We start from the raw sequence: 139,788 nt of genomic DNA, 5'->3' as shown, positions 1-139,788 counted from the left end.
ATAACATACCAAGGAAATGACTATGATAAAAACAAGTCATTCCAAGTTAACCCAAACAGCTTTTGTAGCCTAAAAAAGCTTACAAAAACAGCATAACGCTTTTCTGCAGGGCACCTTTTAATTTGCATTGCAATAACTCCAAAGAATTATATGACCGCATAAAAAGGATTTTGTCAGCATTGGGCAACACTATTGTGTGCATAAATATTGCCAAAGCAAAATATGCCTAAGTCCCTAAGGAACACAATGGGCCACGCTGTTAAAAGTATTGGGCTGAGGTACTGTTCAGGCCTAGGCCCACTTGCACCTCCGATACCCTTAACAAAAAATCCGAGATCCAAGCGACGCTTCGTCTTCCCCGCCGGAACGCTCGCCATTTTCCCCACTCCTTGCTACAGTAAATAGCTGCGCCGGCGAACTAGGGTTCATCAATCCGTCCAAATCCACCTTCGAAAAGTGATTAAAAATCCTTCCCGTGATCCACCGCCTCAATTCCTCACCTCTCCCAAGCCATCCATCAAATCAAATCAGCGCATTCGGGTAAAATCGATGGCGGAGGAGAAAGAAAGCTTTGAAGGCCAATGGGCGCCATCCGACGTAACGGAAGAGAACTTGAAGGAGATGGTGGCGCACGGCGTTCTCCCAGCCAAGGAGATCATCGGGTGGCGGCCAGCGTGCGGTGAGGCTTTTCCGACCCCTGATACACATGAGATCGTAGTCTTCTCGCATTTCTTCTATGGCGGCTTCGCTCTTCCGACCTCGAAATTTTTCCGCGGGATCTTGAACTTCTATGGAATCAGCTTGCATCACCTAAACCCAAATTCCATAGTGCATATCGCCAATTTCGTCCATGTTTGTGAAGCCTTTTTGGGAATCAAGCCTCACTTTGCCCTGTTTCGCCGGATCTTCTTCCTCAAACCCCAACCGAACAAGAGCAAACCGTGCGTAGTCGGGGGGGCAGGATTCCAGCTAAGGGGAACTCTGAGCCAAAAATATTTCTCTATGCCCTTCAAGACTTCAAACAAAGGGTGGCATGCAAACTGGTTCTACGTTCAGAATCCTGAGCCTGCTCTTCCCGGGTACTCTTGTCTTCCTCCGGTGTACCAAGATACCTGGAACTCCCTTCCAATCGGAGATGAAGCAGTCCAAGCCTTGGAGTTGATGGACCGCATGTTAAAACTCAAAGAACAAGGTTTGCAAGGAGAGCAGATTACTCGGCATTTCATCAAATGCCGACTGGCGCCAATTAAAGAAAGATCCCGTACAGCTTTTGAGTTCGACGGCAAGCATGATCCTAACCGTGAAGAACCTGACTCTCTGGATTTCAAAATCATGAAGGAGAGAATGTATAAAATCTTCTCAAATGCCATTGTCGTTAGCTACTCACACCAGCTGCCAGTTGTGCCATATAATGCATTCAATCCGCCTCCGCAGGTATGTATCTGAAATCTTCAACTTATGACCAAAATAGTATCTTGTCTTCATGTTGAATTAACTAACCATGGAGGCATCTTATTCAGGAATATGTATTGATGAAATCCGATCCCCCAATTGCTCAGCGACGATCTCCTCGCCAGCACACCATTCAGGGAAGTGGAGGGCCGACAATCAGGTCAGACCCACAACCTCAAACCTCCAAACCGGCTGGGCAGACAGGTCCTCGCAAGAGAAAGCTGGTGCTTGATGACGACGAGGGCGACGACAGCAACAAATCTGGGGACAAGGGCACGCCCAACAAACTCCCGAAGCATACCATGCCCAGGAAAAAACTGGCTGGCCGTCAAACGCCAAAGATTAGAACGTCGTCCAGGTATAAACCTCTCGGCACCAACTCCCTTTGATATGCTTCTCTCATAGAAATTACGCTGAATATCGAAAGGATACTTCGCAGGAAACCGTCCGACATAGATCCAACTGGAAAAGATCCTGATCCGGCAGTGACAGAACCAAATTTATCCAAAGACGCTGAGCCGACTGCTGAAAGCCAGCCGACTGCCGAAAGCCAGCCGACTGGCGCCCATGCTTCGGATGACAAGGCCAATCCGAGTGACCAGCCGTCGACTGGAAACCAGTCGGCAACAACTGAAACTGCAACAACCCGAGAGCCCCCAACTGGAAACCAGTCGGATGTAGGTCCTGATCAAGAAATCCCTGAAGTTGAAGCGCAAGCGACATCTTCTCAAGGACCAAAGGCTGGAAATGACTCGGTGGTTGGCTCTCCAGATAAAGAACAAGGATCATCTCGCGCTCAGCCAGGCACATCCTCAGGTAACTCATCTTCTCAAGTGATATCGTTCTGAATAACTCCAGCTTACTCGTCTAATGTCTTGGAAATACATCAGGAACACTAGGCGATGACGAAGAAACAATTCCTCGCATAAAGGCGGCTGATGACTCCCGTCCCCCTATCTTACTCAAATGGTGGGACGAGAACTCTCAAGTTTCCGGCATTGTTATAAATCGCCAAAAAGAAGATGAGGAAGTGTGCCAGCTGAAGAAAGCACTTGGAGAAGCCACTCGCATTGTGAATGTAAATCTTCCGGGTGACTGCCTTTAATAACTTTGTTTTCTTGTTAGCAAAACTAATCCATGAACCACCGTGCAGAGAATCCATCTTCGTAATGAGGCCAAGACTGCAACCTTAGAAAAGCTGGTTCCACATTTGGGAACTCTTGAAGCCGTTAGGGAACAGCTACACGAGGCCAAGGAGTATGCCAAGAAAACGGAGAAGGAATTAAGGGAACGAATTGCACAGCTCCAGGACTCCAACTTCGAGCTGAGTGGTTCATCAAAAGGTAATCTCTAGATCTGTCCCATTTATACTGTCATAGCTGGATCCTCAAACATTTGGATTTCAAACAGCGCAAGCCACCAGAATGGCCCAGATGGAGAAACAGATTGAAGCCTTGAAAAGAGACAAGGTAGAACTGGCTGCGGAAAGGGACTCAGCCTTGAAGGAGGTTGAAGGTACTGCCAACTGACAATTTGAACTGTCCTCTCTTTAATGCAGCAGATTCTTATTATAAATGTATTTTGTAGACCGTAAAATCAAATCGCAAGCTCAGTTTGATGTCCTGGTTGGTAAGATCAAGAAGCTTGAAGGAGCAAGAGACGAAGTCGCCAATGTCGCTACACCACTCGTCCAAGCTATGTTCCTTAATAACAGTGGTCCGAGTGCACTTGACGCAACCGAAATCTTTGACAAGTTAAGAGTTGCACCGGATGTATACTTCAAGAACATCAAGAAAGCTGGAAGCATGGGAGCTAGCATGGCATTAGCGATGACCAAATCCTTGTACCCAAGAATTGAAATCGACACCATTGATGGATTTGCAGATGGGACAAGCGAAGAAGCTGCTCTTGATCTTATCAACAATGCTCAAAATGCGGCTGACAAGATTGCAAGCGATGTGGTAGATCAATTCCGCAACAATGACCTTCAGCCGAGTAACAATAACTCTGATGATGAAAGGACTGATTCTGACTGAGCATGATTGTAACAAATGGAGGCATAATTTGTACTATACTGGTGTATTTATGCTGTGCTTGATAGTTCTAGCCAAGTCTTTGATTTCTTAAAAGCTTTTATCAAGCTTTGTTGAGCCTAAAACCCAAAGAAGCTATTAAAAACTTTCAGTCCTCGCAGACTAAGTAGAAAAAATCAAACAAGGCAATGATAGACCAAGTAAGCAAATTAAATTGATAAAAAATCACACTCCATTATTATGATAATAGCCCCCGACTGACAACGGCAAGAAGAAAACTTGATGTTGACAGTCAAGATAGGGAAGTACAATGATAAACTTAAGCGTAGAAACGCCGAAGATGTTCAATGTTCCAAGAGTTGTCGACAAGAGTACCGTCTTCGCGCTTGAGTCGATAAGAACCTGGCCGGGTGACTTCAGAGATAATAAATGGCCCTTCCCATAGAGGAGATAACTTGTGCCGATCTCGTGTAGTTTGAATTTTCCTCAAAACCAGGTCACCGACTAAAAAGGCACGAGATCGAACGTTGCGATTATGATAGCGCCGCAACCCTTGTAAATATCGAGCCGACTGAATCAAAGCTGCTTCGCGGGCTTCTTCTAATCGGTGCAAGTCATCCACCCGGTCCTCTTCGTAGCGTTCTTCACGGAAATTTCGAAAGCGCAAAGACTCGAATTCAACTTCACTCGGCAACATTGCTTCTGCCCCATAGACAAGGAAAAAAGGTGACTGGCCTGTGGCCCGACTGGGTGTAGTTCGCAAAGACCAAAGTACTGATGGCAGCTGTTGCACCCATTTGCCGGCATAGGGTTTTAGCCGGTCAAAAACACGCGCTTTAATCCCTTGAAGTATCATGCCATTGGCTCGCTCCACCTGTCCATTGCTCATGGGGTGTGCCACTGAAGCGTAGCAAATCTTAATTCCAAAGTCTTCACAAAAGTCTTTAAAAACTCCGCCAGTGAATTGTGTGCCATTATCGGTGATGATCCGATTGGGCACTCCAAATCTATGCACAATGCTGATGAAGAAGTCTCGAGCATTGTCCGCTGTGATTGTGACAACCGGTTTAGCTTCGATCCACTTGGAGAATTTATCAATGGCCACAAAGAGATGCGTGTAACCGCCGACTGCCTTTTTAAACGGGCCAACCATGTCGAGCCCCCAAACCGCAAACGGCCAAGACAGCGGGATTGTTTGCAACTCTTGAGCTGGTAGATGAATTTGTCTGGCGAAAAATTGGCAACCTTCGCACGTGCGCACAATTTTGTCGGCGTCGGACACTGCAGTAGGCCAGAAAAAACCCTGCCGGTAAGCTTTGCCGACAATGGTGCGTGCAGCAGCATGGTTTCCGCATATCCCAGAATGTATGTCTTTTAGCAATTGTCTCCCTTCCTCTAAAGATACGCAGCGTTGCAGAATTCCTGAAGGGCTTTTCTTGTATAACTCGGCTTCATGCAAAACATAAAGTTTGCTCCGCCTTGAAATCCGCTCGGCTTCATCTTTGTCTTGGGGGAGTTCTTGAGAAGTTAAAAATCGTATGAGGGGCTCTCGCCAGTCGGCTTCAACCATAGCTACGTCATGAGTGTCCGCATCTTGAGTAGTATCTTTATGAGGTACGGTCGGTGTATAAAGGTGTTCGACGAAAACATCTGAGGGCGCCGCCTCACGCTTGGATCCAAAATTGGCAAGTCTGTCGGCGGCTTCATTGTTGTGTCGAAGAACGTGACTGAGCTCGAGTCCATCAAATTTGTCTTCCAATTTGCGTACCTCTTGTCGATATGCCATCATGTTGTCGTCAAGGCAAGACCACTCTTTCATAACTTGGTTAACAACCAGCTGTGAATCGCCTCGAACTATTAAACGCTTTATCCCTAGGGAAATTGCAATCCGTAGCCCATGAAGGAGGGCTTCATACTCGGCGACGTTGTGGGACGCCGAAAAATGTATCCAAAGCACATAGCTCAATCTTTCTCCAGTTGGGGAAATCAAAACCACTCCGGCTCCAGTGCCCGAAAGTCGTTTGGATCCGTCAAAATGCATGGTCCAGTGCTCCATGTTCTCCGCGGGGGTATCCTCCTGGCACTCGGTCCATTCGGCGACAAAATCAGCTAACGCTTGGGACTTGATTGAAATTCGGGGCTTGAATGATATGTCCAAAGACATCAACTCCAAAGCCCACTTAGCAATACGTCCGTTTGCTTTGCGGTTGTGCAGTATATCACCGAGTGGAAATGATGTAACCACCGTTACCGAGTGACCTTGAAAGTAGTGAGATAGCTTCCTGGTAGTAATTAGAATACCATATAACAGCTTCTGAACCTGAGGGTACCTCGTTTTGGAGTCGGCTAGGACCTCGCTGACAAAATAAATCGGTCGCTGGACTTTCTGGACATGGCCTTCTTCCTCGCGCTCAACGACCAAGACAGTGCTCACAACCTGGGAGGTGGCTGATACATACAGCAACAACGGCTCCTGCGGGTGTGGTGAGGCTAAGACTGGTGGCTCGGTGAGGAGTTTTTTGAAATCTTCGAAGGCCTTCTGTGCTTCGGGTCCCCACTGGAAGTCGTCTGTTTTCTTTAGTAGCTTAAAGAAGGGCATCCCCCGCTCGCCAAGTCTTGAAACAAATCGGCTGAGCGCCGCCATGCATCCAGTCAGCTTCTGAACATCTTTCTGGGTACTTGGCGGTTTCATGTTGAGGATAGCAGTAACTTTCTCCGGGTTGGCTTGGATGCCCCTATGAGACACCATAAAGCCAAGCAGCTTCCCTGACGGTACTCCGAAGGTGCACTTTTCAGGGTTCAATTTCATCCTGAAAGCACGGATGCTCGCAAAGGTTTCTTCTAGATCCGAGATCAAATCATCCTTTTGCTTGGTCTTGACGACTACATCATCCACATAGGCTTCAACGTTGCGACCGATCTGCGTTGAGAAGCATCTCTGGATCATGCGTTGATAAGTTGCTCCTGCGTTTTTTAATCCGAACGGCATGGTGACGTAGCAGTATGCCCCAAAGGGCGTGATGAATGAAGTCTTCAAGCAGTCGGATTCCTTCAGTCGGATCTGATGATACCCCGAGTAGCAATCCAAAAAACTGAGAAGCTCACAGCCGGCGGTCGAGTCGACTACCTGGTCAATGCGAGGCAACCCAAAGGGATCTTTGGGACAAGACTTGTTGAGGTCGGTATAATCGACACACATGCGCCATTGCCCTGTTTTCTTCCGAACTAGAACCGGGTTTGCCAGCCAGTCGGGATGAAGGACTTCTTTGATGAAGCCTGCTGCTAACAGCTTGGTTAATTCCTCCTTGATCGCGTCCTTCCTGTCTTGTGCGAATCGGCGGAGTCGTTGTTTGATAGGCTTGGCATCTTCTTTGACATGTAAGGAGTGCTCAATCACCTCTCTAGGGATACCGGGCACATCCGAAGGTTTCCACGCAAAGATATCTTTATTATTCTGAAGAAAGGTGATGAGCGCGCTTTCCTATTTACAATCTAACTCGGCGCCTATTACAGCGGTTTTAGTAGGATCAGAGGGATCTAGGGGAATCTTTTTAGTCTTGGCTTCGCTTTCTCCACTTTTTGAAGTCTTGGTGGCAGGTATTTCTCCTTCGCTCGCCGTGGCTGCAGCCAGTCGGATATCCTCTCGGGCAGACGCCATCTCGCGAGTTTGGGCCATGTCGCAACTCTCCTTGTCGCATGTGACGGCTTGCTTGATGTCGCTCCGTAGGGATAGGACTCCACGGGGACCAGACATCTTCATCATCATGTAAGTGTAGTGCGGGACGGCCATGAACTTGGCTAACGCCGGGCGTCCGAGTATGGCATGGTATGCTGTCTCGAAATTGGCGACTTCAAAGCTGATGTTCTCTGTGCGGAAATTTTCCCGAGTGCCAAAAGTGACTGGGAGGGTGATCTGGCCGAGTGGAGTTGCGGATAATCCTGGAATTACTCCGTGAAAAGGCGCATTGCTTGGTTTTAGCTCGGAGCGAGGAATCTGCATATCATCCAAGGTCTTGGCGAAGAGGATATTGAGTGCACTGCCACCATCAATGAGGGTTCTGCGAAGCTTGACATTACGGACCACTGGGTCTAGTACCAGGGGGTACCGCCCCGGGTGGACCACTCGGTCAGGATGATCCGAGCGGTCAAACTTGATTGCAATCTCTGACCATCGAAGATACTGGGGCGTGTCGGGCTGAACAGCATTGATCTCCCGTTCAGTCAACTTCTGCTTCCGTTTAGACTCATAAGCCAGGGGGCCGCCAAAGATATGGTTGAGCTCCTTGCGGTGATCTTGAAAACCTGCCGGGGTGTCACCGTCGTCCTTCTTCCTTGACGTGCTTTGTTCTTCGTCAGAATTCTTCCGTGCAGTCTTGGTGTATTGATCCGCGAATTGCTTGTAGATGAAACAATCTTTGGCCACGTGGTTGGAGTTAGGATGGTGCGGGCATTGGGAGTTCATGATCTTGTCGAACGTGTTGACGCGCGAACGCTGTCGAGAAGAGTGACTGGCGGTTGCAACAAGTTCCGCAGGCTTACGCTTGCGGTCCTTATGATTGTTACTTCCACCTCCTCCCGTAGCCGGCGTACCCTTGTTTTGCTTCCAACTCGGACCCGACTGCTTTGATGCGGTGACAGCGTCTTCAGCTTTGGCGTACTCGTTGGCTTTTTCAAACATGAGCTTGACTGTCCTGGGAGGCTTGCGCCCGAACTTGCCGACCAATTCTTCGTGGCGAATCCCTTTGGTGAATGCGGCGATGATGACGTCGTCGGTGATGTCGGAGATCTTGTTACGTTGTTCAGAAAATCGCCGGATGTAATCTCGAAGGGATTCTCCGGACTTCTGAATGACGTTGTAAAGATCATATTGTGTGCCGGGACGCTCGAAGGTGCCTTGGAAGTTGGCGATGAAGTGGTCGCGTAGTTCGGCCCAAGATCCAATTGTACCACGGGGCAATCCATGGAGCCAAGATCGGGCGGAATCCGCTAAAGCCACTGGTAAATAGTTCGCCATGGCCTTGTTGTCTCCTCCTGCTGCGCGGATTGCGAGACCGTAGACGGTAAGCCACGATTCGGGGTTAGTGGTGCCGTCATACTTCTCTATTCCAGTCGGTTTGAAGCCGGCTGGCCAATCCACTCGACGCAGGTCGTCGGTGAAGGCTGCAACTCCGTCAAGGTCGTCATCGCGGCGATCCGGCGAGTGATGGTAGCCTCGAGCTGCTCGGCGCTGTATGATTGTGTCGCGAAGATCGATGGGGCGGCGACGAGGTGGTGAGCGAGGCCGTTCCACTCGGCGCTCCCTATGAAGGTCGGGAGGTGAGTGAACAGACCGCTCGTCGTGACCCCTGCTCCTGCGGTTGGATCCCGCGCCGGTGATGCTGAGGCTTGGATGACGGTAGTCGTGAGATCGGAAGTGGGGAACTCGGCTGCCAGTCGGCGTGTGGACGCTTTCGGAGTTAACTGGGACCGAGGCCGCAATCATGGTCTTCGTCTGGTTCAAGATGTTGACGACGTGGTCGGATCGATTGAGCTCGTTTTGGTTGAGTAGGGTGTCGAGAAGGGTGATCGCGGCGACCGCATTCTGTTGAGGGGTGCGGAAAACCGGTGTCCCTTCGACATCTTGTTGGCCGATGAGATCACGCGCTCGGCGCCCTGCTTCCAAAGCTCGCTGACGTCGATCCTCAGCCTCCTTCGCGGTCCGCTCACGGTCCTGCTGCTCACGCCGTAGCCGTTCTTGTTCTTGTGCCTGATGCTCCTCCTCCAGTCGGCGACGTTCTTCGGTCTCCCGGGCTTGGCGTTGCTCCTCCGTCTCATTATTGGCCATGAAAACGCCAAAGTAGAGAGGGGTATAGTTGTCATCTAGGCTTCCGTCGAAGTCGTCGAAGTCGTTGAAGTCGTTGTAGCGAGAACTAAATTCGTCGTACTCCACGATGTCAGTAGGACGTGAGTCGACGGTGGGAGAGCTGTTGTAGTCATCTAGCTGATCCGTCGAAACCGTGCCGAGTGGTTGGAGGATGACGCCGACTTCCCTGAAGCTAGGCGAAATCGGTGTTAAGGCCGACTTCCGCCTAGGCCTACGGGATGAAGACGCTGTCGTGGTGGAGACGGCCGCTAAATCGTCGGGGAGCTTCATCAGGACTGGTGGGTAAGCCCCATCATCTTGATCTGGTGTCGTTGGAGAAGATGCGATCTCGGCCGAGTGGTTTGAAGCCGACTCGGTTGAGATGGTCTTGAAGTAGCTTTCAGCCGCGTTCGGGAATTCGAACGGGACCGAAATCCGGTTCTCTCCCGACTGGTTTGACTCCGAGTCTAGGAGAGAGATCTTGCCGAAGTTGTTGGTGATGAAGTCGAGGCTGCCGAACCGAAACGTCTGCCCGGGTGGGAAGACGAGGTCGTCGATGCCGGAGACGGAACCCATTGCACTGATCGGCGAAAAGCTTGACGCTACCCCTACCTGGCGCGCCAACTGTCGAAACTAGATTTCGGCAATAATAAAAGGGGGTGGCTATCAAGCTGGAAAAGTGTATGGGTTTGGAGACAAAAGATTTATACAGGTTCAGGCCTTCTTATAAAAGAAGTAATACCCTACTCCTGTCCGGGGATGAATCCGCCGAGTGTATTATTGATTGTATGATTTAGAGAAAATCAACATCTGCCCCTAGAGGCGCCCGGACCCCCCTTATATATGGGAAGGAGTCCGGGTTACAAAAGATAATCAATATCCCTAACGGAATACACAGATATAGATTAAATATAGCCGTGACCGACTAAGTCTCAAGGTGTTTCCTTGTTGTACAAGTTAAGAAACAAACCCGAGATACAAATAAGATATTCTATACATATTCGGTATCCTATATCCAGCCCAAATAGTATCGCCATGTAGATATGGGATATCCATAATCTCCACAATATATCATGGGAGAGCTATGGCTACCAATATGTCTTTACAATCTAAACTAAATATTACTTTTCATTTGATACGATGATCGAATTTCAATATAGATTGTGTTTAGATTGATATAAAAAGCTGAATTATTTTAGAACAGTACAGGGTGAAGCACACATGATCTAGTGTAAAAACCCATGATTTTGCTAGCTAGGGCCTGCCGGCCTGTTCGTATGTGTTCCCGACATGAGGATTGCATACAATCATCGATCTGCGCTGCAAGGCATGTCGACCGGTCTTTGCACCTGTTTCTCTAATTACAGCAAATCAGAGATAGACACTTCCACTCAAGCTGCTGCTCCAGATCTGCTGACAAAATCTTTGGACCCTTCCGATCGATCGATGAGCATTGTATCTACATTGTAGAGATGCAAATTAAGTTGGTTAATGACAACAGTACAGTCTTAGGGTACCAGACATTGCATGATCATGTTGTACCGGGCTAGCTATATGTTGTCTCTACTTGCTTGCCTTTTTTCCTTTTTGGATACTCTTTTTAGCACCTACTCGAATGATTAGAATCCCTCTACCAACGTCTGTTGCGCCTGTGCGATGTACGAGGATGATTTACATATGACAGTCACGCTGCCACATGCCACCGACACAATATTGCTTCCTGCAGATAATTTACAGCTAGCTATAGAGATTAATGGGGAACGGACCATGAATTTTATTAAGGGACTGTCTGTCTAAGTTTTTCAGAGTCACCTCTTCTCCGTGCTCACGCATGTAGTCGATATGTTGCCGTCACCTCTGGTGTTCGCGAGTGGATGATGGGAACATAGTGCCTCCGCACGGAAAACGGAGCGATCTATTAGCACGTGATTAATTAAGTATTAGCTAATTTCTTTTTTCAAAAATGGATTAATTTGATTTTTTTAGCAACTTTCGTATAGAAACTTTTTGCAAAAAAACGTACCGTTTAGCAGTTTGAAAAACGTGGGCGCGAAAAACGAGAGATTTGGGTTGGGAACCTAGAGGTCCAAACACACCCAGGTGGTGATATCTCCGTATCCTCCTCTACCCTGGGCCCATTGCATAAGGCCATCCCTTTAAGCTTGAGGAAACCGGCTCAATTCCCTTGCCTCCGCTCCCATTTGGACTCTTACCATAAAACCTAATCTCAGATTTTTCTGCCGGAGTTTTGACGTTATTACCATCTTCGGAAAAGAGAACCTTCTTATTGCTAGCTATACTACCACTGCCAGGGAGCAGTGGCAGATTCAAAAAATCAATTTGTTGGTGTCATGACGTATCTATCGGTGTTATAACATATGGATAAACAGTTTTACTATAGGTTCTGCCGAAAGTTGTCGGTGTCGCCTGACACTGGCCATGGTACTATAGATCCGCCCCTGCCAGGGAGTCACCTTCCCAAATCTAAATGTCGTCGGAGTTTTGGCGTCATTACTATTAGTGGGGAGTTTCACCTCTCCTCCCTTCCCAATACCAATACTAGATTGAAGGTGACTGAAATTATCTTAAATTTAGCCATTCCCTTTTCATACACCGGAACAGAAATGCAAATTACATAATTCACACACGCTAGTAATATACGATATTTAGACGGCTATATCCGCCTTAAATTTCGGGGGAAAAAATTCAAGTTCCTGCACGTAATTAAGCTGGATTCAAACAAAACAGAGCACGACAATTCTCTAGTCAAACATGAGTGTGTTTAATTATTTGCAAGTCGGCGGGTTCCATCATACTTCCGTGCATGCATGCTCTCGCTCGATCATTAGCTAGTTTAGCCTGCAGGTTGGCCATGGCGATCACGAATTAACCCAAAAGTGCTGTGCATAGCACTAGCTTAGCTAACGAGTTGATCCATTGGAAGTTGTTAATTAAGGTCATGTTTGGCTCAGCTATATCCACACTGATTTTGAATTTTATATGTTAAATTATAGTGTTTTAAAATTTTATATTTTGTCTGAAATAATTTATCCAGACATTATCAACTTAATCACAAATTCAAATTCATGCACTATGTATCTCTATTTCATATTATAAATTGCTTTGACTTTTTCTTAAGTTTATTTTTTTCAAGTTTGATCAAATTTATAAAAAAAACATATTAATACTTTTGACATAAAACAAACATACCAAAATGTATTCAATATTAATTTCAATAAAACTAATTTGGTGTTATAAATATTGCTACATTTTTCAATGAAACTTATTTAGAAAAAGTGAAACCAAATTATACTATTTTATCCGTTTCACAATGTAAGACTTTCTAGCATTGCCCACATACATATAGATGTTAATGAATCTATATCTAAAAGAATGTGGGCAATGCTAGAAAGAATTACATTGTGAAACGAATGGAGTATAAAACAAAGAACGTATTTGAGTACACAAAATCTTGGATATAAAAATAAGTCAAACAGGACCCGCAACGATCGAGGAAGATTTCAATTGTTGGTGTTGGCAGCATATGCACACTACTCCAAGTGTCGGCCCACTCATTGCATGCAGGCCAAAAGGAGTACATTGAATTGTATCATAATCCAATGGGGTTGCAAATTAATCTTGTTTTGTTTGCTTCGTTGTTATTAACTTAAACCGTGCGCCGATTCATGATCACGCAGAGAGGAAGGGGACTGCATGTCTGCATAATATGCGCAGGTCATTTCTTAATATTATTGCGAGGTTCACTGTCAACTTCATTTTGTCGTCTTCGAGCATCACAATTTGATCCTATATATAAAGCTGCTTTATCAAGGATATAGGCACCGCACGGACCGGTCAACCTATGGATAATCCTTGACCGACTATACAAGTTTATCCAGTCTAACTAGGAAAGACATAAAAATTTAGTGTTTTTATTTTGTCGCTACTATATACGAGGACTAAAATTACTTAGGATCCCTTTAAATCATAGGAATGCAAAAAATACAGGAACATGAAAAACAAACGATTCTAATATAAATGTAAGTGTAAAATAGAGGATTGTAAAATATAGGAAAAACACGGAATAGCTTTGATTGGACCGCAGGAAAAATGCAGGAATCGGATAAGAGAGATAGACTCAGAGGAAAATTTCCAATAGGTTGGATTCCTTACTAAATTTCCTCCAAAATGTCTATAGGATTTTCCATTCCAAAGGAATTGCAAAAGATAACATAGAATTCAATACTTTGTTTCAAATGTCTTCATATAAAATAATAATAATAAGATAGACTAATGCGTGATATATCACTTTACAAAAATGCATATTAAAATTCAACTTATACATACAAACTGTAGCAAAAACAAGAAATTAAACCATAACTAGTTAATGTGTATGTATGTTCACAGCTAAATTTTTTAACTTGTATAAGTTGAATTTGATCTCATTCCCACTAGAGTTTTTCAATTGAAGGCAGTCCACCCCACCCCCGGGCATCGTGCATGCGCGGACAACACGGGGGGCGAAACCCTAGTTTCCCGACACCGCCGCCACCCTCCATCTTTCTCCCCCACCTCGCCGCTGCCTGAAACCGCGCGGCATGCCAGGATGGCGGCGGCGCGGCTCGAGATAGTGTCCCCGGCACCACCGCTGCCAGATCTGCCCCCCTTCCTCCCCCACCTCCACATCCACCCCCGCTCCCCCGCGCCTAGATCCGGCACAGCCGCTGCCGAATCTAGAGACCGGAGGAGACAGCGACAGAGGCCAGCGGCTTGCGACGGGCACGGGCGACGTAGGCCGACGGCTTGTGGCAGGCGTGGGTGACGGAGCGGCAAAGGCCGGCGGTCGGCGACGGTGATGGCCTGACAACTGTCCGGTGCAAAGAGTGGGAGGCCGCATGGAGGTTGGCCGGCGGGGGCCGGCGGTGCAACGGTGCCCACGCGCGACGGAGGATGGATGGTGGTTGTAGCAATGGAGCACAGCTTTCGATCGGCAGGTGGCGGGACGGCGGGTGTAAACCCAGCCCGGTCTTGGCTGGCGCTTCAGGCGCCATCTTACTTCTTCGGGGTGTTGTCGAGCCATCCCCTCTCCTCTTGTAGGGTTATCGAGTGAAAATCTTGTCTTAGTTCTCCTTAAGACCTCGACGGATGGTGGCGGCAGTGTCATTGTCGCTCCTGTCCCTGGAGACGTCATCTAGAAAGCCCCCTTGACAAATCTTATCATAGATAACTGGTGCAAGCTCACTTTAGATGTCTCATCCTCTTGTGGTGGCGCCCTAGTTTAAACAAATTGGCCACGTTAGAGGGCCTAGCGTAGAGAGCGGTTCAATTCTTCTCTCTCATCCTCTTCCCCTCAATTTTATAGATGTGGCTAGAGTTGTGTTTGATGCTCGGCTGTTATAGCTTGGACTTGGGCAATCTTAGCGGTCATTCCCATACCCTTGTTGGTTTAGCGGCAGTCGGTCACGCTTAGCGCCGACTGGTCCGGTGCTAAACCTTCTCCTTGGCTGTGTGTAGATGACGTCGGTGCGTGGTGGTGGATTTTTTTTCTTCTTTCCTAGCTATTGTCTTCTAGGTCTCTAATTAATCTTGTAATTTTTTCATATTCTATTCGATGAATAATCGTACTGTCTAGTAAAAGACATGAATATTAGAAAAAGACTAATATCAAATAATTAAAAGGGGCGAGGCTTTGAACCCAGATCATCTGGCCTACCACCTTGTAGAGCTAGCCAGATGACCCTTGGGTATTTCTCATAGTCGTGTTGTCTAGTGCTAATCGTTAAAAAGAAAAATCTCATTCGAAATCCCCACTGCCACCACTTCCACCATTAACGTTGTTCATTAATCACCAAGATCCTCCTCTCCCCTCCCCATAATGCTCACAATCATTACCATTGCCTCCCCCTCATCCTCATGCATGCGCGCATGCCGCCTCTCAACTCAACTCGATCGATCACCACCATCACCACTTACATTTCTTCTTCTTCTTCTTCCTCGGATCGATCGATCGTCATCAACCTCCCGCCACTTCTTGGCACCAGCTTGATCTGCATCGTCTATAAATTGAACCGCGTTGCTCCTCACGCTCTCGATCGATCACGAAGGCGCACCATCGTTATCAATGGCTTCTTGCGGGTTTGAGGGCTTCGAGAAGCGGCTGGAGCTGGTGTTCGAGCTCCCGGCGAGCGGCGGCGAGGTGGCGCGGCATGGGCTCCGGTTGCTGCCGGCGGAGGCGCTGCGGGAGGTGCTCGACGCGGCGCAGTGCGCCGTGGTGTCGGCAGCGGGGAACGCGGCGGCGGACGCGTACGTGCTGTCCGAGTCGAGCATGTTCGTGTACCCGGGGCGGGTGGTGCTCAAGACGTGCGGCACCACGCCGCTGCTCCGCGCCGTGCCCGTGCTGCTCCGCGCCGCCGCCGCGCTCCGGCTCCGGCTCCGGTCGTGCAGGTACTCCCGCGGCGAGTACCTGTTCCCGGAGGCGCAGCCGTTCCCGCACGCCCACTTTGCCGACGAGGTGGCGTACCTCGACGCCGCCCTCCCCCGTGAGCTCCTCCGCTTCCGCCGCTCCGCCGTGATGCCGTCGTCGTCGTCGTCGTCGCCCGGCGCCTCGCACAGGTGGCACGTCTACTCGGCGTCGTCGTCGGCGTCGTCATCCGACGCGGATGGCGCGGCGCGGCTCACGGCGGAGGTGTGCATGACGGAGCTGGACCGCGGCATGGCCGCGCGGTTCTACCAGCGCCCCGGCGACGGCCGGACCAGCCACGCCATCGGCGACGAGATGACGGCGGCGTCGGGGATCGGCGGCGTGGTGGACGAGAATGACCCGCGCTCCCTGGTGTGCGCCTACGCGTTCGCGCCGTGCGGCTACTCCATGAACGCGCTCGACGGCGCGCGCTACGCCACCGTGCACGTCACGCCGGAGGACGGCCACTGCTACGCCAGCTTCGAGTGCGCCACCGACGACGCCGCCGCCGCGCTCGCCGCCATCCGCCGCGCCGTCGCCGCGTTCCGCCCGGCCACCGTCTCGGTCTCCATCTCCCACACCTCCAGCGCCGCGTCGTCGCTCTGCACGCCGGTGGCCGAAGCCCTGGAGCCGCTTGGCCTGGCGTGCCATTGCCGCGCCGCCGAGGTCTTCCCCGGCGCCGGCACCGTGACCTACCAGACGTTCACGGCGCCGGCGACCAAGCATGAGCATGACAACTAGAGAGAGGGGATAAGGGGGGTTTTGTGCTATTGGAAGCAAGAATGCATTAATTAGGGTTTTCTGCAACTCACCGAAAGATTGGCACACCCCAATTACCGCATCACTTTATTTCTTTGAGTGATTTTACAATCCTTAAGGACGTACTGGAAGGTACTATATTTTCTAGCGTAAATTTTGATACCTTCGGTTTGCACTAAAAATTTTCATACCTCTCAAGACTGTAAAATTTATCTCTGTTTTTTTAATTGCTTTCGAGGATGGTGGCGCGCGTGATAAAATTAAGATAAAATTTGGAAATAATGCAGTGTTAAGGCGTGGTGGCAAGGGCACTATGGGCGATCGATCGAGTAGGAAGAATGCAAATGTGCAAAATGCATGGATTGGGGGTGAATTTGGGGAGTGGTGGAGTGTGCAGTGGAGGCGCGCGTGCTGTGGTAGCATCACTTGGGGTGCAGTGATCATGCATAAGGATTATGCCTTTAAGGAGAGGAGATTTGGTCTCTGCTAGAATGTCGACTACAGTTTCAGATATGAAAATGTCAGGTTTCTGTCGATCAAAGATCCATCACATGAGGCGTCTACTCCATCCGTCCAAAAAAAAAGATAACTTAAAATGGGATGTGACCCTTCCTAGTAGAACAAATGTAGACATTGTACTAGGAGGTTGTCTTTTTTTCAGATGGAGGGAGTAGATTGCTAGCTTTCTGTAGGTTCAATGCATCATATGCATGATCTTTTTCTCCTTTTTTTTTATACATGGCGGTGGCAGGGGTAGATTTGTTACGAACAAAGCATTGCACTTTTACACTTCTCTAAGGGTGTGTTTAGTTCACGCTAAAATTGGAAGTTTAGTTGAAATTGGAACGATGTAACGGAAAAGTTAGAAGTTTGTGTGTATAGAAAAGTTTTGATGTGATTAAAAAGTTGAAAGTTTGAAGAAAAAGATTGGAACTTGTGGAGATTATGGGTATCCCATATCTACACGGCGATGGTATTCGAACTGGGTACAGGATACCTAATGTAGATAGAATATCTTATCTGTATCTCGGGTTTTGTTTCTTAACTTGTGTATCAAGGAAACACCCTGAGACTTAGTCGGTTACGACTGTATTTTACCTCTATCTTCATATTCCGTTAGGAATATAGATTATCTTTTGTAATCCGGACTCCTTCCCATATATAAGGGGGGTCCGGGCGCCTCTAGGGGCATATGCTGATTTTTCCCGAATCATACAATCAATAATACACTCGGCGGATTCATCCCCGGACAGGAGTAGGGTATTACTTCTTTTATAAGAAGGCCTGAACCTGTATAAATCCTTTGTCTCCAAACCCATACACTTTTCTAGCTTGATAGCCACCCCCTTTTATTATTGCCGAAATCTAGTTTCGACAGTTGGCGCGCCAGGTAGGGGTAGCGTCAAGCTTTTCGCCGATCAGTGCGATGGGTTCCGTCACCGGCATCGACGACTTCGTCTTTCCACCCGGGCAGACGTTTCGGTTCGGCAGCCTCGACTTCGTCACCAACAACTTCGGCAAGATTTCTCTCCTTGACTCGGAATCAGACCAGTCGGGAGATAATCGACTTCCAGTCCCGTTTGGATTCCCAAACGCGGCAGAAAGTTACTTCAAGACCATCTCGATCGAGTCGGCTTCAAACCACTCGGCCGAGATCGCATCTACTCCAACAACGCCAGATCAAGATGATGAGCCTTACCCATCGATCTTGATGCAGCTCCCTGACGATTCGGCAGCCGTCTCCACCGCCACGCCGTCTCCATCCCGTAGGCCTGGGCGGAAGTCGGTCTTAACACCGATTTCGCCTAGCTTCAGGGAAGTCGGCGTCATCCTCCAACCACTCGGCACGGTTTCGACGGACCAACTGGATGGCTACTACAGCTCTCCCACCGTCGACTCACGTCCCACCGAAATCGTGGAATACGATGAGTTTGGTTCTCGCTACTACGACGACGCGGATCTTGACGACTTCGACGGAAGCCTAGAAGACAACTGCACTCCTCTTTTCTTCGGCGTCTTTATGGCCGACAATGAAACGGAGGAGCAGCGCCAAGCCCGGGAAGCCGAAACACGTTGCGAGATCGAGCGCCGCCGACTGGAGCAGGAGCGCCAAGCACAAGAGCAAGAGCGGCTACGGCGGGAGCAGCAGGTGCACGAGCGGAACGCGAAGGAGGCTGAAGACCGACGGCAGCGAACCTTGGAAGCTGGGCGCCGAGCGCGTGATCTCATCGGCCAGCAGGATGTTGAAGGGATACCGGTTTTCCGTACCCCTCAGCAGAATGCGGTTGCCGCGATCACCCTCCTCGACACCCTCCTCAAGGAAAACGAGCACAACCAATCTGATCATGTCATCAACATCTTGAACCAGACCAAGACCATGATTGCGGCCTCGGTTCCAGTTAACTCCGAAAGCGTCCACACGCCGACTGGTAGCCGAGTTCCACACTTCCGATCTCAGGACTACCGTCATCCAAGCCTCAGCATCACCGGCGCAGGATCCAATCGCAGGAGCAGGGGTCACGACGAGCGGTCCGTGCACTCGCCTCCCGACTACCGTGGGGAGCGCCGAGTAGAACGGCCACGTTCACCGCCTCGTCGCCGCCCCATCGATCTTCGCGACACGATCATGCAGCGCCGAGCAGCTCGAGGCCGTCACCACTCGCCAGACCGCTACGACGACGACCTTGATGGGGTAGCAGCCTTCACCGACGACCTGCGTCGAGTGGATTGGCCAGCCGGCTTCAAACCGACTGGAATAGAGAAGTACGACGGTACCACTAACCCAGAATCGTGGCTCACCGTCTACGGTCTCGCAATCCGCGCAGCAGGAGGAGACAATAAGGCCATGGCGAATTATTTACCAGTGGCTTTGGCAGATTCCGCCCGATCTTGGCTCCATGGACTGCCCCGTGGTACGATCGGATCTTGGGCCGAATTACGCGACCACTTCATCGCCAACTTCCAAGGCACCTTCGAGCGTCCTGGCACACAATATGATCTTTACAACGTTATCCAGAAATCCGGAGAATCCCTTCGAGAGTATATCCGACGATTTTCTGAACAACGCAACAAGATCTCCGACATCACCGACGACGTCATCATCGCCGCATTCACCAAAGGGATTCGCCACGAAGAATTGGTCGGCAAATTTGGGCGCAAACCTCCCAGAACAGTCAAGCTCATGTTTGAAAAAGCCAACGAGTACGCCAAAGCCGAAGACGCCGTCACCGCATCGAAGCAGTCGGGTCCCAGTTGGAAGCCGAAAAATACGCCGGCTACGGGAGGAGGTGGAAGTAACAATCATAAGGACCGCAAGCGTAAGCCTGAGGAACTTGTTGCAACCGCCGCTCACTCTTCTCGACAGCGTTCGCGCGTCAACACCTTCGACAAGATCATGAACTCCCAATGCCCGCATCATCCAAACTCCAACCACGTGGCCAAAGAATGCTTCATCTACAAGCAGTTCGCGGAGCAGTACACCAAGTCTACTCGGAAGAACTCCGACGAGAAACAAAGCACGTCAAGGAAGAAGGACGACGGCGACACCCCGGCTGGATTTCAAGACCACCGCAAGGAGCTCAACCACATTTTCGGCGGCCCCATGGCTTATGAGTCTAAAAGGAAGCAAAAGCTGACCGAACGGGAGATCAATGCTGTTCAGCCCGACACGCCCCAATATCTTCGATGGTCAGAGATCGCAATCAGGTTTGACCGCTCGGATCATCCTGACCGAGTGGTCCACCCGGGGCGGTACCCCCTGGTACTAGACCCAGTGGTCCGTAACGTCAAGCTTCGCAGAACCCTCATTGATGGCGGCAGTGCACTCAATATCCTCTTCGCCAAGACTTTGGATGATATGCAGATCCCTCGCTCCGAGTTAAAATCAAGCAATGCGCCTTTTCATGGAGTAATTCCAGGATTATCCGCAACTCCACTCGGCCAGATCACTCTTCCGGTCACTTTTGGCACTCGGGAAAACTTCCGCACAGAGAATATCAGCTTTGAAGTTGCCGATTTCGAGACAGCATACCATGCCATACTCGGACGCCCGGCGTTAGCCAAGTTCATGGCCGTCCCGCACTACACGTACATGATGATGAAGATGCCTGGTCCCCGAGGAGTCCTAACCCTACGGAGCGACATCAAGCAAGCTGTCACATGCGACAAGGAAAGTTGCGACATGGCCCAAACCCGCGAGATGGCGTCTGCCCGAGAGGAAATCCGACTGGCTGCAACCACGGTGAGCGAAGGAGAAGTGCCCGCTGCCAAGATTTCAAAAAGTGGGGAAACCGAAGCCGAAACTAAAAAGATTCCCTTAGATCCTTCTGATCCTACCAAAACTGCTGTAATAGGCGCCGAGTTAGATTGTAAATAGGAAAGCGCGCTCATCACCTTTCTTCAAAATAATAAAGATATCTTTGCGTGGAAACCTTCGGATATGCCCGGTATTCCCAGAGAGGTGATTGAGCACTCCTTACATGTCAAAGAAGACGCCAAACCTATTAAACAACGACTCCGCCGATTTGCACAAGACAGGAAGGACGCGATCAAGGAGGAATTGACCAAGCTGTTAGCAGCAGGCTTCATCAAAGAAGTCCTTCATCCCGACTGGCTGGCAAACCCGGTTCTAGTTCGGAAGAAAACAGGGCAATGGCGCATGTGTGTCGATTACACTGACCTTAACAAATCTTGCCCAAAAGATCCTTTCGGGTTGCCTCGCATTGACCAGGTAGTTGACTCAACCGCCGGCTGCGAGCTTCTCAGTTTTCTGGATTGCTACTCGGGGTATCATCAGATCCGACTGAAGGAATCCGACTGCTTGAAGACTTCATTCATCACGCCTTTTGGGGCATACTGCTACGTCACCATGCCGTTTGGATTAAAGAACGCGGGAGCAACCTATCAACGCATGATCCAGAGATGCTTTTCAACACAGATCGGCCGCAACGTTGAAGCCTATGTGGATGACGTAGTCGTCAAGACCAAGCAAAAGGATGATCTGATCTTGGATCTAGAAGAAACCTTCGCGAGCATCCGCGCCTTCAGGATGAAGTTAAATCCTGAAAAGTGCACCTTCGGAGTACCGTCAGGGAAGCTGCTTGGTTTTATGGTGTCTCATAGGGGCATCCAAGCCAACCCGGAGAAAGTTACTGCTATCCTCAACATGAAACCGCCAAGCACCCAGAAAGATGTTCAGAAGCTGACTGGATGCATGGCGGCGCTCAGCCGATTCGTTTCAAGACTTGGCGAGCGGGGGATGCCCTTCTTCAAGCTACTGAAGAAAACAGATAATTTCCAATGGGGACCCGAAGCACAGAAGGCCTTCGAAGATTTCAAACAACTCCTCACCAAGCCACCGGTCTTAGCTTCACCACACCCGCAGGAGCCGTTGTTGCTGTATGTATCAGCCACCTCCCAGGTCGTGAGCACAGTCTTGGTTGTCGAGCGTGAGGAAGAAGGCCATGTCCAGAAAGTTCAGCGACCAATCTACTTCGTCAGCGAGGTCCTGGCTGACTCCAAAACGAGGTACCCTCAGGTTCAGAAGCTGTTATATGGTATTCTAATTACTACCAGGAAGCTGTCTCATTACTTTCAAGGTCACTCGGTAACGGTGGTCACATCATTTCCACTCGGCGATGTACTGCACAACCGCGAAGCAAATGGGCGGATTGCTAAGTGGGCTTTGGAGTTGATGTCTTTGGACATATCATTCAAGCCCCGCACTTCAATCAAGTCTCAAGCGTTAGCTGATTTTGTCGCCGAGTGGACCGAGTGCCAAGAGGATACCCCCGTGGAGAAAATAGAGCACTGGACCATGCATTTTGACGGGTCAAAAAGACTTTCGGGCACTGGAGCTGGAGTGGTTTTAATTTCCCCGACCGGAGAAAGACTAAGTTATGTACTTTGGATACATTTTTCGGCGTCTCACAACGTCGCCGAGTATGAGGCGCTCCTTCATGGGCTACGGATTGCAATTTCCCTAGGGATAAAGCGTCTAATTGTTCGAGGTGATTCACAGCTGGTTGTCAACCAAGTTATGAAAGAGTGGTCCTGCATTGACGACAACATGATGGCATATCGACAAGAGGTACGCAAACTGGAGGATAAGTTCGATGGACTTGAGCTCAGCCATGTTCTTCGACACAACAATGAAGCTGCCGACAGACTTGCCAACTTTGGATCCAAGCGCGAGGCAGCGCCATCTGATGTTTTCGTCGAACACCTTTATTCGCCGACAGTACCTCACAAAGATGCTACTCAAGTTGCGGACACTCATGACATAGCTATGGTTGAAGCCGACTGGCGAGAGCCCCTCATACGATTTTTGACTTCTCAAGAACTCCCTCAATACAAAGATGAGGCCGAGCGGATTTCAAGGCGGAGCAAACTTTATGTTATGCATGAAGCCGAGTTATACAAGAAAAGCCCTTCAGGAATTCTGCAACGCTGCGTATCTTTAGAGGAAGGGAGACAATTGCTGAAGGACATACATTCTGGGATATGCGGAAACCATGCTGCAGCGCGCACCATTGTTGGCAAAGCTTACCGGCAGGGTTTTTTCTGGCCTACTGCAGTGTCCGACGCCGACAAAATTGTGCGCACATGTGAAGGTTGCCAATTTTTCGCCAGACAAATTCATCTACCAGCTCAAGAGTTGCAGACTATCCCGCTGTCTTGGCCGTTTGCGGTTTGGGGGCTTGACATGGTCGGCCCGTTTAAAAAGGCAGTTGGCGGTTACACGCATCTCTTTATGGCCATTGATAAATTCTCCAAGTGGATTGAAGCTAAACCGGTTGTCACAATCACAGCAGATAATGCTCGCGACTTCTTCATCAACATTGTGCATAGATTTGGAGTGCCCAATCGGATAATCACTGATAATGGCACACAATTCACTGGCGGAGTTTTTAAAGACTTTTGTGAGGACTTTGGAATTAAGATTTGCTACGCCTCAGTGGCACACCCCATGAGCAATGGACAGGTGGAGAGGGCCAACGGCATGATACTTCAAAGGATTAAAGCTCGAGTTTTTGACCGGCTTAAACCTTATGCCGGCAAATGGGTGTCACAGTTACCATCAGTACTTTGGTCTTTGCGTACTACGCCCAGTCGGGCCACAGGCCAGTCACCTTTTTTCCTTGTCTACGGGGCAGAAGCAATGTTGCCGAGTGAAGTCGAGTTCGAATCTTTGCGCTTCCGTAATTTCCGTGAAGAACGCTATGAAGAAGACCGAGTGGACGACTTGCACCGACTGGAAGAGGTCCGCGAAGCAGCTTTGATTCAGTCAGCTCGGTACTTACAAGGGTTGCGACGTTATCATAATCGCAATGTTCGATCTCGTGCCTTTCTAGTCGGCGACCTGGTTTTACGGAAAATTCAAACCACACGAGATCGGCACAAGTTATCTCCTCTATGGGAAGGGCCATTTATTATCTCTGAAGTTACCCGGCCAGGTTCATATCGACTCAAGCGCGAAGACGGCACTCTCGTCGACAACTCTTGGAACATTGAACATATTCGTCGTTTCTACGCTTAACTTTATCATTGTATTTCCCTATTTTGACTGTCAAACATCAAGTTTTCTCCTTGAAGTTGTCAGTCGGGGGCTATCATCATAATAATGGAGTGTGATTTTTTATCAATTCAGTTTGCTTACTTGGTTTATCATTGCCTTGTTTGGTTTTTCTACTTAGTTTGCGAGGACTGAAAGTTTTTAATAGCTTCTTTGGGTTTTAGGCTCAAGAAAGTTTAGCAAAAACTTTTAAGAAATCAAAAACTTCGCAAGAATCATCAAGCACAGCATAAATACACCAGTATTGTACAAATTGAGCCTCCATGTATTACACTCAAACTCAGTCAGAATCAGTCCTTTCATCATCAGAGTCTTCATTACTCGGCTGGAGGTCGTTGTTGCGAAATTGCTCTACAACATCACTCACAATTTTGTCAGCCGCATTTTGCGCACTGCTGATGAGATCAAGGGCAGCTTCTTCACTTGTCCCGTCTGCAAATCCATCAATGGTGTCGACTTCAATTCTCGGATACAAGGATTTTGTCATCGCCAAGGCCATGCCAGCTCCCATACTTCCAGCTTTCTTGATATTCTTGAAATATACTTCCGGAGCAACACTCAGCTTGTCAAATATTTCGGTTGCGTCGAGTGCACTCGGACCACCATTATTGAGGAACATGGCTTGGATAATTGGTGCAGCGGCATTGGCGACGTTATCCCTTGCTCCTTCAAGCCTCTTGATCTTACCAACCAGGACGTCGAACTGAGCTTGAGATTTGATCTTGCGATCTGCAAAACACATTTATGATGAGCATCTGTTGCATTATAAGGAGAGAAGCTCAGATTGTTAGCCGGCGTTACCTTCGACTTCCTTCAAGGCTGAGTCCCTTTGCGCAGCCAGTCCTGTCTTGTCTCTCTCCAGGGCTTCAATTTGCTTCGCCATCTGTTCCATCCTGGCGGCTTGCGCTGTTTGAAATCCAGATGGTTGAGGATGCAATTATGACAGCATAAATCAATGGAACAGATCTGGGTGATTACCTTTTGATGAACCACTTAGTTCGAAGTTTGCATCCTGGAGCTGGGCGATTCGGTCCCTTAACTCTTTCTCTGTCTTTTTGGCGCACTCCTTGGCCTCATGCAGCTGGTCCCTAACTGCTTCTAGAGTTCCCAAATGAGGAACCAGCTTTTCCAAAGTTGTAGTCTTGGCCTCATTGCGAAGATGGATTCTCTGCATGATGGATCATGGTTCAGTTCTGCTAAAAAGAAAACAAAGTTACCGAAGGCCGTCACTCGGAAGACTTACATTTACAATACGAGTGGCTTCTCCGAGCGCTTTCTTCAGCTGGCACACTTCTTCATCTTCTTTTTGACGGTTTATGACTATGCCGGCGGCTTGTGAGTTCTCGTCCCACCATTTGATCAAGATAGGAGGACGAGAGTCGTCGGTCGCCTTTATGCGAGGGATTTCTTCTCCGTCATCACCTGATGGTCCTGATGCGTTTCCAAGACATTAGACGGATATACTGAGGTTATTTAAATCGCCATTGTTTGAGAAGACAACTAACCTGAAGATGTACCTAGCTGAGCGTGAGGTGATCTTTGTTCTTTACCTGAAGACCCAGCTATCGAGTCGTTACCAGCCTCTGGTCCTTGCGAAGTCGTCGTCTGCGCTTCTACTTCGGGGATCTCTTGATCAGGGCCTGCGTCCGACTGGTTTCCAGTCGGGGGCTCTTGAGTTGTTGCCGTTTCAGTTGTTGCCGACTGGTTTCCAGTCGGCGGCAGGTCACTCGGATTGGCCCTATCGCCCGAAGCATGGGCGCCAGTCGGCTGGCTTTCAGCAGTCGGCTGGTTTTCAGCAGTCGGCTCGGGGTCCTTGGATATATTTTGCTCTGTCATGGCAGGATCGGGGTCTTTTCCAGATGGATCTATATCAGATGGTTTCCTGCAGAGTGTTCTTTCAGTATTTAGCATTATTTTCATCGGAAAACATGCCGAAGCGGAAATCATACCGAGAGATCTAATACCTGGAAGATGTTCTGATCTTTGGCATTGCACGGCCAGCTAGTTTTTTCCTGGGCATGGTACGTTTTGGGGGTTTATTAGGCGAGCCCTTATCCCCAGATTTATCATCGTCGCCTTCATCATCATCAAGTACTAGCTTTCTCTTGCGAGGACCTGTTTGACCAGTCAATTTGGAGGTCTGAGGTTGCGGATCTGGTCTGATCGTTGGCCCTCCACCTCCCTGAGCGGTGTGTTGGCGAGGAGACCGGTGCTGAGTGACTGGTAGATCTGACTTCATCAATGCATATTCCTGAACAAGATGCTTCCATAGTTAGTCAACTAAGCATGAAGATAAAATTATGTTCTGATCACGGTTTGAGGGTTTCCGATGCATACCTGTGGAGGCGGATTGAATGCATTATATGGCACAACTGGCAGTTGATGAGAGTAGCTGACTACAATTGCATTTGAGAAGATTTTATACATCCTCTCCTTCATGATTTTGAAATCCAGGGAATCTGGTTCTTCACGGTTGGGATCATGTTTGCCGTCGAACTCGAATGCTGTGCGGGATCTTTCCTTGATTGGCGCCAGTCGGCATTTGATGAAGTGCCGAGTGATCTGCTCTCCCTGTAAGCCTTGTTCTTTAAGATTTAACATACGATCCAACAACTCCAAGGCTTGTACTGCTTCATCTCCGATTGGAAGAGAGTTCCAAGTATCTTGGTACACTGGAGGAAGACAAGAGTACCCGGGAAGAGCAGGCTCGGGATTCTGAACATAGAACCAGTTTGCATGCCATCCTTTGTTCGAAGTCTTGAAGGGCATCGAGAAATATTTTTGGCTCAGAGTTCCCCTTAGTTGGAATCCTGCCCCCCCGACTACACACGGTTTGTTCTTGTTTGGTTGGGGCTTGAGGAAGAAGATCCGGCGGAATAGGGCAAAGTGAGGTTTGATCCCCAAAAAGGCTTCACAAGCATGGACGAAATTGGCGATATGCACTATGGAATTCGGGTTTAGGTGATGCAAGCTGATTCCATAGAAGTTCAAGATCCCGCGGAAAAATTTTGAGGTCGGAAGAGCAAAGCCGCCGTAGAAGAAATGCGAGAAGACCACAATCTCATGAGTATCCGGAGACGGGAAAGCCTCACCGTGCGCTGGTCGCCACCTGATGATCTCCTTGGCAGGGAGAACGCCGTGCGCCACCATCTCCTTAAGATTCTCCTCCGTTACGTCGGATGACGCCCATTGGCCTTCGAAGCTTTCTCTCTCTTCCGCCATCGGTTTCACTCAAATGTGCTGATTTGATTCGAGGGATGGCTTGGGAGAGGTGAGGGATTGAGGCGGTGGATCACGGGAAGGATTTTGATGCACTTTTCGGAGGTGGATTTGGCCGGAGTTGTGAACCCTAGTTCGTCGGCGCAGCTTTGCACTGTAGCAGGGAGTGGGGAAAATGGCGAGAGTTCCGGCGGGGAAGACGAAGCGTCGCTTGGATATCGGATTTTTCAGTTAAGGGTATCGGAGGTGCTAATGGGCCTAGGCCTGAACAGTACTTTAGCCCAATACTTTTAACAGCGTGGCCCATTGTGTTCCTTAGGGACTTAGGCATATTTTGCTTTGGCAATATTATGCGCACAACAGTGTTGCCCAATGCTGATGAAATCCTTTTTATGCGGTCATATAATTCTTTGGAATTATTGCAATGCAAATTAAAAAGGTGCCCGACAGAAAGGCGTTATGCTGTTTTTGCAAGCTTTTTTAGGCTACAAAAGCTGTTTGGGTTAACTAGGGATGACTTGTTTTTATTATAGTCATTTCCTTGGCGTGTTATATGCCTGTTTTCATGGTAAATAGTCATGGCCTAGGCTATTCGACTTATTTATTACCATAATCTTTATAATACTTGATGGGTAATCTTTAGAGTTTTTATATTCGGATGCCTGTCGAGTGTGTTCATTCGTGAACCTTTTAGAGTGTAAACCACTCGGATTTCTTTTATTGTGGCTAAAAAGCAGTCGGCTAGCATGCCTATTTAGGCGCCGCGTACGCTTTTGTCATATAATGCACAATTGTGTTATTATTTTGTCTTTCAACTATATGTTTAGTTTGTTAACTAATCACATAGTTGGGGGTTACACCTAATTAGGTGCATCTATTCGATGCACCATATTCTTTATCTTTTCGCCCTTTACAGTCCACTCGGCAGGTTTTGGCTTGAAGAGTTTGAAGTACTCGGATTATCATCTTTGAGAGGGCTACGATGGTCGACTGCAAAGGACTCGGGGGCTACTGTGGAGATTATGGGTATCCCATATCTACACGGCGATGGTATTCGAACTGGGTACAGGATACCTAATGTAGATAGAATATCTTATCTGTATCTCGGGTTTTGTTTCTTAACTTGTGTATCAAGGAAACACCCTGAGACTTAGTCGGTTACGACTGTATTTTACCTCTATCTTCATATTCCGTTAGGAATATAGATTATCTTTTGTAATCCGGACTCCTTCCCATATATAAGGGGGGTCCGGGCGCCTCTAGGGGCATATGCTGATTTTTCCCGAATCATACAATCAATAATACACTCGGCGGATTCATCCCCGGACAGGAGTAGGGTATTACTTCTTTTATAAGAAGGCCTGAACCTGTATAAATCCTTTGTCTCCAAACCCATACACTTTTCTAGCTTGATAGCCACCTCCTTTTATTATTGCCGAAATCTAGTTTCGACAGAACTAAACTCGGCCTAAATTATATTCAACTGTATGTGAAGGGACAAAAAAATATTATATTTTATTTACCCTAGAAAGTTGACCCGATCCCTAATTGACTCATTACATGAAAACAACGATTCACGTACACTTCTCCCGTCCCATAATATAAAGGATTTTGGGTGGATGTGACACATCCACATGAAGAGAGTATTTTACATGGGCAAATAAAAAATCATCCTTAAAGAAATTACAACCCCTATATCGAAATACTTAGGCCCCATTCCATAATGTAAAACACGTACACATTTTAAGGTTTAACTTTAAAAAAAGACTAATGATTAGTATATTATAAATTAAATTTTATTTGCTGAAAATAATAACATTAAATTGGTATTTCAATATATTTTCATATGGTTATAATTTTGTTGCTACAAACTTTATAGTATACGAGAAATTATAAGTCAAAGATTAGTTTTAGAGACCGTACTAAGTTTGACCATGCCTTACATTATGAAATACCTTCTACATTGCAAATAATTTTGTTGTTTTTGTTTTTTATGTATAGATCGAATTTAAACCTGTATGTTTGTATAGTATCTTATATTATCATAAAGTATCTTATCAATTTTATGAATTTTTATATAGCTATTTAAACTATATGCATATACCTAGTTGTCATAATATCTAGGTGTAGAAAATACTTTCCCGTGGAGAGAGTAGTAAATAGGATCAGAGTGAGTAGTAATCAAAATGGCACCCCTTTGACTTCAGAGAATTAGAAAAATGGGAAATAAAATACTGGAGGGAATATTAAACATCGGAGTGAATGAGTGATGAAGCATGTTCATGGCAGCTGAAAGGATCAAACATTAGCGAAATTAGATGCGCAATCTACACATGTCAGGACAAGTTGTTCTTATATTCCAATGTACAACATGTAGGTCACTGCCCTGTTGAATTGCCATCATGTAACAAAATATCACCAGCAAGTTTCATGCTTATTAATGAAATCCAAGCCCTGATGGGAATTGATCCATCTTTAGAAGAAAAAAAAAAGATGGTCAAGACTACACCTCACCCAGCATTTGGGGATCTCGCCCCAATTGCTCAAAAAATATTCAGACTGCTGATATGCTCATATGCAGTTCATGGGAACTTATACAAGGAGAAGAACATCTGAAGTTCATACTGCAGCACACTTTGCAGGACATGAAGGACCCATCAGTTGGACATGAGTTGATTACAAGTCAAAATGACTTATTAACGATTAAAAAATAACTTTTTTACGCGTAAACTTAGCTACTTAAAAACTAATGATGAAAATAAAACTACATTGGAAATATCTAAAATCAACTTTGATTCAAAGGAAATTCATAGGAATTTTGGAGGATTTCAATCCTATAGGAAAATTTCCTATAAAGCACTTTGAAACAAAGGATTGAATCCTATCCAATCCTTTCAAATTCCTATGGAATGGACAATCCTATAGAGATTTTGGAGGAAATTTAGCAAGAGCTTCAACCTCTTGGTAATTTTCCTTTGAGTCTATATTTCTCATCCAATTCCTACGTTTTTCCTGCGGTTCAATCAAACGGTCATTCCTGTGTTTTTCCTACGTTTTGCAATCCTCTGTTTTACACTTACATTCCTATCAAAATCCTATGTTTTTCCTAATCCTACGTTTTCTCAATCCTTCAATTCAAATGGGCCCTTAGCTGTAATCCATTGAGGGCCCCTTTGAATCGCAGGGTTGAAAAAATGGAGGAATAGGAAAAACACAGGATTATGATAGGAATTTAAGTGTAAAACAGAGGATTGCAAAACACAGGAATGGTCGTTTGATTGGAGCGCAGGAAAAACACAGGAATCGGATAAGAGAGATGAACTCAAAGGAAATTTTCCAAGAGGTTGAAGCTCTTGCTATATTTCCTCCAAAATCCACATGCAATGTGCCATTCCATAGGAATTTCATAGGATTTAAAAATCTTCAATCTTTTAAATCAAAGGGCCAAATAGGAAAATTTTCTATAGGATTTAAATCCTATAAAATTCCTACCTAAATCCTTTGATTCAAAGGGAGCTATTTTTTTTCTCCCTTCTTTTAGATGTGATAGGCTGATAGCCATTGATTAGAATAGGATCACATGGATCCTAGTACTCAGATTGTCAGATGGGCAAGTTTGCTGGACCAGCCAGGAAGGACAGTGCTCTGTTTGTGGTTCCACAATTCTAGTACTTCTGATTTTTTTAGAAAATAAAATAAAAGATAAAATAACAAGAAAAAGGGAGAAAAGAAGTACTCCTACTTGTAGTGCACTGCACGAAATTGCAACATCTAGATGTATAGTGTGTAGTCAAGGATGAACATGCCAACTAGTAGCAAGGAAGGAATCTTTGCATTTGCACCTGTTTCTGATGACATATGCATGTGAAAACTGGAGTGTGTGTCTAGCTATACATGAATAACAGATACTACCATTTTTCTCCCGTCACAAAAAGGAAGAATGCAACCACACGAAATGCTAAGTTCCCCCCCTTTTTTTGACAAAAATACATAACCTTGTAAAAACAAATTGTAAACCGAAGATGTAAAATATTACCTATCTTTATTAGCTAAACAAAGCACATTGTAATAGTAAAGAGGTTTCCTCCATCTTAATTACATTGGATGACCTCCTTCGGTCACCCCGACAAAAAATAGTAAAGAGGCCATGGCCATATCTAGGAGTAAAATAATCAGGGAAAACAAGAACCAAATTGAACGAAAGCATGGAGGCGTATCTGGCCTTCCCAGGTGATCTGCTAACAACATGCTGCATTTGCCCCAAAAGTAAAGTGTTTTTCACAGAGAAATCCATAATCTCATATATCACTGTCAACAAAAGCTCGAATTAATGTGACCTATCTATTATTAGTAGTTAAACAAAGTTAGGTGAAACAAAAGGGGCTGTGTTTAGTTACAGAAGAGAGGCAAAGATCCCCTTTAATGACAGTCAAGTAATAGGAATGAGATTCAGAACAAACCCTCGAGATTTATCCTATGTGTTTATCAGAATATAGGCAATGATTCCTTTTGATAGTCAAATCGTTTGCTTCATTTCCCCAAATCATATATAGTATTTATCAATGTAGTATCTAGCAACTATGTATGAACAGGCTACAGATCAAACAGAAAAGAATCAGCAAAGGGGAGTACATTGCATCGCCCCAATGGAGAAATACACTAGTAGTACCAATCGAATCAAATTCCAAAGAATTTTAAACGGAATTTCTAAAGAAAGAGCAAGTAGAGGCAAGCAGCAAGATTATTACTCGAGCAACTTGTTGGTCTTGCCATTTTCCTCCTTGCCATCGTCGTCGTCGTCATTGTCGTCTTCGTTCCAGTGGTCGAAGAAGGTGGCGAGGAAGGAGGAGCACTCGTCGGCCCAGCTGCGGCGGTTGGCGGAGGCGCGCCACTGCTGGTCGGCGATCATCTCCGGGGAGAGGCCCCAGCGCTGGAGCTCCTCCTTGGTGTGGTGGATGAGGAGGCTGTACTCGCCGGCGGGGCCGAGCTGCATGACCCTGAACTCGCAGTTGTCGAAGTTGTTGAGGCGCTCGAACTGGTCCACCGTCCACTTGAACCACTTCATGAGGAAGACCCGCGAGGTGAGGCCATGGGAGACGATCACCAGGTTGGTCTCGCAGCTCGCGTCCTGCTCCAGCCTCCCCATGTCTATGTCCCTCCACAGCGACTCCAAGAAACCTGAACAAGAATTGAATTGGATTGAATTTCATCAGAAATCGTTTTGAATTGCAAGAAGAATGGGAGAATGGAATTGAATTGAAATGAGATGGGGACATACTGGCGACGCGGTCGAAGACGTCGGCGGCGGACTCGCCCTCGGGGAAGCGGAAGAAGAAGCGGCCGAAGCGGTCGCGGGTCTCCTTGACGGCGCGCATGCGCTCCTCGACCTGGAAGTTGCCGAAGTCCTGCTCGCGGACGCGGCACTCCTCGCGGGCGCCGATGACGCGGTGGCGGGGGAAGGCGGCGCCGATCTCGCGGAGCGTGGCGCGGGTGCGCTCGTAGGGGGAGACGTAGAAGTAGACCTTCCAGTTGGCGGCGGAGGAGACGACGTCGAGGATGCCCTTCCCGGCGGCGCGGGCCTGGTCGACGCCGAGCGGGGTGAGCGGGATGCGGTAGTCGGGCGTGGTGGTGTAGGCGGACATGTCGAGGTTCCCCTGGCTCTCGCCGTGGCGCACCAGGATGATCCGCTTCGGGAGCCGCCGCGCGCATTGCGGGTGGTGCTGCCGCGTCATCTCGCAGAACACGCACTCCTTGGCGTTGGCGTTGGCGGCGGCGAGATCGTCGGCTGCTGCTCCGGTGGGGGTGGATGATGATGACATGGCTGGCGCCAGGGTGCGGTCGGGTTTATATAAACAAGGGAGGGGGAGGGGGGAGGTGGTTGGGTGGCAACCGGATCCTCTTCTTCTTTCTGTTATTAATTGATGGACACCGCGTCAGCTGGATTTGATTGGGGGCTCTTCTGCTCTCTCTCTCTGCTGTATTGGAAACAAGCGGCAGCCACCTCCTCCACCTGCTGGTTTCACTGCACATATACAAACGGATTGAAGATTCGTTATGCTACATTTCAGTAACCTCTTGTCTGGATGTTCTACAGAAATGAATTAGTAATGGATTTCTCAAAGGAACAAACAGTACAAATTTTAGCAGAAATAGGAAGAGCAAGTTTCTAAGTTTCTTATTAAGGCCCCGTTTGAGAAAATAGCATATAAAGATGGGGTGTGGACACGAAAAAAATATATTAGCATACAATTAATTATGTTTTAATTATTTTATACTTGAAATTTTGATTTAGTTGATATTTTAAAGTAACTTATATATAGAAAGTTTTTTACGAAATATACTGTCTAGCAGCTAGGAGTACTCGAATTAAAATTAAGATAAAAATATGTATCTTAATAAAAAAAAGGACCTAAGGGCCCATCAAATTAAAGCAAACACGGGGGGCACATGACATGATTTCTTTTAGTGTGGGGCCTCACAAAACGCGGTGCAAAGGTGCTTCGAACTTGCGATAGGATGCTTAGCGTATCGTACTTACATCACCGGCACCACCCATGCTGCTGCTTCTGCTTCTGCTTCTCCTCTCCGTGAAGCATTACTAGTCCACTAGTCGGCGCACGATTCCTAAATCCTAATGGAAAATCATCACTACTATCCTCCAACCGGAATCAGCCAAGCAACTCTCCTGTTCTTCTGCAAGAGTCGGTGCATTATCAGGGCGCACACACGCGCACACCCACACGGCAATCGATCGCCAACCACACGGCCTTGCTATGTGCTGCTGCTACGGTGCAACTAGTACTACACGTCTTGGGTTCATCCTATCATGGCATTGGTGGCACTCGGTACTCTGATGGTGATGCATTCCGGCTTCTTCCAGGAATTTATCCATGTGGCTGATGGTAGCACACCTCCTAACACACCCTTTGGACGTAAGAACCCTACTCGTCGATGGCATACCACCTACCTATACTGATACTGACCTGAATCTGATATGTAGCATCAATGGCCAACAGTGTCCAGATATCTAGCTAAGGGGGCACAGTGACAGTCAAAAGATGATGCAAAGTAAAAAAAAAAATGTATCTGCAACTTGACAGTGTAACTTGTGTTAACAAGTAGTAACAGGCACACAAAGGAAGCTTTGCTTTTCCAGAAAGATGGTGAGTAACAACCATGAAGTAAAGCAACGTGTACACTACTAGGAGTGCATAGGATGCAAACAAAACATTGTTTAAGGGGGAGCTATGAGTGATGATGATGTCCAGCTCAATTTGCTCAAAGCTACTAGCAATAAGGAATATAGATTGCTTTAAAGCTTTGCTTCTTTTTTTTTTTTGACAAAAATTTGGTATTCACACAGAAGCAACACGAAGCATGCCGGTGCAAGCATGTTTCTGGGACAGATGACAATAAGAAATCAAATATTGTATTTGTAGGCCATGGTTAAGCTGGGTGTTTAGAGGACATCCATCACATGCTCCCAAAAGGTTGACAAAGCTTTTCAGTCTTGAGGACACAGTCTTCTCCCCTAAGGAAGAAGAACATCTCATGTGGTGTTCCAAGCCCCCAATCCACGGTACCACTACCAAATAAGATAATGGATACAGCTCGGATTGCAGAGAAGTTTCAGCTCACTTTTTATCCCATGTTTTGGGCTACTTTACCTCCCTGAATATCTGTTTAAGTAAAGACTGGAATGTTATTGCATTTTTTAACACTTCAAAGAGCAAAGGATCATTTTTTTTGTTTCTGATGAAAGCGACCGAAACCAGCATCTGATGCAGTGATGTCTACATGGATTTTGGGGCAACTAACTAGCAATCTACAAGGAAGAAGATAAGCAGTGCAGAAGGAATGACAAAATGATTTATGGGCCTCGAACAGTGCTAAAATCAATTTAATCGGACAAGGCTGGTTTTCACGTGACTCTGGTGTGAATACTGATGCGATCTAACAATGGAAGTCTGCATGTTCGATGCATCTAGGCTTCTAGGTTTGGGGCCTCATGGTACGAAATGAACAGCCCATGTCTTCTCGAGAAGTAACATAGAATCAAAGGCCAGCAAAGCACTGAACAGTTCAACAAAAAAGTACGTTTAGCGTTTTGACACGCTAAACACACTTTAATGTTTATGAAACTCCGGTTGCTTTATTGTACTGGATCCTACTCAGCTAGCGCTTGGTAGGGTTTAGATCAATCCTGTCTTTTGGTGTGGTTATCACTCGGACTCTTCTGTTCATTTCTTGATGGACACGAAAAAAAAAAATCTGTGGATGGTCCATTATGATTTTAAGTTGTTGCATTCAACAGACCTTGAGCAAAATGAGCCATTGTGATGGGAGGCCAGAAAAAAGGGTGAGAATAGCATAAAGAGTTCCAATTGATCAGGGAGACCAATCTTCTCGAGGCATCAAGGGTATATTTGGTTTCAAAGCTAAAATTGCGCATGAAAGGCTGTCCTGATCTTGGTAGTTTGGAGTCAAAACTCAAGAGTGAACTAAACAGAGTAACCAAAACCATTTGTACGGAACCTTCCTGATATGTGGCATCAAAACAAAGACCAAATTTGGGCGGTGATAACAAAATTTCCCTTGGCAAACTTTGGCTTTCATGGCAGCAAACAAAGAGTACATAAGCCTAAAAAGGAACATTAGCTCTGTTTTTCTCTGTTGGTAGAGAGAGATGACACACATCAAGCACTATACTATAGCCTTCAATGCACCCAATGCAATTCATCATATCATTTATAATGACTTTTAATAGACAAAGTGAATGGCCAAGTGGGAGTCCATTGGCCCCTACACATGAATATAACCAGATTTTATGGATCATGCAAGCACTTAAGTCTGACTGGTAATGCACTCAAAAAGGGCATAATGATTGGGGAAAGGATCAGGAGTATGCAATATTTGTTTCTATTGGTGCTGACCACTGAGCAATATCAAGTCAAATATATCTCAACACCATCTTCGTGCTACTGGAGAAGTATGGCATAACACAACTCAAATAGCAGATTAAAGTTTTCATAAAGATGCAAGCTGTGATATCTGCTAGAAGGTCTTTTCTCATTGCTTATTTCTACGAGTCATATGTTGAATATTTTTCTGTCACCCTCACAAGATTTTAGTGTCAGCCACTCACATTCACGCACCTTCCTACCATAAAATGCATATCCATTGCAGACTAGCATATGCCAGTATTATGTGCACCAAAGAGTGATAGTATTCGATGATGGTGCAGCCAAACTATGTCCCTATCCAAAACCCCTCATTTACGCTCATGCCATTTTCTTCCCTTCTTCCTACCACACTTAACTCCCCTTTCTCATTCCTTGAGCTCCTCTTCCCACAGTTTTTCCTATGACACAACTCTCAACCAGAAATCCCCAAAGGTAAATCTGAACAGCCTAGTAACATCAATTTATGTAGTATATGTTCAAGTAGTTTAATTTGAGGAGTTCTGTAATGTAGTTGCACTATCAAATAGCAATTGGCTCCCTGCCTTCACCACTACATAGTTACATGGTTCTTCTCCAATAAAATAGTAGAACTGTATAAATAGATTGCATGTTAGGTATCCTCCTACATTAAGTATTAATTGTAGGGCTCATAAACCACGGGCTTGTTTGGTTTGGAATCAATTTTGCCCTATCAAAATCTTGGTAATGCCAAAACCTTGGCAAGTTTTGGCACTACCAAATTGGGTAGTATTGAATTTGAACTGATGCGGGTAAAATTTGGTAGCAAACCAAACATGCACTTGCTACTATTGAAGTTACCAAAATTTTGGTAGGGCAATAAGTTGGTATCAAACAAAACAAGCCCCACAATACCAAATTGTAGCTCAATAGAAAATTAGAACCAACCTAAAATCAGAACATTGTTTTTTATGGCAATTTAACTTAGTTTTTTAAAGCAGGATTATCTGGTTACAGTCTAGAACTGCACATACAAGTACTTTAGCGGCATATCATTGAAATGGTGCTCGAGAGTTATAATTCCACAATGCCAAACTATAAAACGTAAGGGACACTAGAACGCAAGCAACACAAATATGAGGGACTATGGAAGCCACTAAAACAGTCAAATGCACAAAATAACTGGAGAAACAAATGGTAATAATTAAACAAGAAAAGTGCAAAAGCAGGACATAATGCTTACCAATAAGTCACCTGTCTTTATTTCCAAGTTAATTACACTCTTGAGATTGAGTTGAAAGCAAAAGGCCACTGCAAAATGGAATGGAGTCTTGAGTCCAGATGATGCAAATATCTACACTGATAAAAAGAAAGAAAGAAATTCATATAATATTATCAACAAATGCTAATAGCAGTGTCAATACTCAATAATCTTCTTATTTTCAGAATGCTATGTTAACACTAAGAGGTAGTGCAACACGCTGCATTTTGCAAATCTATTTCCATCTTTGAGACTAAAATAATTGAATGTTCTAAATTTATCCACCTAATTTCCTATGAGGTATGTATGGCCATATCAGCGGACCACTAAGAAAACAAGGAATGTTTTCCGGATATATTGCACAGCTTGTTGTAATTCCTATGAATACAGCCTGCAGAATATGTAGATTTACCATATAGGTTTTTAAATTTGATATAATGATATGAATACATCCCTGAAGAAGTATAGAAATGATGGGGTCTTCCAGTTCCAATTAATGATCAGATCCTTCAGCGGTTAGTCCTTGCAACCAAGAAAAAGCCGAGCAGGATGTGATGGGAATGTTGATTGTGTTTTCTGCGCTCAACTGGATCAACAGGAGGCAACATGTCTACCAGGATATTGTTGCAGAGAGCATGGACTTCCAATGGGATTTAACAAACAAAACATTGCTTTACAGGGCAGCTATTATGTGCGTGGTTGACTTGGTGAGCATAAGTTTCAACAGTTATCACTTACGGTGATCTAAATGGAAGGATTTCAATGTGATTTGGATGCTTGGGGCTTCAGTGCTCCATGGCGGTAGATAGACAGCTGCGGAAGAAAAGGTAGAATCCTGGAAAAGCAGCATATGTGCAGGAGATTATGCTTACTGCAGGAGATATGCAAGATTGAAAAAGGAAGTGGTGAAATCAAGAGTATTTTTCTCCATTTTTTATTTCTTAAAAACATCATCCTCCCTCCCTAGAAGTTCACAGAATTAAACACTAAAATTTCAACACTAGAAAGGGCTTAGCAAGGAACTAGCACTGACTTATTGCTCACAAATAATTCAGTGGGATTTGAAGTCAACTGTAGAGCACCAGCACTGGATTAGGAAATTGGAATCTTCGTTCCATATTGAGAAAATTCTCAACATATATGGACTGCCAATTCTGAATATTCCAAAAATTAAAAACTACTTTATTGTTCTACTGGATTGATAAAGTATGGATTGCTTTTAACCTCCATCATATGAACATGATCTGAAACCAACATCAGAATGCTTCCTATGGAAGGTGCTTGCAGTCATTCAAAGGACCTTTTACATGACCATTGAAGCTTAAGATGAAACAGATGGTATGGTTCTATGAAGAAGGACGCTGAACATACTAACATGTCTAAGTTTTTACGATTTTCCCAGTAATCTTTCTTTTCACATAGACTCCTCAGTTTTTAGCTCCCAAAGGGGGATTCTGCTGATCTAAAGGTATCCTCCACCTATTTCCTCCAAAAACAAGGAAAAATAACCGAAACATGTCATTTTAAAATTTTGGCAATATATTGGAATAATCCCAGGTGCAATATGCCCGAAACACAACTAGTTTAACCTGAGTTTATGATTATTGCAGTACTGCAGACATATTATTCCTAGCCCTTCAGGTTCAGGAAGAATATCGCTGTCAGATTTCTAGATAGGAAATTTTGTTGGTGGTTGGCTTACTTGCCAGGCGCAAACTGATAATTTGTGATTTTCAGGTGGCTAACTATGCACAAGATGGGAACAACTATCCCGGTGATGCAAAACGACAAGGAAAAACTTAGGCAGCATGTCATGGAAAATGACACCAGGGGGGTATGTATGATACATTGTTTTGCTTCCTTCGCTACTGTGCATTTTATAAATTCAGCAATGCGGTGTTGTATGTAAAACCTATCAATCCAATTCCGTTCTCTCCCCAAACAACATATGACACATATGGCATCTTAAGCTGTGGCTCCCCGGCTCACTCAAATCATAAATGGAGATCAAACCTACGACCCGAGGGTGTTTTTAACACATGGCACCTAACATCTGAAAATGTATATCACATTATTCAATCTCACGACACATTCGCTTGCTTCCAACGCAATCAGATGAAGTCCAACTCTGCAAATCAATCCCAATGTAAACAAGCAACGCCCACACATGGAAAATCCAATTCCAATCAACAAGCATGCATAGCGATTTTCCCACCTCCCCATCCAATCAAAGCCCCCATCCAGTCCGCGCAAACGAATCGCCAAGCAATACTACCCTAAATTCGACCGCGACTCACGCAACCAAAACGATCGAGCACTCAACCCCCCGAACCCCCAACGAATCAATCGAGAGCAGAGAGGGACGCGAGCAAACCTGCCTGTGGAAATCGCCGCAAATCGGCGTCGAAATCAATCGATTCGGGGATTATCTCGAGATGGTAAGGGGGAAAGCGCGCGTACCTCGTGTGGCCGCGGAGGGAGGGAGGTCGCGGGTTGCTCGCGGCAAAGGGGATTCGTGAGGTCAAGAGAGAGAGAGATGGGAGGTGGTGAGGATTTGAACGCTTTTTGTTTTGGGAAAAATTGACCGGGTCCCTCGCCGTGCGTCCCCACCGCCGGCCGGTGCGGTGGCGGCGCCGCCGCCACGAGCTCCTCCCTCCTGCGTTACTGGAGAAGACGAACGGGCCCCTCCCACCCATTCGGGGCCTTTTTTCGTGTTAGAAAAATTAAGAAAAGGGAAATGTGGTATTGCATGTTTGTGGACCGGCTGGGCTGGTCCGGGCCGGGCTGATCTTCTTACTCAGGTTTTATTTTGAGTAAATTTCAAAAAATACAAATACTTTGTACCATATATCACAAAACTACAGATTTATAAACTTATTTCATAAAACTACAGGTACTTTACACAATATATCACAAAACTATAGATTTAAAACTTGTTTCACAAGACTACAAATTTAATTTCTTCATTTGTCACAGAACTATAGGTTCAGTGTCTTCGTTATCACAAAACTACAGGTTTTAATGCAAAAATTGTAGTTTTGTGATAACGAAGACACTAAATATGTACTCCCTCTATCTACTGTTGATAGTCATATTTCATCTTGACACACAGACAAGGATAAGTAATTCTACTTATCATCCATTTAAACATGCTACTAGTTATTCCTCGTAAACAAGAGATTTATTAATATTTACATTTCTCGATGCCCATGTAGCCAATCTTGTGTGGAATAATGGAGAGTCATGCATTAAATCCGAGAAAGTCATTAAGAGGATAGGTCGTTGGGTTGAAATATGCCTATCAAAAATAGATTTTTCAGATTTGGAAATATGACTATCAAAAGTAGATGGAGGGAGTAGTTTTGTAATAAATGAAGACACTAAATATGTAGCTTTGTAATAAATGAAGACACTAAATGTGTAGTTCTGTGATAAACGGATACACTAAATCTATAGTTTTGTGAAACAAGTTTTTAAATCTGTAGTTTTGTGATATATTGTACAGGTACCTATAGTTTTGTGATAAACGGAGACAATAAATCTGTAGTTTTGTGAAACAAACTCTTAAATATGTAGTTTTGTGATATATTGTACAAAGTACCTATAGTTTTGTGAAATTAACTCTTTTATTTTTGGGCTGTGTTTAGATGGTGGAAAAGTTGGGAAGTTGGGAGAAAGTTGGTAGTTTGGAGAAAAAGTTGATAGTTTATGTGCATAGAAAAGTTTTCGATGCGATGTGATGTGATGTGATGTGATGGAAAGTTGGGAATTTAGGGGAACTAAACACGGCCTTGGCTTGAATGGTAAGTTTCGGGTCTAAATATATTTTTTACTTGGGGCTACTAGATATCGTTCAAAATATTTTTTTCAATGTAAAAATCACACGAATATAATTACAGTTTAATTATATTATAATGGCATCGTACATCGGTTGTACTTCCTCTGTTTCACAATGTAAGTCATTTTAGTATTTCCCACATTCATATTAATGTTAATGAATCTAGATAAATATGAATATGAAAAATGCTAGAATGATTTACATTGTGAAACGGAGGGAGTATATTAAACACGATAGGATTGATAGCTTGCTCATCTGGTTACAACCGCGTGGCATCAACCAAGAGGTCGTGGGATTGATTTCCCACCTGTGATGGCTAAGAAAAAGGTCTTTTGATTGATCTCTAGCAAAATCGTTTTTACTTAAGATGATAATCGTATTATTATTCAAAACATGATTTGCACTTAGTTCGGCACTACTCTTTCCCAACTTCTACTATATCATTTTTCTATGCATACACTTTCTGAACTGCTAAACGGTATGCGTTTAAAAAAAAATTCTATATGAAAGTTGTTTTTAAAAATCATATTAATCCATTTTTCAAGTTCTTTTAGCTAGTACACTTAATTAACCATGTGTTAATGAGCTATCATGTTTTCGTGTGGTGATGAGAAGTTCCCAACTCCTCCTGAACACACCCTTTTAAGTTGCAAAGTCTTTTTCTTAGGTCTCATGTTGTGTAGAGATCAAGCATGGTCTTTTCAAGGGCATGCTTTTTCTAAGGCTTGCCTCACAAGCAGAATTTTCCTCGTTCATTTCAACGTTAGGTGAATAAACCAGATGGTAGAGATTTCAAAGAGGGAAAAAGATGTTAAATTGTACTCCAAATATGTGAAAAAATGGGTTGCATTAGTTGACATATGTATCTCTCCCAAGTAAGCATGGCCTCTCATTCTACTTATCAATTATGATACTGACGTATCTTGATGACGTGCTCTCTCTCGTGGCCTGATCTTCTGGTAGGGGATAACTCTCGCTTTTATCGAGTGTGACGTGTACGACATGGCTACCAATCAGAACAAGTCTAGATCGCCATGCAATCGCTACACCATAAACGATGTCGTATCAACCGTGGCACGTGGTTGAGGATCTCTGCAATGCAAACGAGAGAACATTGCAAGAACACGATAAGATGCAATCTAAATATTGTGAATAGGTGATTAAGCACAAAGAAATAGTTGCACGCGGTTGAGGATCCTTGCAATGCAAACGAGAGAACACTGCAAGAACAAGATAAGATGCAATCTAAATATTATGAATAGGTGATTAAGCACAAAGAAATAGTTGCGATTGAAGTGGTATATCTGATCGACCAGGTAAATCAACACACCAACTATTTAGGGGGGGTGCCAATCTATAGTCGTCGACTAAGAGCATCCCTAGCAGATCATCCAAATATCATCCTCTATATGCCCATATGGATGCCCATCCAAAAAAGATTCCTCGTTCATATCCCTTCCCACTCCAACAGATCATCTATATTACATCATCCATATCGCATCCTCCTATTTTTTATAACATCTTTCAACTAACCTTCTCTACTACTCTCTCTACTGCTATTCTTCTCGTGAGCGAGCTGGTGAGGGGCGGTGGTGGGGTCACATGCGCGGGCGGGCGAGGCGCGAGCGGCGGGGTCACGGCCGCGGGCGGTGGGGTTGCCGGGCGGATGAGCGACCGGGCGCAGGTGACCGTGTCGCAGGCGCGGGCGGAGGTGTCGCGGCGGCGGGCGGCGGTGGCGGCCGGGCCTCCGCATCTACTCCAATCCTCCACCGCTAAATCCAGCGGCGCCTGGGCGAGGGGCAACGGCGGCAGGCGGCAGCAGCGGGCAGGGCGATGGCGGTGGGCGCTGCCGGCGCTCTCCTCCCTGATCTGGTATGCTTATCCCCCTCCACCCTCACTCCACGGCTACACCCCTTTCTCTCCACCCTCCATTGCAAAAAAAAAAATCAAAAACGGGCATGGCGCACTCCCCTTCGCTGGCCGGCGATGACGACGATGGAGTGGAGGTTGCGGGGGAGGGGACGTCGTGGAATTCCGGATGGGGGCGGGAGCTCGATCGTTGTGATTTGGCGCGAGGAGAGAGACACGCTATTTTTGGGTTTTCTCTCTCCCTTTTTGGCGCATCCGCCACTTTTGCCGGATTGGATGGCGCATCTCCTGGAGACGGTTTTTGCACTCCTATACGCCAAATCGCGAACGGAGGATGTAGTAGCGTATCTCCTAGGGATGCTCTAATCGAGTAAGAACTAGAGACAAGGTGAATAGCACTTGGCATAATTCAACTAAATAAAACCCAATTGTTCTAGACGGTGTAAATAGACATTCATAGGGGAAACTAGAGCTAGGGTTAAGTACTAATTCGGGGAGGTGGAGGGAGACACTTCTGAGATGGCCCTAGTCTATTACAAGACCAAAGGCCCAAGTTCCGTTTCAGCAATAGCACTGTTTTGTTTTGATGATTCTCGTTGACTCGAGATGAATTTGGATATGAGACTGGATGCATTTGAAAGATGACGAGATAATATTTCCATTCCAAGATCACGCAAATCGTAGTTGGCATGAAGGCGATAGGTCCGTTTGAAGTCAGTGATGTCTCTGGAGGCCGAACTGGATTCTAAAACTCGTTGGACTTGAATATCCTGTACATCCTCCATTCATCCTCTTTGGCAATGCTTTATATTTCTCATGCTTGGTTGTATGCCTATACTTGATGGTCACATCATATCTAAATTTTTTTTACTGCTAGTATTAGCTAAGCCCGATCAATAAGAATGAACCAAATAGATGTAGGCACACATGAACATGGATTGATGCTTTGGTTAGGCATGTCAACCAAATAAAATCCCATTAGTATTGGGGTAAATGGACCAACCTTGTTGTATTTTCTTTTCTCTATCTTCCAAAACACGTACTCTCGAAAGTGTTAGACTTTGTTGTCCATTCCCTTATAAGTATCAAGATGAATGAGGCGAGCTTCGACCTTGCAATAATTGTTTTTAGCCCAAGCTCTTCTTACTTAATGGATGCAAAAGTGTGTATTACGGTATTACCTCGTCATCTTCAATAAAAATTTCCTTTTTTTAGATTTCTCATTGTACCTTTGAAGTTACCTTATTCGCGGTCACGGTGTGCATAAAAAGAATAGAATAATGTTCTTTTGATTAGGTATGCTAGATGTGGAATCATACAAACAAATGAACACATTTTCTTCCCTTTGTCCTTGCTCTAATTATGAGGTTTGATTGGGCTAATGTCAATTGATTTAAGACAATCATATGGGGTGTTTAGATCCAAGGGTTTAAAGTTTTAGCGTGTCACATCAGGTATTATATATGGTGTCGCATGGGTTTTCGGACACTAATAAAAAAAACTAATTACAGAATCCGTCAGTAAACCGCGGGACGAATTTATTAAGTCTAATTAATCCGTCATTAGCACATATTTACTGTAGCACCACATTGTCAAATCATGGAACAATTAGGCTTAAAAGATTCGTCTCGCAAATTAGTCACAATCTGTGCAATTAATTATTTTTTAGCCTATATTTAATACTTTATACATGTGTTCAAACATTCGATGTGACAGGGTATAAAATTTTGGGGTGGGATCTAAACACCCCATAGTTGTATTTCTTATTCTATCAAGTAAAACGGTAAACTTAAAGAAACGAGATAATCCCATTGAGAGCATTTGTTTGGCAACAAGTCATTACTTGCTTCATGAAAAAAAATAATACTAAATTCCTTCTAGAACTTGGATTAGTAACAGTTGTGAAGATATAAAACACTATTTTGCTATTCAGCTATTCATTAGTTGCTCTATCTAGTGACATAGTACTACTAAATAAGGAAGATATCAAATCACTTACTCATACCACAATTGCAATATATCTCATACCACAATTGCAATAGATAGCAAGATGTAGAGCTAATGTGGCTGTTCCGCCTGATGTGGTGATACTCCTAGTGATGAGGCTGTGTGTATTATCTATGTTGGATGATGATGTGTAAGCTAAGTTTAGTTGTTGTATGTTTCGATGGGAGCATATGACTTCAAAACTTTACCAGCGCAGAGTTTACTATATGGATTAATGGGGTAAAAGCAATGCTAGAGTGATGTGTAACTAATAGTAACAAAATGATATTTGAACATCACATATTACATATTGTTGAATAACAATTTGCATGGTTCTTCCCTGCAAAAAAAAAACATGGTTCTAGGATAAACCTTCACTTTCATTAAAGAGGTTGTCTATATATCTTGTGATAGAAAATCCCACCTCCTATCATTCGAATTTTGGACCACTGGATACGCTTAAAGATTCGTGCAGACCCCCCTAACCCTAACTCCTCTCCTCCCCGTTCAGAACGCCGCCACCACTCCCGTCCTCGCGCCGTTGCGCGATTCCACCGTCACCACCACCCCACCGCGCCGCTGCCTGCCTCGCCGGCTGGCCGGAAAGAGTCAACGGCGTCGGCGAGGCCCCCCCGGCGAGCCCCCTCACCCTTCCCTTTCCCCCTCCCCTTCCCCCCTCTCTTTCTCCTCATGGCGGCGACGGCGAGGTGCCCCCGCGCCGCCGTTTTCCCCCATCTCCGGTGGCTCCCCGCCGCCGGATCTGCAACCACTGCCCACCACCTCCTAACCTCACTCTTGCTTTGCCCCCGCCACCGACGCCGGCCCACCGCCCTCCTCCATCTCCGCGGCTCCGGCGGCGCCGCTGCTGCCTCGCCGCCCGCCGAAGTCCACCGCCCACTGCCGGTCCTCCGCCACCCACGGCTATCCCATATTTCAGTCGAATAATATATAGCAATCCCGTTCATTAGGAATTATGTAGGTAATTCAATTGTTCACAGAATTTGCCTCGTGCAATTCTATTTTCCCGCTATTTCATTCAATATTTACTCGATCGTCATCCATCTCTAAACACCATATCGAAGGGCAATTTCCATTTTTTAGCCAATTTACACCGTAATCACTGAATGCTAATCTATCACTAGTAAAACCCATGCTAAATAAAAACAACAATCCATTCACCAAACAAAGCAAAACCAACCTAACCATCTCCAAACATCTCGCATTCCATAACCAAGAACAACACATATCTCCCTTCCCTGGTTTATTCCACATCGACCGCCACCGGCCACGTCAGCCCTCACCCGAAGAACACGGTACACGTGGCACCTAACCATTGGTGGGGTCAGCACCCAGCAGAAAACGAGAGAAAAGAAATGGTAAAAAAAAAATTCAACCGTAACTGCTGTGCTGTGTGTGCTCTCTCTCTCTCCATCCATCAGGCCTAGAGAAGAGGAGAGACAAGCGCCTCCTTCTCCTCATCTCCTTCCTCCTCCTTCCCCCTTCTTCTTCTTCCTCCTCCTCCTCTCTCTCTCTAGCCATACTCTCTCTCTCTCTTCTCCACTCCTCTGATCGACTCCGCTTCGATCCCCGCCGACGACCCCCCCCCCCCCGGGTACGCGCCTCGATCCGCTGCCCCCGTCTCCCGGGTCGCACCTCCCCCCGCCCACACCCGATCGGATCAAGAACGAGCCCCTCCTCCCCCCATCTGATCCTGGGACTGGGCGGTGGGGGCGCGCCGGGGAGTTTCTCCTGGTTCTTGATTCGGTGGTGCTTCCCGATTGTTACTGTATCATTTTTCCCCTCTCTTTGTTTTTTCAGGGTTTATTTTTTTTTCTATCTCTCTCTCTTCCCTGATTCGGTGCACGCACGCGCAGGAAGGAACCAGAGGTGAGTCGCAAATTCTCCGTATCCGGGGAATTTTTTTGTTTGTTTTCTTGTGCTATATTGAGATTGCGCGGTGTGATTTCTCTGATGAATTTGTTGTTGGGTCGGGGGGATTTTTTTTTTTTTGCAGCAGCTATCTATCGTGATGTCCACTCTCGCGGCGCATCCACCGTTGGGGCCAGCGGCGGCGGCGCAGGAGAAGGCGGCGAGCCGGAACAAGCGCAAGTACCGCGCCGAGCCGCCGTCCGCCGAGCTGGGGTCATTCGGGCTGGAGTACCCACTGACGGCCGACTGCGTGGGCTTCGAGTTCATGTCGCCGGAGAAGGCAGCCATCGCGGCGGCGGCGGCCGCCGCCGCGGTGGCCGCCGAGGGCGTCAACCTGGACCTCATCCCGGGCTCGTGCGATTGCAAGGATATTCACCCCACGGCGGAGGAGCTACTGGAGTGCCAGAGATATGTGAATTGGAATGACCCCAACGAGGCGCTGCTCGAGGAGATCCTTCTCAAGGGCCTGGACGCGACGTTCGACAATGCCGTAGGTGTGATCATCGCGATGGGTTACTCCGAGCCCACCGCGCGTGCCGCCGTCCTGCGGGCTGCCACGCAGTACAATTGGAGGGAGAGCCTTGCTGGGTTCGGCGAGGCGGCGGTCGAGGTGCTCAAGACCGAGGGGGACATGTTGAGTGAGGGCGCCTCCGAGGAAGACATGAGGAAGATTGAGCAGGCAGTGCTCGGTGGCATGATTGCGTTGGTCAATCAGGCTCAGCCGTTCTACACTACAGGTGATGTGATGTTCTGCTTGCTTATGTCGGATATGAATGTGGCCAATGCCTGTGCCATGGACTACAATCCGGCTTCCCTCCCAGCAGTGGATACGCAAGTGATTGCCCAGCCAGTTGTTGGAAACTATGAACCTAATAATCCAAGTTCGGATTTATCAGTATCTATTACCAACCCACAGACTGGCGTCACTTTTCGTGGAAAACTTACCCCAGTGCCACCCAATTCTTACAATACTGCCAAGGCTGATTCATCCGCAACACCAGCAAACCTGAATGTACCGAGCAGTAAACCCTCTGTCTCAGGTAAGGCGCAGAGTGAAATCCCGAATCTTAAGCCAAAAGAAAACTCAAATCCTGTGCCTGATCATTCAGAGGAGCAACCATTCGTTGCTGCTGCGACACAACCTGTGAAAGATGATAAGCCAATCCCTAGTAAGAGGGGGAGTTCTAAGCGGGATTCCTTGCATCGGCAGAAGTTGATGAGTTTTGATAAGAGTTCCCGAGCACTGGGTTCTAAAGGATCTCTTAGGTCAAGCAAGCATAGCTCTTTGGGTAGCGCAGTGCTGGACAGGAAGTGCAGGTCGTTTTCAGATTCTACTACTAGCAGTTTGAAGGCCTCATCCAAAGTAGGCAAAGGGTTTTCTGCAAGCATGAAGGGACCGGAAGTACCACCTGACCTTTCTTTTACTGGTGCTGCCCTTCCCTCCAATCCATCATTTGATGCCAAGCTGAGTAGTAACTTGAACCCATTACCAGCTGCTAGCACAGATCTCTCATTGTCGTTGCCATTGCCGTCCTCAAATGACAGTCCTGCTCCATCTTCGAATCATGATGCCAATACAGAGGGTATGGACTCTAGCAGCAAAATCAATTTATCATATGATGAGGATCAGAAGGTTTGGATCCCACAAGATAAGAAGGATGAAATGGTCTTGATTCTTGTCCAGCGGCAGAAAGAGTTGCAAGCACATATGAGGGATTGGACAGACTGGGCTCAGCAGAAGGTGATGCAAGTCACTCGTCGACTTGCCAAGGAGAAGGAAGAGCTTCATTCACTTAGGAAAGAGAAGGAAGAAGCGGACCGCCTCCAAGAAGAGAGGCACAATCTGGAAGAGAGCACTCGGAAGAAGCTTTTAGAGATGGAATCTGCGATTTCTAGGGCGAACACCCAGCTGGAAAAGGCAGAATCTTCTGCTCGTAGACGTGAAGCCGAGAATGAACAGCTCAGGATACAGATGGAAGCTGCAAAGCGGCATGCACTAGTGTCTGCAACAAATATTTTGGAGCTTTCAAAGAAGGATGAGAACAGTCATAAAAGGTCTCAGCATTGGGAATCTGAAAGAGCCCTGTTGCAAGAGGATCTTGCTGCTCAAAGGAACAAGCTATCTCAGGTCCACCAGCAACTTCATCATGCTAAAGAGCAGAAGGATCAAATCCAGGTATTTATTGGTTTAGCCTTTATCTTTACCTCTTCATAATCTTTTGAAGGGAAGTTTATACAATTGAATCATATTAGTTATATATGATCAACCTTTAATTCATGTGGTTTCTGTAAAATTGAAATATCTGAACAATCTTGAGTTGTTAGAATTGCATTGCCACTTAGAATAGTTGACTTTAATTGTGTATAGATAAACAGTTGACCTAGTTCTTACTCTTTTGGGTGTAGTAGCTCTTTGAATAAATCTGATGTAAGGTGGCACTGAGAGAGTGAGAAGCTTGTAAAATATATGGATAACAGTATTTTTAACAGTGCTTAGAGCTTGTCAAAGAAGTTAATAGACGGTGATGTCTCCATTTATGCAGTATTTTCTTTAATATATGGTGATGTTTCTGGGCAATTAACAGATATGCACATGTCATGGTTTTATTGTTAGTTAAGCTTCATGTGACATTTTTTTTTAATTTACTTTCCTGAATCTCACTCCTAAGGGGTTGGGGATGCCCAAAAGGTAGAAATTTTGGTAGCTAAATTGGATGTCCTAATTAAGACAACTCTAGCATGCTTTGTATATCATGAATACGTTGCAATGTTTTACACAACTTTTTAAGGAAATACTAATTGTGAACTTTACATGGTATTGCATTTTATCCTTCCAGTCAAGTACTAGTTAGTGATTTGTCAAATGTTGACAATGTTAAATAAAGATTTCATGTGATGATATATCTTTATAAATGGTATTCAATAAGTTCCAAAGCTTGAATGTACAAAAACAATGCTATTTATTCACTGGCACATCTGCACTTTGCCAATCTTAAATTTGTCGAATATGCCATGCAATGATAACCTTCCTTATCTTCACTGTCTTTCAGACGCCAGGTACATATTTCTGCTTAAGGCGGAAATCATGAAAAATATTTTGTAAGTGAGTCGTGGCAATGATCAATGATAGGAATTGTTGCTTTGGATAGAGTAGACTGCTTTAAACTGTCTTGAGTGCACTATCATGGTTTTTGGACAAAATCTGTCATTTGGCTATGTTGTTAGTTTCTGCTAGAGGATTCATAAAAATGGAACTTATGCGCTTGCAGTCTACATTTCATTACTTTCATGAATTCATATTGAGTTGATTGCAAATACCATGTTTTTGCTGAAGTAGAAGCTCAGTGATGATTAATATTGTGGGTTAGGTAAGACTGTTCTGTAAATATTATAATTTTGCTTTTTTTAATGCGTCCCTCCTTCTTGTGCCGCGGCTCTCTACAACATCATTCATTCATTCATCCCTTTACATTGCTGTCTTCACTAAACTTGTATATCTTTGGTCTTTCTATGATCTTCAATACTTCCAGGCAAGGTGGAGGCAAGAAGAGGCTGGAAAGATTGAGGCAATTGCCCGTGTAAGCTTAGAGAAGAAAGAGAGGGATCAGATTGAGACATCACTGAGGTCGGAAGAGAACTTCCTGCATCTCAAAGCGGAGAACGATACGCAAAGATACAAGAGCCAGATACGTGCTCTCGAGCAGCAGATTTCGCAGCTGAAGGTATCCTTGGACTCGTTGAGGGTTGGTGCCCCTCCCAAGTGGGGAGCAGACAACAGAACCAACGCGTTGCGCCTTTCTGAAGGGAGAAAGAATGGCAGCGCTCAAATTTTGGCCAATATAGCAGCGGTACCCCAGGATTTCGATTTTGACGACATACAGCGTGACCGGGAGTGCGTCATGTGCCTGAGCGAGGAGATGTCGGTCGTCTTCCTCCCTTGCGCGCACCAGGTGGTCTGCGCGAAATGCAATGACCTCCATGACAAGCAAGGGATGAAGGAGTGCCCATCGTGCCGGACCCCCATCCAGCGCAGGGTGTGCGCCCGCCTCGCCGGTTGCTAGACTTCTTCATATACACCATTTTGTTTTCTCTTTTTATTTGTTTTTTTTGATTGATTTGCTGAGCTTGCCTTGGATGGATGGATGGAAGATTGGATGGAATAATGAGTGGTGGTGAGAGTGGTTAAACTTTGAGAATAATATACATGGTTGGTCGCACATCAATCAAAACCCCGCAGAGATAATGGATAATGGGATGGGTGTTGGTTATACATGATGTACAGAGCGTTGTCTTCTGAATGCTTTTCCTTTTGGTTTATCTTTTTTTCGCTGAGCATTGCAGGCAATCAGAACTAGTTCTTGTCAGGTAAGAGTATCAAAATGTGTTTGAATTTTGATGCTTCTGAGCTATTCCATTTATCCTGGAATCCTCACTGAACTGAGGTTTCGGTTCATGGATGATGTTAATAAGTCTGGTTGTACTATGTGGCTTTGTCTGATTCGCCATTGACCTCATTGTGTTCCAAGAGCTCTTCTCCCAATTTTGGTGGTAAATAAACAAACAGATTCCTATGAAATTTCTTATATGAAATACTGTGAAATTTCCTGCGTTGCAAATGAGAGTTTGCATCATAAACACTCAACGCAGCAGCATCAAGAGCTTCATTGTCTTCAATTTTCAGACGATCTCTGGCCTACGACGAAGGCACGGTGTCTTCCTTTCCATGGACCCTCCAGGTGAACCCCACATGTCAGTGGAATGGCTCACGCGTAGTATTTTCCCTAGTCCATTTCCACCCTTCTTCACATCACAGCGAGAAAAAAAGAGCGAATTAAAAGCAAAAAAAAAAGGAAAATAAAGGAGAAAAGAGTGGCGGCCATGGCGGCGGCGGCGGCGGCGGCGGTGGAGAGCGTGGTGGTGGTGCACAACGTGGCGAAGCGGCACAACGTGGGGACGCTGGCGCGGAGCGCGACGGCGTTCGGGGTGGCGGAGGTGGTGGTCGTCGGCCGCCGCGACGTCAGCGCCTTCGGCAGCCACGGCGCCACCTCCCACCTCCGCTTCCGCCACTTCGCCTCCCTCCCCCTCGCCCGCGCCTACCTCAAGGTCCACCAACCCCGATATCCGAGCTACCAACCCAGCCCTCCCTCTCTCTCTAAACCCTAAACCCTAAACCCTAATCCTCTCCCTTCCATTCCTGCTGCCTGACATACGCGCGTGTGTGTGCAGGACGAGAGGGGGTGTGACATTTGCGGCGTGGAGATCACCCACAACGCGCTGCCGGTGACGGCCCATCCGTTCCGCCGGAGCACCGCCTTCCTCTTCGGCAATGAGGTGGGTGGGTCGGATTTTCTCATGATTCCTCATTAATTTTGAGTACTTCTGCTTGTATGACACAAATTCAATTGACTCTGTGGAATTAGTACTAGTTTGCAGGCAGATATGTGTATCAGTTGCCAATTTACTTACACGTCCAAATTCTGTTGGAATTTTGACCCTTTTTTGTGATCCCTTGGAATCCTGAGTGGATGTTAGCTCCACTTGAGTTTTATGAGCGTCGTAATGTTTACTAAAACACAATAAAAACCGCTAGTGAAAAAGAGGAGAGAAGTATATTGGTGCCGTCACAATGACAAAATTATGGAAATACCATAACAAATGTGATTGACTACCTGATACCGCAGAAAATACCGTTGCTGTCACGGTTCCACCCTTTTCGGGGCATTTGGGTGAGGAAATTTCAATAATGTCAAATTGACGGCAGTGCCTTGAGCTATTCAGCTGTTGCTCAATGGATGTGGATTATTGTTCACCCCTGATGAGTAATGAATGCAGATCTAATGTCATCAATGTCTTCCATAATTTTTAGGCTTTTCTGTCTGTATGGGGGACTGTTCCAGTGTCCCCAATGTATTTTTTCTAAACATCAGTTTGTGATAGCTATTCTAGTTTTCTCAAAAGAAAAAAAAGGCCAGTGCCAGTACAGGAGGGGTGAGGAAAGATTGGCATGAGTTGCTAGCACTAGCATAATAGTGAAAGTGTGAGACCTTTTAGACTTGATACACGTGTGAACTGCAGGCTTTGTTTCAACTCAAGGTGACCATTACTTGCTAGGGCAATACTTCATTGTACTATATTTAAATATATGGTGTTATACTGTTAAATTCATTTTCTCCAGTTTGTAGATCATATTCAATGGATGACTAGGATAAAACTGAAGTGGGATGTAATTCCTTTGAATAAACAAGAGCAATTTGCATGCCCTTTATATTATAATTTCCTATTTTTTATTGCATCTAGTAGGGTACAGGACTCTCGCAGAAGGAGTGCGAGATCTGCGACTTTTTTGTCTACATCCCTCAGTATGGTGGTGGAACCGCATCATTGAATGTTACAGTTGCAGCGTCGATTGTTCTTCATCACTTTGGAGGTAAGGTGACATCCTTCAATTAATGCAACACAGGTCAAGTTAGTCAAACAAAATGTAAACAAATGTAAATAACAAATACTCACATTAAATTTCCTTTGTTGTCTTTTAACCTCACCTTTCTGTAGAATTGTAGAATATCAAGTTTCCATGTTCCTCGTCTAAATAATCTATTCTCTCTCTGCCAAACATGTTTTTCTGGAAATACTTGGGATATAGTAACAGAAAGGCATGCCATATGTCTAGTCCAAAATCTTCTTTTGGGGAATTTATTTGTTGCTCAAATCAAATTTGATATTCCCCTTTTATTCTATTTCCTAATGTACTAGAACTTCTCTGGAGTTTTGAGCTACTCCCTCCGTTTTATAATGTAAGACTTTCTAGCATTGCCCACATTCATATAGATGTTAATGAATCTAGATATATATGTGTGCCTAGATTCATTAACATTTATATGAATGTGGACAATGCTATAAAGTTTTACATTATGAAACTGAGGGAGTATTAATCTAAAAAATCATCCGATGTGTAGTTTGGCCTTTACTATTTATTATTATGTCGGAGTTCTTGGTTTGTAAATATATCTTCCTGACCTAGAAGCAACCTCAGTGCAATGAAGCTTTGATGCTCAATATTTGGAATAGTTTTGTAATTCCGGTACTTCAAAAGTTCAAAATACTATCTTCTTGTGCAATGATGCTTTTCTGGGTTTCTCTACTATTTGGCCTATCTTTCTTGCCAGTTGGGGCCATATCCTCAAAATTTTAAGCAAGCTGAGGCTTTGCATAGTCAGAATATTTTGAGACAACAGCTGAGTGAAATACTTTTGACTTTTATTGTTAGTTGAAAAGTTTACTGCTTTGAACTTCATTACGATTTTCTAGTCCATATTTTGTGCGTGTGGAGTGATTGTACCCAGTTTTTTGTATTTGTCAATTGCATCTCACTGTCATGGCTGATTCTTTATGATTTTCTGCAGTCTGGGCTGGCTTTCCAGAACGAGGGCGAGAAGGTAATAAATTCGTTGTAGCTGATAAACCAAAGGGCCAATCTAGGGGACTCTACTGTACAGACTCAATTGAAGAAGTGATTGAAGAACGGAAGATGCGAAGAGAAAATGCCTGTGACATATTTGAGGAAAATGGAAGTAGCGAGCATCAGGAATCAAATGTTTTAGGCACGATGCTGTCAGACTAGAGTATCCCATCTCTTCTTTGCTTACCAATCCAGTCTCTGCATTGGTTGAGGGATGAAACTAATTTGCAATACCACATACAGCACAATATCCAGCACTGGTTTCTCTTTTCCAGGGTGGCACAAATATATGTAGAGTAAATTTCAGAGAACTCCATTTTTATGGTCAAAGTTGCAGTTTCGCGACTCGGTAAGGAGCATAATAGCACCCTTTCAAACCAAATTCTTGTGGCAATGATTAAGAGAATACCTTCAAACCACGGGTAAAGCCAAAGTTCTGCGTTTTGCTCTGAAATTTATGTGTGGCCCCCGATATATGTTCCAATCAGGTTGTGTGACTATCACCTGAACTTTTTTGTTGTACTATTAGGAGTCCCCCTTTTTTTTTTTTGAAAACTTATTAGGAGTCTGACCTCTGTTAGCGTCAGGCTTCCTCACTGGATTGTACTGTAATGTTTTGTTTCTCCACCAACTCTGGATTAGTTTGTTTTCCACTACCTAACATGAAAATTGTTCATAGGAATTTTGGCATGAACTTTCCACTTTCCATCTCACCCTTAAAAGGCTTGCAATAGCATCCTTCTTATGCTGCGTTCTAAATAGATTATTCTCGGATGGAAGCTGATGAATTATCTACTTAACTGTATGGAAGAGGCAAATCATCCACGGCAATAATCCAGTGGATAACCAACCATAAAAGATAAGGGCTGAAAATGATTTACATCTAGCATCTCAAGCTTACATTGCCCCTCTGAAAGTTCACCTTGCAATGTTCAAATTTGGCCGTTTGAAGAGTACAATAATGCTACTGCTTTTCTAACAGATCGTGCAGTTTTCTTCTGGTCCTTGTCCGTCCTGTAGAAATGTGCCGTCCCCGGCTAAACTGACATTTCAAATGCAATACTTAATCAAAGCATCTCAATCCAACTATCCAATACAAGACCGGCATCTCAGTTTCCCCAAGATATTGGAGATAAGCATCTCTGACTCTAGTAATCTATCAAGATCACAAGAATAACGAAAACATGTACTCTTTATACCATTGCTGGGAGATTGAGGAGAAAACACTTCGTTTTCCGCGCGCATGCTTCCCAAACTACTAAATGATGTGTTTTCTATAGGAAAGTTATTTTAAAAAATCATATTAATCCATTTTTAAAATTAAAATAGTTAATACTTAACTAATTATACGCTAATGGCTCACCTCGTTTTATATATCTCTTCAATCTCAGCTGTTACAAGCTGTTTGGGTCCCGTGAGAAACAAAACCACATGGATTGCTCAAAACAAAGTGGTTGAATAAATATAGTAAATTTTTATGTATTGCTTTAGACATAGAGAAAAGATAAAACATACATCAGAACATCCAGAGGATTTAGATCACCTGTCAGAATTCTACCAAAATATAGAAAAAAAATTTCTCTACCATAAAATTTCACCATCTTACACTCGTAAAGCCTCGCGTAGTGATTTTTGTTTTTTGATAATGAATATGATTATGCCACTTTTCATAATAAACTTTCAAGAAGCCTTTTAACAAGTGTATATTTAGACAAACGATTCAATTAACTTGGGTGAAGGATACCAGGAGCTGATCTAAGCATCAAGCTAAAAAGATGGGTTGGGGGGGGGGGGATCTTCTTCTTTCCCCTTCATCCCCCCTACTCTTCTTTCTCCCCCCTCTTCTTCCACTTAGACAACTTCTCATCTCTCTTCTTCTCCATAGGGACCCCTCCAAAAGAACACACCTTAGCTCCCTCCGCACCCATGTTAGATCCACTCACGAAGTACACTACTTACTGGTTATTTCGAAATGTCAAAGCATACTTTGCCTTTTTTTAATGACCCTCGAATTGAGTATACCGATTGATGATCGATCTCGACACAGTTGATTTATTCGTTAGTTTCCTTCAATAATGACCACAAACTCATAACCATCCATAATCTAGAAAGAACATATCCTTATGCATATGAGGAAGAATATGGTGGTGAAATTACTACGCATAATAATTACGTGCATGAAGATGCGTTTTCCGTAGAAATTTTGTGTGTGCTGTGTGCAAGTGTGGTTTCGTAGGCGTACTATTTTACCCGATTTCAAGTTAAACGGTGTAAAATGTTTATAGAATTAGAGTTGATTTTTCAATATATTGATGTGCAAAGTTGGTGTATTCTATGCTCTGACTTGTAAGCCTTTTACAAGTTTGGCGAAAAGTTGATTTTTCATACTCCAATAATATAGGAGTATTTGAGAGTCAGAGAGTGGAAGGATAATAAAACTAACTTTCTCCTTATTCCAAAATTCAATACTCCCTCCATCCCTAAATATTAAACGCCGTTGACTTTTTTAAATATGTTTGGCCGTTCGTCTTATTAAAAAAATTTGTGAAATATGCAAAACTATATATATACATAAAAATATATTTAACAATGAATCAAATGATAGAAAAAAATTAATAATTACTTAATTTTTTTAAATAACACGAAAGGTCAAATATGTTTAAAAAAGTCAACGGCGTCAATTATTTAGAGACGGAGGGAGTATATTTGAGAGCCAGAACTTTGGAGCAAGTACTATCACTACTTGTTTGTAGCTAATTACCAATATTATTGCAAACGCTGGCCATGGCCATGGAGAAGCAGCAGCTTCGCTTCTCCGTGCGCCGGCGAGAGCCCGAGCTCGTCGGCCCCGCCGCGCCGACACCTCGCGAGACCAAGCGGCTGTCCGACCTCGACGACCACGAGACGCTGCGTGTCCAGGTCAAGTTCGCTTTCTTCTACCGCGCCGGCGGCGAGCACGACGCGGCGGGCGTCGTCCGGCGCGCGCTCGGCGAGGCGCTGGTGCCGTACTACCCACTCGCCGGGCGCGTCCGGGAGGTGGAGGAGCGGAAGCTTGTCGTCGACTGCACCGGCGAGGGCGTGCTGTTCGTCGAGGCCGACGCCGACGTGCGGCTGGAGGAGCTGGAGGAGGACGGTGACGGCGGCGGTGAGCTGAGGCCGCCGTTCCCGTCCATGGACCAGCTGCTGCTCGACGTCGAGGGCTCCGGCGGCGGCGTGCTCGGCTCGCCGTTGCTGCTCGTGCAGGTGACCCGGCTGCTCTGCGGCGGCTTCGTCCTCGCGGTCCGCGTCAACCACACCATGTGCGACGCCATCGGCGCCGCGCAGTTCCTGCTCGCCGTCGGCGAGCTCGCCCGCGGGCTCCCCGCCCCGACGGTGCGGCCTGCATGGTGCCGCGAGCTCCTCGACGCGCGTAGCCCACCGGCGCCGTCGTTTCCTCACCGCGAGTTCGACGTCGTGCCGCCGCCGCCGCCGCCCGGCGACCTCGTGACACGCACCTTCACCTTCACGGCCGCCGACGTCGCCGCGATCAGGGAAGGCCTCCCACCGCGCCTCCGCGGCACGGCGACGACGTTCGAGGCGCTCACGGCGTTCCTCTGGAGAGCCCGCACGGCGGCGCTGGAGCTCCCCGACGGCGAGGACGCGCGCCTGGTGGTGATCGCGAACCTCAGGGGCGTCGCCGAGCTGAACCTCCCCGGCGGCTACTACGGCAACGCGTGCGTCGCCCCGACGGCGATCACCACCGGCGAGGCGCTGCTGCGGCGCGGGTCGCTGGGCGACGCGGCGGAGATGGTGCGGGAGGCGAAGGCGGCGGTGACGGCGGAGTACGCGCGGTCCGCCGCCGACGTGCTCGTCCTGCGCGGGCGGCCGCTGCTGGCGCTGTCGAACGTGTTCGTCGTGTCGGACCACCGGCACGCCGGGTTCCACCGGCTGGACTTGGGGTGGGGCGAGCCGGCGTACGGAGGCGGCGCCGACGTGGTGTTCGGGCTGGCCTTCCTCGTCTCCGTCAAGAACGGCGGCGGCGGCGGGGAGAGCGCGGTGGGCGCGCTGGTGTCGCTGCCGCCGCCGGCAATGGAGCGGTTCGCGTCGGAGATGGAGAAGCTGTACACGCGGCCCAACTAATCCATCCTTAAGTGGGCCTGGCCCATTTAGGACCACAAGGAATTCGGATCGCCAATTGGCCCATAATAGTTCAGACATGGGTCCACGAAGCAAGAGAGTTTTGTACACCTTAAGTACCGACGAAGCACCTAGTATGTACGAGGTTCAAATAGTTGTATACAAATTCCACAAAATTTGAGAAGCTATATAGATTGTAATGATACAAGTCAATCCACAAACAAGCAAATATAAATTCATCGACACAATGGAGAAGCTGTACACTCGGCCCAACTAGGCCCATCTGGTTCTCGCGAAGAGGGCCTGGCACAGAAAGGTTGAGATTTGGACTTTCAACTAGGAGAAAGCTGTTCAACCTGCTGTTGCTCCTTGCAATATTTGAAGGTATTGTGTCTATGAATTACCTGTACCTAAAAGCATCCTTGTGCTTCATTTAGTTAAATCTGGGATCTGATCACTTAATACCTAGTAATTGAAGGTGAGGTGGTACACCTTTTTTTTTTCTTTTTTTTACTTTTGGGTATCAATGGTTCCTGCTTGTCATACCAATTCAGTCTTTTCCAGGAATAATGAGTTAACGACAATTAACAATGATTTATATCTCGTTTCCCATTATAACCTCGGTGTGAAGCATTGTTTACTGAGTCATCCTATGGAATTCGTCCTACAAGAATCCTTTGCTATGAATTATTCTGAAATGTTGCAGCAAGATCCTGAGATAAATTTGCTAATCAAGTGGTAAAGATGATAAAAGCAAATATGCGACTATAACAAGGATGATGCCTTTGAGGTTGATTTCAATAACTACTCCCTCTGTCCCTAAATATTTACGACGTTGACTATTTTAAACATGTTTGACTGTTCGTCTTATTCAAAAAATTTAAGTAATTATTAATTCTTTTCCTATCATTTGATTTATTGTTAAATATACTTTTATGTATACATATAGTTTTACATATTTCACAACATGTTTAAAAAAGTCAACGGCTTCAAATATTTAGGGACGAAGGGAGTACATCATAGAAGCATTTGTTTTTTAAAAAATGTATAATACAGTGATGAATATTGTTTTTGGAATGAACTTAAATACTGTAACATACATCAATACATTTTTTTCAATCACATAATTAAGTTTTTTTTGGGTATATATTCATGGTATTTCTTCTTTGACATAAGTTGCAGTTACTACTTCCTCATCGGAGCAGCTAACACAGGCATATGCACTTGAGCGGCTGTGCCAATCGAGGAAGAAGATCGGTGTCCGCCTATTGAATTTCACATCACTATTTCACAATACCTCTGCTGGATGTCTTTGGTTCTTAAAAGAGCCCACAGTCAGAAACATCCAGGGATCTTCCGGCTAGCTTTACAAGGTGGTAGGGTAGATGACCTGGGTACCCCTTCTAATTATTTGATACTAGTTTATTCCCTAATATTCGTGTTTTTTAAAAGAGCCCTACAATTTTGGAGATATCCGTGAGATTGACATTCACGATTTAGTTTTTTTTTTTCATAATTGAGTGCACTCTTGAAATCTAGTCTCATATTAGGGACTAGAATGCATTGCGCAATAGATCACCCACATAGGATTGACAGAACATGCAGGCCAGAAGATTTGGAGTTATCAGTAAGAAAAATCTGAACATGAGACTCTGGCATTATACTTCTGTATGATTACTGCTGATGCAGCCCAAAATAACCGAATTTTCTGTTCCTCCTACTTATTTGATCTTTGTATATTTTTTCTGTTACTACTATGGCAAGATTGTAATGTTGCAGGTAGACATTATCTTTTGCCATGTTGTGTATGATGCAATTGAGATAAATAGATATTCAAATTGCGTTAACAATTTTGTCTGCATAGGAATTTGCACGGTGCACGGTCCCAAAAGAACACAAAGGGTAGCATTTTTCTCAATTTCATAGAAATTTTAGGGGCAATTATTTTCTTCTCTTTAAAGCCAAAGGCAAAAATGTTCCCTTCTTCCGATGGTGAAACCGGGAATGCGTAATGTATTCTTTCCCTACTAATTATTACTAAAATTTTATCATTTTGTTTGAAATCTTTTTTTTACCTCTAAGTGAAGAAAAGTTTTTAGTTGGGCTTGTATCCTGATGATCTAATAACTGTTATTTTAGTTTTTCCGTTGTAACGCATGGGTATCCTCCTAGTAATTTCTAAAAATACTTGTCTTAGAAATATGGAGATCATATGTATAGGTTAGTATTAAGAAAAATGTTTGAGCGTACCAATCATATAGTAGAAAATAGTGGTTAAAGTTATTTTTTGAAGAGTGCATCTTTATCCAAAACAATAATTGTTATCAAACTGGAGGAGTATATGCCGTTATGGACATTTTGGTTCAGTCGACCTACGTACGGTTATGACCGAAACGACCGGCCAATTTTAGGAGATAAAAAGAATCACACAAATAATATTTGACTGGAATGGTTATTGTTGTTCGGTCGGATGGGGGCCTTGGTAAATCTGTCCATAACATTTTTTAAAGTTAAATAAAAATGTTGTTCGAGGCATCTGTATATAATTCACGGTGGAATAAGAAGCAAAGCATGCAAGGCTTATGGAGCCTTAAAGTTAGCAAACGCCTTTGGTTATTTCTTTTCTCGTTGAAGATTAGTTATTAATGAGGCTGGGTTGTGCTTTCTTAAAAGCAGGGCTCCAGGCCTTTTCTCTTAAAAAGGAAAAGAAAAAGATTGTCTCCTTAACGGCACCTTGCTTGCTTACAGTCCGAGGTACTATTCTAAATAGCTTGCGAGGAACAAAAGATCTACTGGGCATGCAGCTTGCCGGAAAAAAAATTAAGATAGAGATTAAAGATTTTCTCTTAGTCACTTCGGTGATCAAGTTTTAAATCGTTTAGATTTCCTTCCAAGCAACTCATTGGCCAAAGATATATAGTTTTTCGTACATTGATATCAATGCTCCAAAAATTTTATATCGTGGTACAAATTTTAAATACAAAAAATACAAAATACTATTATGCATGAGAATGACACGTGGAGCATAGCCGAGCCTCCATATCAATAACCGGTACTCCCTCCATCACATTTTAAATGCAATTGTGGGTTTCCGTGTCCGACGTTTAAAATAAGACGAAGGGAGTATAGCACATTCGATGGCTTTTTTTCTTCCGATGGTACGTACCAAAGAGATTGGCCCCTATATATATAGTAGTAGATTGCTATCAGCTGACACAGTCGTGTAGTGTGTAGCCTGCTAGGGTAATTGAAAGAAATTACACCATGGATGAATCAACATCTGCTTTGGATGGTGATGAGAAGAGGAGGTCGAGGAAGGAGAGCCCGCTGCCGGAAGAGAAGTTCAACATCTTCCTACTCTGCACTGCTTTCGTGTACAGGGTGATGAATGGCCTCGGCACACTGGCCACTATCTGGGCGACCGTCGTTCTGCTCGGTGGATTCTCCACCCTCGTCAAGAAGCAGGATTTCTGGTACGTCACCGTCATCGCCTTCGTCCAATCCATCGGGTATGTATATATATTTTTTCACTCTTCCTTCGATCGCTTCTAACTTGTCTGAATTAGACAAATTTTAAAGTACTGACCCTAAAGAGTACTTCTTCAGTCAAAAAAAAAAAAAAAGCTCAACCTACTTTAAAATTTGTACGAATCTAGGTTGAGTCTTTTTTAGGACGGAAGGAATACGTACTTTAAGATTGAAATAGCACATCAATTTTTTTTGGAGACATGCCTCCCTCCCCCTGTATTGCTTGAATCCATAATACGTGCTGTTTTGTATTTTTCATCCCATGCTCCATTTGTTTGGTTTTTGTGTTCTTTAGGCCTCTAGTGGTTGAAATCGTTCCCCCCACCCCCAATTTTCTTCAAACTGAGATAAAGAAATATTGTCTATAAACACCATCACAGTATCCAAACTTTATTCTATACAACATTAAGATGCAGTTAAGTTCAAAAGGTCCACCCAACGAAAATGCCAAGCAGTATGTTTCACATGTGAATTATAATTCATCAAAACTATCGAGTCCAACAGGAAAATATTATGCAGTACATTACCTGAATTGCATAGACCACACAGCATTGATCCAATAGAAAAGGCGGCCCAAGCCCATCATTTGACATTGCATGCGCCTAGTGGAAAAAAAATATCAGAAATTAGCAGGTGCGAAAAAAAAAGGCACTGGTCAATGAAATGTCACAAGAAACTACAAAGCAGTGAAAGCACAAGCCAGGCTAGCACCTGACAATAAATCTCGGCCCAGAATAGAAGCGAAATTGCGTATGTCCGTGAAGAATGTGAGCCCAGGCATATCTACAAGAACATTTTTGAAGTATTTGCGGCAGAACATTGCTCAAGATCATAACTTGAATGAATTCTAGCACCAATCAAATCATCAAATTAGCCGCAATTCAGAAACCTCTGGATGTAGTGGCAAGCTGATGTGTATGTGCCGTTGCATAGAAGAGTCTGCAATATGACGCTTGTTCATTTAAGGCCTAGAACCAAAACAAGGTGACTTCATTAGGACGCTGACCACCAAAATACAAAGCATAACTAAAAAAAGGTCGTTACACAGATAATCCAAACTGAATTAGCAGCTTGTACAGTGACAAAAAAAAAATGTCCAAACCAAAAGTACACAGCCACACTAGATTTCTGAACTAAAAAGAAACCTAGAGTTATATAAGCTCTGATGAATCTGTGCCATGCTGATTCAAGGAAATATTCAATTGTAGTAGTATGTCTGAACTTTTCTGCAAGTTCCATCAGTAAACAGGGCATACTAATGCTGTAACTAGAGAAACACATAGGACTAACATTACAAAAAATGTTAGCGATTAAATTCAGAGATTGTACTAGTTCACCACTCATACACTAAAAACATCTAGTCTTACAAAAGTTCTGGATGTTACAAAAGTTCTGACGAGATGCACCTAATAGTACAGTGGCAAAAGGTATGTGGTTTTCAACTCTAAGGTCCCGTGTTCAATCCCCATCACACATAATTTCTTCTTAAAAAAAGTTTGGAGGGACGTCTCTCCCTCCAAATCTCCTTTTCTTTTTTTTTTCCAAAATTCTGACTAAAAATCATGTGATTTGCTCCGGTGAGGTACTGGTATTTCACGATACCAAATCGTTTCCGTTCATTATCTCAAAAATCATTTCTAGGCTTACAAGCTTCTGTATGAAATGAAATATCTAACCAAAAAGAATGGAGCTTCAATGATTATGAAAAAAAAATCATTGATCATGCAACACGATGCATCGCACAATCTATGATGGGCTGATTTTAAGAGTAAATTACCCTGTCACCATCACTGATTTTAAGAGTAATTTACTCTTAAAATCAGCACATCATAGGAAACAAACTCTTGATTGCCATAGTTTTGATAGTTACCCTGTGATGGTGATAAAATCCATGAACACAGTGATCACAATGACATGCAGTGCTTTGCTGCTCAGTTTCACAATTAGTTTGCCAAATCACTCCTGTCAAGCATTGGAATGGAAACTTAGAATTCACAACTACGCACAAGACACAGAAACATAGCATAAAAGTAAAGGGTGATGGCATCCATAAAAAAACAACCCAGGATCGATGCCTTTCTTCGATGCGAATGGCAACTGCAGGTAGTCTAAGGCTTTCCAGACTCAGCACCACATTACCAATATTATTTCCTCCACAGAACATATACAACTAAAAAACTAAATCACCGTGTGAGAGACAACAAATAACCACAAAAAAAAAGTGCAAATGTGATCATCAACTCTAAGAAAATTAGCTAGTCATTAGTACAAACACAAATCATCATCATGTTCAGAGAAAATCTGAAAAGTTCTTTTGAAAAAAGAAGCTCTAGATACATAAACATGACAGCAAAAAAACAGCACATTCCAATCGACTTGTTAACTTGTAGAGGCCCCCATTCACTTGTAGGTATCGTTAGCTCAAAAGCTGAAAATATTACTCAGTAAATTCAAGTCTAGAAACAGAGAATGCCAGCTCCTTGAAACAAAATTTAGAAAATCTGAAATTTCTAAGCAAACAAATGGATATATAATGTGCCTATTCAGAGACTTGAACATCTAGGCATGGTACTGAATGCTTCGTAAAAGAGAACTTTTAAAATTTACATTGCTATTAGTAAATGGAGGTAAAATGAAATTGTTATCAGTGAAATTAACCTCAGAGAAGTCATCCGAACTAAGTACTATAATTGAACTTAAATAAAACACTGCAGTATTCACATATGTTACAAAAAGACCATGCTGTCAATCACACATGTATTCAGACAGAACAGAACTAGCAGAGTACACAAGTGCCAACTCTCAATTATATACCACTCACAACCTCACTGATAGCACAACTAAACACCACTAGACAAACATATATTGGAAAAAATGCATATCCGAGAAAAAAGTAAGCTTCATCTAAATAGGAAAATTGGATGTGTACATCCTTTTCACGGATGTTGAGGCCAGGTTTTTTAATCCATTATCTAAAAAAATATAAATAGGAACAAACTAAATACATAAATATGACATGAACAAAACCAAAAGATAACCACCTATATGCTTTATGGGTGAACTCCATTGGTCATTATGTCACATAGTAAAAACAAAATCAAAGATCAACAAACATAATGTTGATTATTTGATGAAACAATATGTCTTTTGGAGCACATTTGAATAAAAGGGCATACATGTCATAGAGTAGTACTGACTGAGTCAGATAGTTCAGTATGAAAAATGTAAATATGTACAGCCAATAACAAAGAAAGCCATGTTCACAGGACAAAGCAAATTAAGAGATGGATTTCTAGCCTTCTAGATTCTTACCAAATTCTAACAAAACCTCGGGAATTGCAAGTTCAGACCTACAAACAGATAATGCCGCCTTAAAAGTTCTGCATGCAGTGAAATATCAAACATAACAATATGGTAGGTTGAAACAACTAAATTAATGGAAACTACATACAAAATGGTAGGCGAAATTAATGAAACCATGCATACAAAACTAACAAATAATACTTATATGCTAATCTATATCCTCAAACCAAGAATTAGCTAACTATGAACTAGCATATAATACTTGTATGCTAATTTATACATAACTTAAAAAACTAGGTACTATCTGCTTTCTCTATCAAAAATCAACCCAGGGCTTTTACTTGCAGAAATTATCTAGATGATTGAAGTTTCCTAACAAAACTACTCATGTTCCATGTGAACAAAACAATTCTAATTTCCTAAACAAAACTGTCCATGTTCAATGTGAACAAAACATAGTATACATAGTTGCTTGTTTTGAAAAAAAATTAAGGACGAATGAGAAAGACTGTAACACCTTAAATGAGAGACATGGGGAGAGTGGAAAGGTGGTTTGGGGGCGGGGGTGGGGGGGGGGTAATAAAGTGAGAAATTTGAATGAGAGTTGATTGGTTGGACAACAAGTACTCTAGAATTCCTTACATTGTAGGACAAAATTCAAATGCTTGGATCCCTTATATTACGGGATGGAGGCAGTAGATATCGAGAATGCATATAATATTGCTTCTCATTTAAGGAAAGGATATTGCTCAAGTAAACTGACACAGGAGATTTCTCTGAACATTCTTAACTAATAAAAGATATGTTATCAAGTAAAATTGTCAATTGATACAAAACTAGAGCAAAATATATAGTTTCCCTAGACAAAAAGGAGACCAACATGATTTTGCTAAAAGGAGTTATGAGTAACTGGAGCAAAATGTCCTTGTACTATACAAAATATGAAACTAAAGTTAGACTAAACTTATCAAAATATGAAACTGAAACTTGTACTGTACAAACTAAATCATTTTTGTATCAAAATTTATGTAAATTTATCCGCTATGAATGATTTGTACAATTTAAAATATTGTTCATATAAAAAATGTATATAACTTTTTCCGCTGGAAATTATATAACTTTTATATCACTATCGGTTCTTGAGAAGAACCGGTAGGGATTTCAATGGTTCTCCTTATGATTAAAACCGGTAGTGATATTATGGGTTCTTCCTATGAACTGGTAGCTTAAGAAAGGTCGGGATGACTCTTTTCCTAACAGTGATAGTGATATGTGAAGCTCACAGAAGTATACATTGCAATGCATTGACAGGATTTTGGGTGGTTACGAGGATCCTGCACATCAAATTTTCTTGCACGCACCAGAAGCACTAATAAAGAACAGGGAGGCCGAAGCTTGGGAGCGACGAAAGAGTTGGTGGAGGCGCAGAGGAACACAGCAGCAGCAGCAACAACAACCCAGAGGAAGGCCCAGAAGAAGAAAACAAGAGGAGAAAGCACGGAAGTGGTGCGACGACATCTATGGGTTCCAAGCCTTCCTTGGGATTGCCATCTACGTCGCCATGTGGTTGGGCAAGGTCGCCGCTGTGGCCACCTGCATAGCTCTATCCTCGAAGCGTCTCGAGAAGCAAGACTATCTGGAATCCGGGGACAATGAGAAAGGTGACCACCAGAACATCAGGTGGTCCCTCAATATCTTCTACAGTCTGGTGCTTGCCCAGGGAATCATCTTCATCTGCATGCTACTGAACCCACTGACTGTTTATTTTGTGCTTAAGGTCCGAAGGAAGTACAAGCTATTTGAGCCCTCTGGTCTCAAGATAATCTACCGTTACAAGAAGTACAATTACCTGGGGTTCATTGCTGGCAATGTACGTGCCACCCTCAACATGCACCTGGTCACCTTTGCCAAGAATTTGGCAGTGTCCAACACGATCGATGACCAGTTAGCTGGTGTTCGGGCCATGGACCGCATCCTCATGTCAGTGGAGTTTAGAAGCCTGGCCCTTAGGAGGCTTCGAGCTTCCATGGAACCCGACGATTTGGGGAAGCTGATCGATATGCTAGGCTTCGTCAGTACCATGGAGGAGGAACAGAATATCATCAGAGGCCATGCTGCAAGAGTTGTGCTCAAATTCAGTCCTGACCTTATGCTTCAGAGTTATCCTCAAATCCTCTACCTCATTTCCTCTTCCCTGCTCAGCACATCCAACAAGAGGGTGTGCAAGTGCAACATGGACTCTGACTTAGTCTGGTTTGGCCTGCACATCCTGGACAAGCTCACGGACAACCCAGAAAATTGCAGGAAAGCCAAAGACGATGACAGTGATCTATTATTGCCCATGATTATAGACCTAGCCAACCTTTGTGGACATGGTCATGGCAACAGCGTAAGGAGTAACACTACCATTTCTGACTCTTGGATTGAACAAGAGATTATTCCTTTGCTTCAAAAAGAAGATGATATTCCTCTTCCTTTCATCAACAAGATTGACCAAGAAATTATTGTTGGCATGGCACTCAACATCTTGAGCAAGCTGATCGCTGTGCCGGGTGAGGCTGGGGAAAAACTAAGGAAAGAAACCTCAAAAGACTTGCACTTCCTGACAAACACTGGGATGATCATGGAGCATGTCGAAGCAACAAGAGTCATATCATGCTTAGCTGTGGATAAGGAAGCACGGCAAGACATTGGCAAGTTGCCTGAGATCATCAAGAAACTTAAGGATTGTCTACTTTCCAAGACACCATATGTAAATATGACGAAAGTAGCTGCCAAGTTGTTGCTTATGGAGTACACCAGTGAGGAATTATTAAACCGTGTTCTGCTTTTCATCGAGGAAAATCGTACTGTAGAAGATCAAAGCTTTTCACTACCAATTTCAGCCTTCATAGAAGAACTTTATCTTGATCAACTTCCCCAGAGCGTGGTACAGAGACTTGATCTGGAAGATGTACTTTCCTCGCCACGGGTGAATCACTCTGAAGCAGCTGCTAAAGCATTAATTCTGCTCACTACAGGATGTGAAAACAATGTTGAAGCTTTCCTAAAAGGGATCAATGAAAAGGAGTTGAACAAGATAGTGAATGTGCTCTCTTCAGAAGACAGAGATAAAGAAAAGAGAAGGGCGCTGGCACAATTTGAAGGACGACATCATCTGGACCCAGAAACATTGCGCATAGTCAAAAAAATAATCTTGGCTGAGGGTGAAGAACAGGAAACAAGTATGCATGCAAAACTCCTGCAGAATTTGCGTGCCTACTCAGGACCAAAAGAATTTGATGAGTACATGAAATTAATAGATGCAGCACTGCCAAAGGTAATTTTGTTTTAATTCTAGCCATCATCTTTGGATGTAATCTACTCAACATATATATTTTGTATGTATGCATCAGCTCAGAATAATGCCTCATCACCATTTTACTTTATCACGACAATATTCATTGACTAAGCAATATGGTGACAATGATCGATATATCTATCTGAAAATTTAATTATATAGGTGCTCAAAGCAGTCGTAGATGCAGTGGCGACTTTGGAGGATCCATCATCATCAGAAAATCTGAACCATGTAAGAAAATAGTAGCTGTTTTCCCTTACCTACTGACTACTTCATTTGCACCTAGTCTAACTTCCCAATTCACAAAAGAAACAATTTTCTTTGGATATATATGTAGGTAAAGGATGACCTGTGGATCAAACAAGGCAAAGTACTAGAGAGCTTTATAGGCCTCGCAGTGCAGATTTGTAGGTCCCCGAACGCAACGAGTGATTTCTCCACTGCACTAAAAGATGCCAATCTTACTGTGCACACATTCATCAAGAAGCTTAAGAAGATATTAGAAGTCTACAGGTCTCCAAGTACTGATTTTCCATGCATAAGGGTATCCACACTTGAGTTAATTACTTGGATGGTCGAAGAAAACAGCAGCTACAGGGAAATACTCCTAAAATGTGGAATATATGAGGAACTGAATGAAGTGGCAAGGACTGCTAGAAAACTTGAGAGCTTCAAGCTGTTTCACTGCGGTGTTGGGATTCCTACGGATGGTCCAATTGAATGCATCTCTTCCCGCGCAACTGAATTACAAGAAAAGCTTCAGCAAAGCCCCAATTTTGAGAAAAGGTACTGTTTATGCCCTTTTAGTTAAAACATCAGTTCAAACATACTTAGACTCCTCTTGGAGAATTCGTAAACCCAAACTTAAATGTTTGCCTTTAATCTGCCAATTGTCAAGGACTCTGCCATGTACTCCCTTCGTCACAAAATATAAGGTATTTTGACCGGATGGGGCATATCCTAGTACTACGAATCTAGATAGAGAGTCCGTTCCAGATTTTTAGTATTAGAATATGTCTCATTCGGTCAAAATACCTTATATTTTGGGATGGAGGGAGTAGTAAACAGTTCCCAAGTTGGCTGTGATTTCATCTAAAATGACTTCCTTACTTGTTCTTGCAGATACATCTGCTATGGAGAACATGCAAGCAGCATATCTGTTTTAATTGCTTAGAACAGTCATTTGCTTGGTTCTTTCTGACCACCAACACCATCATCATCCTTTTGTGTTTGTGCCAACCAAATTTCGTGTTTGAGTGCTTGTGTTTTCATTTGCTTGGTTATTTCTGACCACCAACATCATCACCATCCTTTTGTGTTTGTGCCAACCAAAATTCGTGTCTGAGTGCTTGTGTTTTCATTTGGATAGTGTGTCGGAATGGTTGTGTTTTTAAACCCAGTGTCAGAATTTTGTGAGACTATAATAATTTCCATGGATACCATCAAATCACCATGGCATGCTACAAGGTTGTGCAAGTTTCTTGTATGTTCGTATGATTTTTTTTTCTGCAAAATATCCATCACAAAACACCATATCAATAACCTCATATCATAGATGAACTCACCGACATTGTAACTAGTGTGTCTACCTTGTTTCATATCGACCATGTTCAACTGCGTGTGCCCTAAAGAATGAGGCGATCAAGCAAATTCGCAGTATAATATTCAAGCATGATCCAAACAGAGCCGTAAAGCTAATCCGCACCAGATATTCCCTAAACCATGATTAAGCCACCAAATAAACCAAGGAGACCATCAAAAAGTTGATTTACACGCATCGCATTCATAGCGCGCAGAAATCCTCAGATAGATTTTCCCCTCCTCCGCTATTTAGAATTTCATACATTAGGTTAGATTAACTAACTACAACCAGGCACAAACTTTCCAACCCAGCAGCATCCTCCAATCTAGCTTGGAACCAAATCGGTAACTCGCCCAAAAATAAAAAGGGGGCAAAAATGCAGCGAGGAGGAGAGGATGAGAGAGCGTACGAGCTAGTGCAGGCTCCATCCGCCCGGTCGCCACGCTCGTCGGCCGTCGGCCACCCCGCTTTCTCCGCCGTCGCCGTCGCCGTCGCCGTCGCGGCGCCTTCCCATGGCTTGGAGGAACTCGAGCCTGCTCCATTTGGATTCGCCGCAGTAGGGAGGGGATTTGGGAGGCCCATGGGCCGGTCTGGGTGTTAATTAGTAGCAGGTAAGGCCCACTTTGATTTAAAGGAAGGAATTAGTTCACTTTAGGTCCCTTACTTTGTCGCCGAGTCCAAAATTCGTCCCTGGACCGAACGCATCCCCCAACTTACTGAAAACCAATGCAAACGAGAGCTCTCTTAGTAGTATTGTCGCCAGTTTTGACTGACGTAGCTCATTTGACTAGGCCTTCGCCCTATGTAGTATTGACATGACGTTTACATGTTAATTCGATCCTGGAAAATAATAAAAATTGTTGGGCCACATGTTAGGGCCTGTTTGGCACAGCTCCAGCTCCAGCTCCACCCCTCCTGAAGCTGGAGCTCAGCCAAACAGTTTCAGCTCCACCAAAACTGGGAGTGGAGTTGGGTGGAGCTCTCTCACAAAATGTACTAGAGTTGTGGAGCTGAGTTTAGGCAGCTCCACAACTCCACTCCAGACTCAACTCCTGGAGTTATATTTAGGAGTTGGAGCTGTACCAAACAGGCCCTTAGTTACACACATAGAATAGTAAAAATGGCAGGGCCCATGTGTTAGATGTGCAACTATTTTTTTTTATATCCTACAATAAATACACGTTCTTGCGGTGTATATCTATCTCAAAATAAACCACTCTAGAATTGGATGGGACATTACCCCGTAAAATGAATCTGGATAAGAGCATGTCCAAATTCATTGTATGAGGTAACATCCCGTCTAATTTTAGATTGATTTATTTTACAATGGAGGAGTAAATAAAAGTCCGAGTTGTGAGCCGCTGAATGGAATAGTTCCATTTCTTAGATGACACCCTAATGATGTGCTCCTAACAGCTAATTCTCGCTGTTTGGTTGGATGGGGACCGTGGTAAATCTGTCCATATTTTCTTTATTTTTAAAAGAAAAGAAAAAAAAAAGGCGTGGAGGCACCTGCATATATCACGTCGGAATAAGAACTAAAGCATGCAAGGCTTATGGAAGGCTTAAAGTTACCAAACTCCTTTGGTTATTTCTTTAATTTTATCGTTGAAGATTTAATGTCTCTGTATGTGTGCTTTATTAAAAGCAGGGCTCTTCGGTCTTTTCTTAAAAGCAAAAAAAAATGTCTGTCTGTCTCCTTGACAACACCTTGCTTTCATATTGTTTTTGGTATATTTTTTTTACAATTACACGGTAAATTCACACACGCACACACCACTACACACGTAACACCATATTCACACATCCGTGACCGTGAATGGGGCTTCTAACACACGTTCAAAAAGAATAAAACCAACTATACATCCCTAACCTCACTAATTAAGTTTCCGCTGAAAACACATGTTTAAAGAGAATACACATCGATGATCTAATTAACGGTCCCATTGTTTCACTTATTCGTGAAATAAGCCAAACGATAGATTTGTAAGCGAAATGTAATCTGTGAATAAAATTTTTATATACGTGCTTTTAGCGATCTAAAAGAAAAGGCTGAAAAATAAACTTCAATAAAAAAAACTTTAAAATCAGCTTCAATTTTAAGGTTGAAAATTTAAATTTTGGCTGATAAGTATAAGCGAAAAGATGAGGTCTTTCACGACCATTGCATACGTTTACGAGCACTGGGAATAAATATCAGGATTTAAATTCAGACGGGTTAAATCATACACCCACAATTTCATGACCGTACCACTTGTGTTTCCTTGTTCCTAGGAACTACTCCCTCCATATTTTAATATATGACACCGTTGATTTTTCAAACAACGTTTGATCATTCGTCTTATTCAAATTTTTTTGCAAATATAAAAATATTTATGTTATACTTAAAGAATATTTGATGATAAATTAAGCCACAATAAAATAAATGATAATTACATTATTTTTTGAATAAGATGAATGGTCAAATGTTGATTAAAAAGTTAACGGCGTCATACATATTTTAATATGGAGGGAGTACTTATTATTCTAAATAGCTTGTAAGAAACAAAAGATCGCCTGGCCAAGCTTTCATTGCCTTAAAAAGGCTAGCGACACACAAAACTACTGGCCATTAGTGCAACACAAACACTGTGCCTAGTTTAGGGTAATAGCCATAGCCAACGTACGATCGACGACCAATATGGATTCATCTGCTGCGGATGGTGAGACGAAGGAGGAGTCGTCGAAAGTGAAGATGTTGCTGCCGGAAGATTTCCTCAACACCGTCCTCCTCTGCACTGCTTTCTTGTACAAGGCGATGAATACCATCGGCACGCTGGCCACCATCTGGGCGACCGTCGTCCTGCTCGGTGGATTCTCCACCCTCATCAAGAAGGAGGACTTTTGGTACGTCACCGTCATCGCCTTCGTCCAATCCATCGGGTAAGCACCCTAAGATCCTAAGTTAATAGGAGCGAATTTCAGATTGGGTTATTTAACGGCTAAGTCCCTAGTTGGATATAGAGGCCGGGTAAAAAAAACCCTTCTCTTAAAAAAAGTATAATTAATTAAGTACATCCTCCTCCGGAGTATTAGCTTGAATAAACCAACTTTAATTTCGGTTTAGAATACTGGTTAAGCAGTAATTACTCCTTCCGTTCTTTTTTTATTTGACACTGTTAATTAATATTCCCTCCATTTCAAAATGTTTGACACCGTTGACTTTTTAGCACATGTTTGATCATTCGTCTTATTCAAAATAATTTGTGAAATATGTAAAACTATATGTGTACATGAAAGTATATTTAACAATGAATCAAATGATATGAAAAGAATAAATAATTATTTTTTGAATAAAACGAATGGTCAAATACATACTGAAAAGTCAACGGTGTAAAATATTTTGAAACGAAGGGAGGGAGTATATAACTAGTGGGATGACTTTATCTCAATTTGACCAGTGGGAACTTTTAGTTATGATGTTTTGATGAACTTATTAGAGATAGTATAATATTATATCTAAGCATGTAAAGTATACTTTGATAATACATCTTTTTAAGTATATTTCTTAAAAAAGTAAGATGATCAATCAAAGTTTGTATATTATTAAACTAGCTTATAAAACTCTGTAACAAGGTAAAGGGCAAAGGAGCGACGCAACTACCAATAGGTGCCCGATTTTTAGAAAAAAAAATCTGACACTCCGCTCCTCTCCTACTAGCCTATGCGTCGTGACTGTACTATATCTACTGTTTCTACTCCAGTAAATTAGCACATGTAAGAAACCTATATGCTTGTGCACGCATGGCTGTATGGTTGTAGCCCTTATCTCAACCATACTTTTCATTTCTTTAAATATTTTTTCTTCTAAATTAATTATCCGATTTTCACCATTAAACTTGTTGCAGTTAAATCTTTATAACAAGATCTCATACGGTTGTATTTTGATATGGAAAATCAAGCGTTGTTTCACCACTTATAGAAAATTATTTTACCGTTTGCTAAATATTCCAACTCACTCTATAAAATGATTCAGAGAAATATAGCATTCAAAAAATACTAACTGCAATACGAACAACCATTATATAAAACATTGATTCTCGTGAGACATAAAAAATATATAAAAGATACAATATATTTGTAAATATGTACTATTATTAAAATATTTTTATAACATTGTATAAAACATTAAGTTGTTACTTTTGACACATTATAAAATACTAATTGGAACATTCAAATAACAACACGTGCAACATTTACAAATTAAATAGCGAAGCATAGTATAAATGCTAGTTGAAACATTTATATAAAACCATGTGTAACATTTAAAATAATAAAAAAAGCTAAAAAATCATTGGAATATAGCTACGTGTAATCTTGTTGTAAACATTTAATTGCAATAAATTTAATGGTATGACCAGATTGTAGATTGGAGAAGTAATTTAGGGAAAAAATCATTTAAATATATAGAGATGTATGCGTGCATGGTTAGATAAGAGCAAGGATAATAGTAGGCTATAAGTAAGCTATATGCTTATGTGGAAGAGAGAGATAAACAAAAGTGGGGAGTGTTGGCTCTCATGCAAGAGCTAACTGCACACAAACTCCAAGAAATATGCATTAAATTCATGGTGAGAGAAAGAGAGAGGATGAAGAAAATAAAGATAACCTTATAGCCAATCTACTATATATGTTAGCTTTAATATTGACTAATAGTAAATAGTGAGCTCTATTATTAAACTTGCTCTAAAGTGATATGCATGGAGGCAATAAAGTGGACATGATTATGCGCGTGATGATGAGAATCCGATATTTTGCTAGAGCGTCAGGCATCCGACGCAGAGCATTCTCGGAAAACAAGGGGTATATAACACACGAGAAACTTTTTCCGTTTCCATATCGAGGCCAATCCAGATGATGAGGCTTCTCTCACTAACCTCGTTCAGTTTACGGTTATATCATTAAATTAATACTATAGTTATGTCATTGACATGTGGGTCATAGTAAAATAAGACGTACCCACGTATCACTAACACACGGTTAGTGACTCCACTGCAATCTGCACAAAGTTACTAGATATTCACTTTCGACCAATCCATGTGACAGTAAAAGTCATAGAGAAAGTGGGATATTGGATCATGGTACATCCGTTCAGACGTCTCGTGTCAGTGACATGTGGGGTTTTCTTGGATCACATGTGGGTTAGGAGGGTAAGCCTGTGTTTAGTTCAGTTTAAGCTTCCAAAAATTCCGTAACATCAAATATTTAAACACATACATGAAGCATTAAATTTGGACGAAAAAAAACCAATTACAGTTTGCATGTAAATTACGAGACGAATATTTTGAGCCTAATTACGCCATGATTTGACAATATGATGCTACAGTAAACATTTGCTAATGACAGATTAATTAGACTTAATAGATTCGTCTCGCAGTTTATAGGCGAAATCTATAATTTATTTTGTTATTAGTCTACATTTAATACTTTAAATGTTGTCCGTATACTTCAAAATTTTTTCTGAAAAGTAACTAAACACGGCCTAAATCCTCAATTTCAATCCAATAAATAGAGGGTATATGATCAAATTTTGCTATAAAACCCAACGATGTACAATGTTTTTTTATGAGATCTCATAAACATTCGACGGGCAAAAGCGAAGTAGCACATATACCAATTGAGATTCTCATTGATGCAATGCAAGTATATTCCAAACAGCAAATTATAGTTTAAGCTCCTTCTCGACATTGAATTAGCTTTATGTTCCATCTCAACATCGAATTATCCAAACTCTGTATCTATATAAACTTGTCCTGCATTTTGATCACCATCTCCGCTGCTATCACCGTCGATCACTGTAATCGTTCTCACGGTTAGCTGCACGGGAGTTTGCAGTACTGACTCGTCATCTTCTGATCCTGACCATGCTGATCTCTTCTGTTCCATGGCAAACTGAGGATGTCCCTAGTCCCTACGTGCATAAAGAGAAAATAGATCAGCAAATTTACATGAAAGTTTCTGGAAATATAGGTTGGAGAGGCTAAACACAATGAAAGTAGAGGGCAAAAGCTAAATATAACAAGGAAAATGTACTGTTAGCTATGTTGGTAAAGAAAAAAAAATGTGTACAGGCTATGTAAAAATGAGCTATAAAAATGTTATAGCTAATTTTAACAGAACTCATGCATCTTATATAACGAGTTTGATCACAATTAGGCAATAATAGGCATCACATAATCTATGCTACTTAAAAAATGCTTGCGATGATTATGGATAATAATGGATAGATATATATTCTGTCAGGAGCAAGAAGATTCCCTAAATTTTTTCGCGAACGCTAGATTCCCTAAATTTAATTGATCCACCAATCTTTCTAATTCATTTGTGGGACTGGTCAAACAAAGGAAGCCACATTAGCTTCTGGATAAACGTTAAATTTGCTGACAGAAACTAATTCCAACTTCGAATAAAAAAGGATTAGAAAAATAATGGAAACTGGCAGCTGGCAAGTGTTGCAAGGATAATCCACCAATTAAATAAACTTGAAGTCAGTTCATGCCTGAACTGAGAAGCTAATTAGACCCTATTTATTCCTGCTTCTTTGCAAATTCAGAATATACAAAGATACCTGAACTGAGCAGCAGGTAGCCGCTCGCTCGGATAATGCCCGATCTCCATATATAGCTCTCCTCTCCCACTCCCCGTTGGGCAGCAGGGAGTTGCATGGCTGTAACATCACCTTACCTGTGTCCCTCGTGCACCATTGCCACTGCTTTCGGAGTCGGAGGCAAGGCACCCTGCAACACAACAGCAATTTTTTAGTCTTATATAAAGGTAGCTAGCTTATTGGAAACTGTGTGAGTAAAACAAACTCTCATCTATCCAGCCTAGCTGAATCCAGACAATTATTTCCGGCACATGAATTCATTGTCATGCCTTATTGTTCCTGTAATGGAATACTTCCTCCGTTTCACAATGTAAGTCATTCTAGCATTAACATCAATATGAATATGGGAAATGTTAGAATGACTTACATTGTGAAACGGAGGGAGTATATGGCATGAGTTTTAAAACTAATAATTTCAGTACTACTTGTAACAGAGCTAGAAAGAGCATATACAAAGCACGCAATGCAGTAGATCGATCCACATGTTCATGTGTTGATGCTACACAATTGCACAAGCAGCTATCTAAATTTTGGTAGAGTCATCTTCCGAAAGAAACAAAGAATCCTCTGAACCCCTAGATAATTAGTAATTTAAAAAGTGGAAAGCCCAAAAGGATGAAACAACATCGTCAAGCGAACTGCAGAAGACTTCGCAGCACATGGTGGGATGGCAGTTGACTGCATGGTGATGGACTTCGATCATGAGCGTTAGCACCCCCAAAGATTCCCTCTACAATATTATAAATCTAATCTTGCAACTCTAATCAGCCGCTGAAGCAATTAGGGAAATATAACTCATGTTGTGATGCCAAAACCACTGAAACAAAATTTCAAGTGTATTGCAATGCCATTGGTTGACGCTAGCACCATCAGACATCAACACACAAACTGTAAAAGATGTTGATAATTTCCATTTTCGAATAAATTGATCGTTTCCCCAAAATTTAATGCCGAGAAATGTGAATGTCCTGCATGCCTTGTGATTGCTTCTCCTGCATGTATAGATGGCCAAAAGGCCTGGGCCCGACGGCCCGGCCCACAGCACGGGTTTGGCCCGGCCCAGGCACGGCACGACCCGACTAGTGTAGAGCCCATGCCTAGGCCTCTGCCTCGGTACGGAAGGCCGGCCGGTGGGCTTTCGTGCCTTGGAGCCGGCCCAGCACGGCCTGAGTCTTATTAGGCCGTGCCTGGGCCATTGATGCAGCCCGTGGGCGGGCACGGTTCAGCCCGGCTGTAGGTCGGGTCGTGTCGGCCCGACTGATCTCGGGCCCAGGCCTGGTCGTGCTCGGGCCGAGCGGCCCATTTCACTCACTAATAGCTCTTTTCACTCACTAATCAGCAAACCTAAAAAATACATACTAGCACTAATGTACAGCATTCTCGAGATGTTCAACTTGTTAAAAAAAACTTAACCAAGTCTATCACTATGTCACGTGGCCAAAACCACCTATAAAAACACACTATGGGGTTATTTGAACATGTTTCTATATTTCAAGGGATAGAATACCCTGTTTCCTACTTTATGGGGTTAAGTAGACCAACATTAATACTTCAGGGGATAAAGTAGAACTTTTCCTAGATAGATTTATACAAATTAAAATATTGTTTATACAAAAGGTTTTTATTCACCGAAAAATTGTATCACTTTTATATCACTGTCACCAGGGTTCTTGAGAAAATAAAAGCAGTCAGTACGTATTTCAGTGGTTTTCCTATAAAACCCGGCAGATAGTGACATTGCGGGTTCTTTGTATGAATTGGTAGTTTAATATTAAGAAGGGCTAGGATGACTCTTTTTGTAGTAGTGTTATATGAAGCTCACCGCAGTACAATTCATTGACAGGTTTTTGGGTGGTTACGAGGATCCTGCACAGCAAATTTTCCTGCGCGCACCAGAAGCACTAATGAAGTACAAAAGGACCTCAACTTTGAAGGGATTAAGTTGGTGGAGGCGCAGAGGAACACAGCAGCAGCAGCAAGAACCCACAAGAAGGACCAGAGGAGGAAGAAGGCACAAAGAGGAGAAAATATGGTACCTGTGCAGCATCTATGGGTGCCAAGCCTTGCTCGGGATGACCATCCTTGCCGCCGTGTGGTTGGCCAGGGTGGCCGCTGTGGTCACTGTCTTAGCCCTATCCTGGAAGCGTCTCAAGAAGCAAGACTACTTGAATCCCGGGGACATCATGAATGACCAAAACCAGAACATCACGTGGTCCCTCAACATCTTCTACAGCTTGGTGTTTGCCCAGGGAATCATGTTCGTCACCATACTGCTCAACCCACTGAGCTATTATTTTCTGTTCAATGCCGGGATCAAGTACAAACTATTTGACCCCTCCGGTCTCAAGATAATTTTGAATTACAAGAGGTGCAATTACCTGGAATTCATTGCCGGGAATGTGAAAGCAACCTTGCAAATGCACCTGGTCACCTTCGCCAAGAAACTAGCGGTATCCAACATGGCCGATGACAAGTTACTTGGTGTCGGTGCCATGGACCGCATCCTCAGGTCGATGGAGTTCAGAAGCCTAGCTCTTAGGAAGCTTCGAGCTTTCATGGAACCCGACGAGCTGGGGAAGCTGGTTAACATGCTAGGTTACGACAAGAGCCACAAAAACAAGACCACGGAGGAGGAGGATATCAGAGGCCATACCGCAAGAGTGGTGCTGAAACTTAGTCCAGATCTTCTGGTTCAGAGTTATCCTCAGATCCTCTATGCCATATCTTCTTCCCTGCTCAGCACATCCAAGTCCAACAACAAGAGGGTGTGCAAGTGCAACATGGATTCTGACTTGGTCTGGTTTGGCCTGCGTATCCTAGACAAGCTCACGGACAACCCAGAAAACTGTAGGAAAGCCACCAACGACGAGAGCGGTGGTGATCTATTGTCCACCATCATAGACCTCACCATCCCATGTTGTCATGGTCATGGTCATGGCCGCAGCATGAGGAGTAACACTAGTACCATTTCTGATTCTTGGATTGAACAGGAGATTATCCCTTTGCTTCAAACAGAAAACGAGATTCCTCTTCCTTTCATCGACAAGCTTGACCAAGAAATTATTGTTGGCATGGCACTCAACATCTTGAGCAAGCTGGTCGCTGCACCGGATGAGGCTGGGGAGAAACTCAGAAAAGAAACATCAAAGCATGTGCATTTCCTGACCAACACTGGGATGATCTTGGACCATGTCCAGGCAACAAGAGTCATATCATGCTTAGCAGTGGATAAGGAAGGCCGAGAATATATCGGCAAGTTTCCTGAGATCATCAAGAAACTTAAGGATTGTCTACTTTCCAAGACACCATACGTAAATATAACTAAAGTAGCTGCCAAGCTGTTGGTTCTGGAGTGCACTGGTGATGAGCAATTGTTAAACCAAATCCAGCTTTTCATTGAGGAAAATCGTACCGTGGAAGATCAAAGCTTTTCACTACCAATTTCAGCCTTCATTGAAGAACTTGATTTTGATCAACTTCACCAGCCATGGATATGGAATTTTGTACAGAGCCTTGATGTGGAAGATGCACTTTTCGCGCCACGGGTGAATCACTCTGACGCAGCTGCTAAAGCATTAATTTTGCTCACCACAGAATGTGCGAGCAATGTTGAAGCTTTCCTACAAGGGATCAATAAAGAAGAGTTGAACAAGATAGTGAATGCACTCTCTTCTGAAGATGGAGACAAAGAGAAGAGAAGGGCGCTGGCACAATTTGAAGGACGACGTAATCTGGACCCAGAAACATTGCGCAGAGTCAAAAAAATAATATTGGCTGAGGGTGAAGAACAGGCAACAGGTATGCATGCAAAACTCCTGCAGAATTTGCGTGCCTATTCAGGACCAAAAGAATTTGATGAGTACATGAAATTGATAGATGCAGCACTGCCAAAGGTAATTTCGTTTTAGTTCTAGCCATTCTCTTTGGATGTAGTCTACTAAATATATATATTATGTATATATGCATAGGCTCAGAATTAACGCATCATCACCATTTTCCTTCACCGCAACTATATTCATTGACTAAAGCAATATGGTAACAACGACCAATATATCTCTCTGAAAATTGAATTATATAGGTGCTCAAAGCAGTCGTAGATGCAGTGGCAACTTTGGAGGATCCATCATCAGCAGAAAATCTGGACCATGTAAGAAAATAGTAGTTGTTTTCCCTTACCTCCTGACTACTTCATTTGCACCTAGTCTAACTTCCCAATTCACAAACAATTTTCTTTGGATATATATATGTAGGTGAAGGATGACATGTGGATCAAACAAGGCAAAGTACTAGAGAGCTTTATAGGCCTCGCAGTGCAGATTTGTAGGTCCCCGAACAAAAGAAGTGATTTCTCCACTGCACTGAAATATGCCAATCTTACTGCGGACACATTGATCAAGAAGCTTAAGAAGATATTAGAAGTGTACATGTCTCCAAGTACTGATTTTCCATGCATAAGGGTATCCACACTTGAGTTAATTACTTGGATGGTCGAAGAAAACAACAGCTACTGGGAAATACTCCTACAATGTGGAGTATATGAGGAACTGAATGAAGTGGCAAGGACTGCTAGAAAACTTGAGAGCTTCAAGCTGTTTCACTGCGGTATCGGGATTCCTACGGAAAGAACTATCGAATGCATCTCTTCCCTCGCAACTAAATTACAAGAAAAGCTTAAGAAAATCCCCGATTTCGAAAGAAGGTATTGTTTTTGCCCTTTTAGGCAAAATGTCAGTTCAAACATACTTAGACTCCTCAAGGAGAATTCGTAAATCCAAACTTAAATGTTTGTCTTTAATCTGCCAATTGTCAAGGGCTCTGCCATGTACTCCCTCCGTTTCACAATGTAAGTCATTCTAGCATTTCCCACATTCATATTGATGTTAATGAATCTAGACATATATATCTATCTAGATTCATTAACAACAATATGAATGTGGGAAATGTTAGAATGACTTACATTATGAAACGGAGGAAGTAGTAAACAGTAAAAGACTTAATATGATGTGTCAAATTTCCCAAGCTGGCTATGATTTCATCTAAAATGACTTTCTTACTTGTTCTTACAGATACCGCTATGGAGAACATGCAAGCCGCATATCTGTTTTAATTGCTTAAAACAGTCATCTGCTTGGTACTTTTTGACCACCAATATAGGCATCATCTTTTTGTGTTTGTCCCAACCAAAATTCATGTCTGAGTGCTTGAGTTTTCATTTGCTTGGTTCTTTCTAACCACCAACATTATCATCATCCTTTCGTGTTTGTGCCAACCAAAATCCATGTCTGAGTGCTTGTGTTTTCATTGGGATAATGTGTCAGAATGGTTGTGTTTTTAAACCCAGTGTAACAATTTTGTATGACTACAATAATTTCCCCACTAGCTGCGTCATTGCCCCAAGCGCAAAGATACCATCAGATCACCATGGGATGCTACAAGTGTTGTGCAAGGTAGTGCATGTATCATGTGTTTCTTGTATGCTCGTATGATTTGTCTGTTAAATATGCATCACATCACACTACTACAGAATGTCATGTCCATAACCTCATAACATAGACCATATCCATAACCTCGTAACATAGACCGACTCACCGCTATCTATAAAGATACCATAGACGGTTTCTCAAAGTGGCTTATGTTGGTACATGGTTCGTAACTAGTGGCTTTTAGGGATAAATTAAACACTAAAGGCAACATGGTAAATAAGAACTGGGACAACAACCCTCACTGTGACATCTGCTCTGCCCAGCAATAGAAACATAAGACCATATTATTCTATGATGCAAGGCTGCTACAGTCTTATGGGAGAAATTAGGACTTCTAGACCTAGCTAATTCGTCAGAGTCGGCCTCAATTTTCTTAGAAGCAGTTATTGACAGCCATCACAACATTCAGGGTATAGAACCCATTTGGTTTGCAGCTTGTGCACACACAATTTTGGAAAGCAAGAAACATTAGGAATTTTGAAGGGCAACAAGCCAGACTTTCAAACACAACTCAATAAATGGTTCATAAGTAGTGCGTCTACCTTATTTCATATCGACCATATTTAGCACTTATATGAACTATAGGATCATATGGATACTATAATTTTCAGGAACTCCAGACTACCATCCCAACTGCGTGTGCCCAAAAGAAGAAGGGTGATGGCATTCTTTTGCATAAAGGGAAAGAACCAAATGAAAAAATATAAATGGATAATCAGAAGAGTGACAAAAATGAGAAACTACTACTTAAATAAAACTGAATCTTTATAAAAGCACAGGACAGGAGCCTGTGGGTAATCAAATTAGCTTAGTTGCATGAAGCTCGTAGCTTTTTGAAAATTGTATGTATTCTTCTCTAAGAATCAGAAACCTTGGCCGCTGACTCATATCGACAATATTATTGGTTAATGAAAAAGGAACAAATCAATTGAGACACAACATGCATTACAAGCGAAGATGAAGCTTTTTGCTACTGTTGTGATAAAGATATTCGCTTGAATGGAATTTAATTGGTAAGGAAGAGCATACACAATCAGATTGAAATCACAATGGGATAAATCAGAACATATATAGGAGAGGCTTTGCTACCATGAAACAGGCTCTCTCTAGCTCAAGATCTAGATGGAAAAGATTTAGCGAGGGTTTAAAGGTAGGTCGTAATTTTGGTGTACCTCCTCCCAATATAGTATTCAACGCATTCTGTAAACAGATCTCTAAAGCAAATTCGCACCAGATACTCCCTAAACCAGCTACTAATCGACCTAATAAACCAACGAGACCATCCCAAAAGTTGATTTACACGTATCGCATTCGGATTCATAGCAGAAATCCTCAGATGGATTCCCACTCTCGCGCTATTTAGAATTCATACATTAGGTTAGATTAACTAACTCCAACCAGGCACACACACAAAATAATAAAAAAGAAAAAGGCAAAAATGCAGCGAGGAGGGGGAGAGGGATGGAGGATGAGAGAGCGTACGAAATCATCTGATTGAATCGGAGCGCCATGCGGGCTCCGGCTCGAGGCAGCGAGCTCCCTCCGCCCGCCACCCTCATCCGCCGTCGGCCACCCCGCTTTCTCGGCCGCCGCCGCCGCCACCGCGCTGTCTTGCGATGACTCGTCCTCCCTCCCATGGCGACCTCGAGTCTTCTCCATTTGGATTTTTGGATTCGCCGCCATGGCACCGCAATAGGGACGGTTTTTCTTTTCCTTTTTTTTTGATTTGGGGGCGACGGACTTGCTATGGTCCCGACGGATTTGGGGTTGGGCGAAGATTAAAATTTGTGTGCCATGTTTGTTACTCTGTCAAACGGTCTACTTCGTATGAATACTTTCTATACGACATATCGTCTTACGTAAAAAAGATTAATCTTGTCTTTATCTTCAGAAGAAAGAAACACCACCTATATTTGCTACTACAGTGCTATATTTCATTTCTTTTCTTTTGATGAGGATACGTGCTCAGTAGAGGAAAGAAGATTGCAGTTAAGATAAATTTTAAATGTTTGAAGTTATTGTATTTTGTGGATTTTTGATTATATGAGAATGTGGTTGTGCCATAGCCAATAAAAATAAGGCCTTATTCGGATCGGAGGGAAAAATGAAGGACATGTGATCATTCGTTTCATACTCCCTCCATCCAAAAAAAAAGCCAACTTAGATGGGGATGGGACACCATCTAGGACAATGAATCTGGACATGTCTAGATTCGTTGTCTCGTTGTTCTAGGTGGTGACCCATCCGCATCTAAGTTAGCTTTTTTTAAGGACAGGGGGAGTATGAAGTAGTCACATGAATGCCCAAGGAATTAGGAATTTTTCCCGTGCTACAGATTTTAAGTGAGAAACACATGAATTTTTCCATTCACTCTGAACTTATTTTTCTATTCATTTGCGTAGGATCCAGACAAACATGCAGCTAATCCAAACACCTTCATATGTTTTTCAATTATCTGTTTTGCATTTATATTCTTATCATATTTCTATGTTTTTTTATGTTTCTGTATTTTTTTTTTCAATGATGCGTTCCGAATAAGCCCTCTGCAAGCAGCAGGTAACAATGGGTTGCAACAGTCACTGTCATAGCTGAAGCCTCGGCGAGCGACATGTTCGGAACGGAGCAGAATGAATAGTGTGCTACCTAATGATTACATTATTCGAGTAGCACCTTAAGATCTTAAATTTAACCGATTTGGCTATATCTCACTCGAAAGATTTTTTTCTTATCTCACTCGATTTTCTCACTCAAATTTACAGGGTATTTTCTTGTAAATTACAGTGTAACTTATGAAACTTACATTGTAATTTTTGTAAGTTGCAGTGTAATTTTTTAATCTTTGCATGTAAGTTTTAAAATTTATATTGGATTTGGTCTTTTTCTTGAAGATATGGTAATTTATTGTCCATTATGGTGTTTCTTAGTTGCTTTTTATCTTTTACTGTGTCTATTGGATTTTAATCCAAAAATTAAAAATCTGTGTGATATGGTCATAAAAATCTTTTGAAAGATGCATAGGTACTCCCAATTTAATTCTTCATCCGAGCGAATTTTAAGGCTTAGTTAAAGAAAAAAAAACTTACTAATAAAGGCCCACCAATAAAACCACGCGCGATCGGAATAAGTTCACTTCGTCACCCTTAACTGTGATCGAAATCTAATCCATGACCCTAAACCACAAAACCAGATATATCGACCCCCAAACTTATGGGCGCCGGCAACTAGCAAGGAGAGGATGGCACGGAGGAAGGCCCGCCCGCCGCCGTCGTCGCCGCCTCCGCTCGGGCCTCCCTGGCGCCCATCGCTATCGCCTCTGCTCGATCCTCCTCTGGCACCACCGCCGCTCGAGTCGGGTGGCCGCCGCCGTTTGGGATGCCCCGTCGCCCGGCGTCGTCGCCTCTGCTCGAGCCGAGCGGCCTCCGCCCATGAGGCGCGCGGCGAGGCTAGGTGTGCGCGGCGTGTTGGCCTCGGAGGGTGGCGCGGACGGCCTGGGCCGCGCGAGAGCGCCAGAGGCCGGCTCGATCTGGACGCCGATCTGGATGTCGCCGCGGAGGAGGTTGGCGTCGAGGTCGAGGCTGTTGCGTGGCGCCTGGAGGCCTCCGTCGTTTGTGCCGCCCCGTCGCCCGACGCCGTCACCTCCGCTCGACCTGCCTCTAGCGCCGCCGCCGCTCTAGCCGGGTGGCCGCCGCCGTTTGGCCTCCCCGTTGCCCGGCGCCATCGCCCATCACCGCCTGTGGGAGACGTAGGGGAAGAAGGGGGGAGAGAGAGAAGGGAGAAAGGGAGGAGGAAGAAGGAAGGAGGATGACATGTGGGGTCCACATGTCAGTGGGACCCACAATTTTTTTTATGTGTGTGAATGACAAACGGGTCCCACAATTGTAATGCCATGTAAGTGCCACGTCAACGCCACGTGGATCGAAGACTCGGTCAATATTGCCACGTAGGCGCCACGTAAGCAAAACCGCCTCCCAAAACCGCGCAGGGAGTCAAATTGCACCGGTTTTAGAAGTTTGGGGGTCGAGATATCTGGTTTTGTGGTTTAGGGTCATGGATTAGATTTCGACCACAGTTGAGGGTCATGAAGTGAACTTATTCCCGCGCGATCAAACGTGTTAAGGATCCACGTTGCGGCCCATAAAGGCCCAGATGTCTCTACTATTTCTTCTTCTAGTGAGCTCCATCGAAGCTTTTAGGCGAGGCCTACCGCTGTGGCTAAGCGGCGGCGTGTGCCAGCCCAACCCCCGACGACGACGACGCGTGGCGACGGCCGCCGCGACACCCGCCGCCACGTCGCCCCGCCACGCGCCGCCCCCCGGCGAGCTCCTCCTCCTCTTTTATAATCCCAGCCTCGTCTCCCCCGCGATGACCACCCCCCTCGCCGCGCCACGTACGCCGCATCGCATGCGCGCGCTTTCCCTCGCCAGAGCAAGTAGCCCGCCGCCTCTTCTTCTTCACCTCCGACGAGCCCTTGCACCCGCGTCGTCGTCTTCTCCGGCGCCGGTGCTGTTGCTGCGTCCTGCGGTTTCTTGTTCTTCTTTGTTTGTTAGCGACAGGGCGGCGGCGGCTCGCCGGAGCAGCGGCAGCAGCAGGAGAAGCATGGCGTCGCAGCAGTTCCCGCCGCAGAATCAGGAGACGCAGCCGGGGAAGGAGCACGCCATGGATCCCCGCCCCGAGGCCATCATCCAGAGCTACAAGCCAGCCAACAAGCTGAAGGTCAGTTTACTACTTGATTTGCTGTTCTTCTCCGTTCATGTCACGTTCATGTCGTCGTTCGTCGGTGCAGGACAAGGTGGCGATCGTGACCGGCGGCGACTCCGGCATCGGGCGGGCGGTGTGCCTGTGCTTCGCGCTGGAGGGCGCGACGGTGGCGTTCACGTACGTGAAGGGGCAGGAGGAGAAGGACGCGGAGGAGACGCTCCGCGCGCTGCGCGACATCAGGGCGCGCACCGGCGCCAAGGACCCCATGGCGATCCCCGCCGACCTCGGGTACGACGACAACTGCCGCAAGGTGGTCGACGAGGTCGCCGGCGCGTACGGCGGCGCCATCGACATCCTCGTCAACAACGCCGCCGAGCAGTACGAGCGCCCCTCCATCACCGACATCACCGAGGACGACCTGGAACGCGTGTTCCGCACCAACATCTTCTCCTACTTCTTCATGTCGAAGCACGCCGTGAAGCGGATGCGCGATCGCCGCGGCGGCGCCGGCGCCGGCGGGTGCAGCATCATCAACACGTCGTCGATCAACGCGTACAAGGGGAACAAGACGCTGCTGGACTACACGGCGACCAAGGGCGCCATCGTGGCGTTCACGAGGGCGCTGGCGCTGCAGCTGGCGGAGGAGGGGATCCGGGTGAACGGCGTCGCGCCGGGGCCGATCTGGACGCCGCTGATCCCGGCGTCGTTCGCGGAGGAGAAGGTGAGGCAGTTCGGCTCCCAGGTGCCCATGGGCCGCGCCGGCCAGCCGTCGGAGGTGGCGCCCAGCTTCGTCTTCCTCGCCAGCGACGACGCCTCCTACATGTCCGGCCAGATGCTGCACGTCAACGGCGGCGTCATCGTCAACGGCTAGTTTTTCACTTGTCCCATCTCGCCGCCGGCGGGCGAGCTCGCCGTCGCCGGCCGCCGTGTCTGTCTTGGCTTTTGCTGTGGGCATGTGCCCACGTGTTTGCAGTGCGAGTCCACCACGTGTCAGTCAGTAGTAGCTTGTGATCCTGTGATACTGTGATGAGTAGAGTTGCAGTTGTTGTCTGTGTACTAAGCTTGCAACTCAATCTGCAAGGAAGAAGATGAATAAAAACGTCCCATCTCATCGCTACCTGTGATCTTGCATTTCCTTCCTATTTTACACAAACTTGATTTGTACTCTAAAAACCCTCACAAAAAAAGGTGATTAAATTTATCCTATTTAAGAAAATTTCGCAGCAGTTTCATGGCAAGTATAAATAAATAATGGTAATGTTTGCCACTTAAATGTTCTACAAGTGATTTTCCTACAAAATTGTTATTATTACCAAAATTGTTCTCTCAATAAAAATTTGTCAAATTGTTACCAAAATACGTACTTCTCTGGATATAATTCGTCCAAATTCTTGACTTGAAATATATTCATTTACTGGCCCAGCTGGCGAATTAAGGCCGTGTAATATTGGGCCGATTCAGCATTGAATCTTGTATTTTGGGCCGGTCTTGTAGTTTCATCTGGGCCATGGAATTAATAAAGAGCTAATTAATCACGCCGCTTTATTACAAATACGGATATAAAAATACAAATCAAACGGAAGATCAACCGCATCTCTCGGGTGTTTCGGTTTCCAAAGCAGGAGGAAACCCTAGCCGCCAGCCTTTAAATCTAAGAGCAAAACCTCTCGCCGATTTGTTCTTCATTTGGCATTGTCGTCGAAGGAGTTCGTTCGAGTAGGTGAGTACCTATGTTTTGTGTTGATTTCTTTGGTTTGTTGTTGATTTATTCACCTTGGTTTTGATTTCTTTCGGATGATGATTTCCTATATCTATAGTTGGCTTGGATCTAATTTATCTAGTTTTGAGTGATTTTGGTTTTTACAAGATGAATACGTCTGGCCTTTGTACCAAAGACTGATTTGTTATTCGGAATCTCCAATTGTTGGTGTTGCTTTCTTATGTAGATATATTGATTTATCTTCATAGGATCATTGTTTTGTCTTTTTATGTTTTCTACGTAAAATTTTATACACTTTAGATAAGATTCACCAATTTTGAAAGATCTTCAGATATATTTTCCAAAGCTGATTTGTCTCGAGCCATCTTATTGGGCCACATGGCGGTGTTAAATTTTGAGATAAATCTAAGAAAATTATGCATCTTATTGGGCCACATGGCGGTGTTAAATTTTGAGATAAATCTAAAGAAATTATGCATAAGAGAAAATAACCAAAAGGAAAAGACACAAATCCAATTTCTAGATATTTCCCAATGAGCCACATGGCAGTGTTAAATTTTGAGATAAATCTAAGGAATTATGCATAAGAGAAAATAAACCAAAAGAAAAGAAAAGACGCAAATCTAATTTCTAGAGACTTCCCAATGATCTATCATCTTTGAGATAAATCCAATTTCTAGATACTTCCCAATGATCTATCCTCTTTGAGATAAATCTAGAGAATATCCATAATAAAAGAAATTGAGAAGGAAACAAAAGGCATAACCGGGAAGCAAACCATTCCATACTAAAAGAGAAGCAAACAAAAGGCATAACATTCCATACTAAAAGAAATTCCATACTAAAAGAAATATCGAGAAGCAAACAAAAGGCAAAACATTCTGATTCTATCTCATTATACATTATTATGATACATTATTCGGACAAAAGGCAAAACATTCGGATTCTATCTCATGATACATTCGGATTCTATCTCATAATGGTTGGATTCTATCTCATAATGGATGGTTTCGTGCCAGCTGATTGGCTGCTCTCAACATCATTTAGTTGAGCGACACGTGGCGAGATACAAGCTCGAAAAGAGCGCCAGTTAAGAAACCCTCTATAAAACTAGCCAACGTGATTGAAAAACGATGGAAGAGTCGCTCCATTAGGTTATTAATTCTATCTCATGATACATTATTCGAACAAAAGGCAAAACATTCGGATTCTATCTCATGATACATTCGGATTCTATCTCATAATGGTTGGATTCTATCTCATAATGGTTGGTTTCAGAGGTTGGTTTCATGCCAGCTGATTGGCTGCTCTCAACATCATTTAGTTGAGCGACACGTGGCGAGATACAAGCTCGAAAAGAGCGCCGGTTAAGAAACCCTCACTATAAAACTAGCCAACGTGATTGAAAAACAATGGAAGAGTCGCTCCATTAGGTTATTAATGAAAACGGATGGTTGAGATTTCTTATATGCATACATTGATTTATGATAATAGGATTATTGTTTTGTGTTTGTATGTGCTAAAAACCAACTTTCTTACAACGATTTTGCTATATCTCACTCGAAAGATTTTTTTTTCTTTATCTCTCACTCGATTTTCTTACTCAAATTTAGAGTGTATTTTCTTGTAAGTTACAGCATAATTTATGAAACTTACATTGCAACTTTTGTAAGTTAACAGTGCAATTTTTGAATCTTCGCATGTAAGTTTTGAAATTTAGATTGGATTTATGGTGTTTCTTAGTTGCTTTTTGCCTTTTACCGTGTCTATTAGATTTAAATTCAAAGATTAAAAAACTGTGTGATATGATCAAAAGATGCATAGATACTAATTAGAGGTTTATTCGAGGATGAAATTTTATCCCGTAACCGGTGCGGGGTGCGTACTACCACCACTACGTACCACAATTTCTCCTTTGCTATGTAAAATTCTATACTTTAGATAAGATTAACCAAATTTTAAAGATTAAATCATTAAATTTGTATCAAAATAAATTTATAAAATATAATAATATTATGATTAAATTCGTCTTATCCATATTCATAGGATATAGAGCATTTAGTACCGATGCTAGATTCATCCTTTTTGGCCTATCACTACTATTGAATTTGCACATAATAGCCATACAACATATATATCAATATATATGATATCATACTATATCATACGAGAGTCAGTGTCGGTCTTGGATTTATTGCCTAAAAGGGTGTAGGAAAAAGTGCCGGTCTTAGATTTATTGCCTAAAAGGGTGTAAGAGAAAGAGAGAAACAAAATGGGCACCTGACGCCTAATTTTCCTAAATGTTGTTGCCCGATATTATCCATGTAAAAGGTTGCCATACATACCTTTATGAGGCTCCAACTTTTTGCAGTGAAGAACAACGTATCAAGACTTTATGTACGGCTCCAATTCTTCACAGTGAAGAACAACCCAGAGAAGAGGAGGAGTTCACAGTACAGAACAACCCAGATAAGAGGAGGACTTCACAGTACATAACAAGCCAGAGAAGAGTACAGAACAACCTAGAGAAGAGGATGGACTAACTCTTTATAGTGAAGAACAACCCAGAAGAGAAGATGATGGACTTTATCTACGGGTCGACTTTATCAACGGATCCAACTCTTCATAGTGAAGAACAACCCGGGTCCAACTCTTCGTAGTGAAGAACAACCCAGAGAAGAGGAGGTACCTATTGGCTCTATTGGCGTGTACATCAAATCCCTGATCCCTGATGTCTCAAACTCCTAGTTTATGCATACGCAAGCAATAATGCTCTAGCTAGTTTCTCAGGAAGATTGTGGAGAAAGAGAGACAAAATGACAAAGCCAGTTTCTCGGGAAGATTGTGGAGAAAGAGAGAGACAAAGTTTCTCGGGAAGATTGTGAAGAAAGAGAGAGACACAATGGTGTAGGAGAGGGTGGGAAGATTATGGAGAGGGTGTTTCTCGGAAAGATTGTGGAGAAAGAGAGAGACAAAATGGTGTAGGAGAGGGTGGGAAGATTATGGAGAAAGAGAGTTAGGGAAGGGGATGAAAATTGGAGAGTGTGGGAAGATTGTGGAGAAAGAGAGACAAAAATGGTATAGGAGAGGGTGGAAAGATTATGGAGAAAGAGAGTTAGGGAAGGAGATGAAAATTGGAGAGTGTGGGAAGATTGTGGAGAAAGAGAGAGAGACAAAAATGGTGTAGGAGAGGGTAGAAAGATTGTGGAGAGTGTGGGAAGATTGTGTAGAAAGAGAGAGACGCATAGGAGAGGGTGGGAAGATTGTGGAGATAGAGAGTTAGTGAAGGAGATGAAAATCGAGAAAATAAGTTGAGAAAAATATAGAACTTCGTATGGGTGATTGAGAATTTTATGAGCCATATTAAGAGTACCTTTTGATCATAAATGCTACTTAAACACCGTTTTTAGTGCCTTTGACCATAAATGCTACTAGGTATTTTTTTAACTAGTTTTTGTTTGGGCTGCTATCTCCTTTTTAGCGCTTTTGATCATAAATGCTACTAGGTACCTTTTTAGCGCCTTTGACCATAAAGTACCCTTTTTAGCGCCTTTGACCATAAATGCTACTCGGTACCGTTTTTACTAGTTTTTTTTTATTTAATCTGCTATCATGTTTTCTATAGTATGGTTTCCAATCTATTAAGCGATATGTTTTGTGCGGAAACTTTCTTATATAGATTTTTTCAAAAAAAATAATCAAATAAATTCATCTTCTAAGTTAGTTAATATCTTTCCGACAAAAAACCGTTGGTTAATCACTCGCTAATAATCCGTCTCATTTTACACTCTCCTATAAGTTCTTCGCATTTTGTTTGTTCAACAAATTAGAAACTAGAGGGACTTTTTCAAAACAACGTATTTATCATAGTAGCAAATATCATAATAGCAAACAAAAAGGCAAAAGGACACAAAAATGATGGTCTTGTTATATTTTATCTAGTTTGGGCCATCAACATGCTCCGTATTGTTTTGTGCCGAGGTTAAGCGAGGTTAAGCGCTACATGCCAAAACCCATATTGTTTTGTGCAACTTTACAGCACAATACCTAGGGTCTGTTTGTGGGAGTTTTAATATTCTGAGAAGCAGCTGGTTGGTAGCCGACAGCTTCTGAGAATTTGGAAAAGCTAATTTCTGGTTGGTAGCCGCCAGCTTCCGAGAATTTAGAAAAGCTAGGTTTCCCAGCTTATGTTTTATAGTTCATTTTTTAGAATTTACACCTACATCTTCTTAAAACGTGGAACAAAACTGAACTGTTTGGGGAGCTTCTGATTTTAGGAGAAGCTAACCTGGAACAAAAGATAAACTGATTGGGGAGCTTCTGATTTTAGGAGAAGCTACAGTAGCTAGAAGCTATAGGCCTCTATGCTACCTACCTTTGGAGGTGGAGGTTAGGAGCTTCACCTCCCTAATCCGAGAAGCTGCAATAGCTAGAAGCTATAGGTCTACCTTTGGAGGTGGAGGTTAGGAGCTTCACCTCCCTTGTCCCCACATTTAAGGCTGTGTTCTTTGGAGGTGGAGGCTAGGAGCTTCACCTCCATAATCCGAGAAGCTGCAGTAGTTAGAAGCTATAGGCCTACCTTTGGAGGTGGAGGTTAGGAGCTTCACCTCCCTTGTCCCCACATTTAAGGCTGTGTTCGGGAGGAGGCTTCTACGAAGCTCGTATTATTGTGTGATTAATTAATTATTAGCTAATTTTTTTTCAAAAATGGATCAATATGATTTTTTAAGCAACTTTCGTATAGAAACTTTTTACATAAAACGCACCATTTAACAGTTTGAAAAACGTGCGCGTGGAAAACGAGGGAGGGAGGTTGGGAACATAAGACCAGAGCACAGCCTTAAAGCAGAGCCCATTGACGCATAATTAGGTTGGGAATATGAAGACCCGAACACAGTCTTAAAGCAGAGCGATCCATTGACACATCATTAATTAAGCATTAGCTTAAAGAAACTTGAAAATGGCTAATATGATATTTTAAAATATATTTCATATTTTTTTTATAAAAAATACACGGTTTAGCAGTTTGAAAAATTGGATCGTGAAAACTTCGGATTAGAAGAGCGGTTAAAATAACAAACCCTTAGTAGTATTAAAATGAAATTTACTCGAAACTAAAATTGAAAACCAGCTTTTCTCCCTCCCTCTCTCTTTTCCTTCTCTGTTTTTCCTTCTTCCGCTGCAGCTGCCGCCGGCGAGGGCGGGGGCGGCCAGCATCCTCGTGGCACAGCCGGAACCCTAGCCGCCGGCCGCCGGCGCCGCCACCTCCCCGAAAATCCGTCGCCATCGATCATCCTCTCGCACAATCGAAGGTAGGAGTGGGTTCCCCCATCCCAATGCCTCTGTTTCTCCCTCTCCTTCCCCCGTCCTCATCGCCTCCGGTTCTCGCCGCCGCGGCCGCCGCCCCCCTCGCCGGAGCCGCGCCCTATCTCGGTCGCCCACCTGCCCGCACGTCGCGCCACTGTTCCGCCGCCGCCGCCGCCTCCGTCCGCTTCCTCTCGACACCCTGATGCTCGCCCCCCCCCCTCCTCGAAGCCTAGGTCGCCGCCACCGCCTCTCTCGCCGCCGGCGCAGCTGAACCCGTCATCGGTCGTCCTTGAACCGGGGGAAACCGACGACCAACCTTTTTTTCGAAAAATAAATTAGGGTGAGAGAAGGGAAAAGTGTTTATCGTGCTCGTCGATGGTGTCGTTTGGAATTAATGCTGTAGGAATATCTTGTTTGTTATGGATTTGCAACAATTTTGGGGCAATCGAGTGGAAGCCGAAAGAATCTGGTAGTTTCACCACCATGAAGTCACATGCTAGCCTTTTGTTTGTGCTGACAATCTTCTAGTTTCATGCTGCTAAAATGCCTCAACTGTTGGCGGTAGCTGTGCTAACAAGTAGACCGAAAGAAGCGATGTTCTTCTGTCATGTTTAATCAGCTCACGTTGTGCTAACCGCAATTCTTTGCTTGTAGATTGGTGGTTGGGCATGGATCTGATTCTTCCATTTAAAAAGGGCGATTTCGCGGAGTCAAAGTCCTTCATCGATGGTTACAAATGTGCTTGGTTTCGCTGTAAGGTGAGGCAGCTGTGAAGTTATCTTATTATTTTTCTCAGGAGTTCATTGCACATTGTGGCATATGACACCTATATTAACATGTCATGTGAAACACCTTTGTATCGCCTGCTTGTCGCTTGATACAGTGTTGGATGGCATATGCTTTATGGTTAGCATGGAACCACCTAGAATTTCAGTCCCAAACAGAACTCTAATGTAAAAATTGATGGAGTTTGTGTCTTTATCCAGTCATGTTGGCTATTCTACTAGAAAACAGAGATGACTTATAACAGCCAGGCCACTTGCCACTGGAGGAGTTGACTGAGCCCCTTGTGAGTGACTTTTAATCAAAACAAAATCGTTTTGTTTCCTTACCAGCATTGCTGACTACTGGCCAATATGATGCTTGCCTGGAGTTTGTGCGTGCACGCATTATGTCAACATGCCAGATTGATGTGATCAGTGGAGGCATGGTGCTATGAGTATATATATTGGCTACATATGGTGTTTTCTGCCTATGTAAGACTAATTGGTGCAATGTCCAATTTACTCACATTTAGTGCAGTATCTGTGGTTTGATCTTAGTAATACAGGGACCAAATTGGTTGTATGGTCGTTCACTTTGCACAAATTGGTGTACTAGATAAGTTCGATAGATGGCAGTCCATTTTCCATAATAGAGCATATTGCTGAGCTAAAAACAAGTCATCTTATTTCTTTTCAGATTAATGATATGCGTGTCACAGAAACAGGGTCCTTTCAGTATTTACTGGAGTATCTTGATTACCCAGACGAAGGTAAGCAAATCATTATCTGAGCTATCATTTATTCGGGAGTTGTTTTTCTTTTTGGAAAAATGCTTTTACACAATTGGCGATCTGTGCCTTGACTTGAAAGAATCTGTTATACAGATTGTAATTTAAGGCTATTGAACGGGAAACTTACATTTCATTATGTTTTAGTGAATAGGGAAGTTGAACAGAGCTAACATACATGTGCAAATGAAGGATATTTTGCATTTGAATTTGTCTGACACTTCTCAACATCTTCTCTATTGGGGAACACATGTTTTCTTCTGTCTACTGATAATGGTTTACAGTTTGGTTTGTATGGTCTCCACTATCTTGTAACCCTCTTTTGTTTTATGTTTGGTGGTGATTAACTGATCAATCCTCCATATTACATAAACCAGTATTATCTTGGGTTGAGGGTTAAATAAGTTGTTTGTGTAAACTACCAGGAGCTATAGTGTCACATAAATCAGTATTAGCATGGTTTAATAGTTAATATACTTATGTTTTCTTCTCTTCCTTGAATAGTGGTTGTATATAATAACAGTTGCAAGGGCTTGTCTAATGATGTCATGCGCGAATGCTTATCTTGAACCATAGAAGGGGCATTACAAGTAGACATTTGTAACCTTGTGAAGATATAGGCACATTCTTGAGGCCTATATATTTTTTATCTCATCCATTTTGTCCTTGTATGCTGACAAGGCACAAGCAAATATTGGGAGAACAGAAACTCATCATGACTAGGAAATTAGTTTTGTATACACCTCACGTCATTACTCCCCATGCCCTTCTTTTGCAGAGAAAACATGGACTGAAGTCTTTGAAAAGAACCCAGCGTATGGCAAAAGGAACTCAAATGTGGTTAGAGAAAGAGAATGCATGCTTCGTCCTTCCTATCCTGAGTTGTATTGGGGGGATCAAGTTCCCGAGCAATTTCCAAAGAGTAATGTGATAGTATCTGTTTGTGATACCCCGAAAGTAGGTGATCTGGTTGAGTGGTTGTCTGAAGGTTCTTACTGGACTGCGAAAGTTACTAAGTTACTTAGTGAAGATATGGTTAAGGTAAACATTTAATAATTTGCAAAACCAATAAATTTGTTGCTGCCCTTGTAAGATATGAATTCAGTTGTTGTCCGCACGTGATAAATATATTAGTGCTAATATAAATTTACCTTGTGTAATCCAACAAATTTGTGTCTATTTGTCTAATACTAGATAATGAAAGTAATAAAGTCCAAATAATTCACTGTCAATTTTAACTCTGAAGTTTGCAATCGATTGTTGATTTGCATCTTAAATGTCAAGAGAGGTTTTACAATTCCTTATGTATACTTTTCAACTGTCCGGCCTTTTCGAAGTGGAGATCTATTAGTATTTCTTGTACTCCCCCACCAAGAATTGCAGAAACTAGGAAGATGTAACATACTTTTGTTGGAACATACCCGAAACAATATATTGATCTCTCTGCTTGGCCATCTACTTGCAGGTACAGCTGTTGAAACCTCCTATAGGTGAAGGGGGGAGTTATACTGCTTACTGCAAGGACATCAGGCCTGCTCTTGATTGGTGCCTGGAGAAAGGTTGGACTGTACCTCTTTCACAGGTATCTACCTAATGTCCTGATGGGAAGGACTCTCAATACCTTTGTTGATTTCTTCGTATTTATTTTGTAGTTTAGGACCAATGTATATATAATGATCTGGAGTGATTCTTGGTCAGTTTGGGCTTTTTGATGAGTCTATTTCTGAGCTGAAGCAGTTCTTATAGCTTAAAACAGTTTCAGCTAAATTTATATATATGCATCTAATGATATATTCATTTATGGCATCAGGCAAATGGACGGTGCTGGCATGCTGCTCGTCTGATTCATCATAAATCTGGTACAGCTGATCTTTTGTGGATTCAATATGGCTGTGTGTCAATTAATAAAAATGTGGCATTCTGAGATTTTAATATTCTTTGGTGGTTTACGATCCTCTTCCATTTCTTGTAAGACAAGAACAAAAAAGAAAGTGAAAAAAAAACTAATAAGTTATGCATCGCAATAAGGATTGTATCATGATTAGATTGTTTATCCTTGGAATTTGAAGGAAACATCATGACAACTTTTCAAGCAAATTACATTTCATATTCTACAAAAGGATATGTTCTTCCTATTAGACATTTGACCTTGACGTTGAAACTTTAAGTTTGAGGCAAATCTTGTATGATTCTTTTTTCCTCTTTAAGAGGTGTCCCTGGTATTTCAATTGATAAAATATAAACAATAACCATGATATTTGCCAAAGTTTTGTCAATAATGGAACTCTAGTTTTTTCTTTGTCTGAACAAAGCTGGGACATTCAATTAATTTGATTCACTTAAATATTCTTTTTCCCTCAAGCTTTGCATAGATTTCTTCATAATGTGATTCTAGAAGTTATGCTCTCTGCTATGATGTCTCAATCTTTGTTTACGCAAATTATGGATTGCAGACACAGAGATGAGTGGTTCAGATGAAGAGTCGACATCTGATGACGATGAAGAGGAAGCGCAGAAATCCTTGAAAAGAGCATCAAATTCGTCTCAAGAAGCTCCAGGCTCAAACCTGGAAATTACATCAGATACAACCTCCAGTTCTAGGATTAACAGTCAGACAGCTACCATTGCCACAACCAAGGGGATTTCGAGATCCAGCCCGGTATCCATTTCCACTGGGCCATAGTCATGGTGCACAAGCAGCTGTGACTTGTACAGTTAACCAGGTACCCGCAGTTCCAGCAGACAATTAGGGATATAGGTGCGCCAACCCACAAATCCACTTATAAGCTATTTAACCACTTAAATGGCCTGTAAGTGCGTTATCTTGCTGACCCACTTGTGGCATCGTTGCAGGTGATAGACATGTCCAATAGCACAAATGTTTCAGAGCTGGATAGGATCTCAAACAGTACTATAGCCGCTGAGTCTCTTCCAAAGATCTGAACTGGCTACCCCCTCAACCATTTGTGGAGAAGGATCCATCACGAGACACAACACTATATAAATATAAGAAATATAATGATGTTGGAGTCTTGGAGATACATCAGCATTCAGCCAGTACTTCATCCCATGAAATGGATATATGCTTTACACGTTGTTGTTTTCATGACTGAAGTGCTACGTTGGCAGGCTGCAATGTTTGCAGCGTTGCCGCTACTTTTAGGGACAGTTCATTTGACTGATCAATGAGATTTATACAGCTCTGAAATTTCAGACACGTTGCAACACAAACTGCTGACATGAACGATGATTAGAGGGAAAATTCCTAGTTTTTGCATTTTCTTAATAATTAGGAAACTGGTTCTGTCACCAGGCCATACAAGGAATGAAATTATCAAGCAAAACATACCAACCGACTACGTGATTATCATAGGGATACATTAAAAAATTGATAAATAAACTTAACAACTGATTTAGAACCGATCGAACCAACACAATAGAGGAAAGTTTAAAAGAAAAAAAATATTTTTTTTGAAAAAAGTAGTGCAAATAATCTGTTTCAACAATCCGATAAATAATCTGAAAAAAAAAATAAACCTGTCAAGCATTCAACAGCTAGCCAAATAAATTAGTCAGCTTGTTGATCCAATAACAGTGGGAGGGAAAAGAAATGGAAGCGCTGATGCAGCATCGTAAGTTCCTACCCACATATGAGCACAATACTTCACTCTCAAGCTCATTAAATTGCTCAATGATCATATTTCATGATGAAGGAATAAGGAACGCAAGCATAGCTGTGACACAACACGATGTAAACACCCCAAGCAACAAGCATCTCATCACAAAGATCCAACATCAGCGGTTACAATCCACGGCAACTAGCGTGCCAAACTTGGAACAGTAAACACAGCTCCATCCATATACTGAAAAGAGTTACAATGCCACAGAACTATCACAGCCATCGACTGAAAATAGCAGACGAGCTAATATTGATAATCAAACTACGGTAGGAGGCCAAGCAAACAACCGGAATCCTACAAGCAATTCTTGCATTCTAAAGCACCATCATCACATGGTGGGGAGCACTCAGTATCTTCTCCTCGGTGGGGATCTGGAGCGTCTTGGTGATCTGACAAGAACAAGTGACCAAATAAGATTATAATTTCATACATGTGAGGATATCCAATGCTTACAACATGTTGCACTGTGAATGTATCTTGTCAGTGGTTCCGACTTCAACAGAAGTATTTGATAGCAGGGAAATAGAAACAGTGTAAATCTTTACATGTGTAATTAGAAAAAAAATGAAACAAAAAGAAATCAATATTTAGGATTTCACATTATCACATTGCCACTAGGTCAGAACAATGACCATATGTATTGTAATGATAAATGAATTACTTCGATATTCTGAAATACCAATCAGTAGCCATACTATCCATATATGATAATTGGACAGGCCAGTGAGATCAAATATATTTCCGAGCACATAGTTGAGAGTTAAAATGAACAAATAATTTTCAGAGACCGATTAAATAAAACAAGGGATGGTTATGGCATGTATTACTTTTAGTTACAAAGAAAAAGGCCAAACAACTTTCCTCCCATGCTATTTTCCACCTCACAGAAATTTGTAGGATGATTAAATGGTATAAAGAATAGTTTACAACAAGTGCCATACTCACTCTCAAAAAGAGATTATGTGACAAAACCTAACCCTCTGACAGTGTGATTATTCTGCCATAACAAAATAAAAGGGGCATACAAGCTAACATAAAACATACCTCTTCCGAATATTCCTGCGCTTGACAGGGCCATTACTAAATGCCCAATCAACACTTATGATTTGTGTTAGAAGCTCAGTTCCATCCAATGCTTTTATTGCAGCCTGAGCTTCCTCGAAAGTTTCATACTCAATAAGAGCATATCCCTGGAAAGGAAAAAACGTGAAGATAGAATCAAGAGATTAAAATGTTCTTAAGAGAACATGCAACATAATATTTTCTTCTAAACTAAAGATGGTGCATAGTGAAGGTAGCAATTTGCAATATTAGATAAGAAAGGGACCTCTGAAATACTGAGCTACTTTCTGCAGATTGTTTTATTCGTTATCATGGAACATTTTCTGGAATCTCATTTAAGAGAATTTCCTAAAAACTATGACTAAAAGCAATTTTACAAGGCTGCAACAGGGCTAGACACATTGCAGTATTGAAAAAGACAAACCTTCACGAATCCAGTTCGGCGATCCAAATTCAAATGCAAGTTCTTGACCTGCCCAAAGTCCCGGAAAATATTGTGAAGATCATCTTCCTGAGCTTCTTCATGAACCCCAGTGACTAGCACAATCCATCCTTCAATGGCTGTAACAAGAGGCAAAATATGCATGGGCTCAGACAATGCCACGAATTATCTTCAAACAATGGAATCTTCCATGAAGAAACAAATAGCATAAGAGATCACAATTTAAATGTCCACCATTACAGTTTCATTAGATGATACTTTATAGAAAATAAAGCTTTAAATATGAGCTGGCTATTTGTTTTATTTCCAACAGAACATGACTGACATGCAAACATGAAATAACCATGATTCAACCAGAAATTGAACCTCCACTGATGTTGAAAATAACATGGTCAAAAGTTTGCAAGATTAGGAAAATTCAGGCACTGGAAACTAACTGGAGAGAGAGCAAATTGTTAGCACAACCGTGATTATTTGAAAACATTAAAACAGATAAGAGACATCAACTGAAGGAAAGAAACAGAAATAACCAAAAAGAGGGTCCAGATGCCAACTCTAATATCAAAGACTTCAAACAAAAACTGCAGCTAACACCCCAACTTACAGGAGTGTAAAAGTCCACATTCTTATCTCTCTTGGCTAAGTCTAGATCTTTTGAATCAGTTCCTTAACTACAAATTGCTCAGAAGAGAAACACAACAAATAAACCTCCAGTGCTCGACACACATGCCAGAAGCTACTACATGGCGCAGGCTCAAGCTGATACAGTAAAAATTACTAGTAAGTTGCAACTGGACAACAAATCATATAGCCTACAGCTATCTGAGACCCTAACCAATTAACCAGGACAACGCATCCGAAAGCTTTTAACTCAACATCGGTCACAACTCTCACCCCTTCTAACGAGATGAAGGGCATGATGTGGATCTACTTTACTTAAATCAGAAGGATATGACATGCTTAGCAATAGGAATAACTCAAAAAGAGCCTATAACAGCGACAAAAATCGCCCAAATAAATCACCTCCAGACCGTCGTTTGTCACAAGGAGGCAAACCTTTCGCATCAAAGAGCTCAACCATCTCCTCTCAGAAACAAGTTGCAATCAATTAGGCACTCGAATTATCAGATCGAAGATCTCATCTTTTAGCACAAGATTGACATCCAAACCAGTCCATCTAACAGCAAGAATCAACGGATCGAGACGGGAACCAAGCCGAAGCTAGGATCCCACACTAGATTACACCACTATGCCTAACAAATCTACCATCGCAAATTAGAAAAAAAAAAGGAAATCAGAGAGACGTACATCGGACGGGGCCAGGGCCACCGTCGGAGCCGAGGGAGTCGAAGTCGGAGGCGCGCCCGGCGCCGGCTAAGCGGGAGTCGCGGGGCGCGGCGTCGTCGCGGAACCCGCGGCCCTTGGTCTTGCGTTGCCCGTCGTCGCCGCCGCCGCCGCCGCCGCCGCCGCCCGCGATGGTGGAGCGGAGGCGCGGGGCGGGCGCCGGCGTGGGGTCGGCGGCGTCCTCGTCCATGAGGTCGTCGTCATCGGGGTCGAAGTCGACCGCCTCCACATCGGCGTTGGTCACCGCAGCCATCGCCGCCGCCGCCGCGGTTGGGGAAACTAGGGTTTGGGGGTTCGCGGGTTTGAGGCTCGCACGATGCAAAGGTCGGATTTTTTTTTCTCAAGAAAGACCCTTCACTTGTCCTTATAGTACTAAACATAAACATATCCTAATTCCAGTCTGTTTTTGCCCCCTTTATTTTTTTTCTCTTTTCTTTTCTGTATGATGATGAGGAATCTGGATTGTTTTCATCTTGGATCCCCAACTCCACAGACAGATGTACTCGCTCTGGTTTTCCGTTTTATTTAAATAAAAAAAATATTGCAATATGTTAAAAATATAAGGAACAAAATCATAACAAAATAAATAATAATATTATTTATTTTTAATAAAATAAATGGTTAAACGTTTTTCAAAACGTTAACGACGTAAATCAAAATTAGTACTCATTTAGGACAAGGACGGGAAATATTATACCATATAACATGTCTAAAAGGCATTTTATATGTAGTTTTAAATTTATACTTTTATTCTTAACATGGAAAATAACTAGAGATTAATTATAAAAAAGTTTTAAAAGCTTGTCAAGGGCTTAAGGTGGTATTGCGAGTTAAGGTGTTGCGTACTCGTCTCGGGCTATTTGTGGTTATGGCGTAAACCATAGCGATGTCCTAAGACAATGCTATGCTAGAGAATAAAGGATAAATAGGAAATAAATTGGTATGTAGAAAATGCAAAATGGCAAAATAGCCCATCAAAACCACACCTATAGCCCAACAAAAGTCCAATGGTCTTTTTTTAAGAATAGTCCAATAGTTGGCTAAGCATTTCTACCCTAAAGACATAGATCCAACATATGTCCACAGCTATCTCCATAGGAGAAAACCAAGGAAGCTAAGGTAGCAAAATGAAGTTTGTTGTTGGCATTGATAAGCTGATAGCAGACAATATATAGATCTAGAGGTAGAGGAGGAGAGCATAAGGGAGTAGAGGAAGCCAATAAAGATGGGGTTAATTGGATCCATGCCACTACAAATATACCAAATTAGAAAAATACCATTAATATTCACGATATCGGTTGGATGCCACTGTAATTTTAGGAAATTGGATCCATGCTACTCCGTCGTGTTTTCCATCCGCTCCCCGTTGACAACGTCTTTCCGTAGCGCCACTTGCATTTTCCCGTGCCTGGACGACGACGACGACGCTGCTGCTCCACTCGAAAGAGGTCAGCCTCGCCATCGACGATGGCATCGCGGAGATCGAAGGCGGTGGCGGCCAGGGCCCGGGGTTTGGACGCAGCTGTCGCCGTGTGGGACGGGAAGAAGGGGCCGATGGCGGAGGCGGTGCCGCCGACCGCGCAAAGCTTCAAAGGTCATCATCGTTGCCGAGGCGGCGTCGTAGTAGTAGTAGGCGAGTGGCGGCGGGCCATGGTCGCTGACCGTCTCCTCGCTGCCGTCGCCGTCCATTTGGCTCCTCATCTCCTCGGCAACAGCGGCAGGGAGCAGGAAGCAGAGAATGAAAAGAGCAGCCGCGTAGAAGCAGTAGAGCCTCATTGTCACTGGCCCTCTTGTCGTCGTCCCCATTGCTCTCCAATGCTTTGGTTGCAGGCTAGAGTTTGCCTTGGTGACGAGGTTGCGACGGCGAGACGAGCGTATATGTAGGGGTGGCTCAGGCGGGAAGGTGGATCTTGTGGGGAAGCTCCCGTTGGAACACATGGATCTTGCGATGCTCCTTCTCGAGCACGAGCAGGTACTCACGGCACCGGCACCGCGCGCGGTCGAGTTCCGCGTGGTCCACCTCCATCTCCACCGCCGCCGCCATGCCAGGTCTTGATGCGTGGATGCGAGAAAGGGTGGCAGCCGGAGACGGGAAAGGGTGGTGTACGTGCGTCGTCCTCCTCGTCCTCCGCCACGGCGAACCGCCGCCGCAGCATGACCTCCGCCCACGCGTCCCACGGCACACGTCATCGGGGAAGTACTCGCCGTCCATCTCAGGTGGCGCGAGAAGGCGGAACCAGGCGCGATGCGGAGAGACGGCGTCAAACGGGACTAGATGGAAAACGTGACAGAGTGGTATGGATCCAATTTTTCAAAATTGCAGTGGCACCTGACCATTATCGCGAATAGTAGTGGTATTTTTCTAATTTGGCATATTTATAGTGGCATGGATCCAATTAACCCATAAGATGTGGGTGGTAGATGAGGAGAGTAGAGGAAGGAAATTAACGGGAGGTAGAGGAGGAAAGAAATGAGAGTAGAGGAACCTAGAAAAAAAAGTAGGTGGTAGAGAAGGAGAGCAGAGGAAGGAAATGGGAGGTCGATGAGGTGGGTATAGAAAGGAAGCGGGAGATCGAGCACTACCAATTGCTAAGTAATGGGGTGATGCCAGTAGGGAGGCAATGGAGACATAAATGTGATGTAGTCTTAAGCGGTGATGACAGGAACCATGTGGATTGGAGGGGGCTTTTAACTATTTGCCACTCTTACGGATGTTGCTTAACGATTTGCCACTAGGCCCACATGTCATAGACACATGAGGGCCCACATGTCATTGACAGGATGTGGCAAATCGTTAATTGCCATGTCACAAGAGTGGCAAATAGTTAAATTTCCCGGATTGGGGACAGCCCCCCTCCCCCCTCTCTCTCGATGTGGTATTGGGAATTGGGTGTCTCCATATTTGAGCTAGCCAAGGTGGTGGACACCTTGGAGCTAACAAATCACCACGACGTCTTAGCGATGCCATAGCAACATCTTAAAAACCATGGTCCTACTTCCACTGAGAATTCCATCTTTGCGCAACAACTAGTCTCTGTATCGTGTTAAAAACTCATAGCCTTTTGAATTGGAATATGTTGCTTCTTTCTGAACAGTTAATACTAATTCCCTACTTAGTATCCTACACTCTCGAAGAAAAGAGACATCTATGACTTCCTATGCTAGGAAAGTCAGTGAACTCATTGAGCATACAAATACATCGCCCTCCCATGTATCTTTGTCAAACCGAAGTACATCCTAACAATGGTCAATTTAGGTTCTTATCAACAACCGTAGAATACACACTATGTCATAATATATAACATATAAGATTGAAGATATGGAACAAGAATAAATCAATGGTAAGACATCCTGACATATTTGTACAGGGAGATATAAGATAGATTCCCATGTGAATTATATATATAATCAAGAATTCGGAGTACACATGTGAGATTTTTATCATCCCATAACTTGAAAAGACTCCGATCCTTACATCATAAGTTCGACGAACACACACACACTCACGTACAGTATATTTTACATTTAACGATAGAGAAAAAGTGAAAAGACTCAAAGAAGAAGTTGACAACACATGCACACACATGATGGTATACCAAAAAAAAAACCAGAGAAGTGACACATGTGGAATATATATAAGGTGAGAAAATTAAACCCCTCTCTTCGTATATATAGGGCTAAAAAATAGATGAAATTAACTTAGAATTAAGAGGCAAAGGCATATATAGCCAGAGCTAGCTTTTGCATCTCAACCGTTGAATCATATCAGGATCCAAGGTGCGTGGTTGATGCCAGCGCCACCGCCTGCGCCCACACCTTGAGCCTCGCCTTCACATCCATCGGATCATCCGCTCCTGTTAATATAATCACCACACAAATATTACTAATTATCAGCAGCTAATTAAACAATCAAATAACTAAATTTCAAGTGCTAATTAATTGATCCGTTTAATAATAATCAATCAATTAATTTAATTTCCCAGGTTGTTTTCAGGTCGTTAATTACTACATATGCTCTCGTGATGATGAGCAGTGATACGGGTGGTTGGATGGCGATGGATGGATGGATGCATCGGACGGCAGCGGAGGTAACAACGTGGAGGAGGCAGGCTCGCCGGAGAAGAAGCGGCACGGAGAGATTATTAGCCGGACGACGACGGCGATGGCGACGGACGCTTATATATTACTGCCTCTGGTTGGTTGGTTAATTAGTTAAGCTAATCGATCGAGTAATTAATTTGATTGTGACAGTAACCAAGAGATCGATTACTCCTGAATTGGGATTAGTCTATGGATGAAATCGATCCATCCGGTGCCCTACTTGACCAGACGAAGACTAGCTACTCGAGGCTCGTCGTCGCCGTCGAGCTGGCCATGCCATGTCCGGCAAGGCATGCAGGGTGATCATCGAGATATGCATGTGTATGTAGATTTTTTGTTTGTTTGGAGTTGACGCCATGCATGGACGTGCATGGTGGTGCAAGCTATACCTAGATATACCATGTGGCATCCGTTATTTTTACATATATAACTCAGATAGTTATAGAATTTCTTTTCAAAAAAAAAGTAACATCAATTGAAGTGAGATAAGTCTACAGAAAACATGTAAAACTATTTAAATCTTCTTGTGTAGATTGAATTTATGTCTACAGTTTATATAGTGTCTTGTATTATCATAATTCTATCTTATTAAATTTTTTAAATTGTTTATAAAACTATTTAAATCAGATACTTATAGGCGTAGAAAATACTTTGTTGGAGAGAGGACGTACCGGGACTGGGGAGGGAGCAGGCGGCGGCGGCGGAGGGGGAGGCGGCGCCGCTGCTGCAGCTGCCGGAGTTGGTGTGGGTGGGGCTGCTGGTGGCGGAGAGGCCGTAGCATTGTATCTCCACGGTGCAGTCGGAGGGGAGCTCCAGGCCGAGGTCCCTGCAGGCGCGGACCTCCTCCATGTCCATGGCGACACCGCCGCCGCCGACAGAGCCGGCGGCGTGTGACGTCGGCGACGACGGGGGGCCCTTCCCGACGACCACCACCACCGGCGTGTCGGCGTCGGGCGCGCCGCCGTTCCGCTCGTGCCAGCTCCGCTTCATCTCCCACGCCCTGTCCAGCCACGCCTCCCTCGCGGCCCTCTCCCGCCGCACCACGCTGAAGCTGCTCCGCCGCTGCACCTGCCTCTGCGCCGCCGCCGCCGCCGCCACCCCGCCGCCGCCGTAAGCTCCCCCCTGCAGCACCCGCATCCACTGCTCCTCCGGGTCGCTCCCGTAGCTCTTCCTCGCCGCCGTCTCCTCCACCGCCAGCCACGCGTGCGGCGGCGGCAGCACCCTCCGGCCACCTCCACTGCTACCCCGGCGATCCCTCACGCCGCCTCCGCCGCCGCCGCCGCCGCCCTCGACGGAGAGGCGTGACACACGCTTCCTGACCTCCCTGCTAAACGACGACTCACCACCACTCTCCACGTCACTGTCGTCGTCTCCGGCGCCGAGCACCACCTCCTCCTCCGCCGCCGCCGCCTCGACGCGGCCGATCGGCAGCAGCGACTCCGTCGTCGTCGTGGTCGCCATAGCTAGCTAGCCAAGATCGATCGATGAGATAGTAGTGGAGATTGTGGGAAGCAAGAGTTGTTTGTATATATAGGGCGTGAGAAAGCGAGAAGAATGTGAGCTAAGCTTAGGTAGCTAGGGAGGCATGGCAATGGCGACAGGTGCTAGCTAATTAAACTGTCAAGAGTCAAGAGCGGCATGGTATGTATGGCAAGCTACTATCAACAGTAGCCGGCTCAATCTGGCACAGTCGGCATAAAACAATCTAAGCCACAAGCTATACTATACATACACTCGATGGATATGTATCTACATGATGGGGATTAATTAGTAGGGTGTATAATTAATATGCTACTCCCCCGTTTCATATTATAAGTATTTTCGATTTTTTTTCTAGTTAAACTTTTTTACGTCTGACTTAGTTTATATAAAAATATACTAGCATTTTTAACACAAAACAAACACATTATCAAAAAAAATATTCAATGCTAGGTTTAATGGAAGTAATTTAGTGTTTAAAATGTTACTAATTTTTCTATAAATTTAGTAAAACCTAACAAAATTTGATTAGAAAAAAATAAATGCGATTTATAATATGAAACGAAGGGAGTATTTATTTGTTATTATATATAAAAAAATTGTCAGTTTCACATGTATACCTGACACAACACCTGTCAGAGTGTCTAGTTTGACACCCCTAAAAAACTTTTGTCCTAAAAATATACTATGATATGATGTTACGTGTATGGTCTGGTCTATGTATGTCAATGTTGATAAATGCGAAATGTGATCTAAAATTATAAAAGTTACAAATTAATGCCATGAAAGTAGCTAGGCAGAAATTCCCAAGACATATCCAATATATATACTCCTTGTATGCTTACTAGTGTTTGTTTAATATTATCGGAGATATGGGCCCGGGGGTATGCGAAGTGAGGGGAATTTACCTTCCCATCCTGCCGCGTGACCCTACAGCCTAGCCCTACCCCCGCGAATCGCAGGAGCGGCCGGGGGGGGGGGGGTGGGGGGGGGGCTCGGGGTGCCACGTCATGCCCCTCGGGCCCTTACACCGCTTTGCCCCGAAGCCCTCGCCCAGCCGCCAGTTGGCGGGGGGAGCAAGCGGGGAGGGGGCCCAAGCTGAACCTCCTTTAATGCGCGCAGCGCCCCAACTGCCCCCCTGCCGCATTCAATGCAGTGGGGGCAGACGTGCGGCGTGCCCGACTGGCGCGTGACGGTCAGGAATGACCGATTTGTGACCGGCCTATCGCCCGTCACGTCTGATTGGACGGACGGCCGTGCTCCCACGTCGCATCTGCTTCCGGCGGAGTGGAGGTAGGTATGACCCGTCCCATCGGAGGGTCATTCGGAGTTCTCCCCACGAGAGGGCAGCCATCACAAGTCTTCACCCATTAATGAGGGAATGATAGGGCTGTCCCCCGTGTCAGACGAGGAACGGCGCTGGGCCCCGCTCAAGGACAAACTGTGGTTTAGCTTCCAGGCGAAGGCACGGGTCGAGATCCGGTCAAGGTAGGGTGGGCCCCCACCCGATAGAAGAGTAGGTAGAGGCGGTGCATGTGGTATCCCCTTGAGGTATAAAAGGAGGACCTTGCCCACCGAGAAAGAGGACGACTCTCATAAAACCTGAGCTCTAGGAGAAGGGAAGCAAGAGCGCTCTCCGGAGTTTAAGAACCCTTGTAACTCTCAGTCTAAATCCCATACACAGGAGTAGGGTATTACGCTTCATAGCGGCCCGAACCTGTATAATCTTGTTGTGTACACACTAGCTAGCAGCCTTGGGGGCGGATACGTGATTTCCAGAGGCGAGCTTTTTCCCCCGGCTGAACTCACGAAAGGAGGTCTCACGATCTCCCGCTAGAGAGGATCACTCCTCGATAAGTATTAAGTAGTGGCCATATATAGCAACACAATTATTGCCTTATGTTTTTTTATCTATTATAAATTGATGTTGTATGCCAGTCGGCCTATATTCCCCGTGAACCACCATCGATTGCACATAGATCCAATATTTCCGACAAATAAAACCGGTATTTGCGACCTAACTTAGCCTTGTAGGTTGTCACCTCTCTACGGTAGCAAATCACAAAACTAATGATTATTGATTCGTGTGCATTTATAAGGAATTATGATGCATCATGACAGGCTATTACATCGCTACTTCATCACACATTATCATCATGCAAACCCTCCGTCACCTCCAAAATTAGCAACACCGATATAACCCAAAAAAACTGTTGCATTCACGAATCGGCAGGATTACATTTGGGATTAACCCGAAAGCGATCTACAACACATATCTGGATAAGATCGAGGGAATAAAAATTAATTTAACCACCCACATTAACTATTATCCCCTACAAAGTTATTAGCACCATCATCAGAGTATATAAAAAAAAAGAGATGATAGCAAAAGGGAAAGGGGAAAGGGTGAGGAGCACAGGTGCCACGACGGAGTGAGGTTGAACGGTGCGTGCGCGCGCGGGTGGTAGTAGCCGGCCCATGGGCCCACGTGGGGCCCACCTCGCGGTGCGTGCACACGCGTACAGCCCGGCCGGGAGAGGCGGGCTGGTGTGGGGTCCACGTGGGTGACGTGGCGGCACCTGAGACGTGCCAGGTGGGGGGTGGGGTCGGCGTCGACGCGGTTAAGCTATAGCTTCCCCGACAAAAGGGGAGGATTTAATGGCTTAATTAACGTCTCCTGAGACGCTGACGTCTCTTCCGGTGGGGTTGGGCTGGATTAAGATTTGGCGGAGGTGATTAAGCCTAATGGGCATGGGCCCACATGCGTCATATCAGCAGTTGTACTGATACATGCGTAGTACAAGGCCACGACGCGAGATACGTGGTACCCCTCCGTTTCAAAATATACAATATTATATTAGATTTGACATATTTTAGTATAATGAATCTGGATATACTTCTATCTAAATTTGTTATACTAGAATGTATCATATCTAATGTAAGATTACTACTCCCTCCGTTTCGAAATGTTTGACGCCGTTGACTTTTTAGTACATGTTTAACCGTTCGTCTTATTCAAAAAATTTAAGTAATTATTAATTCTTTTCCTATCATTTGATTCATTGTTAAATATATTTTTATGTAGGCATATAATTTTACATATTTCACGAAAGTTTTTAATAAGACGAACGGTCAAATATATGCTAAAAAATCAACGGTGTCAAACATTTCGAAATGGAGGGAGTATATTTTGGGACGGAGGGAGTACGACATTGTTAGTGAATCGGTCGTATGCGGCGTCTTGGTAATTTTTTTTGGTATATGTTTTTCTGCTGGAGCCCTGACACATGTGCATGCGTTCCGAATCGTGAATTGCACACGCTTCTCTTGTCGGAATTTTTTTTATTTTTAAGACCGTGTATTTGGTAGTGCAGACGACGTCGCCCATTCCTGATGATTTTGTGTCGACCGAGGCTCCGAAGGGCTATTAAATAGCCCACCGGAATCTTGCTATTTAGAAGTATTAAACATAGATTACTGATTCCATAACTCTTAGGTTATTTTGCGAGACTATTCTAACGAGGTATATTAATCCATAATTTGCTATAGTGATGCTACAGTAATCAGTAGCTAATCATAGATTAATATACATTATTAGATTCATCTCGCAAAATAGCTTAGGGGTTATGAAATCAGTTTTATCGATAATTTACGTTTAATACTCCTAAATAGTAAGATTCAAACCAGGCCCGAGTCTGCATATGCATGCAGCGTCGTGTTTGCTTGGCGTCAGCTAGTTAGCTCGATCGGAGAATTGGGTGTTCAGTGCGACACGTTCACTGTTCACGTCAAGATAGACTACTACTGGAGTAGTAAGTGACACGTGACAGGTTGGGTTTGGTTGTAACCAAAGTAGAGTTACGTCAGCGGGAATGCCACGGCGGTAAGAACACGCGTTCCACGACGCGGGGCGGGGTAGGTAGCTCATTGTGGGCCTGGCCCAACGTTTTTTCTACGTGGGCTTTGTGGCCCATCTCGTCGTGGGCCGAGACGCCGACCCCGAATCTCACGAAACCGAGAATTTTTTTTATTTATACTTTTTTTTATTAAAATATTTACAAAAATAATTTTTTGTTTCGAAAATTTACAAATCTAATCGCCTGCCGCCCTCAGGAAGGGCGATTTTTAAAAATCGCCCTTCCACAGGGCGGCAAGGGACCTAAATGTAAATTTTCCAGCATAACTTGTTAGCTCTATAATTTTACAATTTAAAATTATATTATATAAAGTCAGATGAAATAAAACTTTATATCAAAATTGTAGAGCTCAAGGAGATCTACAACTTTGTAGTTAGTAACTTTTTCATTTAAGATGTTTTAGATATCCAAATATTCGTTACAAAATATAAAACACATTTTAAAAAATCTCAGATCTATATTTCAAACGATATTGGATGGAGATAAACTTTATATAAAAGTTGTAGATCTTGATGAGATCTATAACTTTGTAGTTTATCACTTTTCCATTTAAAATCATTTGGAGTATCGAATAAGCATTATTAGTTTTTAAGTAATTAAAACCGGTGGGAAGGGTTTGAACACAAATAAAAATTTTGTATTTAGGTCCCTTGCCGCCCTTTGAGAGGGCGATTTTTAAAAATCGCCCTTCTTAAGGGCGGCAGGCAATTAGATTTGTAAATTTTCGAAACAAAAAATTATTTTTGTAAATATTTTAATAAAAAAAAGTATAAATAAAAAAAATTCCGAAACCGACGCCTCCCTTCTCCTTCCTGCTTCCTCCGCTTCGAGGGGACGCAACACAACCGCCGGTGCGGCGCCGGAGGAGAGGGGAGCGCGCGCGCCGCCGCCGCCACCGAATGCCGCAGCACGCGCGACTCGCCGCCTTCCTCCCACCCACCGGCCGAGGTACGGGGTTTTCTCCTTCCTCTCTCCCCTCTCTGCGGCGTTGATTTGAAATCGATTGCTCTCTCTCGCTCTCACGCCCCCGGCCGAGCGTGGGAATCCGGCGGCGCTACATCTGTTTGGCTCCGCTGCCGCTGCCGAAGGAGATGGTTTTTTTTTCTTTATTTATTTCTGTGGTGGCCGATGGATGGATTCACTCACTAATCACTACTGCTGCTGTTGCTATGCACATCATTAAGTCACCAGATGCTTGTGGATGTTGTTATTATTGCCATGGCAATTGCATATGCTTCTCGTCTTCTCGAATTTGGTTACTAACCATCAATCCATCCACAAGGGTGTCACTATAAACCATCATTTCGAATTCATTCTGCTGTTGCCTGAACGGAGATCAACAAATTGCGAAATGTCCCTGTTCTCGTTTCAGGAACGAACATCGTTAGCACAGCCTGTTGGTGCGATGCCGTTTTTGGATCTAATAATTCAAAGTGTTCGCTTTGTTTTAACTTTTCATGCTAGCAGCCTAGCACCACCAGTAGTTGAATGCAATTTATCCTTTGTTTTTCTGAAAAATAATTAATTATCCTTAACCTCGTGTGGTCACAGTCTTCTTGATTTAATGATTTCTCATGCTTGATGTTGTCAGCTCATCTTCACTCAGGCTGGGTTTAGATTCCAAAAAAATTTTGGCAAAAAAAAGTCACATCAAATATTTAGACACATGAGTAGAGCATTAAATGTAGACGAAAAAAACTAATTACATAATTTGCATGTAAATTACGAGACGAATCTTTTGAGCCTAATTGCGCCATAATTTGACATTATGGTGCTACAGTAAACATTTGCTAATAACGGATTAATTAGACTTAATAAATTCGTATCACAATTTACATGCGGAATAGTTTTGTTATTAGTCTACGTTTAATACTTTAATTTTCTTTCTGGCAACACGGCCTCACTGCCTTCTCTGAAGAATTCTTGATACCTTTAATTATGTGGCGGGCATACGTCAATATCTGTCCATGCTGTCAGCCTTTCTGGGCTTTTTCCTTATCCGTGCGCGCTCGCCAGCGAGGAAGGATGGCCGGGAGGGAGAGAGAAGAACGCGCCGGTCGCTCCTCTCTCGTCGTCCGTGGATAGAGAGGATGGTGGGTCCCACTGTTTTTCCCTTTTATATGACAGACATGTGGGCCTCATATTTTTTTACTTTATTTTTTATATTTTGCTTCTAGTGCCACATCGCCGTCACGTAGGACGGGGACCAAGTCAAACCGGTCACGTAGGCACCACATTAGCCAAAACCACCATCAAAACCTCTGAGGGTTTGAGGTACCCGTTGTATATAGTGTCTCAGTTGAAGGACGAAAATTGGATTCGTGGACAAGTTAAGGGATCTCAAGTGAACTTATTCCAATTAAGAAAATGGAGAAAATAACAAAGGGCCCAGAAACTGGACTCGTGGGCCTGTGGCTAACGGTTTGGGCTCTGGTTTTCAATCTGGGCTATGATTTGGATGGGCCTCCTCGAGCCCTCGACTCCTGAACACGCCGCCGCCATCATCCCTGCCGCCGCCGGGGACTCGCCGGCTCGCCGCCGTCTCCTTCTCCCCTCCCCTCCTCGCGCCGCCCACCCCTTTGCCGTCCCATCGCCGGCCTCCCGCGCCCCTCCTCGCCGGCCTCGCTGCCCCCTCAACCCTCCCCTCTGTGGTCTCCCGCCGCCCACCTCATCGATTCGCCATGGCGCTGCATGCGTGCCCTCTCTCTCCTTCTCGCAGATCATGGTAAGTGTGGGGTTGCTGCGATTGACGCATTTTGCTACTTCATATGGTATTCATCATTAGATGCTTTGCTTTTGTTTCGGGAAGAGAGTTGCCCTGGGGTTTTGCAAAATAGTTGTGCATTGTTCTGGTTGTGTGATAAAACCCGAAATCTGGAATGAACCGAACGCTCGAGGGTTCCGGCGATTCGAAACAATCCCGCCAATGACATTGAGATGGTGAAGTGTGTGATAGATATATCAAGTGGAGCTTGGTTTATGTGTACATGATACAGTTTTAGGAGTGTAGCTGTGTGGGAGATGGATGTCACAACGGATCGTCTTGCAAAGTAGCAATCGAGCAGTCTGTGGTCCTTTTTCTCCCATTTTCCTTTGGATTGTCTGTTGCCTTTGGTCAGTTTGCTGTAGCTAAATAGGAAAAGAGATGAAGTGAGTCAAGTGATTTCTTGCATATCTTCCTTTTTAACTTGGAGTTTGAATCCAACTGATTGTGAAAGATTAATGATGCTTGGTACTTCACATGCATGTCCCACTAAGGTAAACTTGTGTCTCAGTTTTACTTGAAGCTTGAATCCAACTAATTGTGAAAGATTGATAATGCTTGATACTTCACATGCATGCTTCACTGGTGGCTGGTTGGGTGATGCCTGTTTAATTAAGTCTCAGTTTTATTCTCTTAAAGAATATTTTCCCAGTTTTTCTACTCCTGAAAATGTGAAGCTTCAAATCTTTTAGTGTTGGTATTCTTCTCAAATATTGCTACGTCAACCTCATTCTGGAAACAGACATAAATGAATGTCAAGATAATCAACCACTGCACTTCTCTTTTCAGAAATTACCAGTTTGTTTTTTGTAGACGTAAGTCACGTTATGAAAGTGCAGGTTTTCCATTCACTGTTGGAGATCCTCCAAATCTTCTCGAGTTGGATTATTGATTCTGTCATTAAGGAAGATGACTCCCGTGCCCTGGGCCATGATCTCACAATTCGCAAAGCAGGCCCTCAAGAAAAATTCCTGAATCACTTTCCACAAAGAAGAACATGGCCTCGACATGTTGGGCTTCAGCTTCATGCTTGAATGCAGCCTTTAAATGATAAAAATCTTGAGCCACACTCCTTACATCCTGTTGTCCCAATTCAACTAGAAAGATGAGGATCAAAGGGGAAATGAAACTCAGAAAGGAGAAAAAGAACCCTGATCTGCGTAGACTGAATTGTATATTGCATACACCTAGGTCCACAAGCTACCTATATCCTCGCTTGCTTCTGAGTTCAGCTATGTTTAGTTGTCAATTTGTTCTCTCTTGGTTGATGATTCTATCCACATGCGCTTGTGGATCATCCCAACCAACTAGCTGTTTGCTTTGCTGTTTCCTCCTGTCTTACAGTCTCGGGTCATTCCTTTTGGTTTACGATTTACTTCTCTACTGTTAGTGATTGGGTGTATACTGTTGGGATTTAGTTCTGCAAATGTTATTCTTTTCCCTCTATCTGATCTTCAATATAAGCCAAACTTATCCATTGAGGTTATGGAGTATGGGATTTGGCTAATCACACAATACAAAGACGTGCCATCTGAATATGTGTGAATTCTCAGGTCAACAACTGATGAAACTCGTGCAACCAAGTCTCAAGCATGTATTCCCCCCACTAAGAAAAATATAAGGCATTTTTTGAATGGTGTTATTCACAAATGTAGTGTACTATATATTCAAGTGCAAAATTGTTCCATCTATACCCTCAACACTAGACGGGAGCTTCTTTCTTGGTTATAGTGATGCAAACTTAAAGCTGCTCCAATTTGCTTTCATATTCTTATCGTCACGCTGATGTCAAAGAGAGAAGAAAGAAACATTCAGAAACACAGTTAGCATGCAGGAATAGATTCTTGTCTTACCCTTTTGGTTCTTTCCTGGTAATGTTGTATCACTATACCCTAGTTCCTGTTAAAAAGAAACAAGTGGTGGTTAAATTGTTTGGTTTTCCCAAATTTTTTTGTTTGTACAAAAAGTAAGGATATTTCGCCGACTTGAGCTTCATGTATTTAAAGTTCAAGTTTGATCATAATGAATTTCATTTAGGGTCCTGTCAACTGGAAAAGATGAATTATTTGTTGGATAATCCTTGCTCCACTTGGACGTCCTAATAGCACAAAAGTTATTATATCTTGGGCCTAACTGTAGCTAACTTACTGTTACTCGAGTAATTTGTGATATTATTCCTCATCTGTTATCGTTAATTTTCTAATGATGGTGTTAGGTATCCAGTTTTTGCAAAGTTGAAACTAAATATCAAAATATTAAACCAAATGTCTGTTTCATCTGGAAGAGTGTTAGCACTACTCCATTACAACAGTTACTATTTTCGTGTCCCGCTACCTCTACTTCCCTTTGTACTTTTTTGGCTTTCTTTCAACTGATATATTCATTCAAAACATGCAGATACATCCAATTATACAGCTCATATGTCCAAGCAGACACAGGATATAAACAAAGGAAATTAAAGCACATATGCCACATAAGTTGACACATCAGGGTATGTAACCATGCTCTTAGCAAGTGTAATTTGTGTTTAGTTATTTACCAGAACCAAGATGTAGACAGGTAATTCACGGCTACGAAACAGAATTATTGGACCTCTCTAATTGCTTTTTAGTGCTAATGGTCCTTATCAGCATTATTGGTCTCATTTCATTTGTGAAAATGCAAGGACTGACCACTTTATGCCAGCATTTTCGTGCACATGGCCACACTCCATTAATTATGTCACATAAAAATAAAATATGTAACTTCTAAAGCTAATTTGGGGCCTAGGAACCTGATTAGACAACTTTATTTTAATTAGGACTACTGCCATGCATAGAAACAAACCAATATGATGCTGATTTAATTTTTGAGTAGTCAGAGAAAAAGGAGCCCACCTGACAGGCCAAAGAAAATAGTGGCATAGCCTTTCCTTTTCCTCGTTTGTTTATCATTTTAGGAGTTCTTAGCTTTATTGAGCACTGAGGGCTACTGAGCCTTCTATATTCAAAAACTAACTTGAGGGACTGTATGGATAGGGGCATTTTGACCCAAATCCTTATGAACTGAATTCCAATTATTCCTAGAGCAATCAATAATTCCCTTTTACAAACGCCCGAGGGATGAGGCATCCCCTCACACAGCCAGCAAGTAGCTCCTCCTTTACACATTGTCCCTCAGGGCGAAGATGTTGAGACTAGGCTCTTATGTCTATTAGCCTTCTTAACTCAAACCTAGATTAAGAAGTGCCGCAAGTTCATAATGAATCTTAACTCAAACCTAGATTAAGAAGTGCTGCAAGTCCATATTCATTATGGGATAAACCAAAGAAGCATGCAAAATCTCTTAGGTGCTGAACAATTAAACTCCTGGCCTTTGTAAGGCAGACATACATTTTCCATGGTTTACAAATAAGTAATGTACCATAGTTTTGGTACACAAACAAGTGATGTACACACATAGATAAGCATATCTTGAGTGCCCGCCACACATTGATGTTTCATATATTACCCATCCATATGGTAGGTGGATATTCATTAATAATTTCCTCCTCTTCTTTTGTCAAATGTGTTTACTTTCTCTGGAGGATGATTACCTCTTTGGACCTATCAAATCGACCAATCCTTTTCCCTGCTTGTATTCAAGTAGAAAGTGATCAAGTAGCTTTGGATTCTTCACATAAAAAGTTAAGACAGAAACTGGAAAGGGAGAGGAGGTGAAAATAACTCTTGGGTCAATGTTCCAATTTTTTTCCTTTACAAATATACAACTGCACTTTGTCGGCAACTTCTCAAAAGAAATAAAAATACAACATGCAATAATTAATTTGCATGTACGTGCATGGTAGCAGTTGAAAAGCTTGGGACTACTTGTATGGTTTGTGAGAGCTACCGACACATGTTTTGCCCATGCGTGTCTATATTTATTTGATAAACAGAGTGAACCAAAACTCAAGTATCCAAAAGTTGAGTTGTCGTGTACAAAAAACAGCAAATTTCAAGAGAAAAGAGGGAGACTCTAGAACGTACTTTTCTATCCCTTCTTCTGCTACTCGTAAGGCCAGAGCTGTCTTTTCCATGACACTGTAGGATCTTTAAGTGAGGAGAAAGTGTTGAGGTCGATTCTGTGTCAAAACATCAAACACTTCAGTGTTTTGCCTGCCAATCAATATGCGAGAGTTACAAGTTTCTGCTTCTTCTGATCTCTGCTCTGTTCCATGCATGGCGTAGCATTGCACCTAGATATGTTCAAAAGACAAGGGCAATCTTTGCAAGTCTTTATCATACATGTCTGATGCTGCTTGCAGCTGTTGTTGTGGTTGCTGATTCTGGAACCAAGAGGCACATATCCCTTCCATGTTGAATTGGCTCTCTGCCTTGATCACATCATCGTATAATGATTGGCTCTGGTTCTGCATGGCTGTCGTCGCCTCAGCAAAGGTTCCATGGAGCAAATCAGGCCACTTGAGTTCCTCCACTAAGTGAACTCTGGTATCTTTCTCTTGTCCGATATCTGTCCATGGGAATACACTGTTCTCCAAAATTGAGGTTGTGCTCTGTGGCTCGAATCCCATACTGTTGCTTCCGCTGCTCCCAGTACTGCCGCTGCTGCTAGGATTGGAACCATCCCAGTAGAACGGGGTGTTGCCAATGCCAGTGCCTCCGTGACGAGGATTTTCTGGGGGAAGATTCAGCCCCATTGATGTTGAGAGGGCTGATGGTGAAACTGGTGGCATCACGGTGGAGATTGTGCTGCAGTTGAAATCATTCTGGTTGAACCAGAGTGAATTCATACTCGCACCATCCCCAGTGCCACATTCATTACTGTAGCCTAATGGTTGCTGGAAAGGAAAATACAGGGTTGGACCTGATGAGCGGCAACTTGATGGGCTCTCGTGACCGGCAGTAAGCTGGTCAAGAAACAACTCCTTTGGTGGCACCTTAGGGCGTGGCAAGCTTGCAGTTTCAGGGTGATTCTTATCATACACCGGCAGCAGCATTGATGATTGTGCTGTCTCGCTGAGGAGGTGGCTCAAGTTCCCTAGAGCACCAGCACTTGACGGGTTGACGTCGCTGGACCCTGAGGTCCTCTCGGTGCTGACTGTGGGTGCTGCTCCCCTGCGATCAGCCTCGGTGAGGGGCTTGTGGGTGTTGGGATCAATGCCTTTCTGCCGGAGCTTCTTCTTGATGCAAGAATTCCAGAGATTCTTGATCTCGTTGTCAGTCCTCCCAGGCAGCTGAGCTGCAATCTGAGACCACCTTCTCATGGAAAAATAGAAGGGCTGTGTTAGTTGATGTATCAAAGTGTTGCCTTGCAGTTACTAGTCCTGAATTTTGGTAGTGCCAATTGAGATTGAAGTTTACCTGTTCCCAAGGACAGCATGGAGCTCAATGATGAGGTCTTCTTCCTCCTGAGAGAATGCACCTCTCTTGAGGTCAGGCCTCAGATAGTTTATCCACCTCAGCCTGCAGCTCTTGCCGCATCTTTGGAGCCCTGCAACAATTCACCAGGAAGAAATTTAGAATTTTGGACCAATTCAGGGAGTAGAATTGTTGGAGAAGAGATAAGAGAAGAATCGGAAGCTGGTATAAACGAGGAAATGCAGAAGACTTGTTTGAGCTCACCTGCAAGTTTAGGAACAGAACTCCAGCAGCCATGGCCATGCTTGGTTATGTGATTCATGAGCTTCTCATCCTCCTCAGGGGACCAGAGCCCCTTCCTCAATTTCTGCTTGTAGCAGCAAGAATGCCTCCCCATTTCAGTGCAATGCAGGACCTCGGAGCTTGAAATTCGCACGGCTGGCAGGCTTCGCTCGCACAATTCTGCGCAGCTAATCCTTCCCCGGTGGTAGCAGTAGCGCAGACGACTTCTTCAGCGATTCATGGCTTCAAGGGGTGGTGGTGGGAAATGCAAGGGAGGGTATAGTGACCTATATAACGATGAATGATTGGGGCTTTGGCTGAGACCAGAATTGAGCAACTGTATGGTTGCGGATAGGAGATTTCAGTGGAAAGCAGGGAAAGGTTAGGGGGCACTCCTCTCCTTTTCTTTGCAGGACACCCCCTTTAGCACCTTCTTTTAAAGGTGGTGGTGGTGGTGGTGGTGGTTGTGAGAAGGGAGGTTTAACCCCTTGCCTTGGTTGCTTCCTGGCTGTGCGTGTGGGGGGTCTGTCTCGTCATCTCCTAAGAATCTATGTCCGGTGCCAAAACTGGTGGGGTTGCCGTCCGTCTCCACCGATATTTTAATTGTCGCGGCCTTGTACAAAAAACTGTTCCATCTTCTTCCTTCTTCGCCTTTTTTTTTTTCCTTTTATCTCGTTTCCCATTTCCAGTGTACTTGTTTGATGAGAATCAGTCAGCAAGTGAAAGTAAAACCAGTCCATCAGGGTTTACATTATTAGGACAAGGACTGATGTTCTTGCTCCCATGTTGATTGACTGCGACCCAGCCAGTACACCATTTTCTACTAGAAATCAGAAATTTTCTCTCTTTTAAATCCTTTTTTCCTCTCCTTTTATTTTCTTTCCTGCAGCTACTTGTACATCACGAGTGTTTCATGCAGGGGCAAAGAAAGCAGCAGACTACTGCTGGAGTGCTGGGACTGGGAGGCCATGTCCACCTTTCTTCTGTTGCCAATTAAGTCCCAATTTTGTTAGCTGCTGTGCTGTGTTGTGCTGTGCGTGCGTGCGTGCATGTGCACCTCATTTTCTCCCACCTGCAAGATTTTATGTGTCAGACCTAAGTATTGTCCTTTATTTCTCTTGCTTTTCAGGTAAGTCACTGGATCACTTGTCTCTGTGGAAAAGCTCCCCGTCAATCATCACAGTTGGGGTCCTGGGGAAAAAGAAGTGGTGGCATCAGATGTTGGTATTCCAGGACAGAGGGCATCTTCTCCCCTTTGTTTACCATGGGCATGCAGCTAGATACCCTAGCAATTTTCATTCGGAAATCCGTATCTGCTTCTCCAATCCGAGATGAAGCACGTTGAGCGTGTCTGTGGTGATCAGTTCTTCAGAACGGTGAGCTTCCCCATAATTGCACAGATAATTGCGCAGGTACAGGAATAATGATTTGTCTGCTGACTGTCTCTGCCGTCAATGGGAACACCGATCGGTCGATCGATTGATCATTGTGGAGAGGCCGGTTGTGTTTCTTGGAATTTAGAAGTACTGGAAAAAAAGAAAAGAAAAGATGCAAGGGCCTGGAGGACAGAGACAAAAACATTTGGAGTTATAGTATTCATCCCAAATGAGCTAGTCAATGCAAGTATTATGGCCTGGTATCCTGATGAAAGGAAAAGGGGGAAAAGTTTAATCCATGATTCCATGATTAGGATTGTAATGGCATCCATCCCCCCTCCTGTGCCCATGTGACAGCGGATACTCATCCCCCCCATTAAACATTAAACAAGCGCGCGGCGAATCAAAAGGCATTGATTGATGATTTTATAATCTGGTTTCCAGCTGATCATCCTTGTCCTTTGATTCCTCATGCAGACGGATCCCATCCGTTCTGGAGGCTTGCATTGTCTGTTGTGGTATATATGCATTTGTACTATATGTTTTTTCTGGAGATTTTTGGAGCAATTAGCACATCGCCGGTGTCTGTATGTATGTAGTATGTATCAATTAAAATAAAAGTGATACTCACTCTTGGAATTCAGTGTCACCATCTGTTCTTTTCTTCTCCATGCAGGACGCTCATCAGCTGCATGCAGGAGCTAGCCGGGGAAAAAGGACTTTCTGGTGACAGCCTGACCTTCTCTGCTTTGGCAATTGGCACAGGTCCGTTTCATTCATCTCATCTCTCTTCCCCTCGTTCTTGGGCACAAGTCAGAATTGTACAGTTGCAGCTCACAGGACAGCAGATGAATATATATGCAGCTAATAATCCAATTATATACTTAGTAGCATATCGCAGAATAAATACCATGTTTTTTGGCTCAATTATTGTGTCCATATAACTCTGTTTGTGTCAAGTAGGACTACCTCCGTTCCGAAAAGATTATATCCAGATGCGTAGCTAGAAATGCATTCTTTTAGGGACGGAGGTAGTAGTTTTTATTAGATTATCTAGGTAAAGATATCATTAATATTTAGTTAAAAGTGGATAAGTGAGAGAGAGAGAGAGAGAATAGAGAGAGGAGGGGTAGCTAGGGGGGTGGCGGCAGCACAAGGGCAGCATGGCGATTAGCAGCAGCAAGGCTGGCATTAGAAGATCACGGGAGGAAAGGAAAGGTGAGTTTGACAAACGAAACGAGGCATCTTTTTCTCTTGGGGTCCCCATATAAAACATAGGTCCAGTCCAGCTTCACTACACTACAACACAATATGGTGCTGCACCAATATACTACATGTACAACATGATGATACTACTACTACTACTATTGATATGATTTACCCAATGATAATATTGTTATCATTATGATTAGGATCATATATAAGCATTATATGAGAGAGAGTGTCCTTAAATTGGTGGTGGTGGTGGGCTTGATGATGGATGAAAGGAGGGAGTGATGGGTACACCCCCGGAATTCAAGAGGGATAAAAGATGACAACAGGACGCCACCCCTACCCTACCCCCAACCCCATGGTTCGTTAGTTATACAGACCCTCTTCGGAAAGCTTAAGATTCTGAAAAACAACGATGGATTAGTAGCCGGTTTCTAAAGATACGGAGAGAATGAAAAACTTGGATTTTTGACTTCTGATTTATTTTCTAGATTTTGTAGTTATTAACTATAATTTCTCAAAATCGAAATGAAAAATATATTGTTTAGAGAAAAACTGTAGCAGTCGGAAGCTTTTTAAATAGAGCCGTGGTACGTATACCACCGTCGTCGTCGGCGTTGTCTCGTCGTGGACCCTATGTGTGAAGCTAACAGTGCGTCGTAGTAGTGTAGTACTAGTACTTTCCCTCTCTCTCTCTTTGCGTGTGTTTAGAGAGAGAAAGACGTGTCAAGATGAGGTGTTAGAGAGAGAGAAAAGGGAGGAGGAGTACACTAGACAGTATGGTGCGTGCACTGGTGGTGGTGTAGGACAAGAGGGCCGGGCCGGCGTCGGTAGGGCACCCATCCGATGGATGAGATGGATGGAGGGTCCAATTTCATTGAATTTAATTTAATTTAATCCCTTGTAATCTCTTCCAAATAATTTTCCAGTCCAATCCATAATCTCTTCCTAATTTCGATCGAGTGAGTGCAGCGAATTAGCATAGCCAGGACCACTATACAGCACAACCCTGCCTTAGCTCACCTCCATGTGTGCCAGCCAACTCGATGCGCACTTCTATAGCTCTTGTGCCAATTTTTTTTCCATAGATTTTAAATATATAATTATTTCTCAATAATAATAATATATACTTTATGTTTTTTGCACTCGTTTCATGTTTATATATGCATGACTATATATCAGCCAAATGATGATTAATAGCCATTCGTGCGTGTGCATATTTATTTATTCTCTGCTGTCACTGCCAATAGTCTTTGTTTCATCACTTATAAAATATAAATTATACATATTTTCTTATAGAAGACTACAATAGTGATCTTTGGGTGCATATATTACATAAAGAAAATGGTTGATTATTTTTGCGTGGTCAGCTGACGATGAGGAAAATTAATTATAAAAAGGAGGAGGATTTTTGCTGGACATGAGTATCCCTGCGAGTCGCGTTTCGTCACTGTCACAACTTTTCTTCTTCTTCTTCTCTTTTCCCGTGTGGCTAGCTGTCATCTGTACTGGGCTGAATTTAAGTGTGTGGTGTGTGCTGCACCCTGCACGTATGTCCATACATTACTACGTCGTTACGTGCGTATATCTCGTGTGTATTATACGTCGTACGTGTGTGTGTCAACGACGTAGAGTACTCGATCTCGATGGTGGGTCGCAGCCGGTCTCCGAGTGTTTCGTGTTAACTCCTGCGCCTCTTGACCCAACTAATCAATAATAATAATCCTAGCTGCTAATTCTCTCTTCCATGTGCTAGCAATTAATCTTGACGGCTTGACCTGATGACAGAACCACTCTAGTCGTTGCTCTACCTCCTCCGTTTCACAATGCAAGTCATTCTAACATTTCCCACATTTATATTGATGTTAATGAATCTAGATAGATATATATGTCTAGATTCATTACATCAATATGAATGTAGGAAATGCTAAAATGATTTACATTGTGAAACGGAGGGATTACGTGTTAGTACGTAGCAGGTTTAGTTTGCCTGCTTCTTGAAATATATTTCTTCTGGATTTGCTTGATGGTTACTAGCCTCTTAATTTGGTCTTATTGACACTGCTCTTAATTCAAGATTTTTTAAAATTAGGTATTCCTAGCTTTACAAATTTATGGATCAGCTTGGTGTATCGTGTTATTACATTAATAATATTTGGATGAACCATTTTATTCATGTTTTAGATGAATATAAAATTTTATACCATTGTAATTTAGTGTATAAAATTTAAATTCAATCTTGATATGGGATCTATAGCTGTGCTAAACATGACCTTACTTAATTAACGGGCAAGCTCAACTAGCTTATTTTAATCAAGCGGAACCATATTATTTCTGCATATTGTATTTTGTGAGCAACATCTTTTTTTTCCCCCTCTTTACAATCTCTACATGCATATCTGCATGCAATCCTTTTTGGAAGAACGATCAAGTGGCCAAGTAGAATAACTTGTATATAATAATCACCTCATGTGTGTGCTAATCAGGATTGCATCAAGATTTTCCAACCATTTGTAGCTGTCCTTTACCAACAAGTAATCCCAGGACGATCTGCATGCAGTCGTGCCATGCTCTCGTCGTCCTTTTCTTGCAAAAGAAAACCAACGGCAGGCTGCTAGCTGCTGCATGAACAACTTCCTTTCATACAATCCATGTAGTATAATTTATTTTTTTTTAACAAAAAACTTGCTTTCATGAGACATCACTTTCTTCAGTGTGGTATATTCGTGTAGCATGAAAGTTGCCTGCGTCCCAACTAAATTTTCTTCCTATTATTCTCTCCTCTCCTTTTCTGTTCTTTTCACTCCCAGAAGTCAGACATCCAATCGCCAGAGCTGGATTCTTTGCGATATCATTCATGCAAACACATGTTTTTTACACTAAAACAAGTTGCATTATGTATTTCAAGTCGGTGATGAGTGATGACAAGAAATGAAATGATTAAGAAAAGGAAAAAGATAAGTATAGTGGTCAAATATGAAAGGTGATTGATTAAACCGTGCATGGCATGTGTTTTTTCTTTTCATAATTAATTTGTCAAACTAACCAGAAGATCGATCGAAAAGTTTTTTTTTTGAGGCAATTATTTATATTAATCGTTAATTATGAGATATTGTAATACCTACCGACAGGCCAGCAGGCATCTCTCTTTCTCCTCGTGTATATAAAAGTACTGGTACCGTTTGTTTCATGGATGGTCCACATGTTATGCAGATTAAATTGACGTGTCAAGAACGACATGCTCTGATCTATCGTTTGCACAACAGCTCCATGTTTTGCTTGTGGAAAAGGGCCGTCAGTGCATATATGCATGCAATTGAATTCAATCAATGGCCAATAAGTTTTGTTTTGTGTTTGAGTGCAAATTACCCTATACTTTTAGCTTGCGAGGACATGACAATATGGCCGGGGGGCTCCATTTCCACGAATGGCATCACTTTCATATATCCCATGGCTGGCCCCTCTTTGTGAACAAAAACTAATTAATTGATGCAGGACCAAACAGAGCTTACACTGTCACTCCTTGCTTTCGGTCCCTCCGTTCTCTTTTTTACTTGTTATTTAGTGGTAGCAGTGACTTGAGTAGCACCACCTCAAAGTCATAAGTTGAAATATCCGTAGAAACAAATTTCAGATTAGCTTGTTTAAGGGGCTAAGTTCCTAATTTAAATGGATGCATACATCTGGTTGGATGTAGAGACCGGGTAAATTAGAAAAATACATTACCTTCTCTAAAAAAACTTTACTTGATGTTTAAGGACATCAACAGTCTCTAATGCACATGTTTGAACACTATATTTTCTAATTATATGTTTATTATAGAAATTACTGAACTACACGCAAATATTTTTTTATGTTGTAAATAAATTTATTAATTTCAACTTTATTACATGTCAACTTTTGATACTCACTCCATCCCTGAATACGAGGGATTTTGGTTGGATGTGACGCATCCAACCAAAATCCCTTATATTTAAGGACGGAATGAGTAATTATTATATATAGTGAGTTAATTAAAGATTTTGAGTTTGTCTGTACGTATTCTAAAACGGCCATATCTATTTTGTGAACAGAGGGATCGTACTGGGTTTATCTTCTACACACACATGTAGTCCACACAAAAATGGAGTGTGTATGATACGTTCTCAGAGATCGATTGCGTTGCTTAATCAATCATTTAACTAATTAATCAAAAGAAAAATTAAAACCAGTGCTTAATTATGGTTGGGATTAAGGCAAAGCTCTGGTCACCCTAGTTGACAAGCCATCAATTGATTAAGGGGGTCCGATCACATTATAATAATTAATCTCCGGACCCTACGAGATGTGAAATGGCACCTTCCATATATTTAGGGTCCCCCACTGCACTGGCCTTGCATGCATGAATGCAGCCTAAAAGAAAAAGGCCTCTACTGCTGCTAAGTACCAGAGTACAAGATGCTTTTTCTTGCTATTTAAGGTTGCCGTATATATATATGCGTACGTACGTATGTACATGTCCATATTATTGTACTTCCTTTTTTAATGTATGACGCTGTTGACTTTTTGACAAACGTTTGACCTATCATCTTATTCAAAAAATTTATGTAATTATCATTTATTTTATTATAACTTGATTTAACATCAAATGTTCTTTAAGCATGATATAATTATTTTTATATTCGTATAAAAAATTTAAATAAAACGAATGGTTAAACGTTGGTTAAAAAGTCAACGGTGTCATACATTAAAATATGGAGGGAGCAGTATCTAGAAAACTTTTTTTGCATTTCATATTGCACCGAATCGAATTGTATCATTTGCATATTTTTTGCAGGGTAACCAATATTGACAACACATGAGAGAAATTTTGACGACGTATTGCAAAGCTTCGGCCTATATATAAGTCGTGGAAAAATAACCAAAGCAACTAAAAAAAGTCTTATATCTGTGTCATTGGTGATTTAAAAACCAATGTTTCAAAATAGACCACGACCAAAATAACTCCCAAGTCTTTTTTGTTGTTGTGGCTAATAAAGCTAATAAACATAATTAAGGTGAGAGTTTTTTTTAGGAAAAAAATCAGTCGTCCTTTTAAGCTGGCTATACGTGGAAATTAAGAGCAAGGATAATAGTAGAGCTTACTTTTTACTATTAGCTCATCTTAAAACTAACATATATAATAGATTAGATATAAGGTTAGCTATAATTTTCTTCTCCTCTCTCTATCTCTCACTTATACATTCAATTTATTTGTCTTGCAGCTTGTGTTAAGTTAGCTTTTGCATGAGAGCCAATACCCTCGATTTTTTTTGTTACCTTTCTCCTCCACGTAAGTTTACGGTAGGCTTAGCTCACTATTTATACTTGCTCTCATAGACGGCACATTGCCTGCATAGGCCTTTTGTTAGTGATGGTAAAACCGAGCTGCCTATGAAAAATGCATTTTAGCAGCTTCTGAAAACTATTACCGTAGTAGTGGTTTGCTATTATTTCTTTTGCTAATTGAATTTGTTTCCAACTTTCCAAGGAGGAAATTATAGAAAGGTAGGGATACCAAATTAAAGGGCAACGTATTAGCACGCGTGACACTGTACGTCATAAGTACTCCTGGCTGCACCTTTCATGACACCCGTATATATATTGGCAGTACATACCTGCTGGCTACTGCCCGTATAAATACCTTAAACTTTACGTATATACCCCAGCTATATATATCATTATTATGCTTAATTTATATACTCCCTCTATATTTTAATGTATGACGCCATTAATTTTTTGACCAACATTTGACCATTCGTCTTATTCAAAATTGTCGTGCATATATAAAAATATTTATGTCATGCTTAAAGAAAACATTTGATGATAAATTAAATCATAATAAAATAAATGATGATTACATAAATCTTTTTTAATCAAACGAATGATCAAACGTTGGTTAAAAAGTCAACTGCGTCATGTATTAAAATACGGATGGAGTATAATATACAGCTGGTGCATGCCCTATCTACTGTATATACATTCATGCATGTCACATGCATATGATACGGTCCATTCGTTTCGTTTGGCCTATCCTATCCACAGATGTACGCTAGCTAGCTTCTATATAGCTAGCTAGGCACAACTGTCCGTATTGTATGAGCGTATATATCTACGTACATAAATACATGGCATGCATACGTGCGTGTACGTACACCTACACTAGCTGCTGTTCAGACGTCGTTTTTATCAATTTCTGCCCAATTGTGGTGTTTTAGCATGCATGCATATGCATATATATGACTACTGGATATGGATGCTTTGCAAATAAATGACGCCAGCTCTGGATATCGACCCACTATAAATTCTGCATTATTCATGCATGATTACATGTATTCTGGGGAACAAGCTGTATTTATCCCTAGCAATTCAACAGTAGAAAAATGATTTTCGTTGGTTCCCGACCCCTAATTTTATACGCGCACAAAAATAATTAAAAGCCGTCTACTTTAAATTTAACATGGTATATATATAGGGTCGAAAGCTTCATCATATATATAAATAAAATACCACGGACGGTCGCCTAAAACAGGCACCTATATATGTAAATTGAAAGAATTTCACTTGTGTAAACAAAATACCACACATATATAGTTAAGGCAGTCACCCATGGTAACACAATTTTCTCACGTGGCTGTCCTAAGAGTTGGCCTACAAAAATGATTCATTTATACGCTCGATGCAATTAAGTTGCGCCCATCTATGTTGAAGACATTTTTCAAGCGGTATGTACTCTTAAATGCCTGTTTGTGTCTGTTCTTTTCATCTCCCTCACGCTACTACTTAAACTATATCCACTACATCGGAAGTGAATCACCAGATGCTGGTTACATCCTGCACTACTACGCCACGCCTCCTCACCTCCCACGCTGTCTATTTTCTAATAAATAGAGAACACTGTGTGTTTTTTTCTCAACGTGCTCTCCCTCTTTGCATTCTTCTCTATCTGTGGCCATGATGGACTCGACGTGCCAGCCATAGTACACTTCCACCACTGAGGAGGAGGAGAACAACGGCGGAGGACCTCTGACGGGGACACCACCTCCTCCTCCTCGTTGTCGCTGCCACCATTGCCATGTGAAATGCTTTCCGATGATTAGGATAGCGATGACAAGTGGTGGTACAACAGGTCCCCGGTGAAGGACTCTGATGAGGATCCGCTGTTAGAGGAGGAGGAGAACGATATGATGATGATGACTGGAGTAGCGATGAGGGTGAGAGCAGAGAAAGATGATGTAGAGGTGGCCCCAGTGTGGAGGCCGAGGAGGAAGCGGTCGCCATGAACGTCTAGACAAATACCTAAATCTCTCTACAAGTTCTTTGACTAGAGGCGGATTTAAAATTGCCTATATAAATGGGTTACCGATCGTTTTGAAAAATATTTACCAGTGTCTCTTGGAAAGTAAAGAATGTTATTAAAAGGAAAAAAAATGAAATTAATAGCTGGCTAGAAAACAACTAACATTCGTTCTTTTTTCCTTCTAGAAACCAAACTACAGGACTTTCTTGCATTACACTGCTCGTTCCGGATGGGTACGTCAGTACGTCTGGCCCGGTCACGCTCCATCGATGGTAACTGTTACCTGCTCATGTTTAACTAAATCATTTAAAATATATCCGAAGGAGCTGTATATTTCAAACAATCAATATCAACTACTCCCTCCGTTTCATAATGTAAATCATTCTAGCATTTTCCATATTTATATTGATATTAATGAATCTAGACATATATATCTATCTAGATTCATTAACATTAATAAGAATATGGGAAATATTAGAATGACTTGCATTGTTAAACGGAGGAAGTAGGTATTTACTGATTCAAAATTTAGAATTATTAGTTAGACATGAAAACAATATACAACCCTCCATATAAGGTGTTTTAATTTAATTTTGTCATAAGTTGAAGTTCTTTTAACTTTGACTAAGTTTGTAAAAAATAATTGACAGCTACAATAATAAATAAATACACTATATATTAAGATATATTTTATAGTGTTTTTTAATGTGACTAATTTGATATATTGTAGATGTTGGTGTATTTTTAATGTAAACTTGGCTAAAGTTAAAGACGTCTTGAATTATAACAAAACTAAAACATCTTATAGAGCAATGGGAATATATTGACAAAACAAAAACATCTGATTTTCTGAATTTTTATAGCTACATATATTCTCCAAATCTGGATGAAAATATTGACCGTTTTAAAAGAACTATAACGATTGAAGATTTTGAGAGTAGCTGTAGCTGCTAGAAGCTCCCTAATATACGGTACCATTATTTCCACTGTGAAGCAAAATCGGTATGGTTCATGGCTCCATTTGCAGCTGTGGGAGATGCATGCATGAATTGAAGCTCCATTTAATTTGTAGCACACATTGCCAAAATAAAACTGTCTGGGATTGCAACAAATCAACGTGAATATCACATGCATTAACGAGGAGGTAGGGGACATACAACTGTTTGCACAATCCACTTTTGCCTGCTTACGAATTTAAGAGAACGAATATATAACTCGATCGATCATCGATAGTATCTAAATTATTTGATGAATCCAGCAGCATACGTACGACGCTGTTAGATTATATTATACCGGCCCCAGGGACAGCATGCAGCCATATATATATGTACGTATACATGATCAGGCTCTTTGATTGATTTGTGCTATAGTTCGTCGTTTGTCCGGCATGCTTGTTCGTATACACAAAGCACATCTTTGCATTGCATACAGTGTAGTGATGATTAATTAGCATGATTAATCAGTTATGTATGTGTTGTACGTTCTAACCACTAACTCACTGAGTATGTACGTATGCAAGTACACATGTACACAAACCGATGATTAATTGCCAATAATATCAGTACACTTGTATTGTATTGCACACAACAGTATAATTAGTTAATGAATTACTTGATTGAATTTTCTTTCAATTATATTAAAAAAATATGCATCGCGTCTGCACACCACGCGCACACAACTAATACGCCTCCCTTATATTAACACACGCTTAGAAAGACGGAGATCATCGATATATCCTAATTAACCTTGTTATAGAGCCCTCACCACCACCACAATTTTGGTTATAAATTTGCCTAGTATCTTGGAAGGTTGCTAACATTACCAACAATTCATGTTCAGGTGTAAATTGAAAGCTCAACAAACTCGACGTATATATATCTATATACTACGTAGTACGTAGAAACGTAGCCACCACGTCCAAATTTTAAAAAGCGTGTGTTGCTTTCTCTCCATTTATACAATTAAATTGATGTTGATTTCCTTTTGCATGTGTCCTCGTATACAAGACACATCAAACTAATATGACCAAATATATATATTTCTCTCCCTGGCCTGTCATATATCATACCATCCATCGATCGTCCGGCAATATAATGGCACATTATACATACAAGCAGTGTTCATATATAATTACTTGCTCCATTTTAAAATACTAGTATAGAACCCGTGCGTTGCAATGAAAAACAAATTGAGTTTCTAACTTATTAAATCAACTAATAAGCACTTGTTTAGTCTAAGTAATATTATGTTTTTTTATTGAACAAGTAGGTGATTTTCAAATTTAGGAGGAGCCAAAAGTGAAATGAGAAAAGGACTTGTTGAAAGGTGGTGATGTAATAGTATATATTGTAAGGCCCAGATGTAGTGATAAGGGTGAGAACCACCACTACTAGTATAGATAGCAATCTAGAATCGAATTAGATATATCCTTATACTACGAATCGAGATAGTTCTATTCAGATTCGTAGTACTAGATATATCTACGAGTTTACTAGTATATATTTTGGGACGAACGGAGATAGTATACACTTAATTATCGTTTAATTACTAACTCAACCAATAATCGGTAGTAGTTATGTAGTAATAACGACCATTTGTCGTTAAGGGATGGCAAACAACAACAAAAACAAAGGGCCAACGTCAACCATTTGGGTGTGTGGGTCGTGCTGCCCCCCTCGTACTGTCAATACCAAAGACAACAACTTCTTGTACGTACTATATTAGCTACCCTACTTGTACTATTCTAGTACAAATTAAAGGTGTGAACCAGCATGCATGAAAGATGGTTTGAAATTATTTTAAAATTAAACAACAATTTGGGTTTATCGATGGGTCCTAGCTAGATTCTGGTATGTGTACTCCCTCAGTTCATAAATATTATTATATTTATAGGAGTTCCAGCAAACATTAATGTTTAAGGTACGTAAAATTCTATTGCCTTCACTCCCAATGATACAGATAATTGCAGTAAATCTTGAGAGGTGATCATTGGATTGGGAAAGTATATATTACTCTAGAAATGTTTATATTTGTGGACAAATATCAAAGCTAGAAATGAATGCTTACATTATTTTCCTATTTACAATTAATCTTGCATTTTTAGTAATGGATATTAAACCTAAGCCTTTGCTTCAACAGAAACTACAACCACAATTCTTGATTTGAAGTTCAAGCATGAAAATATTTAATGAAAGATAAAAAGACAACATAACACCACCACCAAAAGAATAGAAAGCAATTAATCTTTCTTGACAAGCATGTTTGATCTGGACCTAAATGCATATCTATGTAAAGATATTGGCAGAAATATATACAAAATAAAGGAGGAAGATATGAATATATTGATGGAGTCAATCACCGGCGGCACCGAATTGGCTGTGTTGGTCAATATAATTGACGTTATATATAAAAAAAAAATCATCTCATGCTCAATTCGATGAACACGACGGCACATATATAAAATATATACCACGAATAATGCATGATTCGATTTGGTACCGTGTCATTGGAATATATGGAACCATGCATGTATCTTCTTTGCTCATTTTTTTTCAGGAAAAAAACATTTAGATTCCTTCAACGGACGACAGCGCCGACCAGAACTGCTTTTGTCGGTCCAGTGATAATTAACAGAATAATATATATTATATACTAGCACACTGCCATCTTAATCAGAAAATCAGAAAGCAATCAAAAATATGTTTCGGTTGTCTTAAAGGATAGAGATAGAAAATATATGTTTCGGTTGTCACATAATTCAATTATTTATAAAGATTCTTAGCTAGCTTCTGATATATATGGTACACTAGTAGTGATTTCAACATTAAAAAAAATATTAGGCGTGTTATAATTAGCATCGATCTATAATTTAGTTTTTTTATTTGCTTATTTCTCATTCAAAGATTGACGTTCTTACTCTAGCAGGCCATAGATACAACCATAAATAGTTCTTTGGATTAAGGAAAAAAAAATCCAGCAAAGCCCCTACCGAAGATCCCAGTATAGAAAGGCCCCTAAATTTCCTCTTAGAGCATGTATAAGGGCATGTACAACGATCTTTATTAGTAGTCTCTCTATTGCCATGCAAGTAAATTGGATGACATGGAAGAAAGAGAAAAAAGGAAAGAGAAATATGGTTGTTATGCATGACAACGGCTCAGAGTTGACTCTTAACATTTATTAGAGTATTTTTTATTGCATGGTGGTGAAAGAAAGGAAAGAAGAGTAATAAAATTTTTTTTGATACATTAATGATTAGAGACCATATTGTCTCCAACTGTTGTAGGATGCTAGTCTCTAGATAACGTAGAGCTCATACCTGACTCTACCTTTGTACATGCCCTAATAGGGGGCTGTAAGTCGGCTAAATGCTGAGGTGGAGGAGAGAAGAGAGGAGAGAGAGGAGAAGCGGGTTGTAAACTTACAGCAGACTTGTACTCAAGAACCAAGAAATTCTGTGAGAGAGACAAGTATGCCCTATATATATTAATTGTAAATAGCTAACTATTATATGTGTGGGCTAAGAAAAGGCTGTAAACAATCTTATAGCTAACAAGTCGACTGTATTATTAGCCTTGCTCTTACAACCCTTATACATGAGAGCTCTAAACCACAGCTCACATCTATACTTATTTTGGGGGAAAGATATTTTCGTTGGCGGCGCCCTTCCATCCATCCTTAATTATATACGGGTGCAGCTAGACCGTCAGCCCTCCTCCAATCGTTTTAATGGCAGTCACGCACCACCCTTCCAGTCCTACCTTGCACCTTCTCCAGGCCACATGAACTTTGTTGTCGTTGTTCTGCCATCACCGGAACCCTAACTCAGTTGCCCGTTGTCATCCCGCTTGGTTGCCCATATGCATTCTTGGGCGGACGAGCTAGGAACGCTGTCATGCCATCTCCAATTGTCTCCTAAGCTCATCACCTCCTCAGCCACCACTCTGAACTCACCCATCACACTGCCGTTGTCTTCAACAGCCCCCCAAGCCCTAGTGTCTGCTGCTCTTCCTGTCGTCCTTCAAATCATTCCTGAGCTCTGGCCAGGCCACGCCATGGGCCGCTAGTTCAAGGCATGGTTGTTTTTTTTCACTCAAAGATTTAAATTGTGGTGTTTGAAATTACAAATTCCAATATAGTTGAATTCCATGCATTGGAAATATTCATGTTTAATTATTGTGATGCCAAACTATACGTAACATATAATGCATATTGAAATTGAAGAGAAAAAGAAATAAAAGTTGTTGCTAGAGTTGAACGTATTTTATTGTTCTCAGCAAACGTTTGATCTTCACGGGCTTAAAATGGGGGCTGTACTGAAGATTCTCCACCAAGAAGAAACACATGATTTATTTACAAAATGTGTTGTCAAACTTGTATAACTCACCTTTACTTTAAAAAAGTTATAACTTAACCTCCAATATATTAAAATATATATACCGATATTTATAGTATAGAATATATTTGCATCAAAATATTTTCAAAATATATTAATGGTTCAAAAATGAATTATTAATTATTGATTTTAGCGTCACACCAAAGTCCAAAGACATTTAACCTACTAATACTTTCTGCCTCTGTATAATTAAAATGCACATAACCAACTCACACACGCATAGGCATAAAGCTTCCATTATCTTAAAAAAAATATCCAAACAAATAGTAGGCATACACATGTGCACATTTCATGAAATCTGTTGACGCTGGATTACATTCTTGTCTTTTCGCTAGCCAACAAGGGGATATGAAAACTGCTAACAAATTAAAGTTAATCATGCGATTAACGAAAGGGAGAGATCGACCGATGAGGAGCCCCAGCACGTACAGGGGCCGGAGATGTCGATATTGTGATTTGCTGTAAAATGCAATGTACGACGTAGGTGTGCGTGCACCGACAGGAAGAACCTGCGCAAGAGCTATAAAGCAGCAACGAACTGTCACAAAAAAAAGAAAAGGGAGAAAAAGGCTTCCCCATTTACAAATGCCTTCCAATCATCGCAAAAAGGCTAGCTCTCGATCGATCTAGGGCTCAACGATTCGATTCTCTTGATTCATCATCGTTTGCAAAGACCAGATCGATATTTGCACGATCGATTTGATCGCCTTTCCATCGATCACTAGCAGTACTAGCTAGGCTACTAGCATAATCAGCTGCTTTTTCCTATTTAATCCATATATATGCCTCTAAAGCAGGCATGGTCTCTTAAGTATTCTTTTATACTTTTTGCTAGAGACTAACACTTAGCATCCACGTCTCACAACTAAACTTAAGTATAGTAGAACAACCATTTATTAATTTATTGCTTACAAATAATTTAATCATGATGAACTAGGTGTAGAACCATATTAAACACACCTAGCTATGGAATTCTTTTTATTTTTTGAACTTCTTTTTAAATTTTAAAAATAGATTCTTCCAAAACTTATCTACAGAATATAAACCTTTTGATCATGCTATCACTTGTTTTGGAAAAACAACACTGACACGCTATATACAGTGGGCGCGACAGTTTTGTCTTGCCACACTAGTTAGGGTAGAGTGAGAGTATTGTTTTGCCACGTCAGTTCTGCTAGCGTGGCCAAAAAATTCAGATCTTGAAAATAAATTTTAAAATCATTTATTTTTAAAATTAAAAAATCCCTGGCTATATATGTATGCCATCCGGTCACAGAAGGCCGGCTAGCATCCTCTCTCTATTTAAATATGTATTGAATTAATTATGATAATTTTTAACGGCCATATAAAGTGTGGATAAGAATGATGTAGAATCCTATCTAGATATATGTGGCTAGCTACGTGAAATTAAATTTTATAGAGCCGCCATGTTAGAAATGCAAAGTAGATAGGCATGATTAACAAAGTGCTGCTTCTTCCAATATATAGGACGCTTCCTAGCCGGCCGGCCAGCTAATTAAAGGTGCCATTGCCCATTGGCCTCGTCAATCGTCCTATGGCATGTACAATAATATAGGGCCACGCCAACACGCTAGCTTTTAGCGTCACACATTGGATTATCTTTTCTAGGTATATATATATATATATATATATATATATATATATATATATATATATATATATATATATATATATATATATATATATATATATATAATCAGAAAAAGTTTCTTTTTCTAGTTGAAGGAGAAAGAGTATTGCAGATAATTGTTATCGATGTTTATAAGAGGAAACAACATATGAATATATGTGTGTGGGGATTCTAATTAACACTAGCTAGGGAATTTGTTTTATTATTTGAACTTTTATTAATTTAAAATTTAAAAGTAAATTTCTATTTTTTTTATTAAACAAGGTATTTTTTTCAAGCAACCGAGATGACCTAGCAGGCAACACTGTCACGATATAAAGAATTGCATGGCAAGTACTATAGTACTGTGCACTGTTCATAGCATGGGATCGGAATATTTAACTTGCCATGCATGCCATGAAAAAGTTCTTGTCACATCATGATCTTTTACTAGAGTGATAAGTTGTATTGCTAATTTGTCGTGTCATGATTTTATAAACATTTTACTCATAATTAAAGTTAGAGTAAGTTTTACTTATGATTATGTGGATAAATCTTAAACGTCCTTTTTTATTCAAACGGTAGTTTACACTACAGATTAAACTATATATTTTCCATTTTTAAGTTATATCGGCTCAGCAATGTTGTTATATCACACCAATTAAAATGGCTTAACTAGAAATTATAAGGTTTAAATTTGGAAACAAGTTTTTCGAGTGTTTATATTTTAAAAGTTTAAATTTAAAAAGGTAAAAAATAATAAAAGTTCTCTACAACTAGGGAGACAGCCAGACATATATTGTACATCCGATCTACCAGGAGTCTAGACCGGCAAATCAGCAATGATGGCTGCCTTTGTTATATTCATGTCGTACTACCTTAGTCCCATTGTTGAATCAAAACTAATGGATGTTTCCACATAATTTTGCATAGAAATATTAAATTTTGTACAGATACAAATTTATTTTGTATATATAATAGAATTTAAAGTAGAATAGGATATGACATACAAACATTAGCTAATATTGTCATAGACATAATTATATTTTGTATAATCACTATCTACTAGGATATAATTGTCTGACAATTGCATTTATAGATGAGCTCGTTTATAAGTACTTCTTCATGTGTATTTGAGGATAAAATGCTACCTAATGATTTAATTATGATTAAGAATAATGGAAAAGACCAAAGAGAGATGCTAGGAGATGGACAAGGTCATCACGGGTGTTCAAGACAAGATGAAGGCCCAACACATATCAAGTTGGAGTTTACCTCGGGCTCTAAGAGAAGTTTGTTCTAAAAATATTGCCCAAGTCACATTCAAACTCCGTTTTTGACGTTCTACCTATGTATGGAAAGGTATGGGTTTGGAGGAGAGTGGAGAAAAAGAAGAGAGGAGGAAAAATAACTTAGGAAACACCTAAGTCCTAGAGATTATTGAGAGATTTATGTGGAAGTTGTATATAGAGTTGTTTCTATGTGTTTCTTCTTCTCCCCACAACAAGATTCTATGGCCGTATCACTCATTAAGATTTGTGCAATGTCCTCAACCCTACCCCATCTTCTTTTTCCTCTCGACACCTGCTGCGTTGCCATTGCATCCCTCTCCCATGTGCCACCCTTGGCCCTGACCTCACCAACACCGGTGAGACCCCCTCCCTCTTCCTCTCTTTCCCCTCTCTCCACTACCCTCCAAGCGGCGGCGCCGAGTGCCCCAGCCACGCTTTCTTCCTCATCTTCAGCAGTGAGGAGCAACATTGCCGCCCTTGTTGCCTAACCACTCTAGATTCCACACCCCAACCATTGTCCACCAACACTGGCTCACTGTCCTCTCTTGTGATTGAGGCAATGCCACCACCACCTCACCTGGTAGCTAGCCCGCCACCACCATGGCCATCCCTATATATAAGCCGGGGAGCACCCTCCACTTCCCGCCCCCAAACTCTCCTCATGGTCACCACACCAAACCTAATTCTTATGTTCTTTGCAAGAGTTCAGAGCTTGCTATAGACGAACACAAAGCACGAGCTTTCGAGCATATCAAACGATTGGAAAATCATGTGATTTCCCTCTCAAAATGTGTCGAGTAATGTATAGAGAATTCTTTAAAAAAAGAAGTGTAGGTGGGTTTGGAAAGCTCGCTCTAGTCATTCTCTATACATCATTCGACACTTTCTTTAAAAAAAAAATGGATTGTCATTTCTAATAACTTGTTGTCACTTTATTAGATTCAACTTTAATTAAAACAGTCACTACTACAAAACATCAAATAGGTGTTGGCACTATAGGTGCCGGAAGTACTAAAACCGAAACCTATAGACCTTTTCCCACATCCGCGGTCCAAAAACACGAAAAATCGGCACCTTTAAATGATTATAGGTGTCGATTCTGTAAAAAAAATAACACCTATACTATAGGTGTCGGTTTTTTGAAGAACCAACACCTATAATAAGTTAAATGGGTTGGGTTTTTAAAAAACCGACATCTTTTAAAAACCGAGACGTGAGCCGAGACGCCGAGGCGCGTCTCTCTCGGTCTCATCGCTTGACTGAGCGGATAGGAAGGAGA

At 42.9% G+C, this 139,788-nt stretch overlaps 14 protein-coding genes and 2 long non-coding RNA genes across 36 annotated transcripts; 9 read left to right on the top strand and 7 right to left on the bottom strand.

Annotated features, from left to right (window-relative positions):
* The first annotated feature begins 15,448 nt into the window (after positions 1–15,448).
* On the top strand, positions 15,449–16,528 carry LOC107275839 (S-adenosylmethionine decarboxylase proenzyme 4). The gene has a single exon (XM_066310539.1). It carries the CDS (start codon positions 15,449–15,451, stop codon positions 16,526–16,528), a length of 1,080 nt encoding a protein of 359 aa, XP_066166636.1.
* A 7,871-nt stretch (positions 16,529–24,399) lies between these two features.
* LOC136356524 (uncharacterized) lies at positions 24,400–27,341 on the bottom strand. Its single transcript, XM_066310538.1, has 7 exons — positions 27,212–27,341; positions 26,084–26,234; positions 25,670–26,001; positions 25,374–25,550; positions 25,098–25,217; positions 24,921–25,025; positions 24,400–24,848 (listed from the first exon to the last, which is right to left on the bottom strand). The coding sequence occupies exons 1-7, from the start codon at positions 27,339–27,341 to the stop codon at positions 24,400–24,402; spliced, it is 1,464 nt and encodes a 487-aa protein (XP_066166635.1).
* Positions 27,342–31,845: 4,504 nt separating this feature from the next.
* On the bottom strand, positions 31,846–40,218 carry LOC4337765 (phosphoglycerate mutase-like protein AT74H). Of its 10 annotated transcripts, none has more exons than XM_015785233.3 (5): positions 39,895–40,218; positions 38,259–38,355; positions 37,503–37,570; positions 32,617–33,360; positions 31,846–32,516 (listed from the first exon to the last, which is right to left on the bottom strand). In XM_015785233.3, exons 4-5 carry the CDS (start codon positions 33,155–33,157, stop codon positions 32,083–32,085), a joined length of 975 nt encoding a protein of 324 aa, XP_015640719.1. In that variant the 5' UTR covers positions 33,158–33,360; positions 37,503–37,570; positions 38,259–38,355; positions 39,895–40,218; the 3' UTR covers positions 31,846–32,082. The 10 variants fall into 10 exon arrangements, with proteins under 10 accessions (XP_015640719.1, XP_066166741.1, XP_015640716.1 ...); XM_066310644.1 differs by having other exon boundaries at positions 39,899–40,218; XM_015785230.3 differs by having other exon boundaries at positions 37,503–37,618; positions 39,981–40,218.
* A 6,389-nt stretch (positions 40,219–46,607) lies between these two features.
* LOC4337764 (putative E3 ubiquitin-protein ligase RF298) lies at positions 46,608–51,595 on the top strand. Of its 3 annotated transcripts, none has more exons than XM_026025451.2 (4): positions 46,608–46,825; positions 47,032–47,100; positions 47,228–49,318; positions 50,673–51,595. In XM_026025451.2, exons 3-4 carry the CDS (start codon positions 47,243–47,245, stop codon positions 51,201–51,203), a joined length of 2,607 nt encoding a protein of 868 aa, XP_025881236.1. In that variant the 5' UTR covers positions 46,608–46,825; positions 47,032–47,100; positions 47,228–47,242; the 3' UTR covers positions 51,204–51,595. The 3 variants fall into 3 exon arrangements, with proteins under 3 accessions (XP_025881236.1, XP_025881237.1, XP_015639704.1); XM_026025452.2 differs by having other exon boundaries at positions 46,674–46,825; positions 47,231–49,318; XM_015784218.3 differs by lacking the exon at positions 46,608–46,825 and having other exon boundaries at positions 46,968–47,100; positions 47,231–49,318.
* A 292-nt stretch (positions 51,596–51,887) lies between these two features.
* On the top strand, positions 51,888–55,283 carry LOC4337763 (uncharacterized). Its single transcript, XM_015784220.3, has 4 exons — positions 51,888–52,245; positions 52,369–52,473; positions 53,443–53,569; positions 54,546–55,283. The coding sequence occupies exons 1-4, from the start codon at positions 52,021–52,023 to the stop codon at positions 54,761–54,763; spliced, it is 675 nt and encodes a 224-aa protein (XP_015639706.1). The 5' UTR covers positions 51,888–52,020; the 3' UTR covers positions 54,764–55,283.
* Positions 55,284–57,360: 2,077 nt separating this feature from the next.
* LOC4337762 (benzyl alcohol O-benzoyltransferase) lies at positions 57,361–59,311 on the top strand. Its single transcript, XM_015784219.3, has one exon. The coding sequence runs from the start codon at positions 57,386–57,388 to the stop codon at positions 58,718–58,720; it is 1,335 nt and encodes a 444-aa protein (XP_015639705.1). The 5' UTR covers positions 57,361–57,385; the 3' UTR covers positions 58,721–59,311.
* A 2,315-nt stretch (positions 59,312–61,626) lies between these two features.
* Positions 61,627–70,365, top strand: LOC9266340 (uncharacterized). The gene is made up of 5 exons (XM_026025899.2): positions 61,627–62,226; positions 66,860–68,867; positions 69,051–69,119; positions 69,226–69,674; positions 70,011–70,365. Exons 1-5 carry the CDS (start codon positions 61,982–61,984, stop codon positions 70,060–70,062), a joined length of 2,823 nt encoding a protein of 940 aa, XP_025881684.2. The 5' UTR covers positions 61,627–61,981; the 3' UTR covers positions 70,063–70,365.
* Positions 62,139–71,069, bottom strand: LOC112939104 (uncharacterized). Of its 6 annotated transcripts, none has more exons than XR_010741256.1 (6): positions 70,880–71,041; positions 64,116–64,207; positions 63,135–63,213; positions 62,957–63,028; positions 62,773–62,847; positions 62,139–62,274 (listed from the first exon to the last, which is right to left on the bottom strand). XR_010741256.1 is itself a non-coding variant. In XM_066310338.1 (6 exons), exons 1-6 carry the CDS (start codon positions 71,050–71,052, stop codon positions 62,828–62,830), a joined length of 474 nt encoding a protein of 157 aa, XP_066166435.1. In that variant the 5' UTR covers positions 71,053–71,069; the 3' UTR covers positions 62,604–62,827. The 6 variants fall into 6 exon arrangements, 1 of the variants encoding a protein (XP_066166435.1); XR_003242630.2 differs by lacking the exon at positions 62,139–62,274 and adding an exon at positions 62,450–62,587; XR_010741255.1 differs by lacking the exon at positions 62,139–62,274 and adding an exon at positions 65,558–65,625 and having other exon boundaries at positions 62,604–62,847.
* A 2,013-nt stretch (positions 71,070–73,082) lies between these two features.
* On the top strand, positions 73,083–82,518 carry LOC112939072 (uncharacterized). 2 transcript variants are annotated; one of them, XM_026025805.2, is made up of 5 exons: positions 73,083–73,392; positions 78,960–81,009; positions 81,195–81,263; positions 81,367–81,815; positions 82,183–82,518. In XM_026025805.2, exons 1-5 carry the CDS (start codon positions 73,151–73,153, stop codon positions 82,229–82,231), a joined length of 2,859 nt encoding a protein of 952 aa, XP_025881590.2. In that variant the 5' UTR covers positions 73,083–73,150; the 3' UTR covers positions 82,232–82,518. The 2 variants fall into 2 exon arrangements, with proteins under 2 accessions (XP_025881590.2, XP_066167172.1); XM_066311075.1 differs by lacking the exon at positions 82,183–82,518 and having other exon boundaries at positions 81,367–81,931.
* On the bottom strand, positions 76,030–84,260 carry LOC136356763 (uncharacterized). 2 transcript variants are annotated; one of them, XR_010741713.1, is made up of 6 exons: positions 84,082–84,260; positions 79,770–80,736; positions 79,495–79,695; positions 79,153–79,413; positions 77,078–77,246; positions 76,030–76,420 (listed from the first exon to the last, which is right to left on the bottom strand). It is a non-coding gene; the product is annotated as an uncharacterized lncRNA (long non-coding RNA). The 2 variants fall into 2 exon arrangements; XR_010741712.1 differs by having other exon boundaries at positions 79,153–79,386.
* Positions 84,261–86,897: 2,637 nt separating this feature from the next.
* Positions 86,898–88,416, top strand: LOC4337759 (glucose and ribitol dehydrogenase homolog). Its single transcript, NM_001420165.1, has 2 exons — positions 86,898–87,312; positions 87,383–88,416. The coding sequence occupies exons 1-2, from the start codon at positions 86,962–86,964 to the stop codon at positions 88,166–88,168; spliced, it is 1,137 nt and encodes a 378-aa protein (NP_001407094.1). The 5' UTR covers positions 86,898–86,961; the 3' UTR covers positions 88,169–88,416.
* A 5,764-nt stretch (positions 88,417–94,180) lies between these two features.
* On the top strand, positions 94,181–99,093 carry LOC4337758 (uncharacterized). 2 transcript variants are annotated; one of them, XR_001545801.3, is made up of 8 exons: positions 94,181–94,329; positions 94,979–95,082; positions 95,786–95,858; positions 96,655–96,917; positions 97,342–97,458; positions 97,687–97,735; positions 98,330–98,634; positions 98,730–99,093. XR_001545801.3 is itself a non-coding variant. In XM_015782500.3 (8 exons), exons 2-7 carry the CDS (start codon positions 94,993–94,995, stop codon positions 98,557–98,559), a joined length of 822 nt encoding a protein of 273 aa, XP_015637986.1. In that variant the 5' UTR covers positions 94,181–94,329; positions 94,979–94,992; the 3' UTR covers positions 98,560–98,599; positions 98,730–99,093. The 2 variants fall into 2 exon arrangements, 1 of the variants encoding a protein (XP_015637986.1); XM_015782500.3 differs by having other exon boundaries at positions 98,330–98,599.
* A 434-nt stretch (positions 99,094–99,527) lies between these two features.
* Positions 99,528–102,743, bottom strand: LOC4337757 (RNA-binding protein Y14A-like). Its single transcript, NM_001420157.1, has 4 exons — positions 102,369–102,743; positions 101,043–101,179; positions 100,601–100,746; positions 99,528–99,945 (listed from the first exon to the last, which is right to left on the bottom strand). The coding sequence occupies exons 1-4, from the start codon at positions 102,655–102,657 to the stop codon at positions 99,903–99,905; spliced, it is 615 nt and encodes a 204-aa protein (NP_001407086.1). The 5' UTR covers positions 102,658–102,743; the 3' UTR covers positions 99,528–99,902.
* Positions 102,744–105,779: 3,036 nt separating this feature from the next.
* LOC9268496 (uncharacterized) lies at positions 105,780–108,187 on the bottom strand. The gene is made up of 2 exons (XM_015782655.3): positions 107,177–108,187; positions 105,780–106,258 (listed from the first exon to the last, which is right to left on the bottom strand). The coding sequence occupies exons 1-2, from the start codon at positions 107,964–107,966 to the stop codon at positions 106,170–106,172; spliced, it is 879 nt and encodes a 292-aa protein (XP_015638141.1). The 5' UTR covers positions 107,967–108,187; the 3' UTR covers positions 105,780–106,169.
* A 4,507-nt stretch (positions 108,188–112,694) lies between these two features.
* Positions 112,695–122,589, top strand: LOC4337755 (uncharacterized). Of its 2 annotated transcripts, none has more exons than XR_003242458.2 (4): positions 112,695–112,849; positions 117,063–117,156; positions 121,416–122,253; positions 122,339–122,589. It is a non-coding gene; the product is annotated as an uncharacterized lncRNA (long non-coding RNA). The 2 variants fall into 2 exon arrangements; XR_001545728.3 differs by having other exon boundaries at positions 121,416–122,260.
* LOC4337756 (transcription factor MYB61) lies at positions 118,361–121,418 on the bottom strand. The gene is made up of 3 exons (XM_026025705.2): positions 120,269–121,418; positions 120,008–120,137; positions 118,361–119,902 (listed from the first exon to the last, which is right to left on the bottom strand). The coding sequence occupies exons 1-3, from the start codon at positions 120,399–120,401 to the stop codon at positions 118,882–118,884; spliced, it is 1,284 nt and encodes a 427-aa protein (XP_025881490.1). The 5' UTR covers positions 120,402–121,418; the 3' UTR covers positions 118,361–118,881.
* Positions 122,590–139,788: the final 17,199 nt, after the last annotated feature.

Source organism: Oryza sativa, chromosome 5 (assembly GCF_034140825.1).
Source record: "Oryza sativa Japonica Group chromosome 5, ASM3414082v1".
In the NCBI taxonomy this organism is placed as follows: Eukaryota; Viridiplantae; Streptophyta; class Magnoliopsida; order Poales; family Poaceae; genus Oryza; species Oryza sativa.
Note: the sequence above shows the minus strand (reverse complement) of the source record. Positions and strands in the feature narration are given on the sequence as shown.

What these genes read in the sequence shown, in the direction of transcription:
- LOC107275839 (XM_066310539.1), top strand. Translation starts at nt 15,449, where the DNA reads ATGGCTTCTTGCGGGTTTGAGGGCTTCGAGAAGCGGCTGGAGCTGGTG.
- LOC136356524 (XM_066310538.1), bottom strand. Translation starts at nt 27,341, where the DNA reads ATGGCGGAAGAGAGAGAAAGCTTCGAAGGCCAATGGGCGTCATCCGAC. An exon ending in AAGATCAGAACATCTTCCAG is followed by an intron (nt 26,002 to 26,083) that starts GTATTAGATCTC and finishes AACACTCTGCAG; the next exon opens with GAAACCATCTGATATAGATC. An exon ending in ACTAAGTGGTTCATCAAAAG is followed by an intron (nt 25,026 to 25,097) that starts GTAATCACCCAG and finishes GATTTCAAACAG; the next exon opens with CGCAAGCCGCCAGGATGGAA.
- LOC4337765 (XM_015785233.3), bottom strand. Translation starts at nt 33,157, where the DNA reads ATGTCATCATCATCCACCCCCACCGGAGCAGCAGCCGACGATCTCGCC. An exon ending in CGTCTTCGACCGCGTCGCCA is followed by an intron (nt 32,517 to 32,616) that starts GTATGTCCCCAT and finishes ATTCTTGTTCAG; the next exon opens with GTTTCTTGGAGTCGCTGTGG.
- LOC4337764 (XM_026025451.2), top strand. Translation starts at nt 47,243, where the DNA reads ATGTCCACTCTCGCGGCGCATCCACCGTTGGGGCCAGCGGCGGCGGCG. An exon ending in AGCAGAAGGATCAAATCCAG is followed by an intron (nt 49,319 to 50,672) that starts GTATTTATTGGT and finishes CAATACTTCCAG; the next exon opens with GCAAGGTGGAGGCAAGAAGA.
- LOC4337763 (XM_015784220.3), top strand. Translation starts at nt 52,021, where the DNA reads ATGGCGGCGGCGGCGGCGGCGGCGGTGGAGAGCGTGGTGGTGGTGCAC. An exon ending in CCTTCCTCTTCGGCAATGAG is followed by an intron (nt 52,474 to 53,442) that starts GTGGGTGGGTCG and finishes TGCATCTAGTAG; the next exon opens with GGTACAGGACTCTCGCAGAA. An exon ending in TGTTCTTCATCACTTTGGAG is followed by an intron (nt 53,570 to 54,545) that starts GTAAGGTGACAT and finishes GATTTTCTGCAG; the next exon opens with TCTGGGCTGGCTTTCCAGAA.
- LOC4337762 (XM_015784219.3), top strand. Translation starts at nt 57,386, where the DNA reads ATGGCCATGGAGAAGCAGCAGCTTCGCTTCTCCGTGCGCCGGCGAGAG.
- LOC9266340 (XM_026025899.2), top strand. Translation starts at nt 61,982, where the DNA reads ATGGATGAATCAACATCTGCTTTGGATGGTGATGAGAAGAGGAGGTCG. An exon ending in GCCTTCGTCCAATCCATCGG is followed by an intron (nt 62,227 to 66,859) that starts GTATGTATATAT and finishes ATGCATTGACAG; the next exon opens with GATTTTGGGTGGTTACGAGG. An exon ending in CATCAGAAAATCTGAACCAT is followed by an intron (nt 69,120 to 69,225) that starts GTAAGAAAATAG and finishes ATATATATGTAG; the next exon opens with GTAAAGGATGACCTGTGGAT.
- LOC112939104 (XM_066310338.1), bottom strand. Translation starts at nt 71,052, where the DNA reads ATGGGCCTCCCAAATCCCCTCCCTACTGCGGCGAATCCAAATGGAGCA. An exon ending in GCTTGCCACTACATCCAGAG is followed by an intron (nt 63,029 to 63,134) that starts GTTTCTGAATTG and finishes ATGTTCTTGTAG; the next exon opens with ATATGCCTGGGCTCACATTC. An exon ending in GGGCCGAGATTTATTGTCAG is followed by an intron (nt 62,848 to 62,956) that starts GTGCTAGCCTGG and finishes TTTTTCCACTAG; the next exon opens with GCGCATGCAATGTCAAATGA.
- LOC112939072 (XM_066311075.1), top strand. Translation starts at nt 73,151, where the DNA reads ATGGATTCATCTGCTGCGGATGGTGAGACGAAGGAGGAGTCGTCGAAA. An exon ending in GCCTTCGTCCAATCCATCGG is followed by an intron (nt 73,393 to 78,959) that starts GTAAGCACCCTA and finishes ATTCATTGACAG; the next exon opens with GTTTTTGGGTGGTTACGAGG. An exon ending in TAGATGCAGCACTGCCAAAG is followed by an intron (nt 81,010 to 81,194) that starts GTAATTTCGTTT and finishes TGAATTATATAG; the next exon opens with GTGCTCAAAGCAGTCGTAGA.
- LOC4337759 (NM_001420165.1), top strand. Translation starts at nt 86,962, where the DNA reads ATGACCACCCCCCTCGCCGCGCCACGTACGCCGCATCGCATGCGCGCG. An exon ending in AGCCAGCCAACAAGCTGAAG is followed by an intron (nt 87,313 to 87,382) that starts GTCAGTTTACTA and finishes TCGTCGGTGCAG; the next exon opens with GACAAGGTGGCGATCGTGAC.
- LOC4337758 (XM_015782500.3), top strand. Translation starts at nt 94,993, where the DNA reads ATGGATCTGATTCTTCCATTTAAAAAGGGCGATTTCGCGGAGTCAAAG. An exon ending in TTAGTGAAGATATGGTTAAG is followed by an intron (nt 96,918 to 97,341) that starts GTAAACATTTAA and finishes ATCTACTTGCAG; the next exon opens with GTACAGCTGTTGAAACCTCC. An exon ending in GGACTGTACCTCTTTCACAG is followed by an intron (nt 97,459 to 97,686) that starts GTATCTACCTAA and finishes TTATGGCATCAG; the next exon opens with GCAAATGGACGGTGCTGGCA.
- LOC4337757 (NM_001420157.1), bottom strand. Translation starts at nt 102,657, where the DNA reads ATGGCTGCGGTGACCAACGCCGATGTGGAGGCGGTCGACTTCGACCCC. An exon ending in TGGCCCTGGCCCCGTCCGAT is followed by an intron (nt 101,180 to 102,368) that starts GTACGTCTCTCT and finishes CTCTTGTTACAG; the next exon opens with CCATTGAAGGATGGATTGTG. An exon ending in CGCAGGAATATTCGGAAGAG is followed by an intron (nt 99,946 to 100,600) that starts GTATGTTTTATG and finishes TGTTCTTGTCAG; the next exon opens with ATCACCAAGACGCTCCAGAT.
- LOC9268496 (XM_015782655.3), bottom strand. Translation starts at nt 107,966, where the DNA reads ATGGCGACCACGACGACGACGGAGTCGCTGCTGCCGATCGGCCGCGTC. An exon ending in CTGCTCCCTCCCCAGTCCCG is followed by an intron (nt 106,259 to 107,176) that starts GTACGTCCTCTC and finishes TTATATTAACAG; the next exon opens with GAGCGGATGATCCGATGGAT.
- LOC4337756 (XM_026025705.2), bottom strand. Translation starts at nt 120,401, where the DNA reads ATGGGGAGGCATTCTTGCTGCTACAAGCAGAAATTGAGGAAGGGGCTC. An exon ending in TTCTGTTCCTAAACTTGCAG is followed by an intron (nt 120,138 to 120,268) that starts GTGAGCTCAAAC and finishes GAATTGTTGCAG; the next exon opens with GGCTCCAAAGATGCGGCAAG. An exon ending in CATGCTGTCCTTGGGAACAG is followed by an intron (nt 119,903 to 120,007) that starts GTAAACTTCAAT and finishes TTCCATGAGAAG; the next exon opens with GTGGTCTCAGATTGCAGCTC.